General features: G+C 44.9%; 1 protein-coding gene across 1 annotated transcript; it reads right to left on the reverse strand.

Moving 5' to 3' along the window:
• Window positions 1–1199: 1199 nt before the first annotated feature.
• CHRNB4 (cholinergic receptor nicotinic beta 4 subunit) lies at window positions 1200–109223 on the reverse strand. The gene is made up of 6 exons (XM_073579338.1): window positions 109196–109223; window positions 61089–61234; window positions 19231–19275; window positions 18200–18309; window positions 3478–4426; window positions 1200–1535 (listed from the first exon to the last, which is right to left on the reverse strand). Exons 2-6 carry the CDS (start codon window positions 61200–61202, stop codon window positions 1395–1397), a joined length of 1359 nt encoding a protein of 452 aa, XP_073435439.1. The 5' UTR covers window positions 61203–61234; window positions 109196–109223; the 3' UTR covers window positions 1200–1394.
• Between the last annotated feature and the right edge of the window lie 34956 nt (window positions 109224–144179).

Consider the following 144179-nt stretch of genomic DNA (forward strand, 5'->3'; position numbering starts at 1 on the left):
GATTAATTTATATTAAAATTTGATATGAGCTTTTTTTATTGATTTATTTTAAATGGGGCAAAAGGGGGGTGATTTAATCTTTTATTTTTTTTTGTTTTTGCATATTTAAAAATTTTTTTTTTCACTTTTTACTGTATTCAATAGTCCTTTAGGGGATTTGAAGATGTGATCATCAGTTCTCTTGAACTGTACATAGCAGAACATCAGTATTGCTATGTCAAGCAAAAATCACAGTCTCCTATAAATGCCAACTAAGTTCTAGCTTTCATGGAAGAATCGTCGTGACAAGCACAGAGGTCTTCGGCAGACCTCTGGCTGTCATAGCAATCCATCACATCACAGCCGTGTGGAAGGGTGTGAGGAATGAGTCACTCCCTTGCCAGCTTGTGTTAAATGCAGCTGGTGGAGATTGATAGTGGCATTTAATATGGCAGCAGTGATGGGTGAAGTTTTGCTCCACCTGTGGCTGCTAGAGCCAGATGATGGCTGTATGATTCAGCCATCATCTGCTGGGGAAGATGAGGGCTCGGCTTGGAAGCCCGCATCAAAGTCAGAGAGACGGCATATGATGAAACTGTACATCACATGTTGAAAAGGGGTTAAAGCCTCTGATACAGAATTTGGCTGCTGGGATTTGGAGGTTACGCTTCAGTTAAAGATTTCATGGCATTGATATAAAGACTATCTGTCACAAGTTCAAAGGTGGCCTGTTTTGTTCTTATTTTATTTCCCTGAGTATTCTGTTTTTTTTGTTGTTTTTTTTAAATCCACCATCTGGTTCCAAAGATTTGAGTCTTTTGATTTAATGTGCCGAATATGCCAATTATATGGTCTTTACAATAGGACTTGGCTCGCAGGAGTCTCTAGGCCTTGTCTTTAACCCCTTCACCACCTTGCGATTTTCTGTTTTTGCATTTTTGTTTTTAACTCCTCTTCTTCACAGAGCCATAACTTTTTTTTCAGTCAATATGGCCGTAGGAGGGTGTGCTTTTTGCACTTTTGCATGACACCATTGGTTTTACAATAAAGGAATATGCAAGGGAGCTGCTGGAATAAAATAAGAGCAAAAACGGTCCACTTTTTACATGGTGACAGGACTTCTTTAAAAAGGAAGGCCACTGAAAACAGGGCTAGGACTCATCTTCAGTGATAGAAGAATTAAAGAATTTATTATTTAAAATAATACTATTTCATTATCTTTTAAAAAAGTTCTTTATTGGATATAAATTCAAAGCTGCAAATCAAGTCGGTCGTTCCAAAGTGAGTTACATGAGAATTATTATCTCCATTAATGAACTCATAGTAAAAATCATCAGTTATCCTTTGGACTCCAGCAAGGATATAAATTAGGAAGCATTGTCATTATTAAAGTAATATTGCCGGTGTTCTGTCCTCTAGTGGCTGCCGGTTGGTGCCTGGTTATGTAGAAGCGGCTGCATGAAAAGTCCAACTGTTCCTACAACGCAAACAATGATGAAAATCCATAGAAAGAGTCTGTCCACAACCATAGCTACGTACTTCCAATCTTCTATGATCTGTAAGTAAAATACACATGTGGATTAATATCAGATCTTTGAGTTATACTGAATTCCTTACAGTGAACCTCCATATCAGTAGGAATGTAATGCAAAACAGCCTATAGATTATTTATCAGATGGCACATCCAATTTATGGCCTTCATCACGATACTTCTGCTTACACTCGAATCATGGGCTCTGTTTTTACAGAGTTCATAGTGACTATGATGTATTCATATGTAATGAAATTTGCAATGGATTCTAACGAAAGCAATCTGTCGGGTTTTTGAGGTTTTTTTTTCATGGAAACCTCATTGAAAGGAACCTAAATAGTAGTGTCAACCATGGTAGTGTCAAGAGATCCTACACCTGTGAATATATAAGACTTAAAAGGGTTTTCCATTTTTGGAAAACCCATCTTTCTTAACTGCAATTTGTTTAAAAAAACCAAAAAACTTTCCTCATCCTCCCTGGGTCCAGTGTGGGGTCTACACTGCAGATCCAAGCGTCTGTTATTGTCTGCAGTGCTGGTTTCATGTCGACAGCGCTTCAGCCAAACAGTGAGTTCTGTGACTCTGAGCCGATCTTGCAGTCAACTAGGGCAGAGCCATTGAGCTCAGTTATTGGCTGCAGCGCTGTTGACATGATGTCACCATTACAGACAATAAGAAACACCGGGGGCAGCAGTGGAGACTCAGTGTTGGACCCAATGTGGGTGAATAACGCCCAGCTTTTGGTTTTTTTTTTAAACAAATTGCAACTGAGATAAAGGGGTTTTATGGAAACTGTAAAACCCCTATAATGAGACGATATCTGATCACATAAGAGGTAAACGAATATAACCTGTAACTACTTTTTGGATTTTAGTTATTGCATAAAATCTAATTAGAGGGTCTGCCTACACTGCCTTGGCTAGCATTCTGTACATCTCTATGAAGCATTATTATTGTGCTATACACCATGGCCATTACATAAATACAGAATATGTCCATGAAGGGTAATATGTGTTGGTTATACAGGCAATAAAGTCAGTTGATCTCACCCTGATCAATTTTTATGGTCGCACTAGAGAAATAAAAGATTTTTTTGCTGATTTATTACTAAAAAATCAATAAAGTAGAGCAAACAAATTTTTGAAACATAAATAAAATTTAGCATTATAAATAAAAGGCAGTGATATAAGAGAGTAGATGCAAAGCTTCTTCGCTAAAATTAAATTAACCCTTTCAAGACCTGGCAATTATTCACTTTTTCACTTTCTTATTTTTCCACCGGCATAGCTGTATGACTGATTGCTTTTTAGTTTTGTTTCTGATCCCCTGGCGGAGAGGGGCCGAGGGATCACAAACAGGGAGGAGAAGACCCAGTGTACAGTCCGGCACCTGTGCACCAAAATCTAAGTAGCAGAAAACTTCAAAAGCTGATTAGAGAAGAACAACAACGGGGATTTCTTCACCAAAGGTATCAATGTATTCAGTATTACAGTGCCATTACAGCCATGTCTTTATATTACAAAATCGTGCTGACAGGTTTTCTTTAAGGCCGGGGTCACACTTGCTTGTGTAATGTGAGAAACTCATGTGAGTCTCTCTCACATCAATTCCCGGCACTGCCACTGGCACTCGGGACCGGAGTGTGCGGCTGCATAGAAATACATGCAGCCACACACTCCGGTCCCGAGTGCCGGGTGTTGATGCGAGAGACTCACGCGAGTTTCTCGCATCACACTCGCAAGTGTGACCCCGGTCTAAGAATGCATATCTGAACACAATATAGCCATAGAACTACAACTCAATCCTCACACTGTGCTGTATTTGCAAGTAACTACATATAATTAGATCTTTTCTATCCAACTAACTTATGCTTTTGCTTTCAATAAATTTCCATTTCCTGTCTACTAGAAACAAGAATTGGCTTCAAGTGTGGCAATGCATTTCCTGTATAGTAAGATGGTTCTTACACTTTGGTCTTCATCATCACTTTTCATGTGATCCGCGATGAAGTTTACACCCTCCATTGCTTCTTGAACCTGTGGAGAGAACTTTCTAGCGTTTCTGTATCGGAAATCTTGGTTTCTATGATGTTCCACCTGTTCGTTAACCCTTTGTCCATGTGGTCTTGATGTTGCAGCAGTAACAAGACAAGCAGAATTTTTGCATGAGTCAGTCTGTTTTCTCCAATGCTGTCCACGTGTTTTTTGACCAGATGGGTTTTGTTCCGGGCGTCTCATAAACAGGCAGACTGGAAGTTTTTCCAAAAAACAGTTTTTTACCCAGAGTGGCATGGTGTGTGTGCTAGGAGATCTGTGGTGGACATTGAGGACACAGACACTAGTGACTATGGAAAATGTCACCAGTACCATTGTAAACATTAAGTATTTTCCAATGAGAGGAACATCAAGAGAAGTTGGCGGGACAATTTTAGAAATTAAAAGCAGAAATACAGTCAGTGCTAGGAGAACTGATATACACAGGGTCATCTTCTGTCCACAGTCAGATGGCAAGTAAAATACCAATATGGCTAAAGAGGTTATAAGGATGCAGGGTATAATTAAATTAATGGTATAAAAAAGAGGCTTTCTTTTGATAATAAAATCATAAGTAACATCAACATAGGTTGGATCGAGAGAATTGACAGTTCTCCTTCCAGGAAGTTTAATGATATCCCATTCTCCACTTGGTGTGAAATCATCCATACTAGCCGAGTCCGTGCTGAGAACAAGATCAATTTCTGTGTAATCGTATGTCCAAGAACGAAATTTTAAAGTGCAGTTTTGTTGATCAAAGGGGAAATGCTTGACTTCAATTTTGCATGCACTCTTGTAAATGGCTGGAGGTAGCCAAGCAATGCTGCCATTATTCTGCACAATTGCATTGGTGAACAGGGAGACTTCATATGTCCCGTCAGCACTGGTAACATAAATAGCACATGTTATAAAATAAGGCAAGACAAAATACTCAAATCAGGAATAAATTGTATAAAAGGCACATTTCATTACTGCAAGGTCATTCTCACCCACCATTGTTACTTGACATATATTTATTTAGTTCCTAAAGTAGTTTGTAAAGTAGTTCTGAAAGTCAAGAAAATTAATGTATTTTCTCTATATATAATTGTCTCAAGTCATTAGGAAAAGGAGGAAAAGGAAGAGGAGTAGGGTTGTAGGACACATATTGACAGGATATGCAATTTATGGAAATTCTTGGGTGATGGAGCTAGGAGAGGACCTTCAAGATCAATTGGACCATTTTACAATTGGACCATTTTATGGTGACCATTGTCCTAGACCCCTATCCAAAGCCCAGTATAACAGATTTTACAGTAAGGTGACTTTTGGAATATTTTTGTCCATAGCAATCATCACTGCCTAATATCTAAGCGTAATACTGAATAATATGAGGCGTGTCTCTGAACAAACCCCTAGGCGCAACATACGGTTTATTCACTATGAACAACTTAGAGCAACCTGCAATATAACCTACAGTCAATCTATTTCTAGTTGAATTTCCTACTCTGAGTAAAGGTAATACATTTAACTTCACAATATAAGCCAAGTTTTTGGAACAACCTCAAAATATGAATATTCGACCAAATAGGCTACAGAACAGACTACATCTAGAAAGTCCACTTGTGCTTTAGGAAATATGTGAAGAATTGCAATCACACAAGAAACTTTGTCTTGGGGGAAAAAACTAAATATACTGTATGTATTTATGCTAGTAGCTAACTTAATTTTCACAATTTTATACATTTTCAGAATCCCTGATATATCTTACTAGCTATTGAACCTGCTCACCGGGTGGTGAGCATTTTTATTTGTACATTTATGTGCTATGTTAAAGGGAACCCGTCACCTGATATAACACTAGTAACCTGCAGATATGGGGTTAATCTGCAGCTTAACCGCATTACTTTGCTGCCTAGCAAATGCAGCAGGGAGAAAACAAACTTTATTTCCACCAGTACTTGGTTACAATCATGGGGGGCACCGCTTCAGTCACCATCCGGGGCCCTGAATGACAGCCGGCCTCAATGTAGAGCCAGTGTCAGTCAGGGCAAGGGACGCGGTTACAGCAGCCGCTCTTTATGCTCAGAGTGATTACTGAACCGGCGCCGCCCCTGTGACTGAAATTGAATGATGGCGGGGAAAATAAAGTTAATTCAACAGGGTAATTTGACAGTTGAATAAAATGGAGCCTTGGTCAGCGCGCTGCGACTATGCCCAGCGCGTGTGCACTGTTGACTGGTGTACTACAATACTTTTAATGCTTCACAAAAATGGTAGAGTCTATCTCGATCTCTTTATCTCTCTCTATCTCTCAATCTATATGGCTCCATGGGCGGACATACCACATGTGTAGCCTGTGCGGCTGCACCGGGGCCCGGAGGTGGAGGGGGGCCCCTGCAGGGTGGCTAATAATGAGGGCAAATAGGGCCCCTGGCTAGATTTCCCTCATGTGGGGCGGGCAGGAAGAGATCCCTGCAGCTCCGCTGCCAACAAGAGAAAATAGCAAAGGAGCTGCAGCGATCTGTTATGCTTCCTGCTTGCACTTCCTCTCACACAGACAGCAGCGCCACTGGATGATGTCATCATTCAGTGGCCGGCTGTGCCAGAGAGAGGAAGGTGACGGTGATGCCATGGCAGAGCGTGCAGAGAGGTGAGAGGTACTGTGTGTGTCTGTGTGTGTGCATGCGTAGCACTGCGGGGGAATGTGCAGAGAAGTGAATGGTGCAGTTTGTGTCTGTGTGTGTGTAGGGGGAGGAGAGCGCAATGATGGGGCTGATGGGGAGAAGGCAATGATGGGGTGCTGGAGAGGGCAATGATGGGGATGGTGGGGAGGAGGAAATTATTGAAGTGGTGAAATGGGCAATGATGGGGTGGTGGGGGAGGAGGAAATGGTGGTGGAAAGAGCAATGATGGGGGTGGTGGGGGAGGAGGAAATGATTGAAGTGGTGGAAAGGGCAATGATGGGGTGGTGGGGGAGGAGGAACTGATGGAGGTGGTGGAATGGGCAATGATGGTGGTGAGGAAGAAGGCAATGATTGAGGTGGTGAAAGGGCAATAATGAGGGTGGAGGGGGAAGGAAATGATGGAGGTGGTGGAATGGGCAAGGATGGTGGTGGTGGAAAGGACAATGATGATGGTTGAGGGAGGAGGAAATGATCGAGGTGGTGGAATGGGCAAGGATGGTGGTGATGGAAAGGACAATGATGGTGGTGATGGAAAGGGCTATGATGGGAATGGTGGGGGAGAAGGCAATGATGGAGGTGAGGAGAAGGCAATGATGGTGGTAGTGGAAAAGACAATGATGGGAGTGGTGGGGAAGGAGGCAATGATGGGGTGGTGGAGGAGAAGGCTGTGATGGAGGTGGTGGAAAGGTCAATGATGGGGTGGTGGGGGAGGAGGAAATGATGGAGGTGGTGGAATGGGTAATGATGGGAGTGGTGGAGGAAAATACAATAATGGGGGTGGTGGAGGAGGAGGAAATGATGGAGGTGGTGGAATGGGCAATGATATGGGGTTGTGGGGAGAAAGCAATGATAGTGGTGGTGGAGAAGGCAATGATGTAGGTGGTGAAGAGGGCAATGGTGGGGTGGGGGAGAGGACAATATGGGGTGTGAGGGATTGGGATGGGAGGAAGGGGGAGTTATAATGGACTTAGGAACAGTGGGAGGTGGAGGAAGACATTATTATCGCTTATTATGTCTAACACAGTCCCTTAGTATAGAATGTATGTACTTATTATGTATAACACAGTCCCTTATTATATGGTGTGCTCACTAATTCTGTATAACACCATCCATAGTTACATAGTTTCCTCTTTTATTATGAATAACATCGTCTCTTATTACAGACCATCCTCTCTAGTTATATATGGTGCCATCACTTATTATATAGCTTCCTCTGCTGTTATGTACAGTGCTGTCTCTTACATAGTGTAGTCTTGTTATTTTTGATATTCACAGCGCTCTCTTTTATTACAGAGTCCTCTCTCTTTTTAGATATAAAATGACTGCTGATGGAGTTGCTGGTGACCAGACGACCAGTCCATCAGCCCCTCCATTAGAAAAAAGGTTTCCCAGGCTACAGCTAACAAGACAGGATGGTATGTAATAGAAAACAGGGCTCTATACAATCCAATATGCAAGGGACGGTACTGCACATAATAAGAGAGGGCACTGTATAATGAGGGATGACAATGTACATAATAAAGGAGACTAAGTAATATATATAAATGTATGTGTTTGTGGCTATAATATATATATATATATATATATATATATACACAGTATATATATATATATATATATATAGCTTTGTCGCCATAAAAGGAGGGGGGCCCAGACAATTTCTTGCACAGGGGCCCCAAGCTGTCAGTGTCCGCCCCTGTATCGCTATATATCTCTACCGCTATCTATCTTTTTCTCTCTCTCTCCTCCCTCCCTGCTGGTGAAGCAGCTGATGCTCCAACCGATGTTGCTCCGACTGACATCCTGGGAAGCGCCGGAAGCTTCGGAATGGAAGGACACATCTCTGGTTATATTATAGATTTGGAACCTGATCCAAGTTTTAGGCTTTTCCCACATGTTTGTGATACTCCCAGTAAGTTAAAATAATTTAAAACAGATCAAGTGTTCATCTTTGTCTGCTGTTGTTGTGCAGGAACAGATATGACATATACTGTATGATATTGTGAGTAATGATGGCTCAGAAGCTGACCCATACAGGCCAATTAATAGGTTTGCGATTCTTCCAGTAAAACATGTCGGATGAGAAGTCCGTGTGTTCAGGATGCTGGAGCCTCCACTAGCTCTAGGTTTTAGCAAAGCTTAAAGGGGTACTCCCATCTTCAAGCTCTAATCCCAATATGTAGTAGGTGTAATAATAATAATATTTGCATATGCAGCCATTTCATGACCTTAGGTATCCATGGTTACGACTACTGATATAGTGACACTTAGTTAGTTGCTAGTGGTCGTAACCATGGATACTTAAGGTCCTGCAATGCCTGCACATGAGGAAAGAGACATAGCGAATCAGAAGAACTATACTAGATTTTTAAGTGGAGGTAATACTAATATTATTATTATTACATCTACTACATATTGGGACAGCATCTTGGAGATGGGAATACCGCTTTAATGCTTGTTCTTCTACTTCTCTGTGTGATCTTCTGTGTGATCTCTTATCTCCGGAGCTCACACAGACGCTCTTCATGCAGATTCTGTTGTGGGATCTCTCCTCTTTCCACTCTGATTTTGCTTGTGTGATCCTTTCTCTCCCCACCCTGTATATTGTGCTCCATCTGGCTGAGTGTGTTTTCTGCCCCTCAATGCAGACACCCTAATACTTTATAGGCTCTATTCACACCTTTATGTGAGATGTTCTAGTTCTGAATGCTTTTATTCTCAGACAGCACACTGCCTTGTAGAGTTTCATTGATCCATACACAAATCAGTTTTAAAAACGGATTCATATTTCCTGTCCATAAGACTCGGAGAATGTCTAATTCTCAGCCGTTTTGCGGATTAGACTGGTCGCCACTAAAGTTTATGGGGATCCATATAAAATGGATGATGCACTGAAGACTTCCTTGCTGTTTAAAGGTGAATTCCCATCTTCAAGTTCCTATCTAGTGATAAGTGAGTGTACTCGTTGCTCGGGTTTCCCCGAGCATGCTCAGGTGGTCTCCGAGTATTTTGGCGTGCTCGGAGATTTAGTGTTTGTCGACACAGCTGCATGATTTGCAGCTGCTAGACAGCCTGAATACATGTGTGGAATTCCTAACGAACAGGCAATCCTCACATGTAATCAGCCTGTCTAGCAGCCGCAAATCATGCAGCTGCCTGACAAACACTAAATCTCCGAGCACGCCAAAATACTCCGAGATCACCCGAGCATGCTTGGGAAAACCTGAGCAAAGAGTATACTCGCTCATCACTATTCCTATCCCATTATGTAGAAGGTGTAATAATAATAATAAAAATAATAATAATAATAATAATATTAGCAAATACCTCCAATTAGAAATGTAGTATAGTTCTTCAGATTTGCTTTTTCAGTTACCACATGTACAGGTGCTTCTCACTAAACTAGAATATAAATAAAAAGTTAATTTATTTCAGTTCTTCAAGACAAAAAGTGAAACTCATATTATATAGAGTCATTACAGAGTGATTTATTTATGCCAAAGGAGCCCCGAGCAAGTATTGAGTGCATTTACTGAACATACAGTACGTTTCACTAGGTCAACCTTTTGGATTTAAAGATAATTTTTCAAGCTGTTTTTTTTAAAGTATTCTAATTTACCGAGATAATGACTTTTGGGTTTTCATTGGCTGTAAGGGTACAGTTACACTTAGCGATGCACCAGCGATCCCGACAACGATATGGATCGCTGGTGCATCGCTAAGTGGTCGCTAGTGAGCTGCCACACAGGCAGCTCTCACCAGCGACATAGCAGGGGTCGGGAGTCGTTACTTACCAGTCAGACGCGGCGATCCTGACGTCCTCCTGCCCGCATCCACGCGTCACTCGTCGGCGCCACAGGAAGCCCAGCAGGAAGCGCCCAACGAAAAATGGTCCAGGACGTTCTCGCGCGATCAGCGATAATCAGCGGGGGAGCCAGTTGGAGGTAAGTATCACATGTAGCGATATCGCTAGCGATATCGCTGCTGCGTCACAAAACCAGTGACGTTACAGCGATATGGCTAGCGATATCGCTATGTGTAACGGGCCCTTAAGCCATAACCATCAACATGAACAGAAATAAACACGTGAAATAGATCACTCTGTTTGTAATGACTCTATATAATATATGAGTTTCACTTTTTGTATTGAATAACTGAAATAAATTAACTTTTTGATGATATTCTAATTTTTTGAGAATCACCTGTAGGCAGGTACGGACTGGGGCTGAAATTCAGCCCTGGCATTTGAAATCACATAGGCCCATGCTGTCCCCAAGCACCAGATGGGATATATTACTAATATTACCCTGGATTGACGAAAGCAACATTTAATACAAGACCAATATTTCTAATGACACCCATGGCCTGCTGGGGTAAGTGACTTTTTGTTCTGTCAGAGCTCTTAACAGTATGGGTGTCTTGAGAACACTGATTCTGTGAACAAGGGAGCAAACAAGGCAGCCCTCGACCAGACAGGCCCTTCTGGCATTTGCCAGAATTGCCAGATGGCCAGTCCGGCCCTGCCTGTAAGGCATTTCAAAAGCTTGGGTATTCATGATTCCGACCACTAAGAACTCTCTAACAATCACTATATGAGTGGTCATAACCATGGATAAATAAGCTACTGTATTGCCCTACACGAGCTAAGCAACATAACAAATCTGAAAAACGATATTACATTTCCAATTGGAGGTATTTGCTAATATTATTATTATAACACCTGCTACATATTGGGACAGAATCTTGGAGATGGAAATGCCACTCTAAGTGTTCCATCTGTTTTCTATTGGGTTTTCACTGATCAATTAACAGTCCATGGATAAATAAAACTTAAGATACCAGATATCTTTCAGTTTTCAAAACATGAGAAAAAAATGCTGCAACACATAGCCAAAAGGATAACACAAAGATGAAAAATGGACTGCTTCTCATGGATGTAAAAATTGACCTGGATATATGAATATAGCGATACTTTTACATTGGTAACCTCTTCCACTCCCTTCTAGTGATTCTAATTGGCGTATATAGTGTAAGAAGGCGCCTGATAAAGTGGTTGACAGCATGTATGTGTCACCGAGGTGACTGGTCCCAGTGATGTAAATCCCGGGAAGGCTTCACCATTAACACAAGTTTACTGACTAGTTTGTTTTGAGTTGATTCCGGGTCTGCGATTTAGGAGTTACCAGAGAGCCTGGGTGGGAAAGGTCACTCCGAAACTCCAGTCCAGGTCTTACAGGTTTAATGAAAGGCAGTAGGTGAACAGTTGTGTTTGAGGAAAGCATTTAAAGCTGCTTGTGGTCCTTCTGATGCGACACTGAGATTGGTGATTTTTTTGTTATAGTTTATTGTGCTGAAGAAAGCAATTTCAGTTGAAGTGCAGAAAAACACAATAAACATTACTTTGTGTTTGCACCAAAACCTGTGCCTGTGCTGAAATTAGTGCCTACTTGTGAGCTGAAGCCCCAAGATATATGATCCTGTCAAGTTCTGGTCAGGAGCCCTGCAGCCAGTATGTGCATTGCAATTTATACTATGATAAATGGATGTCTGAATTTGGCCTAAAATGGTAGAATGTTTTTAATGAAGACTAGAAAGTTCCTGTATTTTGCATTTAGGAAGCAAATGACAAATAAAGGAAACAGTTCAAATGTGTACACAGCCTTTAAACCAACAGCTCTAGCAAAAATTAAGAGACCACTGCACAGTTTTATAAAAATCAGCTTCTCTGCATGTCTGACATTCCATTCCAGTGTCAGTTGAGTTCCAACCAGAGTACACCTCATTCTACTTAATGTGCATCTGATTAGGTGATCACCTAAACCAAATCTTATGTAATGAAGGAAAGTATAAAAAACCCTGCTGTGGTGTTCACAATCCTCTTGCAACCAGACAAGCTGGATGGCAAAACAAGTGCTAGTAAAAAAATAACTTTTAACCATGCCAAAGGAGTTGAAAAGAAAAGTCTTGAGTGAAGAAAAGAAGGGATCAATTCTGGCTTTACCAGCAGAGGGATACAGTGACCATCATGTTGCCTCCATCCTTAAAATTTCTAAGACGGCAGTCCATTACAACAAGGTCAAGCAGCAGACATTGGGGATAACAAAGCTATTGACCGGCAGAGGGCGAAAACGACTCATCACTGACAGAGATGACTGTCATCTTATTGTCACTCAGCAACCGCAGGATGACATCAAGTGACCTACAAAAGGAATGACAAATGGCAGCTGGAGTGAAGTGCACTGCAAGAACAGTTCGTAACAGGCTCCTAGACGCAGGGCTAAAGTCATGTAAAGCTAGAAAAAAGCCTTTCATCAATGAGAAGCAAAGGAGAGCCAGGCTGAAGTTTGCCAAAGACCATAAGGATTGGACCATAGAGGACTGGAGTAAGGTAATCTTCTCTGATGAGTCTAATTTTCAGCTTTGCCCAACACCTGGTCGTCTAATGGTTATACGGAGACCTGGAGAGGCGTACAAGCCACAGTGTCTTGCACCCACTGTGAAATTTGGTGGTGGATCAGTGATGATCTGGGGATGTTTCAGCAAGGCTGGAATTGGGCAGGTTAATCTTTGCGAAGGACATATGAATCAAGCCGCATACAAGGTTATCCTGAAAAACAGTTGATTCTTTCTGCTCAGGCAATATTCCCCAACTCTGAGGACTGGTTTTTCCAGCAGGACAATGCGCCATGCCACACAGCTAGGTCAATCAATGTTTGGATGAAGGACCACCACATCAAATCCCTGTCATGGCAAGCTCAATCTCCAGACCTGAACCCCATTGAAAACCTCTGGAATGTAATCAAGACGAAGATGGATAGTCACAAGCCATAAAACAAAGAAGAACTGCTTACATTTGTGTACTGGGAGTGGCAAAAGGTCACCCAAAAGCAGTGTGAAAGACTGGTGGAAAGCATGCCAAGATGCATGAAAGCTGTGATTAAAAATCATGGTTATTCCCCAAAATATTGATTTCTGAACTCTTCCTGAGTTAAAACATTAGTATTGTTGTTTCTAAATGATTATGAACTTGTTTTCTTAGCATTATTTGAGGTCTGAAAGCACTGCATTTTTTTGTTATTTTGACCATTTCTCATTTTCTGAAAATAAATACAAAATTTAGTGTTTGGAAATTCGAAGACATGTTATCAGTAGTTTATAGAATAAAAGAGCAATTTACATTTTACTCAAAAATATACCTATAAAGAGAAAAATCAAACTGAAAATTTTGCAGTGTTGTCTTATTTTTTGACAGAGCTGTAATTTAGCTTATGGTTAACCCCTTCACCCCCAAGGGTGGTTTGCACGTTCATGACCGGGCCAATTTTTACAATTCTGACCACTGTACCTTTATGAGGTCATAACTCTGGAACGCTTCCATGGATCCCGGTGATTCTGACATTGTTTTCTCGTGACATATTGTACTTCATGTTAGTGGTAAAATTTCCTTCAAATAACTTGCGTTTATTTGTGAAAAAAATGGAAATTTGGCAAAAATTTTGAAAATTTCGCAATTTTCCAACTTTGAATTTTTATGCCCTTAAATCACAGAGATACGGCACAGAAAAAACTTGATAACTAACATTTCCCACATGTTTACTTTACATCAGCACAATTTTGGAACCAAAATTTTTTTTTGTTAGGAAGTTATAAGGGTTAAAAGTTGACCAGCGATTTCTCATTTTTACAACACCATTTTATTTTTAGGACCACATCACATTTGAAGCCACTTTGAGGGGTCTATATGATAGAAAATACCCAAAAGTGACACCATTCTAAAAACTGCACCCCTTAAGGTGCTCAAAACCACATTCAAGAAGTTTATTAACCCATTAGGTGCGTCACAGGAATTTTTTTGAATATTTAAAAAGAAATGAACATCTAACTTTTTTTCACAAAAAAAATACTTCAGGTTCAATATTTTTTATTTTACCAAGGGTAACAGGAGAAATTGGACTGCAAAAGTTATTGTGCAATTTGTCCTGAGTACGCTGATACCTGATTTGTGGGGGGGAACGACTGTTTCGGCGCATGGCAGAGCTCAGAATGGAAGGAGCGCCGTTTGACTTTTTCAATGCAAAATTGGCTGGAATTCAGATCGGACGCCATGTCACGTTTGGAGAGTCCCTGATGTACCTAAACAGTGGAAACCCCCTACAAGTGACCCCATGTTGGAAACTATACCCCCCAAGGAACTTATCTAGATATGTGGTGAGAACTTTGAACCCACAAGGGCTTTACAGAAGTTTATAACGTACAGCGGTACAATTAAAAAATCATATTTTTTCCACAAAAATGATCTTTTCACCCCAATTTTTATTTTCCCATGGGTAACAGGACCCTAAAAGTTATTGTGCAATTTGTCCTGAGTATGCTGATACCCCACATGTGGGGGTAAACCACTATTTGGGCGCATGGCAGAGCTCGGAAGGGAAGCAGCGCCATTTGACGTTTTTGGCTGGAATTGAGATCGGACATCATGTCGCGATTGGAAAACCCCTGATGTACCAAAACAGTGGAAACCCCCCACAAATGACACCATTTTGGAAACTAGACCCCCTAAGGAACTTATCTAGATGTGTGGTGAGAACTTTGAACCCCCAAGGGCTTCACAGAAGTTTATAACATAAAGCCGTACAATTAAAAAATCATATTTTTTCCACAAAAATGATCTTTTCACCCTCAATTCTTATTTTTCCAAGGGTAACAGCACCCTAAAAGTTATTGTGCAATTTGTCCTGAGTACGCTGATACCCCACATGTGGGGGTAAACCACTATTTGGGCGCCTGGCAGAGCTCGGAAGGGAAGCAGCGACATTTGACGTTTTTGGCTGGAATTGAGATCGGACACCATGTCGCGATTGGAAAACCCCTGATGTACCTAAACAGTGGAAACCCCCAACAAATGACACCATTTTGGAAACTAGACCCCATAAGGAACTTATCTAGATGTGTGGTGAGAACTTTGAACCCCCAAGGGCTTCACAGAAGTTTATAACATAAAGCCGTACAATTAAAAAATCATATTTTTTCCAAAAAAATGATCTTTTCACCCTCAATTCTTATTTTTCCAAGGGTAACAGCACCCTAAAAGTTATTGTGCAATTTGTCCTGAGTACGCTGATACCCCACATGTGGGGGTAAACCACTATTTGGGCGCATGGCAGAGCTCGGAAGGGAAGCAGCGCCATTTGACATTTTTGGCTGGAATTGAGATCGGACACCATGTCGCGATTGGAAAACCCCTGATGTACCTAAACAGTGGAAACCCCCCACAAATGACACCATTTTGTAAACTAGACCCCCCAAGGAATTTATCTAGATGTGTGGTGAGCACTTTGAACCCCCCAGTGCTTCACAGAAGTTTATAACGCCCGGGCGTGAAAATAAAAAATTTGTATTTTTTCCACAAACATGATCTTTTAGTCACCATTTTTTTATTTTCCCAAGGGTAACAGGAGAAATTGAACCCCAAAAGTTGTTGTCCAATTTGTCCTGAGTATGCTGATACCCCATATGTGGGAGAAAACTACTGTATGGACACACGTCAGGGCTCGGAAGGGAAGTAGTGACATTTTGGAATGCAGACATTGATGGAATGGTCTGCGGGTGTCATGTTGCCTTTGGAGAGCCCCTAATGTACCTAAACAGTGGAAACCCCCCACAAATGACCCCATTTTGGAAACTAGACCCCCTAAGGAACTTATCTAGATGTGAGGTGAGCACTTTGAACCCCCAAGGGCTTCACAGAAGTTTATAATGCCCGGGCATGAAAATAAAAAAATCGTATTTTTTCCACAAACATGATCAATTAGTCCCCAATTTTTTCATTTTCCCAAGGGTAACAGGAGAAATTGGACCCCAAAAGTTGTTGTCCAATTTGTCATGAGTACGCTGACACCCCATATGTGGGAGAAAACTACTGTATGGACACACGTCGGGGCTCGGAAGGGAAGTAGTGACGTTTTGGAATGCAAACTTTGATGGAATGGTCTGCGGGTGTCATGTGCGTTTGGAGAGCCCCTGATGTACCTAAACTATTGAAACTCCCCACAAGTGACCCCATTTTGGACACTAGACCCCCTCACGGAACTTATCTAGATGTGTGGTGAGCACTTTGAACCCCCAAGTGCTTCACAAAAGTTTATAACGGGTAACAGGAGAAATTGGACCCCAAAAATTGTTTTGCAATTTGTCCTGAGTAGGCTGATACCCTACATGTGGGGGTAAAACACTGTTTGGGCGCATGGCAGAGCTTGGAAGGGAAGGAGCACCATATGACTTTTTCAACTCAGAATTGGCTGAAATTGAGATCAGACGCAATGTTGCATTTGGAGAGCCCCTGATGTGCCCAAACAGTGGAAACCCCCAATTCTAACTCCAACCCGAACCCCAACACACCCCTAACCCTAATCTCAGCCCTAACCCTAACCCTAGCCCTAACCCTAGCCCTAACCCTAACCCTAACCCTAGCCCTAATGGAAAAATGGAAATAAATACATTTTTTTTATTTTATTATTTTTCCCTAACTAAGGGGGTGATAACCGGGGGTTTGATTTACTATTTGTGGCGGTTTTTATGTTTGGCAGCTGTCGCACGCTAAAAGACGCTTTTTATTGTAAAAATAGTTTTTGCATCACCACATATTGAGAGCTATAATTTTTCCGTATTTTGACCCACCGAGTCATGTGAGGTCTTATTTTTTGCGGGACGAGTTGACGTTTTTATCGGTACCATTTTCAGGCACGTGACATTTTTTGATCGCTTTTTATTCCGATTTTTGGGACGCAGAATGAACAAAAACCAGCGTTTCACGAATTTCTTTTGGGGGGTGCGTTTACACCGTTCCGCGTGCGGTAAAATTGATAAAGTGGTTTTATTCTTCGGGTCAGTACGGTTACAGCGATACCTCATTTAGGTCTTTTTTTATGTTTTGTCGGTTTTATGCAATGAAAACTATTTTATATAAAAAATAATTATTTTTGCATCGCTTTATTCTGCGAGCTATAACTTTTTTATTTTTTCGCTGATGATGCTGTGTGGTGGCTTGTTTTTTGCGGGACAAGATGACGTTTTCAGCGGTACCATGGATATTTATATGCGTCTTTTTGATCGCGTGTTATTACACTTTTTGTTTGGCGGTATGATAATAAATCATTATTTTCTGCTTGGTTTTTTATTTTTATTTTTTAAGGGGTTCGCTAAAGGGGTTAACTAATGGGACAGTTTTATAGGGCAGGTCGTTACGGACGCGGCGATACCTAATATGTGTACTTTTATTGTTTGTTTTTTTTATTATTTTCAAAAAATGAATTTATTGGGGAATATATTTTTTTTTTTTACTAATTTATTTGGCGATTTTTTTAAATTTATTTTTACATTTTTTTTAAATTTTTTTTTTACTTTATTACATAGTCCCAGGTGGGACATCACTGTCCTGTGACAGATCGCTGATCTGTCACATCACAGATCACTGTGACAGATCAGCGATCTGTCACAGGCAGTGCCGAAGGCTTCCTCAGGCCTGCGCTTTGCAGGCACTGAGGAAGCCAGCTTCCTCAGGTCCCCGAAGGCCCCCGTCGCCATCTTGGATTCGGGGGCCTGGAGGATAGGAGCCCCCCGCAGCAGCGCTGCACATTGCGCTGCCGTGGGGGGCTCAGGGAAGCACGGAGGGAGCCCCCTACCTGCCGATGCTTCCCTTTAACTCCCGTTACACCGCGATCATGTTTGATCGCGGTGTGCAAGGGGTTAACGTGTCGGGGGCGGTCCGTGACCGCCCCTGACACATTGTGCCGGGTGTCAGCTGTGATAATCAGCTGACACCCGGCCGCGATCAGCGGCGCTCACCACGTGGGCGCCGCTGATCGCGGTAGACGTACTATCCCGTCCACGGTCATACGGGCCCGGGTACCGTGGACGGGATAGTACGTCGGATGTCAGGAAGGGGTTAACTTGAAATGGCAACAGAACCACAAAATATCTAAAAAGATTACTTATTGTAAAGCACAATGTCTGGCAGCCAGATCTGTTTTGAAGGTATGCGGAGTTTTCTTATGCCATCATATTCTGCTGGATTCCAGGTCAAGCGATAATCTACCCACTCCTGCAAATGAGAAAATCAGAAATCCTTATGTTCTTGTATATAAATTTATCAGATTCAGTCAGATAAGGCTTTTAGAACTCCATGAAAATCTCATTATCTGCACAGCAATGTACTAATATCACAAAGAGTCGAGGTGAATAACCATTCTTGTACAAAATTTACACATGCTTCAGTCACATCCTTTTCATTTCTATACCTTTAAATGGCTAACGACTTACTATTTCTTCTGATGCCGGCATGCTCTGTTCCATGACCTTCAGGTCACGGCTTTATTATATTGCACACTTGTAAGGATGGCTTAGTCTATGGGTCATATTGATGTGAAGATTTCCGTATCCTCATGACACTGATGCCAATCAGATCAGCAGAATTCATAGATGTTATTTAGGGTTTTCTGGTACTTTAACCCCTTCCCGTGCCATGATGAATTATTACATCATTGAGTGTGTCAGGGACTTTAGAGCGGGCTCAGACGCTGATGTCAACTATGTAAGTGCCATGGCCCCTGATGAGAGTTGAACCTCAATCAATCCAATATTGCCGGCCCACATTCTGTGGTAGCTTGTTTTTTCCAGGGAAATAATCTAACTGCCGCATGTGGAATGGGGAAGGAATTTTGATATGAAACATTTTTAGCAGGAAATATGGTTATAATTGGAAGCAAAATTTGGGCTTAATAAAACCTGTATATCTCTTTATCTGTCCTTCGCTAGTAGAAAAAGCACAGGACAGCTCGTAATCGCCCATATAGACATAATCGCCCATATGAGATAATACAAAGGACCTTTATCAGAAAAAAGGGCGACTGCTGTGATCAGATTGGGCAGTCCATGTTGATCATTTTCATTAGTTTTATATTGTTAGATTTATGATATCAGGACATTTATAGAATCCTTGAAATCAATGTAAATTTTTACTTGCCTGGTTGAGCCACACATTAGTCGTCATGATTTGCTCTCGTTCATTCTAGGACAAAGAGGGACACATTGATCATTAAAAAAAGAGAATATTTAAAGCCATTTTGAGCTTTAGGAAGAATTGTTAAGTTCAGCAGCACCAATAAATTCTGTCATGGTTTTGTAATCAATCATCTCCAGTGTGTAATGATATTCACAAACAAAAAAATGGACAATCGAAATAAAAATTCACAAATGACCATCTGCCGGCTAAATAAAAATGGCTAACGCTATTTCGACAGACATTTGTTAGTGTCATCAATGATAATGGAGCTGAATCCAATATAAAATCTGCCTGCCATCACCAATTAGATATACATTTTCAGAAGCAGTGACCTCAATGTTTTTGGGCATAACAGTTACACAATAGTGTGTTGTGTGAGTCAGAGCACACAGCTTGTAGGGTAACTCAATAATAGACATAATGCATATGAAATCTAATAGAATTTGTAATTTCATTTCAAAGCAACTTTCTGTTTGATAGGAGCACATTGCAAGCTGCCCGGAAAAATAGCACATTATATTAATTATTTGGCTTCCTCTTCATACAGTCACTTTGGAGCACAGGGTGGGTAAGTGTCTCAAATTACCTTATAATGAGGGAGACTTGCAATGGAGTTGACCAAAACTTCTTCTACACTGCATAAAAATTCTGCAGAAAACAATGATATGCAGAGAATAGCCCTTTTTGTAATTTCTCATTAAAGGGAACTTATCTGCTTCGAAATGCAATGCAATCTACCAGCACCTCTTCATAGGAGAATCAAATAGGAGAATTACTTGCAAGTGGCCACCTTAAATACCTTTTCTCATGATTTGACACACCTGGCTATGAAGTTCAAAGCTCAATGAGGTTACAAAACCAATTTAGTGCTTCAGGACGTCAGTAAAAAGTAGTTAGGAGTGTTCAAATCAAGAAAATGATAAGGGTGCCCATACTTTTGCACCGGTCAAATTTTGTTTAAATGCAGATTGCACACTTTCTGTTAGTACAATAAACCTCATTTGAATCCAGAAATATAACTGAGTCCATCAGTTATTAGATATATGAAACTGAAATAGCTGTTGCAAAAAACAAAATTGTTATAAAGAAAAAAGGTTAACATTAATAGGGGTGCCCAAACTTTAACATATGACTGTATTATCTGAAACAAATTAAAATATATCACTAGCAAGCGCCCAGGGGACTTTTCACCTTACCCCATTGTGCACTTTACCATAGATTTTTTTTCTCTCGTAAAATTTTTAATCTTATGATTTTTTTTCTTCAGTAGTATTTTCCTACATATTTTTTACATACTGTATATACGGTAATATGATAATATTAACTTTTTCTATACTTTTTTATTATTATTATTTCTTTTTCTTTTTTTTCCCCACAAACAAATTATATTTTAATCAATAGATCTTGGAATAAAAATACCTAGATGACTATTCTATTTTTCTATTTTTTCACTGAAATGGATTTATGGGGCTTTGTTCTATATGAGAGAAATTATTTTATTTCTAATCACTTTTTAGGGATTCATATAAATTACTATGCAACTTATTTTTGGGGGCGAACTTTAGCTTATTTTTTATATTGTTCAGGCTTCACACAAAATGACCTGATTCATTATTTGTTAATATGGTCACATGGGTGCCATGAGAGTTTTTGTGATATTTTGTAACATACCACTGTGAAAGTTAGAAAAGGTGAGAAACAGCTTGTGTAGAAATGGAAAGAGGGGGGCATATCTAAAGAAGAATATAATACTATTTGCAGGGAATGCAAGGCAAGTATTAGAAGAGCTAAAGCGAGTACAGAAGTGAGGCTTGCAAGGGAGACCAAAAGCAGTAAAAAGGGGGTATGTCAAAAGCAAAGGAAAAGTCAAAGATGCTATAGGATTTTTACAGGATGAAAAGGGTGAAGTGGTCAAAAATGATGTTGCGAAAGCCAAACTTTTAAATTCCTATTTTGCATCTGTGTTCTCTAAGAAAACAATTGTAACATCACCTGATCTTCATAGTGCAATCAAAGGAATAAAAGAATCTACTCTTTCAATAAACAGAGATGGTGAGAGAATACTTAGCTAATTTAAATTAATTTAAACCTCCTGGTCCAGATGAATTACTGTACATCCTATGGTACTGAAAGAGTTAGAGAAAATTGCAGAACCACTAACCAGAATCTTTGAAAAAATCATGGAGAAAAGGAGAAGTCCCAATAGATTGGAGAAGGGCAAATGTTGTCCCGCACTTCAAATATCTTCTATACCAGGAAAGATCTTTGAACAAATTAATAAACAACATGCATGTACAGTGGGGAAAAAAATATTTAGTCAGCCACCAATTGTGCAAGTTCTCCCACTTAAAAAGATGAGAGAGGCCAGTAATTGACATCATAGGTAAACCACAAATATGAAAGTCAAAATGAGAAAACAAATCCAGTAAATCACATTGTCTGATTTGGCAAGATTTATTATTCAAATTATGATGGAAAATAAGTATTTAGTCATTAACAAAAGTTCATCTCAATATTTTGTGATATATCCTTTGTTGGCAATGACAGAGGTCAAACGTAAGTCTTCACAAGGTTGGCACACACTGTTGGTGGTATGTTGGCCCATTTCTCCATGCATGTCTTCTCTAGAGCAGTGATGTTTTGGCCCTGTCGCTGGGAAACACGATCTTTCAAATCCCTCCAAAGGTTTTCTATGGGGTTGAGATCTGGAGACTGGCTAGGCAACTCCAGGACCTTCCTATGCTTCTTACTAAGCCACTCCTTCATTGTCCTGGCGGTGTGCTTGGCATCATTATCATGCTGAAAGACCCATCCACATTTCATCTTCAATGCCCTTGCTGATGGAAGGAGGTTTGCACTCAAAATCTCACAATACATGACCCCATTCATTCTATAATGTACATGGATCAGTTGTCTTGGTTCCTTTGCAGAGAAACAGCCCCAAAGCAAGATGTTGCCACCCCCCATGCTTCACAGTAGGTATGGTGTTCTTTGGATGCAACTCCGCACTCTGTCTCCTCCAAAAATGACGAGATTTGTTTCTACCAAACAGTTCTACTTTGGTTTCATCAGACCATATGACATTCTCCCGATACTCTTCTAGATAATCCAAATGCTCTCTAGCAAACTTCAAACGGGCCCGGACATATACTGGCTTAAGCAGGGGGACACATCTGGCACTGCAAGATCTGAGACCCTGGTGTTGTAGTGTGTTTCTGATGGTAGACTTTTTTATGGTGGTTCCAGCTCTATGCAGGTCATTCACTAGTTCCCCCCGGGTGGTTCTGAGATTTTTGCTCACCGTTCTTGTGATCATTTTGACCCCACAGGTTGAGATCTTGCGTGGAGCCTCAGATCGAGGGAGATTATCAGTGGTCTTGTATGTCTTCCATTTTCTTATTATTACTCCCACAAATGATTTTGTCACACCAAGCTGCTTGCCTATTGCAGATTCAGTCTTCCTAGCCTGGTGCAGGGCTACAATTTTGTTTCTGGTGTCCTTCGACAGCTCTTTGGTCTTCACCATAGTGGAGTTTGGAGTGTGACTGTTTGAGATTGTGGACAGGTGTCTTTTATACAAGTTCAAACAGGTGCCATTACTACAGGTAATGAGTGGAGGACAGAGGAACCTCTTAAAGAAGAAGCTACAGGTCTGTGAGAGTCAGAAATCTTGCATGTTTTTAGGTGACCAAATACTTATTTTCCACCATAATTTGAAAAATAAATCTTGCCTGATCAGACAAGGTGATTTTCTGGATTTGATTTCTAATTTTGAATCTCAGAGTGTGGTCTAGCTATGATGTCAATTACAGGCCTCTCTCATCTTTTTAAAGTTCGAGAACTTGCACAATTGGTGACTGACTAAATACTTTTTTCCCCACTGTAAGTACCTGGATAAGCATGCAGTAATTATCCAAAGCCAGAATTGGGTTTGTAGTATATAAGTCATGTCAGACTAATCTAATTTTCTTCTATGATGGAATCACTGACTGGGTCGATCAGAGAAAAGAGGTAGATATAGTATATCTCAATTTAATTTGATAAAGTTTCTCATACATTACTTATTGAAAAAAATACCAAATATGGGATTGACAAGACGTTAGTTAGATGGATTCATAACAGGCTCAATGATCTGTACTCAAATAGTGGTAATAAATGGTTGCACATCCAATTAGAACAGTGTTTCAAGTGGGGTACCACAATGCCCTGTCCCGGCCCCAGTGTTGTTCAACATTAGTATAAAATGATCTAGATAAGGGAACTGAAGGTAAACTGATCAAATTTGCAGACACTGCAAAGCTAGGAGGATCAGCTAACACTAGAGAAGACTAAGAAAGTATAGAATGGTATTAAACAGGGAGAAATGCAAAATTCTACATCTGGGAAAGAAAAATTAAAATTATATCTACAAAATAGGAGGAATAGAACTAAGCAACAGCACATGTGAAAAAGATTTGGGTATACTAATAGATCACAGACTGCATATGAGTTCAACAGTGTGATGCAGCAGCAAAAAAAAGCAAACATAGTTCTAGGATGTATTAAGAATCATAGAATGGTAGAGTTGGAAGGGACCTCCTGGGCCATCTGGTCCAACCCCCTGCTCAAAGCAGGATTCATTAAATCATCCCAGACAGAGGTCTGCCCACCCTCTGTTTGAAAATGTCTATTGAAGGAGAGCTCACCACCTCTCATGGCAGCCTGTTTCAGTCATTGATTACCCTGTCAAAAAGTTTTTTTATAATATCTAATCTGTGTCTCCTCCCATTCAGTTTCATCCCATTGCTTCTAGTCTTTCCTTGTGCAAATGAGAATAAAGATGATCCTTCTACAATGTGATAGCCCTTCAGATATTTGTAGACAGCTATTAAGTCGCCTCTCAATCTTCTCTTTTGCAAGCTAATCATTCCCAAATCCTGCAACAGTTCCTCATAGGACATGGTTTGCAGTCCGGTCACCATTCTGGTCACTCTTCTCTGAAATTGCTCCAGTTTACTGATGTCTTTTTTAAAATGTGGTGCCCAAAACTGGACACAGTATTCCAGATGAGGTCTGACCAAAGAGGAGTAGAGGGCAATAATGACTTCACGTGATCTAGACTGTATGCTTCTGTGAATACATCTTAGAATTGTATTTGCCTTTTTTGCTGCTGCATCACACTGTTGACTTATGTTCAGTCTGTGACCCATTAGTATACCCAAGTCTTTTTCACATGTGCTGTTGCTTACCCTTATTCCTCACATTCTTTATATGCTTTTTTCATTTTTATTGCCCAGATGTAGTACTTTGCATTTTTCCTTGTTAAAAACCATTCTGTTAGTTGCTGCCCACTGCTCCAGTTTATTTATTTATTTTTGAATCCTCTCTTCTCTAGCATTAGCTATCCCTCCTAACTTTGCGTCGTCAGCAAATTTAATCATTTTCCCCCTAAATTCCTTCATCTAAATCATTGATAAAGATGTTGAACAATACAGGGCCCAGGACAGAGCCCTGTGTTACCCCACTTGAGACATTCAACCAACTGGATGTGCAGCTATTTATGACCACTCTTTGGGTCCGATCACTAAGCCAGTTATGAATCCACCTAACAGTTGCCTTGTCCATTCCATACTTAGTCATTTTTTAATAAGGATTGTGTGAGATACTTTGTCAAATGCTTTGCAGAAGTCAAGATATACTATATCTACAGCATTTCCCTGACCCAGCCAGTCAGTGATTCTGTCATAGAAGGAAATTAAATTAGTGTTAGGGCTGACGGAACACACCAAATTAAAAAATAATAGTACGTGCGTTCGCAACCCGGAGTCCACCGTGCAGAGGTGGTACACTGCTGCTAAGTAATGGCAGAAGAATTAAGCGGTGTGAAACCAGTCACACGTGGGTTATGTCACCCAATGTGAACACGGCGAACTCTGTTACTGCACAGAGCCGCACCTCCGCTGAAAGTAGATGCCGGAGCCTGTTAACTCACAGAGCTCGGCCAAAAGAGCGCACAGTGTACAGCCACAGAACTCTACCCCAAGGACCCAAGCGCCGCTATAGACGCTGGCTATGGAGCACGTGCACTGAGGCGTGCCAAGTCCCTGGTGAGGCCAGATGCCTGATTCAACCTCAGACCTACCTACGCCTAAGCATGGGTGCTAGCAGGCTAGGCTGCACAACACATGCGTACCGAGGGTAGGGGTTTCTTAATGAGTCATTCACCAGAGACATTCATACGTGCATACATCACTCACTCCACATAGTCTGTAAATACAGTCTATACTAGCGCATGGGCGAGCGGCCATGCAAACCTTTTATAGCCACGAGCGTCCGGGACCTTCTTGGCTTCTCGGATGGGCCAATCCGAACACAAGCAGGACCTGAGCACGTGACCCTCGATCTCCAATGGGAGATCACTCCACGGGCATGCTCAGTGGCCCGACATGAGGACTTAGTCCCTGGAGAATCTCGCTGCTGAGCAGCATGCATTGTGATAGCTGTGCCAGAGGTTGCAGCAGCAAGCAAACCCACGGAGTTGGCCTGGGCAGAGTGCTGGGACCGACGAATGTGCTGAGCAGGCTCCACTGCAGCCAAAGAAAAATGGGAGACTGCTGGGTGCAAGGCTCTGGTTTCCTGCTGTGCAGTGGCAGGAACCCGATGCCTAATATTACCCCCCCTCCTAGGGCCCCCTCCCCTCTGAGCCTCGCTACGCTCAAACGCCGCAATGAGGAGCGGAGCGTGGATGTTCTCCACTGGCTCCCAGGTCCGAGCCTCTGGACCATGACCCTCCCAATCCACCAAATAAAACTTTTTGCCCCGCATCACCTTGCATCCCACGATGGCATTGACCTCAAACTCGTCAGAAGACAAGTCTGATGTCCCGGCAGATGACTCGGAGAACCGGGACAAGTGAACAGGCTTAAGGAGGGACACGTGGAATGTATCAGAGATAGCCAAGTGTGGTGGAAGGGCCAGACGGTAGACCACAGAGCTGATCTGCTTGAGGACCTTGAAGGGCCAATGTAGCGCGGTGCGAACTTAGCAGACTCTACCCGCAGCCTGATGTTTCGGGCGGAGAGCTACACCAAGTCGCCAGGGGCAAAAGTCGGAGCAGGGCGCCGGTGTGCATCAGCAGAGGTCCTCATTCTCTCCTTGGAAGCCCGGATAGCATCCTGGGTGTGATCCCAAATGGCGCGTGCCTCCACCGCCCAGTCTGCCACCCTGGAGTCTGTGGATGACACGGGCATGGGCACAGGGACGCGCGGATGCTGGCCGTAATTTAGGAGGAATAGGGTCTGACCGGTGGAGTCGGCCACAGCATTGTTCAAAGCGAACTCTGCCCACGGCAGCAAGGATGCCCAGTCGTCCTGCCTGGCCGAGACAAAATGTCGAAGATATGTGATCAGGGTCTGGTTGGCTCTCTCTACCAAACCGTTCGTCTAGGGATGATAGGCTGGGCAGGGAACAAAGCTCTCTCCAAAACCGGGACGCAAACTGAGGACCCCAGTCACTGACAATCTTGACCGGCATGCCATGCAGGCGGAAAACGTGCTTAATGAACAACACTGCCAGGCCCCGCGCAGAAGGTAACCGGGAGAGAGGTACCAGGTGCACCATCTTAGAGAAATGGTCGGTGACAACCCAAATGACCTTGCTGCCACTGGACTTGGGTAGCCCCACCACAAAATCCATACCGACCATCTCCCAGGGCCTGTCCGCTACTGGCAGAGGAAAAAGAAGCCCAGTGGGCCACTGCTAGAGGACCTAGTCTGGGCGCAAGAGACGCACGCCTGAATATAGTCCCTGACGTCTCGGGCCATATGCGGCCACCAGTACATCCTCGCCAGAAGCTCAGAGGTCCGTTTTATCCCGAAATGTCCACCCACCCTAGACGAATGAGCACAAGAGAGGACCTCCGGTCGCAGACTGGCAGGGACAAATGTCTTGCCCAGAGGTACTGACTCAAGGGCAACCGGAGCCACAGTTCTCAGGCTCTCGGATGGGACGATCAGCCGAGGCTCCTCCTCCTCTTCCTCCGATGACACCACGGAGCGGGAGAGAGCATCGGCCCGGACGTTCTCCCCGTAGAGAAAATGGAGGGTGAAGTGGAACCGGGAAAAGAACAAAGACCATCTGGCCTGGCGAGAATTTAGCCGCTGGGCTGTTTGTAAATACACCAAGTTTTTGTGGTCGGTGAACACCTGGAAAGGATGGCGAGCCCCCTCCAGGAGGTGTCTCCACTCCGAGAAGGCCAACTTCATCGCTAGCAACTCCCTGTCCCCGATGGCATAATTCCTCTCCGCCGGTGTGAAGGTCTTGGAGAAAAAGAAGTATGGGTGCTTCCGACCTTGCGTGTCCTTCTGAAACAGGACCGCTCCAGCACCGACGGAAGAGGCATTCACTTCCAGAATGGAGGGCTTATCTACAGCGGGGCGATGTAGAATGGGAGCGCCAGCGAAATGGGACTTAATGGAGGAGAAGGCCTTCGAGACCGGTTCCGACCACAAGTTGGGGATTGCACCCTTCTTGGTGAGGGCTACCAAGGGTGCTACCAAAGTCGAGAAGTGGGGGATGAATTGGCGATAGTAATTTATGAACCCCAAAAAGCGCTGCACCGCTTTGAGAGAATGAGGTTCCTGCCAATCCATCACCGCCTGTAGCTTGGCAGGATCCATGGCCAACCCCCGGGCGGAGATGATACAGCCCAGGAAAGGCAAGGACTGCTGCTCAAACACACACTTCTCCAACTTTGCATAGAGGGAGTTTGCCCACTGGCGATCGAAAACTTTGCAAACATCTCTCCGGTGGGAGTCAATATCTGGTGAGTAGATGAGAATATGATCCAGACAGACTACAACCGAGGTGGTAAGCATATCCCGGAAGATATCGTTCACAAAGTCTTGGAAGACGGCCGGGGCATTACAGAGGCCAAAGGGCATCACCAGGTATTCATAGTGCCCATCCCTGGTGTTAAATGGCGTCTTCCATTCGTCCCCATCACAGATGCGAATCAGGATGTAAGCCCCCCGCAGATCAAGTTTGGTAAACACTCTCGCTCCCCGTAACCTATCAAAAAGCTCTGATATCAGGGGCAGAGGATACTTATTCTTAACGGTGATGGCGTTAAGACCTCTGTAATCAATGCAAGGATGTAGTTTCCCACTCTTCTTCTGGGCGAAGAACAATCCCGCCCCTGCTGGTGACACTGACTTCCTAATGAATCCTCTTGCCAGATTCTCCCTGATGTATTGAGACATGGCCTCTGTCTCCGGGAGAGATAGGGGATAGACTCGACCCCGGGGAGGCTCAGCACCAAGCAAGAGGTCAATAGGACAGTCATAGGGGAGATGCGGTGGAAGGGTCTCCGCCGCCTTTTTGGAGAACACGTCCGCATACTGTCGATAGTGTTTGGGGAGCGAGGAGAGATCTGCGGGAACCTCGGTGGAGGCAACCTGAACACACTCCCTCAGACATCTACCCTCACATGATTTACTCCACCCAATAATCCTCCCTGAGGATCACTCTATATGGGGGAGTGGTACCGCAACCAGGGGACCCCTAGAAGTACCTGGTCAATACCCTCGGGCATGACGAGGAGGGATATCGTCTCCTGATGAGATGGAGCCACTGAGAGTAACAAGGGGGCGGTCTGGTGGGTTATCTGTGAGGGTAGAGTGGCGCCGTTCACCACTCTGACGGTGACTGGTGTAGACATCATAACCAGAGGTATAGCGTGCCGTTGAGCAAAGGCTGACAACATAAAATTGCCCTCTGCCCCGGAATCCACGCAAACCTTCACCGCCAGAGTGGAAGAATCAACCTCAAGTGTCCCCTTAAAGGACAACTTGGAGGAAAATGCCGCTGATTCTAGTGCGCCACCTCCTACGGCCACTAGGTATGAGCGATCTCCCAGCTGCTGTGGGCACCGGTTGGCAAGGTGACCGGACTGCCAGCAAACATGACAGCTCACAGGAGCTCGAGCGGATCGGGGCCTGGATCCCTCACGGGAAGCCCCCTGATGCTCGGACGCCCGATCGGAAGATTCCAGAGGTTTAGCAAAGCTAGGTGCCAACCTAAACCTCTGCCTACACTGGGCTCGCTCCAACCTTCACTCGGCGAAGCGAAGATCAATACGGGTGGAGACAGTGATAAGCTCCTCCTGTGTAGCGGGAATCTCCCTGGTGGCCAGAGCGTCCTTCACATGGCCAGCCAAATCTCTCCAGAATGCCGGAATGAGGACCTTATCTGGCCACTCTAACTCTGAGGCCAGCGGCCGGAACTGGATGGCAAAGTGGCTGAGCATGGACGAGCCCTGTGGTAATGCCAGCAGCCGGAGCGCGGTGTCATGGGTGACTCGTGGCCCCAGGAAGACCTGCTTCAGAGTGTCCAAGAACCGCGAGACACTCTGCACCACGTGATCCCCATGCTCCCACAGCGGTCTGGCCCACTCCAAAGCCCTGCCCGACAAGAGGGAAATAATAAATCCCACTTTAGCCCGCTCAGAGGGGAATCGTACGGCCAGCAGCTCCAGCTGTATAGAGCACTGGCTTACGAAACCCCTACAAGAAGCACTATCACCCGAGAACTTCTCGGCAGCGGGAGGCGGGACAAAGTCGGGGTAGGGATGGCTGTGGTCACACGGGAGACAGCCTCTGTGGCTGCCTGAACAGCGACCGCAGTAACATCTGCAGCTGAGGCTGAACGCTGGAGAGCCGCCAACCTGCCCTGCAGCTGCCGGATGTACTGCAGCAGTCGCTGTTCATCCGCCATTACTAGCCAGACCCTGGCGCTAGTATGTTAGGGCTGGCGGAACACACCAAATTATAAAATAATAGTACGTGCATTCGCAGCCCGGGGTCCACCGTGCAGAGGTGGTACACTGCTGCTAAGTAATGGCAGAAGAATTAAGCGGTGTGAAACCAGTCACACGTGGGTTACGTCACCCAATGTGAACAGGGCGAACTCTGTTACTGCACAGAGCCGCACCACCGCTGAAAGTAGATGCCGGAGCCTGTTAACTCACAGAGCTCGGCCAAAAGAGCGCACAGTGTACGGCCACAGAACTCTACCCCAAGGACATGGGGTTAGAGTCCTTCTAGGCCCACTGAACGCACAGCGTCGCTGCCGCGAGCGCCGCTATAGACTCTGGCTATGGAGCACGTGCATTGAGGCGTGCCGAGTCCCTGGTGAGTCCAGATGCCTGACTCAACCTCAGACCTACCTACGCCTAAGCCTGGGTGCTAGCAGGCTAGGCTGCACAACACATGCGTACCAAAGGTAGGGGTTTCTTAATGAGTCATTCACCTGAGACAGTCATACGTGCATACATCACTCACTCCACATAGTCTGTAAATACAGTCTATACTAGCACATGGGCGAGCGGCCATGCAAACCTTTTATAGCCACGGGCGTCCGGGACCTTCCTGGCTTCTCGGATGGGCCAATCCGAACACAAGCAGGACCTGAGCATGTGACCCTCGATCTCCAATGGGAGATCACTCCACGGGCATGCTCAGTGGCCCGACATGAGGACTTAGTCCCTGGAGAATCTCGCTGCTGAGCAGCATGCATTGTCATAGCTGTGCCAGAGGTGGCAGCATCAAGCAAACCCACGGAGTTGGCCTGGGCTGAGCGCCAGGACCGACGAATCTGCTGAGCAGGCTCCACTGCGGCTGAAGAAGAATGGGAGACCGCTGGGTGCAAGGCTCTGGATTCCTGCTGTGCAGTGGTAGAAACCTGACGCCTAACAGTTAGTTTGACATGACATATTAGATACAAACTCATGCTGACTCTGTTTAATCCCATCATTCTTATCCAGGTACTTACATACATGTTGTTTGGTAATTTGTTCAAAGATCTTTCCTGGTATAGAAGTCAGACTCACCGGCCTATAGTTCCCTGGGTTCCCCTTTTTGAAGATAGGAACATTTGCTCTTCTCAAGTCTTCTGGGACTTCTCCTGTTCTCCAAGACTGTTCAAAGATTATGGCGAGTGGTTAAAAAATGTCTTCTGCTATCGCCTTCAGTACTCTGGGGTGTAATTCATCTGCACCTGGAGACTTGAATTTATTTAGGTTAGGTAAGTGTTTCCTCACTATCTTTCTGTTTATAGATATCCTGGATTCTTCTATTCCCTTAATAGGACAGCGAAGAACAGTTGATGTTACATTTCCTTTCTGAGAGAAAACAGATGCAAAATAGGAATTTAAAAGTTCGGCCTTCTCAACATCCTGTCTTACAATTTCATAATTTTCATCCTGTAAAAATCCTTAGCATCTTTGACTTTTCTTTTACTTTTGACATATCCCCAAATCCTTTTTTATTGCTTTTGACGTCTCTTGCAAGCCTTAATTCATTGTCAGCTTTAGATAAACTGATTCAAGACCTGCAGGTTCTGCAGATAGCATTATATTCTTCTTTAGATATGCCTCCCTCTCTCCATTTGATAAACATTTTTTTCTTCCTTTTTAGCATGCATTTAAGTTCTGTGTTCATCCGTCCTGGTTTCCTTAAATGCTTCCTATTCTTCCCTCTTTTTGGAATTGTTAATGATTGTGCTTTGAGAATCTCATTTTTCAAGATTTCCCATCCTTCCTGGACATTTTTGTCCTTAAGGATATCCAGCCATTGGTTCCCTCCAAGTCTCTTTCTGAGTCCCTTAAAATCTGCCTTTCCGAAATCTAACCTTGACGTCTGAGCTTCACAGGTGTTCCTCCTCTTATTCAAAATTCTAAAATAGTCTCTACCTCCTAGGGTCCCAGCCATTACCTCCTAAACCATTAACTCCCTGTTCAAAAGGATTAGATCCAAGGCAGCAGATCCCCTTGTCTTCTTCCCTACCTTTTGGAATATAAAGTTGTCAGCAAGAGAGAATAAGAATTTCCTTGACCTGTTAGTTTTGCCTGAGAGAGATTCCCAACAAATGTCTGGATAGTTGAAATCTCCCACGACCACTATGTCATATTTTTTTGGAGAACTTGGCCATTTGATGCATAAAGAGTTCATCCATATCTTCAGCTTGCACAGGCGGTCTGTAGTAAATGCCTACAATGGTGTCCTTTCCATTGTTCTGTCCTTGTATTCTTACCCAAACAGTTTCCATAGAACTCACAGTCTCTGAAGCGTCAATCTCTGTGCAGATATTTGCTTTTCTAACATACAATGCGACACCCCCTCCTCGTTTATCAAGTCTGTTTCTTGCAAATAAGTTGTATCCTTCTATCCTTGTATTCCAATCATGTGTATCGTCCCACCAAGTTTCAGTGATTCCAATGACATCATATTTCTTTTCCTGCGTTACTAGTTCCAATTCTCCTTGTTTGTTGCCCATGCTTTGTGCATTCGTATAGAAACATTTTAGCTTGTGATTGGTTTCTCTTTCTCCAATATTTTATTATTTAGATTTTTTTGTCTTTGTTCTTCCTTTCCACTTCTAATAGCAGAATTCTCTATAGTATTTGTCAGGTGTATGTCTTTTTCTGGTCTTTTGCTTCCCTTCCCACATTGTTCTAGTTTAAAGCTCTCCTGATGAGTGTAGCAAGGTGACTTTGTTTCCAGTCTTTGTAAGGTGCACCCCATCTCTAGCAAGTAGTCCATCATATAGATAATTTACTCAGTGATCCAGAAATCCAAATCCTTGCTGATGGCACCATAGAGAACCATAGAGTCTAGATCACATGAAGTAATTATCCCCCTCTAGCGTAATAGTAGTAGGGAGGAGGGATAGGGAGGGTTAGAGGTTTACCATGTTGTAATTTGATGGATCAGTGGTTAAGCTGGAGCTTGTCCTGAGGTTGCCGTGTCCGCTAGTGATGACAGACAAATAAAGGAGGAAAAGGAAGTGTATTGGCACATACATCCAGGATATAGATAAAATCTGTTTTTATTGAAAAATAGTCTAAAACATAGTAAAATGAAACCTAGGTTTCCTAAGTTTTCATTTTACTATGTTTTAATCTCTTTTTCAATAAAGACAGATTTTATCTATATATCCTGGATGGATGTACCAATACACTTCCTTTTCCTAAATTACCCCCCTCTACTCCAACGTGGTCAGGCCTCATCTAGAATACTGTGTCCAGTTCTGGGCATCATATTTTAAAAAAGACATTGAAAAACTGGAGCAAGTTCAGAGAAGAGCTACCAGGATGGTGAGTGGACTGAAAAGTTTGTCCCGTGAGGAACGATTAAAGGATTTGGGAATGTTTATCTTGCAAAAAAGAAGGCCAAGAGGAGACTTAATAGCTGTCTACAAATATCTCAAAGGATGTCCCAGTGTAGAGGATCATCCTAATTCTCATTGGCATATGGAAACAAGAGAAGCAATGGAATGAAACTGAAAGGGGGAAAACACAGATTAGATATTAGAAAAAACTTTTTGACAGTGAGGCTGATCAATGAGTGGAACAGTCATGAGAAGTGGCAAGTTCTCCTTCAATGGAACTCTTCAAACAGAGGCCAGACAGATATCGGTCTTAGATGGTTTAGTAAATCCTGCATTGAACATGGGGTTGGACACGATGACGCATAAGATCTCTTCCAACTTTAACATTCTATGATTCTCACAGAGTTAAGGGGCCTTCACACATAGCGATGTCGCTAGCGAAATCGCTAAAGCGTCACCGATTTTGTGACGCAGCAGCGATATCACTAACGATATCGCTATGTGTGATACTTACCTCCAACTGGCTCCCCTGCTGTCTGTCGCTGATTACGCGAGATCGTGCAGCTCCATTTCTCGTCGGGCGCTTCCTGCTGGCGCCGACGAGCGTCGCGTGGACGCGGGCGGGAGGACATCAGGATCGCCGCGTCTGGAAGGTAAATAACGGCCGCTGCTGTGTCACTACATCACTGTGAGATCTGCCTGTTTGGCAGCTCACTAGCGACCATTTAGCGATGCACCAGCGATCCTGACCGGGTCGTATCGTTGTCGGGATCACTGGTGCATCGCTAAATGTAAAGGGGCCTTTATGGGCTGTCTCTGACAGCTGAAAATCTAACCTGCTCATGCTAGACCTCAGAGCATCTGCTATCCATAAGTTAGAGGATAACTTTCTGATTGCTGATGGTCCTAGAGCCCCATACGAATAGAGTGGATGTCAAGCATGCATACCTCTGCTCCATTCATTATATATATGGTTGCCAAGAAAAAAACAGAAAGCTGTAAAGTAAATATTGGTTTAGTGAGAAGACCATTAGTAAATCAGAATGACATAAGCCATCAAAAAGTTGTGTTCTCCCTTTAACCTGCCCTACTGAGGTGTCAGATCATTGTAGAAACAAGTGTCATAGAATGTGTCTTGGCAGATGTCCTTCAGGGCTTTGAAACACAGGGAACTCTGAGTTCATGTTGCATGCTGTCACCAAAAAGATACTTATCAGTGACTGAGACAAGAATAAAACAAGCATGGACAACTGGATAGCAAAGAACAGAACACAAAACATGACAGCAAACAGATGCAATCTCTCACTGAGTGGAATATGTACTGGAGGCTAACATAATCAAGGATGCTCATAATTTGATTATACCCTGGCCAGACAACATTCATCCAGTGATACAACATATCTAGGGTCACATTAACTAAGAACTGGTTAGGGTGTGCATCTCAGGGTGTGCAAACGAAATGTCACAATTGTGGTACAAATCCAATATTTTGTTTTTCCCATAATCATAGATTGCAGGATAGAAATACTGTATTTATATTCAAAGGCAAGGAGGAGGGAAAGCCCCCTCACTTAACTGCAATTCTCAAGATTCCTTGTTTAACCTAAAAAAAAAATACCAGTATATAAAAAAAATATAAATATTGTGAACGCTTGTCCTCCATATTTGTAACATACAAAAAAGAGTTGGTTATATAGATACCAGATCTTATTCTGGTTTCTTAAGGAATAGGATTAATCAACCTTGTATCTCAAAGCCTTAGATAAGTCTGCTAACAACTATCTCTCCTGACTTTCCCAAACACATGAATGCTCAGCTCAACTGACATCTATATTGGAGAAAAAATAAAATCCACCCAAATTTTATCTGCTGTATCATAATCTGTCCGGGCAGAGTCAAAGTTGCCCCATGTGCAGTAAATGGCTGGTTTATCCAACTAAAATAGTTGGATTCAGCCGCTTTTCATGTATTGGTTATAGAACCTTAAGAAAAGAATGGAGTTTGTTATTTCATATTGCTTTTCCAAGTTATGCATACTTGGCTGCTTTAATCATTTGTGGGTAATAGAAAGCCAGTAGAGTTCTGCATCATCAGAAAATATAAATTAAAGTACCGCTGCGGTGGGGTGTGTTTATTTCTGTAAGTACGAGGGGCAATCCGAAAGTAATAATTATCAATAATAAACACAATCAATATAGTCAAAAAAGTTTTTTATTTTTCTACATAGTCTCCTAACAAGTCTATACATTTAGTCCATCTCTTTTCTAAACTTAGAATTCCCTTCGGAAAAAATTCTTGATCTTGACCCTCAAAAAACTCCCCAACAGCGGTTATCACGTCGCTATTGTCGTCAAATTTCTTGCCCCGGAGGTGTTCCTTGAGCCAAGGAAAGAGAAAGAAGTCACTGGGGGCTAGATCTGGCGAATAGGGGGGGTGTTCCACCAGTTCAAAGCCCGCTTCTTGAATGGTAGCCATGGCAACTGCAGCTTTGTGAGCCGGTGCGTTATCTTGGTGAAGCAGCACTCCAGCCCGCAGTTTGCCGCGCCTTTTCTCCTTGATAGCCTCCCGCAATCTTCTTATTTGTTCTGCGTAGTAGGAGCCCGTAATAGTGGCTCCCTTCTCCAAATAGTCCACCATAATAATTCCTTCAGCGTCCCAAAAAACAGACGCCATAACCTTCCCTGCTGAGCTTGACACTTTGAATTTCTTCGGCGTCGGTTCGTCGGCTCATTTCCATGTCATCGATTGTTGTTTAGTTTCGGGATCAAAGTGGTGGATCCAGGTCTCATCCATGGTCAAAAAACATGACAAAAAATTCTCCTTGTCTGCTTGGAACTTTTCAAGATTTGCTATTGAAATGTCAACTCGTTTCTTCTTTTGCTCGTCGGTTAACATTTTTGGCACCCAACGCGCGGAGACCTTTCTCATATGCAATTCTTTTGCAAGGATTCTTTGAATACTGCCATATGAGATCCCTGTGACCTCAGCTACATGCCTGATAGTCACTCTTTGATCTGCCAACACAACTTCTTCAACTTTTTTCACGTTTTCTTCATTGAGGGACGTGGATGGGCGTCCTTTGCGATGTTCACCTTCCGTCAATGTTCTTCCCAGCTTAAATTCCTTGGCCCAGCGTGCAACTGTGGAATATGGAGGAGAAGAGTCCCCCAATGTTTCCACCAAGTCGCTGTGTTTGTCTTTGGTAGACATTTTTTTCAAGCAGAGGTATTTGATGACAGCTCTGAGCTCGTTTTTTTCCATTTTGACGTTCACTCCTTGGCAGTTCATATTCAAATGAATGTAGCTCCAGGGAATCATGGCCTATTTAAGTGATTTTTTTTTCCTGGACTAGTGGGTACCTAAGAGAGAAGAAAACATTTTATTTTAATTTCTGTGTGCAATAGAAATAACCGATTATCATTAATTTTGGATCGCTCCTCGTATGTATGTTCAGTGTGTGCACTGAAATACTTACTGGTCACGGTCTTCTGCCATTTGCTGCACCGCTCTGGTGACTCTCCTGCATTATCTGACAGCAGCTCTTTCTTGCCGGCTCATATACTGTAGCCAACCGTTACTCCTTTTATTAGGCTGCTTTCACACATTGTATAAATGTTACTATCTGAGAGAATACCTATGTCACCCCAGTTGCTTCATTTTTTATAATCCGATAATCCGATTTTTTTTATCACGAAAGAGGTGTACTCCCTTCCTAGTCTATAAAAAGATCCTTAAAAGGTTAATTTTTATTAAAATGTATCACTAAGCAATAAATCTGTGAGACACAAAAGCAAATCGGAAGTCATCCACTTTGCATCAATATTTCACAGGTCCCCATTGACTTGTATGGGATTTGCACACATAGAACAGAATAGGAAATGGTCTGAGTCTCACGGATCTCAGGCTCCAGTTTGTGTATTTCACAGATGTATTACTAGATCCATTCTCACCTCTATGAGTCCGTGTGCTGTCCAATGAAAAAGTTAGATGGCACAAGGACATTTCACATGAATATGTGAATGCAAACTTAATGTACGCCTATGAGAGCTTTGTTCTGAATCTCACAGAAACGAGGTGTTAGCTGGTTGGTCACAACTGTAGTCACATGGTGTAAAAGAGGACCGGATCAGCACTGGAAACGACACACAATGAATATACCTTACTGAAAGGTACATTAAATTTGAGAGATCGTCCACTACTTGATTATTGATGACTAAAGGCCCCTTTACATTTAGCGATGCACCAGCGATCCCGACCACGATACGACCCGGTCAGGATCACTGGTGCATCGCTAAATGATCGCTAGTGAGCTGCCACACAGGCAGATCTCACAGCGATGCAGCAGCGATACAGCAGTCGTTACTTACCTTTCAGACGCGGCGATCCTGATGTCTTCCCATCCGCGTCCACGGGTCGCTCGTCGGCGCCAGCAGGAAGCCCAGCAGGAAGCGCCCGACGAGAAATGGACGTGGACGATCTCGCGCGATGAGCGACAGACAGCGGGGAAGCCGGTCGGAGGTAAGTATCACACATAGCGATATCTCTAGCAATATCGCTGCTGCGTCACCAAATCGGTGATGCTTTAGTGATATTGCTAGCGATATCGCTATGTGTAAGACCACCTTTATCCTTAGGATAGGTCATCAATGTCTGATAGGTCAAGGTCCAACACCCGGCACCCCAACTGATCAGTTTTTTTCGGTGTCATTGATGATGAATGATAAAGTAGTGGACAACCTCTTTAAGTCAAAACATTATGTAAATGTACAGCAAAAAAGGGGAAAACAGGAGCATTACAAAAGCAATAAGAACATCTGTATAAAAATATAACAATTTTATTTGGACAGACAAATAAATACACACAATTTTTTTTTTTTTAAACCAATTAAAATAAAAATTAGCCTGGAGCACTGACATATGAAGGCTATAATAATGCCCGTGATATACATGAGTTCAAACACAAACATTGGAAATGTCTATGGATAAAACAATATATAGCAGATAATGTATATTATATAACTATATTCACAAAATGACCAAATCCAAAAGAATCTCAAATAAGCAAACTACCGTACATATCAAGAAAATAATCCAAAGGCATAAATAACACACCAAATAAAAAGATATAAACCAATGATGTTCAAAAAAAGGAAATAAAGAATGACCAATAAATTGCAGTGTGCAGAAAAAGGGCAATATGTAAATATCATATAGTGCAATGAGTTGCAAATTGTATGGCATATATAACCATGGAAAGAAAAATATATGTATATATAGGGATTTGGATGTTTCGCCCCCAGCCGTTCTCCCCGCACATTTCGTCCCAAGCATTTGGCCCCCAGGATGTTTCGCCCCCGCACATTTCGCCCCCAGCAGTCCACAGCAGTTCGCCCCCGGATGTTTCGCCCCCAGCAGTTTGCCCCCGGGTGTTTCACCTACAGCATTTTGTCCCTGGATGTGTCACCATCTGATGTTTTGCCCCTAGCATTTTGACCCCAGATGTTTCACCCTCAGCTTTTGGGGTCAACATGCAGGGAACTAAACATCTAGGGCTGAACATACCTGGGGATAAAATATACAGGACCCCAATTGCTGGGGATTCTTGTGGCTGCCTTTTCAGCAGCTCTACTGGCTGGCCATAAAGGAGTATTATCACCCTAGAACACAAAAAAACTGACATACTTACTGTTAGGAGTCAGATTTCTGCCTCTCCTATTCTGAAATCTAGATCCTCACATTCTGCAGTCTCCGGCTCTTCAGCTGCTGCAAAGGAGATTGCAGAGGAGATTGCCCTGCGGCGACTATCTCCAGAGGCTAAGTCCTTTACTCCTCCATCTGAGCATGCTCATGGGACAAACTCCTATTGGAGTTCGGGAGTCAGGTGTTCAGGTCCTGTGTCGGATCCCATTGGCTCCGCTTGGAGACCTGGAGATTTCCGGAAGGTCCCCTTTGCTATAAAAAGCGCGCATGGCTGTTCCACCATGCACTAGTATATTCATACTTGCTGCTGTATGTTTGTGGATGGATGCATGGACTGGTGAATGACTCATTTGAAACCCCTATTCCTCTGATACTACGTTTGTGAGAGTGACTGAGTTATTTCCAGCATCAGCGCCAGCGCTCCATTGCTCCGCTGCCTCAGCAGCTTAGCGTCTGACATCGCGCCTGCGTTATTAGCGGTGTCTCTGGGCGGCACCATCTACGCCGCGCTGCAGTAGCAGCTTGTTTGCGGTTGCAACGATGTGCACACTTGTCCCACGGTAGGTCTCTTCGGGTGTAGTGCAGTTTCATTTAACTACTCCGGTGACCGTCTACCGTGTGTGTGCCGCTGAGGATCTTTGCTGCTAACAGCCTCAGCGTACTTAGTACTTTAAATTGTTTCAGCAGCTCTGTGCCTAAAACAGAAACTGCTTGGTGCACCTGGGTGATATTAAACCCTGTGCACATCACCGCCAGTTTGCTCTGTCGTCACCTAGCTGCGGTTTTTCCATCTTCCGCACGGTGGACCCCGAGTGGCGAAGGCACTTTATTTATATTTCTATTTAGTGTCTTCCGCCACTCCTAACACTTTCCTGTCACAGCTGCAGCTCCTTCGGTCCCGGAGTGCAGTCTAGCGGTTCCCCATGACATCTTCTCCTGCTTCTGGTTGTCTTTTCATCTTGCCTGGATCACTGATACATGAAGCATGATGAACGCCGTGGTAGTGAGGCCGAATGTCTCCTGGCCGCTCACTGACATGACGTCACTCCTGCCCCATTCATCAGTCAATCCAGGGGGCAGGATACCTCTCCTGTTACCAAAACACTGCTGCGCATGCACAGTGCCGCAATGAGATCAGGCAGAAGAAGAGGACCCTGGGAAGAAGGAGAGGACTTGTGGTGGCCTCTGGATCCAGCATGGCGATCACCAGCCCACACAATCAGGAGAAGATCAGGCAAAGATGAGCAAAAGACCTCTTGGTAAGTACCAGGAGGGGAAGATTGGCATCATGCTTACCGCAACATGATTGCTGAAAGCATGCCCCCTTATTTTGCTGTTTGCATGAGAATACCCCTTTAATGCAGGCTATGTATGGAAGCAGGGGGACTGTTGACTGACTTCAGGGTTAATCCCACCAACCATCTCTGCAGAACTGAGATATTGGCTTTGCTGAACTAAGGTGGTGGTTAACCAGCTTCTACAGAACCTCTTTATCAGGTCTTGAGAAGGGGGATTTGGGGATTAGCCCTCACAGAACATTCTGCCAGTATACCAAAGAATGGAGCAGCAGATAAAAGTGGTAATCTCTCTTCAGGATCCCTTTTTATTAATGCCCATTCCTCAGATTAGGCCAAGAATAGGGTCCAGTTGTATTCTGCATTAAACCAGCTGTTTATCAGCACCTTTCAGCACCAACGACAAGTGACTGGAAGCTGCAACCATAGCTCTCCATGATTTCAGTGAGATCCAGGGAAGATGTGACAGCGCCGGGTAAAGAGCTGATCCACCGTGACATGCCTTATACAGGGGAATGCACTGCTAAATATGTGACCATCAACTAAAATTCAAAGCTGTAGGCGATGCCTCTCAGATAATCTATCAAGCTTCTATTGTTGAAATCTTGCACAATACGTTTAACCCTTGCTGAAATTGCAACATATTTTTTGTTTCTTGCAGTGGTGGGATTTCCTGCTATTATCTGAATAATTTCTAAACTGTGGAGATGAGCGACTTTGCCTTTTTTCGGGTCGAGTCGGGTTTCATGAAACCCGACTTTCTTAAAAGTCGAGTCGAACGAAATCGGCCGACTATAGGGAAAAGTCGGAGGCCAACTGAAACACGAAACCCAATGCAAGTCAATGGGGAAGCAAAATCGGCAGGGAGTGGAGGATAGTAAACACACCTACAGTGCCCATTTCAATGCCAAAAACATCAATTCTTATTACTGAAGCTTGTCAACCTTAATTTACTTCCTAATAATAGTTCCACAATGAAAACTGGGGGTTATTTGGCTAAAGTTGTGGGGGGGGGGTTGGGCTGGCTCCAGGTTTTCGTGTGCCCTGGGCCAAAGAGTGTCAGTGCACCCCTTTAACACATACCACAACTCATGATGCTCCGATATGCCACAGAAATATAGGTATAGTACAAAGACAAATACTTCACTGCTTACATGACATGACTGATCTATTTTAAATTGTACAATAGCTCAAAAACAGGACAGTATATTACTCCATACAGTGTTATGGCCACCACAGAATAATGAGCCCCATATATTTCTCCATACAGAATTAGTCACATATAATGTTCCATACAGTATATGATGAGCTCCACATAACACTACAGTATATGATGGTCCCTATGGACGATGCTCCAGTGTGTTATGGGCCCAAATAATGCTCCATATATAATGGGCCCCATTTGTAATGCGCCAGTGTATAATGGGCCCCTTAGATGCTGCTCCAGTGTCTGATCTGCCCCATTTACAATGCTCCAGTACATGATGGGCCTCATGGATGATGCTCCAGTGTATGATGGGCTCTAATAATGCTCCATATATAATGAGCCCCATTTGTAATGGTCCAGTGTATAATGGGCCCCTTAGATGCTGCTCCAGTGTCTGATCTGCCCCATTTACAATGCTCCAGTACATGATGGGCCTCATGGATGATGCTCCAGTGTATGATGGGCTCTAATAATTCTCCATATATAGTCGGCCCCATTTGTAATGCTCCAGTGTATAATGGGCCCCTTAGATGCTGCTCCAGTGTCTGATCTGCCCCATTTACAATGCTCCAGTACATGATGGGCCTCATGGATGATGCTCCAGTGTATGATGGGCTCTAATAATGCTCCATATATAATGGGCCCCATTTGTAATGCTCCAGTGTATAATGGGCCCCTTAGATGCTGCTCCAGTGTCTAATCTGCCCCATTTACAATGCTCCAGTACATGATGGGCCTCATGGATGATGCTCCAGTGTATGATGGGCTCTAATAATGCTCCATATATAATTGACCCCATTTGTAATGCTCCAGTGTATAATGGGCCCCTTAGATGCTGCTCCAGTGTCTGATCTGCCCCATTTCTAATGCTCCAGTATCTGATGGGCCCTATTTTTAATTAACCAAGGCATGGTATGTGAAAAGAGCTCCATGGAGTAATCTAAAATGTGTGCTGCCACATCCTTCACTTTTGGTGTAGGACACAAGGAAAGGGGTTGCTCCTGACCAGAAGCCTGCAGTTACGTCTCAGTGCTTGCATTTTTTACAACTTCAGAAGAGGAGGCGATAGAACTGGAGGCTATTTCAGCAATGTAAGCCACAAACAGTTCCTGATGCTCCGGCTTTAAAAGCAGTCTACCTACTCCCAGAAAAGGGAGCCTTACAGGCCTTCCAGAGCTACACCATGACGCAGGCTCAACACCTCTTGCCTTAGCTGCTATTGTGTTTATGGCACTACCAGCAGATGCACCACCACCACCACCATCAGTACCAGGTGGCCCCCCACGCCCACGTTTGCGTCCTCTTCCACCATACTTCCTCATGTTTTGGAAAATGGACCCAAAATACCAGCAGATATATGGTACTGTATCAGAAGCATACAGCTGTATACAGTGTTGGCCAAATTGAAAATCTCGGTATATATTTCCGGAGTCACCCTCAGACGCTCACTCAGTCTGGGTTTGACCATAATAAAAATGTTGTAAAAAAGGTACCTGATAACAAGATAGCAAGTATATATATTTTAGGGTACAATTGAAATCTCCGTATAAGTAGTCCTGTAGTCACTCTCAGACGCTTACTCAGTATGGATTTGACTGTAATGCTAAATGTCGAACAAAGGTCCTGTATAACAAGATACAAGCTGTATCGAGTATAGTGTAAAAATTGGTATCTCCGATTCACCGTATATATAGAAGGCGTAACCCACACACGCTCACTCACTATGGATGATGTAGGGACGGTGGACTGACAGACAAACCTGCCTGTAGTGAGAAGCAGAGGTGTAGCGCATTGTAGGTGTGAAACCGCTAAGATAAAGAGAAAGGGTGCAGTGTTTTAGCTTGCCCACTGGAGGGCAGTGGAGAGTGTAGGAGTGGGACTGAATAACTGCCATTGGTCAGAGAAACTGTCAGGGGATGGTGGGCGGAGTTACCAGAACTGGAAGTATAAAAGGCTGAGGGAAGGTTCTGCAAGAGTCAGTCAGCGAAGGGAGCAAAGTAAAGAGGAAGTTCTGTTGAGGAAATAGAGACAGTGGAAAGGCTCCAGAGAGGACTGACAGCTGAGGCGGTCACGGGGGGGGTGGCCCAGAGGACGGTAGCCACAGACGAAGACGGCCTGGGGCTATCATACGGACAGTGTGCTCAGACTGGTGAAGCGCTGTGGTGGATGGGCATAGGGCAGCCCCAGTGGAAGAGCCACAGAGGACGCCATGATTATAGTAACAAAGGAAGTGAAGGTACCGGGCCTGTGTACAGAGAAATGTGAAACGGCTGTGGTGAATTGCTGTGGTCGACAGGAAGACAGGCTCACTATGTATTACACCAGAATTTAAAAAGTAGAAAACGGGAAAGGTATTCAAAGCATACACCAGTAGACAGTGTTGTGGTACTTTTAAATCTTCGTATATATTTCAATCTCAGTAAGCCAGTCTAGACTCTCCGCTACTGGAAAGTACATGGATACAAGTAGAGACGGAAAGTCAAGTGTTAGCAGAAATTTTGGAATTACTCATCGCGGGAAAACCTCCCGGTAGATGTTGCAGAAGCGATGCAGACCCTCAATTACTGTGTCTGTGGAGAAAGCGAAAAAGGTTCTTTGTGAAGAAAGGATTGCTTTATCGCAGTAGCGTGGATCACATCACCGTTACTCGTCTCCATCAAATTGTGATCACAGGGAAAGATGTACCCATGGTCCTCACTGCCTATCATGATTTGTCTGGTCATTTTGGAGTGCAAAAGACAGAAGCCACAGGCCGTAGGCGATTCTATTGGATTGGCATGAGAGGAAACATTGAAAAATGGTGGCAGGAATGTCACACGTCTGTGACTATCAACTGTGAAAGATGATCATAAACCACCACTGCATCCGCTTATAAGTTGACGTCCATTTCAAATGGTAGCCATTGATCATCTGAAGGTAGAGGCCAGCAGGACAGGCCATAGCTACATCTTAGCCATCATCGATCAATCCACCAATTTCTAGTGGCCGACCCTGTGAAGGATTTAACTGCCCAGACTACACAGCGGTGGAGCAGGGAGAGGTAAGTATTGCAACTTGCAAGTGCTGTGGCCATGACCAAGCAGAGGGGGCACACTCGTGGGCGACGGTACTGGCACAGGGCCCCTCATAGTACGCTGGTGTGTCTGACGGCGAGTGGGCCCCCCACCGTCAAAGACACTGTATTGTACTATGAGGTGCCCTGTGCCAGTGCCGGCGGCCATCAGTGGGCCCATCCAATGGCACTTGCCCGGGTACGCCAGGCGTTGACCTCAGTCCTTGGGGAGGGGGTGGGCAGCCCAGTTAGGGAGGTTTAAAAAATGGCATATGTTGATGTGTTGGCTGGACATTCAGCTGCTGCAAAGGGCGGAATTGGGCAAGTCCGAGGAAGAGGAGGACAAAAGCGACACAGTTTTCTGGCAACCTATGTGTCATCAGGGGAAGGTGGGACAAAATCCTTTGAAACCCATGCATGGTTCATTTTAATGAAGGTTAGATCATCAACATTTTGGGTCGACAGACTGGTCCTTTTTTCTGTCAGGATTGATCTGGCAGCACTGAAGACTCTTTCAGATAACACACTAGCAGCAGGGCAAGCGAGCTCCTGTAAGGCATATTTGTGCCAATTCAGGCCAGGCGTCCAGTTTAGAGGCCCAATAGTCAAAGGCGAATGACCTGTGAGGGAGAACATGGATATGGGAGGAGAAGTAGTTTGTAACCATAGTTGACAACTGCTGCCTCCAGTCACTTTTAATCAATGCTGTATTAGCAGTCGTGTGAGCGGTACTTGAGAGATCACTCCACAACATGGTCATTAAACCCTTGTCTCCAACGCCACTTCTGCTGTGTGCACCACGAACACCTCTTCCATTGTGCCCACTACGGCTCGTGGGAGAACCAGCACCACTGCTGTGTGCTGGGAAAGCCTCAAACAAACGGTTTACCAGAGTAGTTTGTTTGTTAGCCAATATTATCTCTAGGTTCTCCTGTGGCATGATGTTGTGTAAATTGCCTTTGTAGCATGGATCCAGGATGCTGGCCAGCCAGTAGTCGTCATCCCTTATCATTTTGGCAATGCAGGGGTCCCTTTTTAGGATCCGCAAGGCATAATCGCACATGTGGGCCAATGTTCCAGGTGTCAATGATGCACTGCCAGTGGTGGGTGGAGGAGCACTTTCTGGCAAGTCCACATCCCTACAGTCACGCACAAACACTGTACCTGACCTTGGAACGCCAACATTTTCTCTTGCCCCCTGAGAAGCATCCTCCTGCCCAAAATAATCATCCCCCTCATCCTCCTCTTCCTCTTCTTCCTCCACCTCATCCAGGACAGTTCCCTGACCAGACAATGGCTGGCTGTCATCAAGGCTTCCCTCCTCCTCCTCTGCAGATGCCTTATCCTTAATGTGCGTCAAACTTTGAATGAGCAGACGCATAAGTGGGATGCTCATGCTTATGATGGCATCGCCTGCGCTTACCAGCCGCATGCAGTCCTCAAAACACTGAAGGACTTTACAGAGGTCTTTCAGCTTTGACCACTGCACACCCGACAATTCCATGTCTTCCCTCAAACTGCCTGCCCGTGTATCCTCCCACAAATGCATTACAGCCGGCCTCTGTTCGCACAGCCTCTCAACCATGTGCAGGGTGGAGTTCCACCTTGTTGCAACGTTTATGATTAGGTGGTGCTTGGGGAGGTGGAGCAATCGCTGCAGCTTCTGCATACGACTGGAGTGTACGGCCAAGCGACGGATGTGGAGCACAGTCTTCGCACCTTATAGAGCAGGGATATTAACTCCGGATAATTATTAAGGAAGCACTGCACCACCAGGTTCAAAGTGTGAGCCAGGCAAGGTATGTGTATGAGTTTTGCACAGGCTATGGCTGCCACAAAATTATGGCCGTTAACACTGACTACCTTGCCTGCCTCAAGATGTAGACTGCCCAGCCATGACTCTGTTTGTCGCTGCAAGTAGTCAGCCAGTACCTCCACTGTGTCTGCTGTCGCCCAAAGACATCATCTTTAACACAGCCTGCTGATGCTTACCACTAGCTGTTCGATAGTGGGACACCTCGTGTGCAACACTGGCAGCCGCGGATGGAGTGCTCGTGCAACTGCGCTCTGTGGACGAGCTTTCGCTGATAGTGGAGGAGGAGGAGCGAAAGACTACAGTCAACTTTTTCCTATACCGTGGGCTAGGCAGCACTGTTCCACCGCCGCTGTCCCCAGTGCAGCTTGCATCCACCACATTAACCCAGTGTGCAGTGATGGACACGTAACGGCCCTGGCCATGCCTACTGGCCCATGCATCTGTCGTGAGGTGCACCTTTCCACTCACTGACTGTTTTAGTGCATGGACAATGCGGTCTTTCACATGCCAGTGGAGGGCAGGGATGGCTTTTTGAGAAAAGAAGTGCCAACTGGGTAGGTCATAGCGTGGGACAGCATAGGCCATGAGGTCACGGAAAGCTTCGCTTTCAACCAAACGGTAGGGCATCATCTCTAATGAGATTAGTTTGGCAATGTATCCGTTCAAACAAAGTGTACGCAGATGCGAGGATGAGTACTTTCTTGTCCTACTCAGAGTGTCTGGTAGGGTGAGCTGGACTGGAGAGCTGCATATGGGGGAAGTAGCAGTGGACCGGATGGAGTGAGAGGGGGTTGGTGATGGTATTGGTGGTGATGGCCTAGATTCAGTGTTGTGTTGCAAAACCATTGTGATTCCCTGAGTGCTTTGGCCTTGCGACGACACCTCCACTGTTATGAGTTCATTTTCCCCTTCACCATTGAGGTCTGATGAACTCCCTCTTCTGGTGAAGGAAGGTAGTGAGGCTGATTACCAGGCACCTGAGCTGGGAGAGGATGACTGGGCGACGGGGATCTCTGACTGGACGCCCTTCTGCCTCGCTGGTGATTTCTCTGTGGAATTCTAGGAGACCAGTCTGATTCCTACTCCTCAAAAGCTAAGTTTTCTGCTTTGCCTTTTTTGCATTTGTGTTTTGGTTTTAGTTTGCCTTGCTTTTCTGGATTCTGCCATTCCCTGCTGGGGTGAGCTGAATTCCTTTTTTGTCGGTTTGCTCTGTCTTCAGAAAATACCTGAGTACTGACATAGTCTTTTTGAAGCCTAGCGTCTTCAGGGCCTTTTTCCCTGTCAGTCTGTTGGCTCTTATAATGAAAGGGTTTTTCGCGGATTGCAGACAGCAGCTTTCCTATCCTGTCCTATTTAGGTAGCTTGGGCCCCATCATTTGCTCAGTCTATCTTTCTATCTGTGTTAGTGTTTTTTCTTCTTGCTTCACCGTCATTATATGTTGGGGGCTGCCTATTGCTTTGGGGTCTGCTCTGGGGCAGTTTAGATTTCCCTTTCTGTCTTTAGGCTAGGCAGTTCTCCGGCTGTGATAGAGGGGTCTAGGGCATCGTAGGAACCCCCCACGGCTACTGCTAGTTGTTGTTGATAGGTTCAGGGGTCTGCAATCTGATAGCTGCCAACTTCTCTGGTTTTCTGGACTTAGCTAGCATTTCTGTTTTTGCCTCCTACGGTGACTCATCATAACAGAATCACCAGCCATACCGCAGATCCTAGGGTACTCAATAGCAGGAAAGAATTTTAAAAAAAAAAGGTGTATATTTTTTCCTCTATATCACTGAGGCCGTAGGGGGAATTTTTTTTTCTCTCAATGGAGATAAAGCAATTGTCTGATCGTGTGGAGCAGCTCGCTGCGGAAGCGCGGGGAATTTCTGCCTACCTTGCTCATTTACATGCTGCTGAACCAAAGATCCCTACACCTGATGTGTTTTTTGGGGATCGGTCTAAATTTTTGAATTTCAAAAATAATTGTAAATTATTTTTTGCCTTGAAGCCTAACTCGTCAGGGAGCTCCGCGCAGCAGGTTAAAATTGTCATCTCTTTGCTGCGTGGCGATCCCCAGGATTGGGCGTTTTCTTTGAAACCTGATGATCCTAGTCTGACTAATGTGAACACATTTTTTCAAGCCTTGGGGTTGTTGTATGACGAACCTAATGCTATTGATCAGGCTGAAAAGACCCTGTTGGCATTGAGCCAGGGTCGAGATTCTGCTGAATTGTACTGTCAAAAATTCCAAAAGTGGGCGGTCCTTAGTCCATGGAATGATAATGCCTTGGCAGCTCTCTTTCGGAAGGGTTTGTCAGAAGCCGTAAAAGATACTATGGTGGGATTTCCTGTTCCCTCTGGTCTGGACGATTCTATGTCATTAGCCATTCAGGTTGATCGGCGTTTACGTGAACGCAGGACTGCACGAGAGATGTTGCCACCTGTTGAACAAGTGTCTGAACCTATGCAATGTGATAGAGTTTTGTCCAGGGAGCAACGTCAGGAGTTCAGAAAGCGTAATAAGCTGTGTTTTTTTTGTGGAGATGCCTCGCATATTATTTCTGTCTGTCCTAAACGAGAGAAACGTTTTGCACACACGTTTTCTGTGGGTGGTGTTCAACCTAAGTTTCTTCTGGCAATTACTCTGATCTGCTCCCTGTCCACATTTTCCGCCAAGGCTTTTGTGGATTCGGGAGCAGCCCTGAACCTAATGGACTTGGATTTTGCTAAACGTTGTGGATTTCCTATGACACCTCTGCGGACGCCTATCCCTTTGAGGGGGATTGATGCTACTCCTTTGGCGAAAAATAAACCTCAGTTTTCGACCCAGGTGGTAATGCGGGTCGCCCCAAACCATCAAGAAAATTGCAGATTTTTGGTGTTGCATAATTTGCATGATACCATTGTTTCCCTGCTTGCAAATTCATAATCCAGTTTTGGATTGGAAATCTGTGTCTGTGGTGAGTTGGGGTTGTCGGTGTGCCCTTAGTGAGGCTCCGTTTTTTTTCCACCTCTCCTCAGTCGCATGATGTTCCTGACTATTTGGCGGACTTTTATGATGTACCGTATTTAGTGAGAATGAGTCTGTGTCTTTGCCTCCTCATAGGAGTTATGACTGTGCAATTGAACTAAGCCCGGGGTGTAAATTTCCCAAGGGTCGGCTCTTCAATTTATCTGTACCCGAGCACGAGTCTATGCAATCTTATATTAAGGAGGCGTTGGAGAAGGGTCATATTAGACCATCCTCTTCACCATTAGGTGCTGGGGTTTTTTTCGTGGCCAAAAAGGCCTTGTATTGATTATCGTGCCCTCAACAAAATTACTATTAAATATCAGTATCCGTTACCCCTGATTTCGGATCTATTCTCCATAGTTAAAGGTGCTTGCTGGTTTACCAAGCTTGACCTCAGGGGGGCGTATAATCTTATCCGCATTAAGCATGGGGATGAATGAAAGATGGCGTTTAATACTCCAGAGGGACATTTTGAGTACCTGGTGATGCCTTTTGGGCTCACTAATGCCCCTTCTGACTTCCAGGGCTTCATGAACGACATTTTCCGAGACTGTGGATACATTTTTGATTATCTATCTGGATGATATTTTGATCTTCTCCAAGGATTGGGATTCTCATGTGGAACATGTTCGGACGGTGTTCCGGATCTTGAGGGAGAATTCCCTGTATGTCAAAGGATCGAAATGCCTTTTTGGGGTACAGAGGATTTCATTTTTGGGATTTATTTTGTCTCCGTCAACTATTGAAATGGATTCGGCCAAGGTACAGGCCATTTATGATTGGGTTCAGCCCACTTCTTTGAAGGCCCTTCAGAAGTTTTTGGGTTTTGCTAATTTTTATCGGAAATTTATAGCAACATTTTCTAGTATTGCCAAGCCATTGACTGATCTGACTAAGAAGGGTGCTGATGTGTTGAATTGGTCTCCGGAGGCTGTTTCTTCCTTTCAGGAGCTGAAGCGAAGATTCACTTCTGCCCCGATTTTGCGGCAACCTGATGTCTCACTCCCGTTTCAGGTAGAGGTGGATGCTTCTGAGATTGGTGCAGGAGCTGTTTTGTCCCAAAAGGATCCTGTAACATCTAAAATGAATCCCTGTGCTTTCTTTTCCCGAAAGTTCTCCCCATCTGAACGTAACTATGATGTGGGGAATCGGGAACTGTTGGCCATGAAATGGGCATTTGAGGAGTGGAGACATTGGTTGGAGGGAGCTAAACATCAAGTTGTGGTCCTCACTGACCACAAGAATTTGATTTACCTGGAGTCGGCCAAACGCTTGAACCCTAGACAGGCTAGATGGGCCTTGTTTTTTTACACGTTTTGATTTTGTGGTCTATTTTCTTCCTGGCACTAAGAATGTCAAGGCTGACGCTCTTTCCAGGAGCTTCTTTGCTGATTCTCCTGTGGTGACCAAGCCTGCTGCCATCTTAGGCGAAGGGGTAGTTCTTTCTGCCATCTCGCCCGATTTGAGACGTGCTCTGGAAGAGTTCCAGGAGGACAAACCTGAGCGTTGTCCCAGTGGAAAGTTGTATGTTCCTGACCAGTGGAAGAAGAGAGTGATGTCTGAAGTTCATTGCTCTGCATTGGCTGGTCATCCAGGTATTTTTGGTGCTAGAGATCTGGTGAGTCGGTCTTTTTGGTGGCCCGCCTTGTCTCGTGGTGTCAGGAATTTTGTGCAGTCCTGTGGGACTTGCTCCCGGTCTAAACCTTGTTCTCGCTCTAGTGGGTTGTTGATGCCTTTGCCGGTCCCCAGGAGGCCATGGACCCATATTTCAATGGATTTCATCTCTGATATGCCTGTCTCTCAGAGAATGACTGTTATTTGGGTGATTTGTGATAGGTTCTCTAAGATGGTTCATCTTGTACCACTCCCTAAGTTGCCATCTTCTGAGTTGGTGCCCCTGTTTTTGCAACTGGTGGTTCGCTTACACGGGATTCCTGAGAACATTGTATCTGACAGAGGAGTTCAGTTTGTGTCTAGATTTTGGAGGACGTTCTGTTCCAAGCTGGGAATTCAGTTGTCCTTCTCCTCTGCGTTTCACCCTCAGACCAATGGGCAGACGGAGAGAACAAACCAGACCTTGGAGTCGTATATGAGATGTTTTATTTCCGCTGATCAGGATGATTGGGTTTCATTTTTGCCCTTGGCCGAATTTGCTTTAAATAATAAAGCTAGTTCTGCCACTTTGATGTCACCTTTTTTTTGTAACTTTGGGTTTCATCCTCGATTTTCTTCAGGGCAGGTGGAGCCTTCTGCCTGCCCAGGTGTTGACACTGTGGTGGAGAGAATGCACCAGATCTGGGACCAAGTGGTGGATAGGTTATCTCTCTCCCAAGAAAAGGCCCAGCGGTTTTCCAACCGACATAGGACCGTTGGTCCCCAGTTTAAGGTGGGTGATATGGTTTGGTTATCATCAAAAAATATCGCTAAGAAGGTAGCTTCTCCTAAGTTTAAGCCTAGATTTATTGGGCCTTACAAGATTTTGGAGATCATTAATCCGGTCTCTTTTCGGTTGGCTCTTCCTGTCACATTTAAAATCCATAATGTGTTTCATAAGTCCTTGTTGAAGAGGTTTGTTGAACCAGTAGTTCCTGGGGTGGCACCTCCGGATCCTGTATTGGTTCAAGGTAACATGGAATATGAGGTAGAGAAGATACTGGATTCCCGTCTGGCTAGACGGAGACTCCAGTATTTGGTTAAGTGGAAGGGTTATGGTCAGGAGGATAATTCCTGGGTCTCTGCCTCTGATATTCATGCCAAAAGATTGGTGCGTGCCTTTCATCGGGCTCACCCTGATCGCCCTGGTGGCGTGGATGAGGGTTCGGTGACCCCTCCTCAAGGGGGAGGTACTGTTATGAGTTCATTTTCCCCTTCACCATTGAGGTCTGATGAACTCCCTCTTCTGGTGAAGGAAGGTAGTGAGGCTGATTACCAGGCACCTGAGCTGGGAGAGGATGACTGGGCGACGGGGATTTCTGACTGGATATGAGGCAGCCGACGCCCTTCTGCCTCGCTGGTGATTTCTCTGTGGAATTCTAGGAGACCAGTCTGATTCCTGCTCCTCAAAAGCTAAGTTTTCTGCTTTGCCTTTTTTTGCATTTGTGTTTTGGTTTTAGTGTGCCTTGCTTTTCTGGATTCTTCCATTCCCTGCTGGGGTGAGCTGAATTCCTTTTTTGTCGGTTTGCTCTGTCTTCAGAAAATACCTGAGTACTGACATAGTCTTTTTGAAGCCTAGCATCTTCAGGGCCTTTTTCCCTGTCAGTCTGTTGGCTCTTATAATGATAGGGTTTTTCGCGGATTGCAGACAGCAGCTTTCCTATCCTGTCCTATCTAGTTAGCTTGGGCCCCATCATTTGCTCAGTCTATCTTTCTATCTGTGTTAGTGTTTTTTCTTCTTGCTTCACCGTCATTATATGTTGGGGGCTGCCTATTGCTTTGGGGTCTGCTCTGGGGCAGTTTAGATTTCCCTTTCTGTCTTTAGGCTAGGCAGTTCTCCGGCTGTGATCGAGGGGTCTAGGGCATCGTAGGAACCCCCCACGGCTATTGCTAGTTGTTGTTGATAGGTTCAGGGGTCTGCAATCCCATAGCTGCCAACTTCTCTGGTTTTCTGGACTTAGCTAGCATTTCTGTCTTTGCCTCCTACGGTGACTCATCATAACACTCCACATTTAGTGCTGGTGGTGTGCTTAAAGGTGGCGATGGTCTTACAGTGGGGGAAGCGATGGAGCGTTGTTGTCTACCTTCAGTTGGAGCAGGTGCACATGTGCTACCTGAGGTTTTGTAGTCCGTCCATGCTTGCATGTTGCATGTTGATTAAATGTCTAAGCATGCGACTGGTATTCAAATTTCTGAGTTGTTTACCTCGGCTAAAGGTCCTTCTGCACTTCTTACAGGTAACCTTTGCCTCATCAGTAGGATTTTGGACAAAGAAGTGCCACACTGCACTCTTCCTACTATGGTAAACATTTTCTGGCCTTGCACGCTGTGCTAAGTTGACCGTCTGGTCAAGCGTTCCTGCAACTCTTCTAGTTTTTGTTCCACGATTTAGGACAGCTACGGGCCTGCCAGATAACCACTGCTGCGATGTCAATGGCTGCTGCGGATCCTTCTCCTTATCTGAACTATTTCCAGCGCCACCCTCCTCCCCTAATGGATGCCAATCCGGGTCCAGAACTGGGTCATCCATCACCTCCTCTTCAAAGTCATCTGCACCTTCCTCTTTACCTTCCTATGTGTCACCGTGTAAGGTGGTATAGTATGCGGGAAGGGGCACCTGAGTTTCATCAGGTTCAGATTCTGGCTCAATAGACTGCGAGGGCAATGTAGTGCTGTGGGTCAATGTACCAGCAGAATCATCTAGCAGTGGCTGTGCATCAGTGCACTCCATGTCAGATTCATCTTGGACTGGGGAATTCAGGATTTGACTGGATAACCCAGGCATGGTATGTGAAAAGAGCTCCATAGAGTAATCTGAAGTGTTGGCTGCCGCACCCTTAACTTTTGGTGGGGATGAAGGACACAAGGAAAGGTGTTTTTTCTGACCAGAACCCTGCACTGATGACTCCGTGCTTGCAGGTTTCGAACGTTCAGAAGAGGAGGCAATAGAGCTAGTGGCTGTTTCGGCAATGTACGCCAAAACCTGTTCCTGATGCTCCGGCTTTAAAGCGGTTTTCCTAATCCAAGAAAAGGCAACCTTACAGGCCTTCTTGGGCCAGAGGATGACGCAGGCTTAACACCTCCTGCCTTAGCTGCTATTGTGCTTTTGCCAGAACCTTCCGTGGCCTCTTCCACCATACTTCCTCATGTTTGGGAAAATGTACCAAAAATACCAGCAGAGATATGGTACTGTATGAGGAGCGTCCAGCTGTGTAAGGTGTATTAAAAAAATTAAATCAACGTATATATTATGTTATTCACAGACGCTCTCACAGTATGTATTGGATCATAATCCAACAAGCAGATATATGGAGCTGTATCAGAAGTGTACAGCTGTATACGTTTTTTGTGTAACTAACAATCTCCGTATATGTATTTACGGAATGTCACACACACACACGCTGACTCTGTATAAATGTGACTGTAATGCGAACGGCAGATACACAATACTGTTTGAGAATCGGACAGCTCTATATGGTGTGTGTATGGAAAATTGTCAAGCTCTGTGTATTTGTATACGGACTGACACACGCTGTCTCTGTCTAGTTTTGACCGAAATCAAACAGCAGATATATGAAACTGATTGAAAAATGGACAGCACTCTAAGGTGTAGGTCTGGAAAAATGGAAAAACTCCTTGGCTTTTTTTTCCAGCGTCACACACAGGTAGCTTCTATTTGTCCGTGATACCAGCCGGTTGTCAGGATTCGTACCAGGGTCTAGTCTGTTTTCCACAGCAAGTCTCGCTGCCTTACTTGCTGTGCCACACAACCATTCGTATTATACAGTTTCTGATCAACTAGTTCTTTTTCGTTCATTGTTCTTCCTCCGTTCTGGTGATTGGCTGCTTCACTGGTTCCTGTCTTATGTCCCGCCTTTTTCCTATTTAGCACTCCACAGGGCTCTCACTCCCTGCCCGTGATTCTTCTGTGGTACGGATTCCTGTCTTCCCTACAGCGCTGTCCGGTACAACCTCTGACAGCCTCCCGGTCTCTCTTTCGTTGAGTACCTCTGGGACTCCAGCTTTCCGCTTTGGTCTTCGCTGAAATCTTAGTATTTTTTGTGTTAGCTTGGGGTTTTCGTGGTTTTACCCTTCAGGTTCATTCACTCTTTAGTTTCACTCTAGGAGTCCTCCTTGCTGCTGCTTGTCTCCCTTAGGTTGTCCTGCACTCATTCCACCCTCGGTTTACCCTCACTGTAGCTCCCTGCACTTACGCCGAGGTAGGGACCGCCGCCCAGTTGTCGCCCACCGGCTAGGGTGGGACCGGCAAGTAGGTAAGGCCAGTGGTGGGTGGAGCTCAGTGGCACCCTCTTCCCCTGCCGTGTGGTGGAATCATAACACCGGTACACAGTAGTGTGTGAGGAGCGTACACCGCTATACGGTGTCTGTATGGAAAATTGTCAATCTCCGTCTATTTGTATACGGACTGACACACGCTGCCTCTGTCTAGTTTTGACCGTGATCAGACAGCAGATATACGAAACTGTTTGAAAAACGGACAGGACTCTAAGGTGTAGGTCTGGAAAAATGGAAAAACTCCTCGGCTTGTTCTTTTAGAGTCATACCCAGATAGCTTCTATTTGTCCGTGATACCAGCTGGTACAAGGTAGTGTGTGAGGAGCGTACACCGCTATACGGTGTGTGAAAAAATGAACGCTCAGTGACTCACCAGGGCAAAATAATAAAAGTTGTAGTGCTTTAGAAAAAAGCAGTTTGAACAGTAGTGTGCACACAGCAATGCAGCTAGCAGGTAGCCTTAAAAGTCAGCCTAATCACCACCAGCGCTGCTGCACACAACAAAAATCCTCCCTTTCACTGCACACTAACTGTACAGTCAAAAGCGCTATCGGCAGAAGCAGTTTTTTTTCTTCTTCCCTGCCTAACGCTCTCCCTGTTCAGAATCAGCAGCACCTCTCCCTATTGTAAGATCGGCAGAAGTAAGATGGCGGTCGGCGGTCACAGCCTTTTATACCCACTGTGACGCCACACAAAGCCAGCCAATCACTTCAATGCCCTTCTCTAAGATGGTGGTGGCCGCTGCGCATGTCACCGCGTTGCCCACAGTGTGCGTCCTCCATCATTGGCTGAGAAAAGGCACTGAAAGCATAATTTGAAATGCGTGCTGATCGGCGACGTCATGGCCGACCTCACGCTATGGTTGGGTTTCGATCGGCGAAACCCGACTTTAGCGAAAGATTTTTGAATCTGACCGACCTGTTTCGCTCAACTCTACTGTGGAGCTCTTGCTGATGTTTCAGACAGTTAATGAACCGGTATATATTTGGGAAAAGAGTACCACATGTTTTGTGAAGGCTACGGTGCCATCCTTCAACATCATTACTTGTTCGCTGTTGATCATTTATGTTCGTTCATATATATTCCAAAGCTGAACTGGAAACAAAGGTGCCTGACGTCCACTGCGAGTCATTCGACCAATATAGGTATCTTCAAAATAGTTGGCAATGGGTATGGCTTCTTGTGGGAAATCAGGATTTTCCACTAAGTCTTCAAATGAAGGCACAACATTCTGGGTTGGTAGAAAGGCAAGGGCAGGTATCATGCGTATCCAACAAGCAAATTCATGGTCACCTTGACATTGCACCTTGAGTCCTTCATTTTGAACTTTACGCCAAACTGACTGTGATAGGTGGAAGAAGCAACTGGTCTTCTCGAGGTTGTGGAATTCACTCTCAAATGCCTGGATTGCAGTTAGTTCAAAATCCAACATCAGGTTGTGTGGCTGCAGTCCAGGTTGCATGTTCTTCACCTCTTGTAGCAATCTCTGGTATGTTGAACGTCTCTTGTCCGTCAGCAAGGCGTACACTACAGGAACAACAAGGCTGCTGTGGACTACATGGATTGTATAAAGTTGCTTGAACAGGGATGGTGTAGTGGAAAACATGCCATCAGCAAACCAGTCTTTACTTTGGGCCAGTAGATGGAGATTGTCTCTTGTTCCAAATATCAAGATACAGCTGTGTCCACTTCCTAATTAAAAGTGAAAGTATTAGTACAGGAAATAATGAGAGACAAAATAAAAACTAACAAGTAGCAGACAGAGAATTTCGGGATGAATTCATAATAAATTTTCCTAATCAGAAGCATCCATGGTTCATCTCTCACATTAAAAACTCACATTTTAATTCAGATTTTGTGATTTTATAACAGAAATGTAAAACTGAAGCTAAATCTGGTGTGAAGGGGCTAAACAACAGTTTTTTCTACAACATGTATTGTCCCAGTGGAAAATGATATATTCCTGTTAAAAATGCTTCCAAGCTTAAAAATGTCACATTTTCAAAGTCGTGAAAGGATTAACGGCAGCAGAATCTAGCAAAATGCAGAATTCCATGATAATAAAAGGTTTACATCAGGAAAAATGAGCAAACATGTAAGAAGTATTTGTGAAAAAAAGCATGCTAACTCAATGGTTCATTAGGTCATGGTCATATGCAGCGTAAATGTCTAAATCCCATCCACATGCTGATGAAAAAATGCACAGTTAAAAAAAATGACATGCAGTGCAGCAGTGGCGTACCTACCATGTAGGCAGGGGACGACACTGCCCCCGGGCCGTCAGGGGGCGTGCCACCAAGGGGTGTAATGCGCCCATGAACAGCGGGCCCCCTGGATCTACCATGCTCTGGTAGGTGTCTGTCACCTACTGGAGCATGGCAAGGATAAATTAATACTCACCGCCTGCTGCTGCGCTGCTTTCCTCTCTCTGCTTTGATGCAGATCCTGAGACGTGAGCGATCACATGATTGCATACATCATTGCAGGTCCTGTATCAAAGCAGAGGAACACAGCGTGTGGCAGCAGGTGGTGAATATTAATTCACCCCCTGCCAAGCTCCGGTAGGTGACAGGCACCTACTGGAGCATGGTGTACCCTCTTCCCAGCACTAAGTCAGCATTGGAACTTCATTTCAGGCTGTTGGCAGGGGGCTTGGCTAAAGGGGCAGGCCATCGCAGAGGAAGGGGGGCCCAGGCCCCTTCAAAACTTTGCTATGGGGCCAGGGCCAAGTTACTTATGTCCCTGCATGTGAATGTATGCTGACATTATGCAAAAAAGATTCCAGCCATTCAGACAAGGGGCTAAAATCCTGCACTAAAACCTGCACCTAAATCCATAGAGCTAAATAGAGATTTTGGTGTAGAATTATCTACACCAGAATAGCTGTAGATCTACAGTTGTGGACTATCCACAGAAGTTAGGAGACATGTTAATGAATCCTTAAGGTCCATTCACATGCACTAAGTAGTTGCAGCAGACAATCTGCAGCTAATTTATAGCATAAAATTCTACACTAAAATACCTGCAAATCATGGTTGGTGGACAAGGTTACCACTCTGCTTATGAACATGGCAGACCACTGTATCCTGAAGGCAGAACTTCTACTTTGAAGCTGAGCAGAAGATCAGACTGCAACTAAACAAGTGAAGCATAGTTGGAATCAGTAGGCCTCACTCTACATTACACTATTCTCAAAGTTTCCCTTTAAGGCAAAATAATCACCTAGTATTCTATATCAGCACTTTGTAATATATAATTTTTCACATTTGTGCAACATAAACTTTGCAATAATTCTGCATAATGGAAATGTTAAATGCTTACCAGAGTCATGCAGAAGGAACTGCTGCTGGATACCATCAATATTGATCTCCTGGAACTCCTGGGGAATAACAAGTTTGGGGCAACCTTGGAATATTGCCAATTTGCCAAGTTGCCTTGATAATCGTATTGTTCTCTTCAGTGATACTTTCTTTGGGAGAAGTGCTACAACATTAGAATGGGCTCCTGAAATTACTTCTGTGAGAATCTGTTGTGTTGTCTCCTGTGTTGTCCTTGCCCTGACCGCCTCATTGATTGACAAGTTGGATTGCTTCAGGTCTTGCTGCTTGTGCTGCGTGGTTTGTGGGGATTGGTTACTTTCACCACTTCACCAGATGCTTCCTTGGTCCAAACACGTCCCTTGCAAGTCGACTGTTTTTCACACACCCAGATGGAATGGACATTTTCAGCTGTTCGTTTGGAAAATACGTAACTGTGATTCTCATAGAGCAACTTCTTCTTCCCACATTTGGATAGAACTGAATTCATACTTGTAGAAAGTGAATTGCTGTGGAAGCTGACTGATTTTTTGTGCTAGTACACCTCTCTCTTTGAAGAGATTTTAGGCACTGCTATATTCTGATGTAAAGATGGAATAAGAGCTAGTCTAATGTAACTTGCAGGACACCTGACATGAAAATTGTTACATCTGCAACAAAACTTGCAAAAAAGCATGTCAGTATTGGGTCAGGTAAAAGTTCACAAAATGTTTTGAGTTTGGAGTGGTTGACATTCCCCACCTAATCAGGTCTTATTCACACTACATTTTTTTGAAACTGTTTATTTTTTTCGTGTTATGTTTTTTTAACACAAAAATGTTTTAGAAATGTTTTGGAAAATGTCTTGTTAAAATTGTGGGCAAAATGCTCTGACACTATAATGCAATCAGTTGTGAGGTTTACTGATGGAAACAGTTGATTTAAAATGTCACAAAATTGCAGCACTCTGTACAGTACTTTTGTGACATGTGGATTGGTGACGGATGGGAACTCATGAACCACAAGGACAAACTGGCGAAACATCCAAACACAAAATTCTGGGGGCAAAATGGTACAAACATCCGGGGGCAAACTACCGGGGGCGAAAATTCTGGGGGCAAAACATCCAGGGGCGAACTGCTGGGGGCGAAAATCCGGGGGCGAACTGCCGGGGGCCAGAAATCCGGGGGTGAAACATCCGGGGGCGAACTGAGGGGGCGAAACATCAGGGGCGAACTGCTGGGGGCGAAACATCCGGGGGCAAACTGCTAGGGGGAAACATCTGGGGGCGAACTGCCGGGGGCGAACTGCTGGGGGGCGAAACATCCGGGGGTGAAACATCCGGGGGCGAAAAATCCGGGGGCGAAACATCCGGGGGCGAAACATCTGGGGGCGAACTGCTGGGGGCGAACTGCTGGGGGCAAAATGTCCGGGGGCGAACTGCTGGGGGTGAAACATCCGGGGGCGAACTGCCGGGGCAAAAATCCGGGGGCGAAACATCCGGGGTCGAACTGCTGGAGACTAAACATCCGGGGGCGAACTGCTGGGGGTGAACTGCTGAGGGCCAAAATGTGCGGGGGCGAATCCTGCTGGGGGCGAAATGATAGGGGTGAAATGTGCGGGGGTGAAATATACCTGAGGGCGAACTGCTGGGGCAAATTGCTGGGGGCAAACTGCTGGGGGCGAAACTTCCTATAACCTTATATATAAATGCAAGACATAAATATAAATAGCTCTATACAGCTAAGCCATATACCAAGTCAAATAGAGTAGGTCATAATATTGGATCCATGAACCAAAATACTAAGGATGCCAGTGGAGACAGGTCTCACGCATTTCGGTGCTGTAAAGCAGCTTCATCAGGGATTTCTTTTAGCAATCAAAGAAAACTAGAGCTTTTCCACTTTTCCCCCTACACCCACTAAGTATGAGAATTGCAACTTTTTAAAAAGTCATACATTTGGCCTAAACCTTATTTGCCTAGTGAACCAAAACCACTTTCTCTTGCACTTTTTAAAAGTGGCAAGAGCTGCCTAAAATAGAAAAAAGTTACCAGTTTTAGGATACAACAAAATATTATGTCTTTTTAACACTAAAAACAGGTGCAAAAGCCTTAAAAAATTCTCCCCATACTGATAAGCGAAATGGTTCCCTATGAAATTCACCCATATGTCAGTATGCGTTTGCGTAAAGCAGATTGGGATCGAGGATTTATGTAAATGAGGACAATGTTTGTATAGTGCTGTAGTATACGTAGGTGATATATAACCACATTGAAATAATAATTCAGCAGTAATGAAAAATAGAATGAAATACATAAAAAAGAAGGTATTTGTGCTGTATTCGTAGACGTAATAAAGTCTTACCACACTGATGAGTTGAGCCAGTGACAACTGGAGCTGGATGGAGACCAGCTGTGTATTATTGAAAGCTGGACGGATGAGTTTATTATATCTGTCTTTCTTTAATAAAGTGTCCATTAATCTCTCTTCTGAGTCAGCTGCTTTGCTATCTAGATAATGGAAAGACAGAACACAGGAATATATAATATTAAATCATTTATGTAGCAGCAGATGACGTAATGTTAATATTCCTTATTGCCCTTAAAAATGTTATATTTTGTATAGCGACTGTGGTTAAGCCACTCATTATCATTAATACATGTTCTTTAATGAATGCAATATTGGTACATCATATCTGAATATGCTCCTACTACCTCTGACTCTGTTGCTAGGAAACACATCACTTACACTACAAACGGTGCAGGGAGACACAAGCGCAGTCCAAGTTAGGCCGGGGTCAGACTTGCAAGTGTAATGCGGGAAACTCGCGCGAGTCTCTCACATCAATTCCCGGCACCGGTACTCAGGACTGGAGTGTGCAGCTGCATAGAAATACACATAGCAGCACACTCAGGTCCAGAGTGCCGGTGGCAGTGCCGGGTATTGATGCAAGAGACACGCGCGAGTTTTTCACATCATACTCGCAAGTCTGACCCCAGCCTAAAGCCCCCGTTACACATAACGATGTCCCAGCGATCCCACATGATGGGATCACTGGGACATCGTTAGACAGCCTCAGCGATCAGGACCAGTGACGCTGGTTTCTAAAGTAAACATCGGGTTTCCAGGAGCCGCGGCTCCTGGATACCCGCTGTTTACCTTGGAAACCAGTATGTACGCCGGTTTCCAAGGTAAACAGCGGGTATCCAGGAGCCGCGGCTCCTGTATACCCAATGTTTACATTAGAAACCAGCGTCCAGCGTCGCTGATCACTGGTCTCTCGCTACCACACGCAGCGATGTGCGCTGGCCAGCGGGAGACCAACGATCGAAATAACGGCCCTAGCCGATGCTGCATGATCAGCGATACCCGACGGGGGGGGCCGGTCGCTGATCCCCGTCACACACAGCGGTCTCGCTGGCGAGATCGCTGATGTGTCACAAAATCAGCAATCTCTGTGTGTGACGGGGCCTTAAGTAGTAGCATTGCTGCAACTTGTGGCACCGCCCAGTCAGGGAGCTGTGGGTTGCTACAAAGTAATCTTCAGAAATAATCAGTTCTCTGCTGTGAGCATTGCTAGATGCTGCCAGTTTTAAGTGTATACTTACCCTGGTCAGCTGCTCTGTGAAGCCTTGCTTCTTGAATATTCTGTCATTACTAATTTCTGACCTTGAACTGTTTTGACTTTCCGTCTGATTTATGATTCTGCTCTGTCCTCTTGGTATAGAATTTGACATCGTCCTGACCATGTCATTGACCTGTTTCTCTCCTGACTCAGCCCAATTTGGTTTTAACCCACTGCCTCAACTATTGTCTGCCAGCTGGCTCCACTGGCCAGTAGCCTCTCGGAGTACATACCTCAGTGGGCCTTTATAAGTCCAGATCACTCTATAGTAGTTAAAGCAAAGTCTGGTCATGGAAGCCTTATGTTAGCACCGCTCCCCGTTTCGCCGCTCCCACTCCCGCTGCCATACTCACCGCTCCTGCTTCTGCCCCGACTCGCTCCTCTGACGCGTCCTGCATGCGCGCCTCCGCTCCCCTCGCTTTCTGGCGGCCGGCGTCCCGATGCTCTCCTCCACTTCCCTCGGCCGCGCGCACTGTGCCTCTGCGCACTCGCCGGAGGGATAAGCCGCACGCCTCTGCCGTCAGCCACCTGTCTGGCGTGACCTGACCCGGACCGGCCTCCCGACCTATCAGAGGCCACCACCAGGTATTTCAGGCCGCCCTCCCTTAGTGGAGGCGCCTGACTATTGAGTTACCTCTCGGTTGTCTAGGCCGCGCTCTCTGCTGCTAGTCCCTTGCAAGCTGCGCACTAGTTAACCCCTTGTGTCTTGTGCCTCCTGCTAACCCCTGTGTCTTCCGCCTGTGTCCCCAGTGTTCCTCTGACTCTCCGGTCCGTGCCTCCTGCTAACCCCTGTGTCTCCTTCCCTTTTCAGTTCGCCTCTTCCTGGACCCCCGCCATCCTCCTCCGTCCTTCTCCTTCTTCCTCAGTCTCTGGACCCTGGTCATCCTGGTTCCTCTCCGGATCTTCCTCTGTTCCTCATCATCTGTTCACCCTCCTGAGCCGACCCCTGGTCCTGGCTGCCGTGGCGCTAGAACTTCCCGAGTCTGTTCCCTAACGGTCCCTGTATAGGGGTCGGTCCACTTGGTGCGCTCGCTCGGGGAGGGCTCGGCGTCACGGCCCAGTGGGTCCACTCTCGTCACCTGCGTCCGCAGCGTAACAGTATAGTCAGGCCATGGACCCCGCCGGGGCCGCTGCCCAAAAGGAGTTGGTTTTCCTAAGGGAGAACCAGACCCGTATTATGTCTTTTATGAAGACCATGGATTCTCGCTTGTCGGCCTTGCAGGCCGCTGACCCTGGTAACGCCTCCCAACTGGCCAGCCTCCAGCAGGAGCTGGTTCAACAACGGGACACCCAAACCCATATTCTTTCGTACATGGCTTCGGTCGACGATCGGCTGCTTTCCCTTCAGTCGGCTGCCGGACGCGATTCGTCCCGCAGTTCTGATCCCGGACCCTCTCCGCCTCCCAGGCTTGGTAGACCGCCTCGGTATGGCGGCGACCCCAAGTTGTGCAGAGGCTTCTTGAATCAGTGCAGGTTGCACTTCGAACTCCTGCCCCAACAGTACCCCACGAACCGGGCCAAAGTTGCCTTCATTGTCTCCCATTTGGAGGGAGAGGCACTCTCCTGGGTAAATCCCCTGTGGGAGCGGGACGATCCCGTAGTCTCCAGTCTCCAGACCTTCACTGACACTTTCCGTAGGGTCTTTGATGAGCCCGGACGGTTGGCTTCCGCCACGGAGTCTCTTTTTTGCCTCACCCAGGGCACTCTTACGGTCGGACAATACGCCATCCGGTTCCGTACCTTGGCCTCTGAGGTGGGGTGGAATAACGAGGCTTTGGTTGGGGCCTTCTGGCGTGGTCTCTCTGGCAAAATTAAAGATGAGCTGGCAGGGCGAGACACCCCAACCTCCTTGGAGGATTTAATTTCGTTGGCCACACGCATCGGCCTTCGGTTCCAGGAACGCGCTAGGGAGACTGCTAGGGATAGGAGACCGCTTAAACCATCTGCTTCTTTTCACAGGCCGTCCAGCCCACGTCCCCCTGGGGCATCCTCCAGTCCGGCGCCTGAGCCAATGCAGGTGGATCGGGTCAAGTTGGCAGAACAGCGCCGTAAGGAGAGACTGATGGAGGGTCTGTGCCTGTATTGCGGCAGCGCGTCTCACTTCCTACGCTCCTGTCCTGAGAGACCGGGAAACTCCTCCACCTAGGGCAGGTAAGAGAAGCCGATCTAGGTGTGTCTCACTCCTCTCACCCCCTTACCCTTTCGGTTCAGTTGGTTTTGGGTCAGAGACGTGGTTCGGAGGTGGCCTATGTGGACTCGGTCGCGGCAGGGAACTTCATTAGGTTGAAGGAGGCAGAGGTTCTTCCCCCGCATCGCCCGTATGACTGCCCTATTGACCTGCGACCCGGGACCACTCCGCCCCGAGGGCGAATTTATCCCTTGTCCCCTGCAGAGACTACGGCCATGTCCGAGTATATTCGTGAGAATTTAGCTCGAGGGTTCATACGGAAATCTTCCTCAACGGCCGGAGCCGGGTTTTTCTTTGTAAAGAAGAAAGACGGTTCTCTCCGTCCTTGTATTGATTTCCGGGGCCTGAACGACATTACTGTGAAGAACAAGTATCCGTTGCCTCTCATTCCTGAACTCTTTGACCGGTTGCGGGGAGCCCGCATCTTCTAGAAGTTGGATCTACGCGGGGCTTACAACCTCATCCGCATTCGCCCTGGTGACGAATGGAAGACCGCCTTTAACACCCGGTACGGGCATTACGAATACCTGGTTATGCCCTTCGGTCTCTGCAACGCTCCCGCGGTCTTTCAGGAGTTCGTCAATGATATCTTCCGAGACTTGTTATACTCCTGCGTGATGGTGTATCTGGACGACATCCTTATTTTTTCCCCGGATCTGGCGTCCCATAGGAGGAGTGTTCGCCTGGTCCTACAACGTCTGCGGGAGAATCGCCTCTACGCGAAGCTTGAGAAGTGTCTCTTTGAGCAGTCTTCCTTGCCTTTCTTGGGCTACATCGTTTCTGATTCTGGGCTGGAGATGGATCCTGAGAAACTGTCGGCTATTCTTCGATGGCCCCGCCCAGTGGGGGTCAAGGCGATTCAAAGGTTCCTCGGCTTCGCCAACTATTACCGTCAATTTGTGCCACATTTTTCGTCCATCATCAAACCCATCTCCAGTCTCACTCGCAAGAGCGTCAACTCCTCGTCCTGGCCCCCGGAGGCTGAAGAGGCCTTTTCCTGCCTGAAGCAAGCCTTCGCGACTGCACCTGTCCTACACCGACTCGATGCTAATAAGCCATTCATCCTGGAGGTAGACGCCTCTTCCACCGGTGCAGGTGCAGTGCTCTCACAGAGGTTCCCGTCCGGCCGACTGATTACCTGCGGGTTCTTTTCAAAGGCCTTCTCGCCGGCTGAGTGTAACTACGCCATCGGGGATCGAGAGCTGTTGGCCATAAAGTTGGCACTGGAGGAGTGGCGTTACCTTCTTGAAGGGTCGGTCCATCCGTTTACTATCTTTACCGACCACAAAAACCTTGCATATCTCCAGTCAGCCCAGAGACTTAACCCTCGGCAGGCCAGATGGTCCCTCTTCTTTGGTCGGTTCGATTTTGAATTGCGTTTCCGTCCCGGGCCAAAGAACATCAAGACGGACGCATTGTCCCGGTCTCTGCAGTCCCCTGATCTGATGGAGGAACCAACTCACATTATCGATCCCGCTAAGATCATCACTGTGGCCCTGGTGAGACTGATTACTCCTCCCCCCGGCAAGACCTACGTCCCTGACTCAGAAAGAAAAAAGGTACTGCATTGGGGCCATTCCTCTAAAATTTCCGGACATGTCGGAGTCAAGAAGACATTTGAGCTCATCGCTCGTTTTTATTGGTGGCCCTCACTCCGCCAGGATGTGACAGACTTCACGGCCTCCTGTCCCTCTTGCGCCAAGGTCAAGATTCCTAGGCGACCACCCGCCGGCCTTCTGCTTCCTCTCCCGATTCCCTCGATTCCATGGCAACATATAGGTTTGGATTTCATCACGGATCTGCCTAAATCTTCCGGATCTACGACTATCCTGGTAGCGGTCGACCGCTTCTCCAAGATGGCCCATTTTGTTCCTCTACCTGCGCTGCCCTCCGCTCCAGAGTTGGCGAAGATTTTTATCCAGCACATCTTCCGCCTCCACGGCTTTCCACAGCATATTGTTTCCGATCGAGGTGTACAGTTCACCTCTCGATTTTGGAGGGCCTTGTGTAAACTTCTGGAGATAAGACTGGACTTTTCATCCGCGTACCATCCCCAGTCCAATGGTCAGGTTGAACACGTTAATCAGGTACTAGCTGTGACATCGGCGGCTATGCTCGCCGATGCCCCTCCTGCGGCTGCGCACGCCGCAGCGTTCCCTTACCTGCGCGCTCCCGACCGGGCGCGCGCCCGTCGCACGTTCGTCCTCACTGCGGCTCCTGGCACCCGCCCCCTACCACGTGCACGCCCCCTCCCGCTCTCTCTCTCCAGCGGTGGGCGGCGCTGAGGGGCTGGACTGTGGACGCACTTCCGGGGGTTAGTATATTTCAGGCGTCCTCGCTGTTAGGAGGACGCCTGATGATTGTGTAGTATCTGCACCCTCTGGCCACTACAGTATCCCTGTAGATCTTTGTTCTCTGCCTTGTTCTCCGCCAGGGCTCTCAGGCTCTGCCTCCCTGCCGTACTCGGCCCCCTTGTCTTGCCCTTCCCCGGCCTGTCCAGGCGCTGCTTCCTTTCTATCCTCTGTGCCCCTCTCCTCTGGCTCCTGCCAGTCCTGGCCCGTCCTTTTGCCATTTCCCGTATTGTGCTTCCCTCTGTGCCTCCGGTCCCCATTTGTATCTCAGTCCTCCGTCTCCCGAGCCCCCTTAGGTCCGTGGAGCCGTCCCTCTTGGTTCCGGCTGTCGCGCCTCTGTCCTCTGTGGCCCTGCCCCAAACGATCCCTGTATAGGGGTCGGTCTTCACCTGGCATGCTCGGCCCAGGGGCTCCGGATCCGCGATCCAGAGGGTCCACTCTCTGACGTAGTTTCACCGTAAACACTATAGTAGCGTCCTACTTACGGCAGTTCTCTAATGCTCATCAAGATAACTGGGTCCATCTACTTCCCTGGGCAGAATTCTCCTACAATAACCATCCCAGCGAGTCATCAGCCAAGTCTCCATTTTTCGTGGTCTTTGGCATGCACCCTGGTGTCCCTCTACCTTTGTCCGGTTCCTCCGGTGTGCCTGCAGACGATTCCCTGACCCGAGTTCTCTAGGATCTGGTCCGAAACTAAGGAGGCCCTCCGGAGGTCTGGGGAGCGCATGAAGAGGCACGCTGACAAAAGACGCTTGGATGCTCCAACCTACCTCCCAGGTCAACAAGTTTGGTTGTCGGCCAAGTACATTAGGCTAAAGCTCCCTTCTTACAAGCTGGGACCGTGCTACATTGGGCCTTTCAAGATTCTCAAACGTCTTAACAACGTATCTTACGAACTGGAGTTGCCTGCGTCGCTTCGGGTTCCCAACTCCTTCCACGTCTCTCTCCTTAAACCGGTTGTCCTGAATCGGTTTCACCCGGCCCCGAACCTTTCTTCTCTTCCTGTCACATCTGATGACGTCTTCGAAGTAAAAGACATTCTGGCCTCGAAAAAAGTTAGAGGTAAAACCTTTTTTTTGGTTGACTGGAAAGGTTTTGGTCCCGAGGAGAGATCTTGGGAGCCGCAGGAGAATATCAATGCCCCACGCATCCTTAAGAGGTTTTTAGCCAGACGCAGTGGAGGGGAGTGTAAGAGAGGGGGTACTGTTAGCACCGCTCCCCATTTCGCCGCTCCTGCTCCTGCTGCCATACTCACCGCTCCTGCTTCTGCCCCGACTCGCTCCTCTGACGCGTCCTGCACGCGCGCCTCCGCTCCCCTCGCTTTCCGGCGGCCGGCGTCCCGACGCTCTCCTCCACTTCCCTCGGCCACGCGCACTGTGCCTCTGCGCACGCGCCGAAGGGATAAGCCGCACCTCTGCCGTCAGCCACCTGTCTGGCGTGACCTGACCCGGACCGGCCTCCCGACCTATCAGAGGCCACCACCAGGTATTTCAGGCCGCCCTCCCTTAGTGGAGGCGCCTGACTATTGAGTTACCTCTCGGTTGTCTAGGCCGCGCTCTCTGCTGCTAGTCCCTTGCAAGCTGCGCACTAGTTAACCCCTTGTGTCTTGTGCCTCCTGCTAACCCCTGTGTCTTCCGCCTGTGTCCCCAGTGTTCCTCTGACTCTCCGGTCCGTGCCTCCTGCTAACCCCTGTGTCTCCTTCCCTTTTCAGTTCGCCTCTTCCTGGACCCCCGTCATCCTCCTCCGTCCTTCTCCTTCTTCCTCAGTCTCTGGACCCTGGTCATCCTGGTTCCTCTCCGGATCTTCCTCTGTTCCTCATCATCTGTTCACCCTCCTGAGCCGACCCCTGGTCCTGGCTGCCGTGGCGCTAGAACTTCCCGAGTCTGTTCCCTAACGGTCCCTGTATAGGGGTCGGTCCACTTGGTGCGCTCGCTCGGGGAGGGCTCGGCGTCACGGCCCAGTGGGTCCACTCTCGTCACCTGCGTCAATAGCGTAACACCCTAATAAGAGCAGCCGGGTTTCATGTGCAGTGCACTCTCACAAATAAATGTATTAGTGTGAGAAAGCATAGACCAGACACATTGTTTATCTAATGATGAACATACTACCCAAGCCCTTGTGCGGTACCTCACTCAGGGGAGGGCAACACTCCAAAGACATAGTAAACCATACTGATCACACAATATGTGAGTCGTGTTTAGATCACGATGTGTTACACGAAGACAAAATATATGTGTCTGATGCATCTTTACCCTTGGCAATGTGGCGTCCCTGAGGCTCTGTCGCCACAGAGGTACTGCACCTTCTCCTAAGGTGTGGGGCCCCACCGTCTGGGTAAGTTGGGAGCGCCTTTCCATACTCCAACACTCGCACCCCACACAACAGGGTAGTTCTGCACAACCACATTGCGGCTCAGTGCTTAGAGAATAGCAGAGCACCTCTGGTGGTTCCCTGCTTGGAACACTGGATGTGTTTTGAGGTGGGTAGAGTTTAGATCCATATAAAAGATTGGGAAGGTTTAGAATTACAGGTCAGTCTGGGGTGAGTCCCAGAGGAGGAGGTCAGTCTGACAGAAGGTCAGTCGGGAAGGAAGCCACTCAGAGAGGAGTGAGGATCCCTGGAAGAAGGGATGGAGGAAGGAGTGCTGCAGCTGCCTCAGTGACCTGAGCCAGCTGGCACGGGAAAGGGGAAGAAAGGAGAAAGACGTAGAACTGTAACCTAAGTATCCATAAGAAAGAGAGTCAAGTACGGAATGAAGGAGTAGAGAACAGAGAGGAGAAGTGGGTTGGAAGAGGAACCCTGCCTATAGGTTCTCAGCACAAGGCCGAGGCCCGGTCCCCGAGGTTGTATGGACACTTACGGTTCTGCAGCAGACACCGGTGGAGTAGTTGGCTGTAAATGCATTACTCCCATCCAAGACTTGAGGCACAACAGCAAAATAGATAGAGAGCCGGGAGTGAGGCGTCCCTGAAGCAGGCTACAGCTGTCTGCCGTGCAAGTAGAGTTCTAGGAACATCTCTTAGGAGGCATTCTAGGGTTACTAAGTACTGGAGTGCTTCACACCACAAGGCGCATTGGCGGAGTGTTGGAGAGGAAAGCCCTGACTTGCCCGGGAGGTTGGTTGAGTCTTTACCCCGGAGGACACGGCGCGGAGGCAGGCACCAGTGTGTATCACGAACTGTGAGTAAAGCTTCAAAACTGCAAGCTCTGGTGTCCTCCATTTATTTGTGTGCTAACACCTTCAGCACCGCTACATCTGAGTACCAGCATCCATACCATCCTGCGCCTCTCCTGATCCATAGCACCTACACTGCCCTGGGACTACAGCTCCACCTGTGGGGAGCTACACCATCTTTGCTGCACCACACCATCAGTCCCAGCAGATCTGCATGCAGCGTCGGCTTAACACCTACCTTGCCGAACACCACAGGTGGCGTCACGAACTATTCACATAAACTACATTAAAAACCACCATTGATTTGGGCGCCCAGGGCCACTGACCGGGTCACCGCCGCTGTGACACATCCCCCTGACACCGGCCCGGTACCGAGTACCCCCCCGCTGCCCTGGGAGGGCGAACCAGCAACATCAGTCATCAGCAGACATGGGTAACATTAATACCTTTCTTCTATGCAGATATTACCTCTTGTTATTGGAATTGTTCCCATGTTTTGCAGACACCGTATACACACTACTGATCCAGTATTTATTACTTTCTATGGTTGCTTTGCACTGAGTATTTTTTTATTAAATTCACTTATTTGTACCGCAACTGTTTTTGCTTTATTATTTCTTGTTTATTTCTTGTTCAATTCTCTTTAATCCTTCTTTCTTAAAAAAAAAAAAAGCGGAAACACATTCAATAACAAGTAATAAGGTCCTGTCTCTTATTCATGCCATCTGGTGTACGACTACCTAAAGTAAAAATCCAAAAACTCTCCCTATTTAGTAATTTGCGTTTATAATTACCACCACGTGGAGGTGGAAAAACCTTTTCAATGCCCATAAAGGAAAATGAATCTGTGTTTCTTCCATGGACTATCACAAAATGTCTAGATGTAGCAGAAATAGTAAGTGCCGTAGTGCTCTCAATATCACTCAGATGTTTACGAATACGCCTTTTTAAGGGTCCTGAAGCACAACCAATATATTGGATCAAACAAATGGTGCATTCTATTGAATATATGATATAGTCAGAACTACAATTAATAAAGTTGTTAATTGCATAGGTTTTTTTATAATCAAATGAAGAAAAAAGTTTCGATTTTTTGGCAAAATGACAGCACTTGCACTTTCTTGCACCACATGGAAAAAACCCTTTCATATCCAACCACGTTGTTGGAGTGGTGGATATTTCAGAAAAATAACTCGGGGAAAGAATATCCCTTAACCCCTTCACCCCCAAGGGTGGTTTGCACGTTCATGACCGGGCCAATTTTTACAATTCTGACCACTGTACCTTTATGAGGTCATAACTCTGGAACGCTTCCATGGATCCCGGTGATTCTGACATTGTTTTCTCGTGACATATTGTACTTCATGATAGTGGTAAAATTTCATTCAAATAACTTGCGTTTATTTGTGAGAAAAACGGAAATTTGGCGAAAATTTTGAAAATTTTGCAATTTTCCAACTTTGAATTTTTATGCCCTTAAATCACAGAGATACGGCACACGAAAAACTTGATAACTAACATTTCCCACATGTTTACTTTACATCAGCACAATTTTGGAACCAAAATTTTTTTTTGTTAGGAAGTTATAAGGGTTAAAAGTTGACCAGCGATTTCTCATTTTTACAACACCATTTTATTTTTAGGACCACATCACATTTGAAGCCACTTTGAGGGGTCTATATGATAGAAAATACCCAAAAGTGACACCATTCTAAAAACTTCACCCCTTAAGGTGCTCAAAACCACATTCAAGAAGTTTATTAACCCTTTAGGTGCGTCACAGGAATTTTTTTGAATATTTAAAAAAAAATGAACATCTAACTTTTTTTCATAAAAAAAATACTTCAGGTTCAATTTTTTTATTTTACCAAGGGTAACAGGAGAAATTGGACTGCAAAAGTTATTGTGCAATTTGTCCTGAGTACGCTGATACCTGATATGTGGGGGGGAACGACTGTTTCGGCGCATGGCAGAGCTCAGAATGGAAGGAGCACCGTTTGACTTTTTCAATGCAAAATTGGCTGGAATTCAGATTGGATGCCATGTCATGTTTGGAGAGTCCCTGATGTACCTAATCAGTGGAAACCCCCTACAAGTGACCCCATTTTGGAAACTAGACCCCCCAAGGAACTTATCTAGATATGTGGTGAGAACTTTGAACCCACAAGGGCTTTACAGAAGTTTATAACGTACAGCGGTACAATTAAAATTTTCACAAAAATGATCTTTTCACCCCAATTTTTATTTTCCCAAGGGTAACAGTACCCTAAAAGTTATTGTGCAATTTGTCCTGAGTACGCTGATACCCATGTGGGGGTAAACCACTATTTGGGCGCATGGCAGAGCTCGGAAGGGAAGCAGCGCCATTTGACGTTTTTGGCTGGAATTGAGATCGGACATCATGTCGTGATTGGAAAACCCCTGATGTACCAAAACAGTGGAAACCCCCCACAAATGACACCATTTTGGAAACTAGACCCCCTAAGGAACTTATCTAGATGTGTGGTGAGAACTTTGAACCCCCAAGGGCTTCACAGAAGTTTATAACATACAGCCGTACAATTAAAAAATCATATTTTTTCCACAAAAATGATCTTTTCACCCTCAATTCTTATTTTTCCAAGGGTAACAGGACCCTAAAAGTTATTGTGCAATTTGTCCTGAGTACGCTGATACCCCACATGTGGGGGTAAACCACTATTTGGGAGCATGGCAGAGCTCGGAAGGGAAGCAGCGCCATTTGACGTTTTTGGCTGGAATTGAGATCGGACACCATGTCGCGATTGGAAAACCCCTGATGTACCTAAACAGTGGAACCCCCCACAAATGACACCATTTTGTAAACTAGACCCCCCAAGGAACTTATCTAGATGTGTGGTGAGCACTTTGAACCCCCCAGTGCTTCACAGAAGTTTATAACGCCCGGGTGTGAAAATAAAAAATTCGTATTTTTTCCACAAACATGATCTTTTAGTCACCATTTTTTTATTTTCCCAAGGGTACCAGGAGAAATTGGACCCCAAAAGTTGTTGTCCAATTTGTCCTGAGTATGCTGATACCCCATATGTGGGAGAAAACTACTGTATGGGCACACGTCGGGGCTCGGAAGGGAAGTAGTGACATTTTGGAATGCAGACTTTGATGGAATGGTCTGCGGGTGTCATGTTGCCTTTGGAGAGCCCCTAATGTACCTAAACAGTGGAAACCCCCCACAAATGACCCCATTTTGTATACTAGACCCCCTAAGGAACTTATCTAGATGTGAGGTGAGCACTTTGAACCCCCAAGGGCTTCACAGAAGTTTACAATGCCAGGGCATGAAAATAAAAAAATCGTATTTTTTCCACAAACATGATCAATTAGTCCCCAATTTTTTTATTTTCCCAAGGGTAACAGGAGAAATTGAACCCCAAAAGTTGTTGTCCAATTTGTCCTGAGTACGCTCACACCCCATATGTGGGATAAAACTACTGTATGGACACATGTCAGGGCTCAGAAGGGAAGTAGTGACGTTTTGGAATGCAGACTTTGATGGAATGGTCTGCGGGTGTCATGTTGCCTTTGGAGAGCCCCTAATGTACCTTAACAGTGGAAACCCCCCCAAGTGACCCTATTTTGGAAAGGAGACCCCCTAAGGAACTTATCTAGATGTGTGGTGAGCACTTTGAACCCCCAAAGGCTTCACAGAAGTTTATAATGCCCGGGCATGAAAATAAAAAAATCGTATTTTTTCCACAAACATGATCAATTAGTCCCCAATTTTTTCATTTTCCCAAGGGTAACAGGAGAAATTGGACCCCAAAAGTTGTTGTCAAATTTGTCCTGAGTACGCTGACACCCCATATGTGGGAGAAAACTATTGTATGGACACACGTCGGGACTCGGAAGGGAAGCAGTGACGTTTTGGAATGCAGACTTTGATGGAATGGTCTGCGGGTGTCATGTGCGTTTGGAGAGCCCCTGATGTACCTAAACTATTGAAACTCCCCACAAGTGACCCCATTTTGGACACTAGATCCCCCACGGAACTTATCTAGATGTGTGGTGAGCACTTTGAACCCCCAAGTGCTTCACAGAAGTTTATAACACTCGCACGTGAAAATAAAAAAATCATTTTTTTCCACAAAAATGATATTTTTGCCCCCAATTTTTTATTTTCCTAAGGGTAACAGGAGAAATTGGACCCCAAAAATTGTTTTGCAATTTGTCCTGAGTAGGCTGATACCCTACATGTGGGGGTAAAACACTGTTTGGGCGCATGGCAGAGCTTGGAAGGGAAGGAGCACCATTTGACTTTTTCAACTCAGAATTGGCTGGAATTGAGATCAGACGCCATGTTGCATTTGGAGAGCCCCTGATGTGCCCAAACAGTGGAAACCCCCAATTCTAACTCCAACCCGAACCCCAACACACCCCTAACCCTAATCTCAGCCCTAACCCTAACCCTAACCCTAGCCCTAACCCTAGCCCTAACCCTAACCCTAACGGAAAAATGGAAATAAATACATTTTTTTATTTTATTATTTTTCCCTAACTAAGGGGGTGATAACGGGGGGTTTGATTTACTATTTATGGCGATTTTTATGTTTAGCAGCTGTCGCACGCTAAAAAACGCTTTTTATTGTAAAAATAGTTTTTGCATCACCACATATTGAGAGCTATAATTTTTCCGTATTTTGACACACCAAGTCATGTGAGGTCTTATTTTTTGCGGGACGAGTTGACGTTTTTATTGGTACCATTTTCGGGCACGTGACATTTTTTGATCGCTTTTTATTCCGATTTTTGGGATGCAGAATGAACAAAAACCAGCGTTTCATGAATTTCTTTTGGGGGGGGTGCGTTTACACCGTTCCGCGTGCGGTAAAATTGATAAAGCGCTTTTATTCTTCGGGTCAGTATGGTTACAGCAATACCTCATTTAGGTCTTTTTTTATGTTTTGTCGGTTTTATGCAATGAAAACTATTTTATATAAAAAATAATTATTTTTGCATCGCTTTATTCTGCGAGCTATAACTTTTTTATTTTTTAACTGATGATGCTGTGTTGCAGCTCATTTTTTGCAGGACAAGATGACGTTTTCAGCGGTACCATGGATATTTATATGCGTCTTTTTGGTCGCACGTTATTACACTTTTTGTTTGGTGGTATGATAATAAATCATTATTTTTTGCTTCGTTTTTTATTTTTATTTTTTAAGGGGTTCGCTAAAGGGATTAACTAATGGGACAGTTTTATAGGGCGGGTCATTACGGACGCGGCGATACCTAATATGTGTACTTTTATTGGTTTTTTTTTATTTCCAAAAAATGGATTTATTGGGGGAATATTTTTTTTTTTTTCTAATTTATTTGGCGATTTTTTTTTAATTATTTTAACACTTTTTTTTTTTTTAACTTTATTAAATAGTCCGAGGTGGGACATCACTGTCCTGTGACAGATCGCTGTTCTGTCACATCACAGATCACTGTGACAGATCAGCAATCTGTCACAGGCAGTGCAGAAGGCTTCCTCATGCCTGCGCTGTGCAGGCACTGAGGAAGCCAGCTTCCAGCAGGCCCCCGAAGGCCCCCGTCGCCATCTTGGATTCGGGGGCCTGCAGGAAAGGAGCCCCCCGCAGCAGCGCTGCACATTGCGCTGCCGTGGGGGGCTCAGGGAAGCACGGAGGGAGCCCCCTCCCTGCCGATGCTTCCCTTTAACCCCCGGTACACCGCGATCATGTTTGATCGCGGTGTGCAAGGGGTTAACGTGTCGGGGGTGGTCCGTGACCGCCCCTGACACATTGTGCCGGGTGTCAGCTGTGATAATCAGCTGACAACCGGCCGCGATCAGCGGTGCTCACCACGTGGGCGCCGCTGATCGCAGTAGACGTACTATCCCGTCCATGGGCATAGGGGCCCAGGTCCCATGGACGGGATAGTACGTCGGATGGCAGGAAGGGGTTAAAGAAGGTGCTTTTTTGGCAATAAATTCAATTTTGTTATTTCTCAAGATTTCCCTTAATTTTGGGTCCTGATTAAGAATGGGTAAATATTTCGGAAGAATTTTCTTGATATTATAAAAATCTGTACTATATTGTGTGGAAAAAATTATTGTAGATTTTCTAGTATCAGAATCTTTTTTCTTTTCGCCAAAAAGGTCACTACGTTTTACTTCATTAACAATTTTATTCGCTCTATCAAGACACCATCAGGAGTATCCTCTTTTCTTTAATCTCTTACAAGTTTTTAGTCTCTACTAGTCTTTACTCCCGATGGTGTCTTGATAGAGCGGATAAAATTGTTAATGAAGTAAAACGTAGTAACCTTTTTGGCGAAAAGAAAAAAGATTCTGATACTAGAAAATCTACAATAATTTTTTCAACACAATATAGTACAGATTTTTATAATATCAAGAAAATTCTTCTGAAATATTTACCCATTCTTAATCAGGACCCAAAATTAAGGGAAATCTTGAGAAATAACAAAATTGAATTTATTGCCAAAAAAGCACCTTCTTTAAGGGATATTCTTTCCCCGAGTTATTTTTCTGAAAAATCCACCACTCCAACAACGTGGTTGGATATGAAAGGGTTTTTTCCATGTGGTGCAAGAAAGTGCAAGTGCTGTCATTTTGCAAAAAAATCGAAACTTTTTTCTTCATTTGCTTATAAAAAAACCTATGTAATTAACAACTTTATTAATTGTAGTTCTGACTATATCATATATTCAATAGAATGCACCATTTGTTTGATCCAATGTATTGGTTGTACGTCAGGACCCTTAAAAAGGCATATTCGTAAACATCTGAGTGATATTGAGAGCACTACGGCACTTACTATTTCTGCTGCATCTAGACATTTTGTTATAGTCCATGGAAGAAACACGGATTCATTTTCCTTTATGGGCATTGAAAAGGTTTTTCCACCTCCACGTGGCGGTAATTATAAACGCAAATTATTAAATAGGGAGAGTTTTGGGATTTTTACTTTAGGTAGTCGTACACCAGATGGCATGAATAGGAGACAGGACCTTATTACTTGTTATTGAATGTGTTTCCGTTTTTTTTTTTTGTTTGTTTGTTTTTTAAGAAAGAAGAATTAAAGGGAATTGAACAAGAAATAAACAAGAAATAATAAATTTAAAATTAAAATTGATGATCTATCCATCTGGTGAATGTATGTTTATGTATATATATATATATATATATATATATATATATATATATTGTTTGTTGTATTTTTGTGTCAAGCTATTTATTTAGTGACATTATTATGATGTAGAATGCCAGAACATCTTTTCCCATATACATATTTGTATACTTGTTAACTGACTTTTCATATGCTCTTTCCATGTATCACTATTGATTGGGGTTTTGTCATCATGGGGTTAAAGTATGGGAGGACTTACTCTTGATTTTAATTCCTTTTTTCATCCCTTCCCCCCCTTCCTTATATATTGGTAGCTTAATTTTCAGTTGGACAGACCATGTAGAAACGCGTAGTGTTGTGAGTTCATTTTCCCCTTCGTCACTGAGGTCTGGTGAACTCCCTATTCTGGTAAAGGAAGGTAATGAGCCTGATTATCAGGCACCTGAGCCTAATGATGATGACTGGCTGAGTGGAGTCACGGACTGGATATAAGGCTGCCGACGCCCTTCTGCCCAGCGGGTGATTTCTCTGTGGACTTCTAGGAAACCAGTCTGATTCCTGCTCCTCTAAAGCTAAGTTTTCTGCTTTGCCTTTTAGCATTTGTGTTTTGTTTTTGTTTGCCTTGCTTTTCTGGATTCTGCCATTCCCTGCTGGGGTGAGCTGATTCTTCTTTTGCCTGTTGCTCTGTCTTCAGAATATTCCTGAGTACTGACATAGTCTTTTTGAAGCCTAGCGTCTTCAGGGCCTTTTTCACTGTCAGTCTGTTGGCTCTTAATTTCATAGGGTTTTTCACGGATTGCAGTCAGCAGCCTTCCTGTCCTTTCCTATCTAGTTAGCTTGGGCCCCATCTTTGCTCAGTCTATCTTTCTGTCTGTGTTGTGTTCTTTCTTCTTGCTTCACCGTCATTATATGTGGGGGGCTGCCTTTTGCTTTGGGGTCTGCTCTGGGGCAGTTTAGATTTCCCTTTCTGTCTTTAGGCTATTTAATTCTCCGGCTGTGATCGAGGGGTCTAGGGCATCGTAGGAACCCCCACTGCTACTGCTAGTTGTGTTGATAGGTTCAGGGGTCTGCAATCCGATAGCTGCCAACTTCTCTGGTTTTCTGGACTTAGCTAGCATTTCTGTTTTTGCCTCCTACGGTGACTCATTCATAACAGAATCACCTGCCATACCGCAGATCCTAGGGTATTCAATAGCAGGAAAGAATTGTGTTTAAAGAAAAAAAAAAAAAAGGGTGTATATTCTTTCCTCTATATCTCTGAGGCCGTAGGGGGAATTTTTTTTTCTCTCAATGGAGATAAAGCAATTGTCTGATCATGTGGAGCAGCTCGCTGCGGAAGTGCAGGGAATTTCCTCCTACCTTGCTCGTTCGCATGCTGTTGAACCAAAGATCCCTACACCTGATGTATTTTTTGGGGATCGATCTAAATTTTTGAGTTTCAAAAATAATTGTAAATTATTTTTTGCCTTGAAGCCTAACTCGTCAGGGAACTCCGTGCAGCAGGTTAAAATTGTCATCTCTTTGCTGCGTGGCGATCCCCAGGATTGGGCGTTTTCTTTGAAACCAGATGATCCTATTCTAACTAATGTGAACGCATTCTTTCAAGCCTTGGGGTTGTTGTATGACGAACCTAATGCTATTGATCAGGCTGAAAAGACCCTGTTGGCATTGAACCAGGGTCGAGATTCTGCAGAGCTGTACTGTCAAAAGTTCCGAAAGTGGGCGGTCCTTACTACCTGGAATGATAATGCCTTGGCTGCTCTCTTTCGGAAGGGTTTGTCAGAAGCCATAAAAGATACTATGGTGGGATTTCCTGTTCCCTCTGGTCTGGACGATTCTATGTCATTAGCCATTCAGGTTGATCGGCGTTTACATGAACACAGGATTGCACGAGAGGTGTTGCCACCGGTTGAACAGACGTCTGAACCTATGCAATGTGATAGAGTTTTGTCTAGGGCGCAACGTCAGGAGTTCAGAAGGCGTAATAAGCTGTGTTTTTTCTGTGGAGATGCCTCGCATATTATTTCTGTTTGTCCTAAACGAGAGAAACGCTTTGCACACACGTTTTCTGTTGGTGGTGTTCAACCTAAGTTTCTTCTGGCAATTACTCTGATCTGCTCCCTGTCCACATTTTCCGCCAAGGCTTTTGTGGATTGAGGAGCAGCGCTAAACCTAATGGACTTGGATTTTGCCAAACGTTGTGGATTTCCGATGACACCTCTGCAGACGCCTATCCCTTTGAGGGGGATTGATGCTACTCCTTTGGCGAAAAATAAACCTCAGTTTTGGACCCAGGTGGTCATGCGGGTCACCCCAGACCATCAAGAAAATTGCAGATTTTTGGTGTTGCATGGTCTGCATGATGCCGTTGTTCTGGGGTTTCCCTGGTTGCAAATTCATAATCCAGTTTTGGATTGGAAATCTGTGTCTGTGGTGAGTTGGGGTTGTCGGTGTGCCTTTAGTGAGGCTCCGGTTTTTTCCACCTCTCCTCAGTCGCATGATGTTCCTGACTATTTGGCGGACTTTTATGATGTATTTAGTGAGAATGAGTCTGCGTCTTTGCCTCCTCATAGGAGTTATGACTGTGCAATTGAACTGAGCCCGGGGTGTAAATTTCCCAAGGGTCGGCTCTTCAATTTATCTGTACCCGAGCACGAGGCTATGCGATCCTATATTAAGGAGGCGTTGGAGAAGGGTCATATTAGACCATCCTCTTCACCCTTAGGTGCCGGGTTTTTTTTGTGGCCAAAAAAGATGGTTCTTTAAGGCCTTGTATTGATTATCGTGCCCTCAACAAAATTACTATTAAATATCAGTATCCGTTACCCCTGATTTCGGATCTATTCTCTAGAGTTAGAGGTGCTTGCTGGTTTGCCAAGCTTGACCTCAGGGGGCGTATAATCTTATCCGCATTAAGCATGGGGATGAATGGAAGACAGCGTTTAATACTCCGGAGGGACATTTTGAGTACCTGGTGATGCCTTTTGGGCTCACTAATGCCCCTTCTGTCTTCCAGTGCATCATGAACGATATTTTCTGAGACTTTGTCGATAAATTTTTGATTATCTATCTGGATGATATTTTGATCTTCTCCAAGGATTGGGATTCTCATGTGGAACATATTCGGACTGTGTTCCGGATCTTGAGGGAGAATTCCCTGTATGTCAAAGGATCAAAATGCCTTTTTGGAGTACAGAGGATTTCATTTTTGGGATTTATTTTGTCTCCATTAACTATTGAAATGGACCCGGCCAAGGTACAGGCCATTTATGATTGGGTTCAGCCCACTTCTTTGAAGGCCCTCCAGAAGTTTTTGGGTTTTGCTAATTTTTATCGGACATTTATAGCAAAATTTTCTAGTATTGCCAAGCCATTGAGTGATCTGACTAAGAAGGGTGCTGATGTGTTGAATTGGTCTCCGGAGGCTGTTGCTTCCTTTCAGGAGCTGAAGCGAAGATTTACCTCCGCCCCGGTTTTGCGGCAACCTGATGTCTCACTCTCGTTCCAGGTAGAGGTGGATGCTTCTGAGATTGGTGCAGGAGCTGTTTTGTCCCAAAAGGATCCTGTAACATCTAAAATGAATCCCTGGTCTTTCTTTTCCCGAAAGTTCTCTCCATCTGAACGTAACTATGATGTGGGGAATCGGGAACTGTTGGCCATGAAATGGGCATTTGAGGAGTGGAGACATTGGTTGGAGGGAGCTAAACATCAAGTTGTGGTCCTCACTGACCACAAGAATTTGATTTACCTAGAGTCGGCTAAACACTTGAACCCTAGACAGGCTAGGTGGGCCTTGTTTTTTACACGTTTTGATTTTGTGGTCTCTTTTCTTCCTGGAACTAAGAATGTCAAGGCAGACGCCCTCTCTAGGAGCTTCTTTGCTGATTCTCCTGTGGTGACCAAGCCTGCTACCATCTTAGGCGAAGGGGTAGTTCTTTCTGCCATCTCGCCTGATTTGAGACTTGCTCTGCAAGAGTTCCAGGAGGACAAACCTGAGCGTTGTCCCAGTGGAAAGTTGTATGTTCCTGACCAGTGGAAGAAGAGAGTGATGTCTGAAGTTCATTGCTCTGCATTGGCTGGTCATCCAGGTATTTTTGGTACTAGAGATCTGGTGAGTCGCTCTTTTTGGTGGCCCACCTTGTCTCATGATGTCAGGAATTTTGTGCAGTCCTGTGGGACTTGCTCCCGGTGTAAATCTTGTTCTCGCTCTAGTGGGTTGTTGATGCCTTTGCCGGTCCCCAGGAGGCCATGGACCCATATTTCAATGGATTTCATCTCTGATATGCCGGTCTCTCAAAGAATGACTGTTATTTGGGTGATTTGTGATAGGCTCTCTAAGATGGTTCATCTTGTACCACTCCCTAAGTTGCCGTCTTCCTCTGAGTTGGTGCCCCTGTTTTTGCAACAGGTGGTTCGCTTGCACGGGATTCCTGAGAACATTGTATCTGACAGAGGAGTTCAGTTTGTGTCTAGATTTTGGAGGACTTTCTGTTCCAAGCTGGGAATTCAGTTGTCCTTCTCCTCTGCTTTTCACCCTCAGACCAATGGGCAGACAGAGAGAACAAACCAGACCTTGGAGTCGTATTTGAGATGTTTTATTTCCGCTGATCAGGATGATTGGGTTTCATTTTTGCCCTTGGCCGAATTTGCTTTAAATAATAGAGCTAGTTCTGCCACTTTGATGTCACCTTTTTTTTGTAACTTTGGGTTTCATCCTCGATTTTCTTCAGGGCAGGTGGAGCCTTCTGCCTGCCCAGGTGTTGACACTGTGGTGGAGAGAATGCACCAAATCTGGGACCAGTTGGTGGATAAGTTATCTCTCTCCCAGGAAAAGGCCCAGCGGTTTTCCAATCGACATAGGACCATTGGTCCCCAGTTTAAGATTGGTGATATGGTGTGGTTATCATCAAAAAAATATTGCTATGAAGGTGGCTTCTCCTAAGTTTAAGCCTAGATTTATTGGACCTTACAAGATTTTGGAGATTATTAATCCGGTCTCTTTTCGTTTGGCTCTCCCTACATTTAAAATCCATAATGTGTTCCATAAGTCCTTGTTGAAGAGGTTTGTTGAACCAGTTGTTCCTGGGGTGGCACCTCCGGACCCTGTATTGGTTGAAGGTAACATGGAATATGAGGTAGAGAAAATACTGGATTCCCGTCTGGCTAGACGGAGACTCCAGTATTTGGTTAAGTGGAAGGGTTATGGTCACGAGGATAATTCCTGGGTCTCTGCCTCTGATATTCATGCCAAAAGATTGGTGCGTGCCTTTCATCGGGCTCACCCTGATCGCCCTGGTGGCCTGGTTGAGGGTTCGGTGACCCCTCCTCAAGGGGGAGGTACTGTTGTGAGTTCATTTCCCCTTCGTCACTGAGGTCTGGTGAACTCCCTATTCTGGTAAAGGAAGGTAATGAGCCTGATTATCAGGCACCTGAGCCTAATGATGATGACTGGCTGAGTGAAGTCACGGACTGGATATAAGGCTGCCGACGCCCTTCAGCCCTGCGGGTGATTTCTCTGTGGACTTCTAGGAAACCAGTCTGATTCCTGCTCCTCTAAAGCTAAGTTTTCTGCTTTGCCTTTTAGCATTTGTGTTTTGTTTTTGTTTGCCTTGCTTTTCTGGATTCTGCCATTCCCTGCTGGGGTGAGCTGATTCTTCTTTTGCCTGTTGCTCTGTCTTCAGAATATTCCTGAGTACTGACATAGTCTTTTTGAAGCCTAGCGTCTTCAGGGCCTTTTTCACTGTCAGTCTGTTGGCTCTTATTTTCATAGGGTTTTTCACGGATTGCAGACAGCAGCCTTCCTGTCCTTTCCTATCTAGTTAGCTTGGGCCCCGTCTTTGCTCAGTCTATCTTTCTGTCTGTGTTGTGTTCTTTCTTCTTGCTTCACCGTCATTATATGTGGGGGGCTGCCTTTTGCTTTGGGGTCTGCTCTGGGGCAGTTTAGATTTCCCTTTCTGTCTTTAGGCTATTTAATTCTCTGGCTGTGATCGAGGGGTCTAGGGCATCGTAGGAACCCCCCACTGCTACTGCTAGTTGTGTTGATAGGTTCAGGGGTCTGCAATCCGATAGCTGCCAACTTCTCTGGTTTTCTGGACTTAGCTAGCATTTCTGTTTTTGCCTCCTACGGTGACTCATTCATAACAGCGTAGTCTGAGAGGCTAACCCCCCCTTCCCCTAATCTATTTATCTACTGTCCAGAAGTGTGGATTTATTTTATGATGGACTTTAATAATAAATATCTTTGCTAATGCAAGAAAAAACTTTTTAAATTTTGCATCCTGGATTTTGTCCGCTGGAGTTTAAAGTTACATTTTTTCATTTGAATTTTTCGTGGCTGGCTCCTGCTCTGGTCTTCGTGCAGACTTTCTCCTGGATTGATATTGGATCTCACACACCGGGGTGTACGGGTAAGCTGGCTTTGAAAATCTGGAGTTTTTTTGTATTTTAACTTTATGTATAGCTTTTATATTGTTACAATAAAGATTTTAATTTTATATATTTCGTCTTTGTTTAACACTTCGTGTTGTAAACACGAGTCACCTATCGTATCACTTATCGTTATGGTTTACATTGTTTATCTAAGTAGTAATGGTGACATTTAAGGGGGGGAACATACAAGGTGACAGTATGGGGAAATAAGTGTGAGTGGGCACAGAAGAGACACTGAGTTGTGTAGGGGGGTGTAGTATGGGGCAACAGTGTAAGGGCACGGCCAGGAGGTGACAGTGTAGGAAGGGGGGTGATGAGGCGGCACATTTTAGAGACTGGGCCCTATAGCGGGGACTATATGGAGTATGGAAAGGAGGGAGCAGTGTGGAGAGCATGTACAATAAGAGGGACAGTGTGAGGTTATATTTTGTGCCTGGAATATAGTGAGGGGCAATTATTTATTCAAGGGCTCAGTGTACTGCAGATATTTTTATTTGAGAGCATTATAATGACACTGCTATCTTTAAGGATCTTTAAGGGCGTCGTGTGGGGATGTGTTGCACAAGACCGGAGAAGATGGAAGTCTTTAGAGAAGGGCTGTGGATGAGAAAACTCATGGAGTATTACTATCATTCTACTTGTTAAAGATTACCCCATATACAGCCAGTATGTATAACTCATAATTAATGCATATGATATGTAAATATTATTTTAAACATGTTGGCTTTCATATGTTTTTTTTCTGTGGTACATTCACACCAGCATGTTACCAGTGATCTAATATCTAAACTACAATAACTTTTTTCTAATGTTTTAAAAAATATTTTCAATAAAAATAATTTTCTAAGTTGTGTAAAGACGCCTATTTCCCCTGCATAGAATTATTTAAGTGGAGATAGTATGTGTATATATATTTTTGAACATGAAAATCTGGGACATTCTAAGAATCATGAACCAAAGTATGTACAGTCACCATTCAGTATGATACAGTGCTGTGCAAATTAATTGGGACAAAGCATTTTTTTAAGTAAAATCGTAAGTTGGTTAGGCCTCTTTCACACTTCCGTTTTTTACAATCAGTCACAATCCGCCAGGTTTTGAAAAAAAACGGATCGTCAAATTTTTTTTGAGGATCCGTTTTTTTCCCATTGACTTGCATTAATGGCGGATTGTGACGGATTGCTGTCCGTTGCATCCGTTTTTTGTGAGGATCCGCCAAAAGTTGCTGTCCGTCACCATCCTCAAAAATTTCAAAACGGAGCTTGTAACGTTTTTTTCTCTGGCGGATCCTGCAAACACTGATTTAACCCGAATTTCTTTCTGGGTGCCGGACAAAAAAAAACAAAAATTCATATTCTCATATTCATTCTCTCTCTCTCTCTCTCTCTCTCTCTCTCTCTCTCTCTCTCTCTCTCTCTCTCTCTCTCTCTCTCTCTCTCTCTCTCTCTCTCTCTCTCTCTCTCTCCCAGCGATTCCTTTAAATTTCTTCATTTTCAGGATCCGTGCCATCCGTTCACATCAGTTGAGAACGGATCCGCTTGTCCGCCTTTTTGGCGGATTATAACTGATACAAAAAACTGAAGTGTGAAAGAGGCCTTACCAGTCAGTGATTCAAACCAGTTTTAACTGCTTTGAACAGGCACTCACACCTGTTAAAACTTGCTTGATTCACTGACTGGTAACCAACTTACGATTTTACTTCAAGCATAAATTAAAGAACCTGTTTGTTTTATTTTTTTAATCCGTTGTTTTCCTGTGCATAATAATAGCAAAGACAGCTACACTTACCTAATGATCAGGGCTAGACTGGCCATCTGCCAGGCCGTCTGGTAGTAGGTTGCCTTGTGTGCTACATTGCTATCAGAATCTGCATCCACAAGACACTTAAGCCCCCGTTACACACTGCGATATCGCTAGCAATATCGCTGTAAAGTCACCGATTTTGTGACGTTGCAGCGATATTGCTAGCGATATCGCTGCATGTGATACTTACCTCCGACCGGCTCTCCCGCTGGTTATTGCTGATCGCGCGAGAAGCTCCTGGACCATTCCTGGAGCCGGGCGGGAGGACGCAGGATCGCCGCGTCTGACAGGTAAGTAGCGATCCCCGTGCCCAGCGATGTCGCTGGTGAGATCTGCCTGTGTGGCAGCTCACTAGCGACCACTTAGCGATGTACCAGCGATCCTGACCACGTCATATCGCTGGTCGGGATTGCTGGTGCATCGCTAGGTGTAACGGTACCCTTATACTGTTAACAGTTGTGACAGAGCACAAAGGCGCTGGTTCTGTCACTTACGCCAGCAGGCCACGGGCATCCCTTCTGCCTGCGACCTGCTGAAGGCCAGCATCAACAGGGGAGGTTGGCCCTGCAATGGCATAACTGCATTGTGCCGCCAGTATCTACTGTGAGAATGGATAGAAGAGGAATCAGACGCTACAGAGTATGAGGTTCTGGATTAGGTGAGTATAGGGATCCTTTTAATTTTAGGAGACTTGTGTGGGACCATCACACTATATAAGGTGTTGGGAGTTAGACCATCATAGTATATAAGGGGCTATGGGGTGGACCACCATACTATATAGTGTACTGTTGGGTGGACCAGCATACTACAACCCCTGGAAAAAATTATGTAATCACCAGCCTTGGAGGATGTTCATTCAGTTGTTTAATTTTGTAGAAAAAAAGTAGATCACAGACATGGCACAAAACTAAAGTCATTTCAAATGGCAACTTTCTGGCTTTAAGAAACATTAACAGAAATCAAGAACAAAAAATGTGGTAGTCAGTAATGGTTACTTTTTTAAACCAAGCATAGGGGAAAAATTATGGAGTCACTCAATTCTGAGGAAAAAAAATATGGAATCACCCTGTAAATTTTCATTCCCAAAACTAACACCTGCATCAAATTAGATCTGCTCGTTAGTCTGCATCTAAAAAGGAGTGATCACACCTTGGAGAGCTGTTGCACCAAGTGGACTGACATGAATCATGGCTCCAACACAAGAGATGTCAATTGAAACAAAGGAGAGGATTATCAAACTCTTAAAAGAGGGTAAATCATCACGCAATGTTGCAAAAGATGATGGTTGTTCACAGTCAGCTGTGTCTAAAATCTGGACCAAATACAAACAATATGGGAAAATTGTTAAGGGCAAATATCAAACTTTATTTAGGGGCCTATAGTAGACATCATACTGTGTGGGGGTCTGTGGTGCCTCTCGGACTATATATTGGGGGCTGTGGTGGATACCATACTGAATGGGAAGCTGTGGTGACAATCTTCCCATGCGGGGTGCTGTGGGGCATCATAATTTGTGTAAGGTTTGTGGGGCAATCATACTATGTGAGGTCATCATACTTTCTGTGGGCATAATACTCTATGGTGGTCATGAAAGGGGTATTATACTGAGTGAGACCACTTAGGGGCTTCAGTAGGGGCAAAGTTATCAGTTTCTTAAAATGTTGGGAGATATGCTCTTATTTGACTGAGATGTGGTGGGATTTTTTTCTATGGGGAGCCAGTTATTTCTATGTACACCCCTGCTCTGAATGTCTTTTTTATAAGGATGCACAATGGGGGATTGTTATTATTTTAGGGAAACCAATGAGTCATTATTATTATTATTATTATTATTATTATTAACTCTTTAGTGATAGAGCCAATTTAGTGCTTAATGACCAGGCCAATTTTTACAATTCTGACCACTTTCACTTTATGAGGTTATAACTATGGAATACTTAACGGATCCTGCTGATTCTGAGAATGTCTTTTTGTTACATATTGTACTTCATATTAGTGGTAAAATTTATTTAATAAGACTTGCGCTTATTTATGAAAAAAAAACGGAAATGTGGCGAAAATTTTGCAATTTTCAAACTTTTGATTTTTATGCCCTTAAATCAGAGGGATATGTCACACAAAATACTTAATAAATAACATTTCCCACATGTCTAATTTACATCAGCATAATTTTGGAAACAAAATTAATTTTTTTTTGTTAGGAAGTTATAAGGGTTAAAAGTTGACTAACGATTTCTCATTTTTACAGCAACATTTACAAAACCATTTTTTTAGGTACCACCTCACATTTGAAGTCACTTACAAGTGTAAAAAGAGAAAATGAACCACAAAATTTGTAGTGCAATTTCTCCTGAATACGCCAATATGAGGGGGTAAACCACTGTTTGGGCGCACAGCAGAGCTCGGAAGGGAAGGAGCACCGTTTGACTTTTTCAATGCAGAATTGGCTGGAATTGAGATCGGACACCATAAGGCATTTGGAGAGCCCCTGATGTGTCTAAATAGTGGAAACCCCCCACAAGTGACACCATTTTGGAAACTAGAGCCCTTAAGGAACTTATCTAGATGTGTGGTGAGCACTTTGAACACCCAAGTGCTTCACAGAAGTTTATAGCATAGAGCTGTGAAAATAAAAAATCATATTTTTCCACAAAAACAATCTTTTCACCTCCAAATTTTTATTTTCCCAAGGGTATCAGGAGAAATTAGACCCCCAAAGTTGTTGGGCAATTTGTCTTGATTACGATGGTACCCCGTATGTGGGGGGTAAACCAATGTTTGGGCGTGTGGCAGAGATTGGAAGGGAAGGAGTGTCGGTTGACTTTTTCAATGCAGAATTGGCTGGAATTGAGATCGGACACCATGTCGTGTTTGGAGAGCCCCTGATGTGCCTAAACAGTGGATACCCCCCACAAGTGACCCTATTTTGGAAACTAGGCCACCCAAGGAACTTATCTAGATGTGTGGTGAGAACTTTGAACCCCCAAGTGTTTCACTAAAGTTTATAATGCAGAGCCGTGAAAATAAAAAATCATTTTTTTGGATAAAAAAAAGATTTTTTTAGCCCCCAATTTTTTATTTTCACAAAAGTAACAGGAGACATTGGACCCAAAAAGTTGTTGTGCAATTTTTCATGAGTACGCTGATACCCCATTTATGGGGGGAACCACTGTTTGGGCACATGGCAGAGCTGAGAAGAGAAGGAACACCGTTTAGGAATGTAGATTTTCATGGGAATGTCTTCGGGTGTCATATTACGTTTGCAGAGCCCCTGAAGCACCTAAACAGTAGAAACTCCACACAAGTGACCCTATTTTGGAAATCAGACCCCCAAAGAACTTATCTAGATGTGATGTGAGAAGTTTGAACACCCAAGTGTTTCACTAAAGTTTATAATGCAGAGCCATGAAAATAAAAAAATTTTTTCCAAAAAATGATTTTTTAGCCCCCAATTTTTTATTTTCATAAGGGTAATAGGAGAAATTGGACCCCAAAAGTTGTTGTACAATTTGTCCTGAGTACGCTGGTACCCCATGTGTGGGAGAAAAATACTGTTTGGGTACATAGCGTGGCTCGGAAGGGAAGTAGTAACGTTTTGGAATGCAGACTTTGATGGAATGGTCTGAGGGTGTCATGTTGCATTTGCAGAGCCCCTGATGTGCCAAAACAGTAGAAACCCCCACAAGTGACCTCATTTTGGAAACTATAACTCCCAAGGAACTTATCTAGATGCGCGGTGAGCACTTTGAAGCCCCAAGTGCTTCACAGAAGTTTATAACGTAGTGCCGTGAAAATAAAAAATCATATTTTTTCGACAAAAATGATCTTTTGCCCCCACATTTTTATTTTCCCAAGAGTCACCAGAGAAATTAGACCCCCAAAGTTATTGTGCAGTTTGTCCTGAGTACGCCGATATCCTATATGTGGGGGTAAACCACTGTTTGGGCGCATGGCAGAGCTCGGAAGGGAAGGAGCACCTTTTGACTTTTTCAATGCAGAATTGGCCGGATTTGAGATTGAACGCTATGTAGCGTTTGGAGAGCCCCTGATGTGCCTAAACAGTGGAAATCCCCCCAATTCTAACTTCAACCTAACCCCATCGGTGTAGAACTGTTATTACCATTGTATGGTCACTGTATGATGGTAATATCAATCTTAGTACTTGTGGTCAAATGATGGCTGCTCAGAATCTGGCACCGGAGAATCAGTGTGCTATGAAGATTCAGAAGTCTGAAGTTACATAGACTTCAACCTCAACCCATTTAATCAGTATGGTGTCATTATCGTATTATATATGCTGGTAATAGTTGGTTATATTTTGTTGGTATTTGTGTGTAATATTGCAATATTATTATTTTGTTATTTTTAATATTTAATCTCATATAGCAATATTATTGGTTTCATTAGAAATATTGGTCTGGTAGTAAATCTTGAATTCACCCAGGCAGGGTAATATTAGTAATATATCCCCATCTAGTGTTCGGGGGGCAGGGGATATCAAGGGCCTGTGTGATTTCAAATGCCAGGGCTGAATTTCAATCCCAGTCCGTACCTGCTATTGATGCTCCAGCACTGGCTAGGTTGATGTAGGTACAGTAGTGATGTCATGCTGACATCACATAACCAGTGCAACCAATGAGAGAAAAAGAGGTTCAAAACCAGCTCACCTATTCGGTCCTATGCATGTAGGAGCAGGGAAACCATGTGGCCACACGTGCGTAAACAGGAAAAAATGGGAAAATTGAAACTCCTAAAATTCCAGTGTTTATTTTAAAAAAATTGAATTCACAGTGCAAAGCAACGCGTTTCAAACACACACAGGCGTTCATTGTCATAGCTTGCTGGTCTGTGAATTCATGTTTTTAAATTTTTTTAAATAAACACTGGGAATTTAGGAGCTGGAATTTCCCCAGTGCAACCAATGACTGGGCTCAGTGGTGATGCTGATGCAAATTGAGCCACAATGAGAAGCCCAGTGATTGGCTTTAGCAGTCATGTTATGTCAACTTGACATCACCACTGCAACCACATCAACAAAGACTAACTATCACATGGCCATATTGTTAGGCCACATGCACACGGCCAGTATTTTACATCAGTATTTGTAAACCAAAACCAGGAGAGGAACAATCAGAGGAAAAGTATAATAGAAACACGTCATCACTTCTGTATTTATCACCCACTCCTGGTTTTGGCTTACACATACTGATGTAAAATACTGACCAAATAATGCAGGTATGAATGTGGCCTAACAATATGGCCATGTGATGGTGTTTGTTGAAGTGATTATGTCAAATTGACATAACATGACTTGTGGTTCCATTAACATCAGCAACACCATCACGTGTGAACACAGTCTTAAAGGGGTTTTACACATAGCGATATCGCTAGCAATATCGCTAAAACGTCACTGTGTGTGATACTTACCTCCGGCCGGCTCCCCCGCTGTCCATCGCTGATCGCGCGATAATGTCCGGCTCCATTTCTCCTCGTCAGCTGGGACTTCCTGCTGTGACGACGAGCGACGCCAGACACGAGCGGGAGGACGTCTTCATCGCTGTGTGTGAAAGGTGAGCATCGCTGTGAGATTTTTCTGTATGAAAGATCACTAGCGATCATTTAGCGATGCACCAGCGATCCTGACCGGGTCGTATCGCTCGTCGGATCGCTGGTGCATCGCTAAATGTAAAAGGGCCTTTAGCGTTTGTTCACAAGGTGTAAATTTTCAAAAACAAATTCTACTATGGACTTCAGATCAAAGGGTTGTTTTGCCTTTAAATATATTAACATATTTGTTCATTAAGGCGCCCACTGTACAGTATAAATCATAAAACATTACATACTGCTAATAAATGATCCAGTGAAGATTTATTACATTTACTCTCATATTATGGCGTCATCTGACGTTTCAAGTGTATAGTAAAGTGCATGTCCACCTAATGAGCTAAATGTGGACACACATGCTCGGTCAATTTTCCCATTGCCAGATTTCATCATAATAATCATTTTTTTAACTGCAAAGCTGCATACAGAAGTAGTTTTCTGTCCTACTTTTCGGGGAAGGAATAGAGGCACTGGCCAGCTGCTATAAGCTCCAGCTCCTTTCAATGCGTACTAGTGGCTGATGTCCAGTACTGCAGGACAACTCCTATTCAAGAGAGGGAGTAAAACACCTGGTTTATGACAGCTGATAGCTGAGGCTGGGGTGCTGAGTAACGAACCCCTAATGATCTGATATTAACCCCTTTACTACCAAGGGTGGTTTGCACGTTAACTCCCGGGCCAATTTTTACAATTCTGACCACTGTCCCTTTATGAGGTCATAACTCAGGAACACTTCAATGGATCTAGGCGACTCTGACAATGTTTTCTCGTGACATATTGTACTTCATGTTAGTGGTAAAATTTCATTCATATAACTTGCGTTTATTTGTGAAAAAAAATGGAAATTTGGCGAAAATTTTGAAAATTTCACAATTTTCCAACTTTGAATTTTTATGCTCTTAAATCACAGAGATATGGCACTCAAAAAACTTAATAAGTAACATTTCCCACATGTTTACTTTACATCAGCACAATTTGGGAACCAAAATTTTTTTTTGTTAGGAAGTTATAAGGGTTAAAAGTTGACCAGCGAGTTCTCATTTTTACAACACCATTTTATTTTTACAGACCACATCACATTTGAAGTCACTTTGAGGGGTCTATATGATAGAAAATACCCAAAAGTGACACGATTCTAAAAACTTCACTCCTCAAGGTGCTCAAAACCAGATTCAAGAAGTTTATTAACCCTTCAGGTGCTTCACAGGAATTTTTTGAAAGTTTAAAAAAAATGAACATTTAACTTTTTTTCACAAAAAAAATTACTTCAGGTTCAATTTTTTTATATTAACAAGGGTAACAGGAGAAATTGGACTGGAAAAGTTATCGTGCAATTTGTCCTGAGTACGCCAATACCAGATATGTGGGGGGGAACCACTGTTTGGGCGCATGGCAGAGCTCGGAAGGGAAGGAGCACCGTTCGACTTTTTCACTGCAAAATTGGCTGGAATTCAGATGGGATACCATGTCAAGTTTGGAGAGCTCCTGATCTGCCTAAACAGTGGAAACCCCCCACAAGTGACCCCATTTTGGAAACTAGACCCCCCAAGGAACTTATCTAGATATGTGGTTTGCACACATTGAATCCCCAAGGGCTTCACAGAAGTTTATAACGTACAGCTGTAGAATTAAAAAATTATATTTTTTCCACAAAAATGATCTTTTCACCCCCAATTTTTATTTTCCCAAGATTAACAGAACTGCAAAAGTTATTGTGTAATTTGTCCTGAGAATGCTGATACCCCATATGTGGAGGTAAACCACTATTTGGGCGCATGGCAGAGCTCGGAAGGGAAGCAGCGCCATTTGACTTTTTTGGCTGGAATTGATATCAGACGCCATGTCACGTTTGGAAAGCCCCTGATGCGCCAAAACAGTGGAAACCCCCCAATTCTAACTCCAACTCTAACCCCAACACACCCCTAGCCCTAACCCTAATCCTAGCCCTAACCCTAGCCCTAATCCTAACCCTAATGGGAAAATGGAAATAAATACATTTTTTTATTTTATTATTTTTCCCTAACTAAGGGGGTGATAATGGGGGGTTTGATTTACTATTTAAGGCGGGTTTTTATTTTTGGCAGCTGTCGCACGCTAAAAGACGCTTTTTATTTTAAAAATAGTTTATGCATCACCACATTTTGAGAGCTATAATTTTTCCATATTTTGACCCACCAAGTTATGTGAGGTCTTTTTTTTTGCGGGACGAGTTGACGTTTTCATTGGTACCATTTTTGGGTATGTGACATTTTTTGATCGCTTTTTATTCTGATTTTTGGGACACAGAATGAACAAAAACCAGCATTTCATGAATTTCTTTTGGGGGGGTGCGTTTACACCGTTCCACATGCGGTAAAATTGATAAAGCGGTTTTATTCTTCGGGTCAATATGGTTACAGCGATACGTCATTTATGTTGTTTTTTATGTTTTGGCGCTTTTATGCAATGAAAACAATTTTATATAAAAAATAATTATTTTTCCATCGCTTTATTCTGCGAGCTATAACTTTTTATTTTTTCACTGATGATGCTGTGTGGTGGCTCGTTTTTTGCGGGACAAGATGACGTTTTCAGCGGTTTCATAGTTATTTATATCTGTCTTTTTGATCGCGCATTGTTGCACTTTTTGTTCGGTGGTATGATGATAAAGCCTTATTTTTTGCTTCTTTTTTTATTTTTTAAGGGGTTCAATAAAGGGGTTAACTAGAGGGACAGATTTATAGGGCGGGTCGTTACGGACGCGGCGATACCAAATATGTGTACTTTTATTTTTTTTTATTTTATTTATTAGGGAATTTTTTTTTTTTTTATTTATTTAGCGATTTTTTTATAATTTATTTTTACACTTTTTTTTAACTTTATTACAATAACCCAGGGGGGACATAACTGTCATGTGACAGATCGCTGATCTGTCACATCACAGTTCGCTGTGACAGATCAGCGATCTGTCGCAGGCAGTGCTGCAGGCTTCCTGATGCCGGCGCTTTGCAGGCATGAGGAAGCCGCCTCCCTGCAGGCCCCGGAAGGTTCCCACCGCCATTTTGGATTCGGGAACCTGCAGGGAAGGAGACCCCCCGCAGCAGCGCTGCACATCGCGCTGCTGTGGGGGTCTCAGGGAAGCACGGAGGGAGCCCCCTCCCGATGCTTCCCTAAACCCCCGATAAACTGCGATCATGTTTCATTGCAGTGTGCCGGGGTTAACATGTCGGGGGTGGTCCGTGACCGCCCCTGACACATGGTGCCGGGTGTCAGCTGTGATAATCAGCTGACACCCGGCCGCGATTAGCTGCGCTCCCCCCGTGAGCGCAGCTGATCGCGCTAGACATACTATTCCGTCCTTGGGACTTAGGTCCCAGGGCACATGGACGGAATAGTACGTCTAATGTAGGATAGGGGTTAATTACCTATTCTAGTGATAGGTCATCAATATTTTGTGACCTGACAACATCTTGAACTTGATAACTTGATTCTGAATTATTCCATTTAGACCCTTATGTTGCCATTAAAGAAAGCTTACTGTATAAAGATATATATATATATATACACTGTGTGTATATATATATATATATATATATATAGCTCATATTAAAGGGTTTGTACCAAATATAGAAGTTATCTCCTATCCATAGGCTAGAGAGGAGGTGCACATGCCTCACCTCCTCTGTATTTAGGTGGAGCCCTGCAGAGACAATTCTTGGGATTGGTGGGGATCTCAGTGGAAGGGCCTCAAGAAATCAGGAGGTTACTGCCATCTTATGGATAGTGGATGACTCCTATATTTGGTGTAAAAAAAATTTAAATATTCTGGGAGCTGTATTAAGCAGTATGAGTAAGCTTCTCTAGTGCTATCTCCACCTTGATTTGTTTAGTATGTGAATGGGACAGTTAGGGTCCCATTACACTAAACGATGCACCAGCGATCCTGACAACGATACGACCTTGTCAGGATCGCTGGTGCCTCGCTACATGATCGCTGGTGACCTGCCAATCAGGCAGCTTCACCAGCGATCAGGACCAGCGAGGACGCTGGTATCCAAGGTAAATATCAGGTAACTAATCGAGCGCCTCACTTAGTTACCCGCTGTGTACCTTGGATACCTGCGTGCTGGGAGCTGGTATCCAAAGTAAATATCGGGTAACTAAGCGCGTGCGTCACTTAGTTACCCACTGTGTACCTTGGATACCAGCTCCCAGCGCCAGCACGCAGGTAACCAAAGTACACAGTGGGTAACTAAGCGACTCGCGCTTAGTTACCCGATATTTACCTTGGATACCAGCTCCCAGCGTCTGCTTACAGCGCTAGGAGCTCGCTGATCGTTGCTCTCCCGCTGCCACACGATGCGCGCTGGCCAGCGGGAGACCAACAATCAAAAAATGGCCCGGGACATTAGAGCACGATCAGCGATACCCGGCGGGGGGGGGGGGCAGTCGCTGATGCATGTCACAAAATCAGAGCTCTCGCTAGCAATCTCGCTGTGTGTGACAGGCCTTTACAGCTCTTGCACAGCACTGGGTAAGTAAGAAACCCACGGGGCCTGCTGGATATTATGTTGTCTACACCTGCACATTAAATCTGAGCAGGTGGTCAGTGGTTGGCTGTGGAGAAAATGGGGGGAAAAAAATTAAAATGTATTTAGGCACTAGGCAGGTCCACTTATGGTGGCACCTAGCCAGACCTTGTTTATGATGAATTTTGGAAGGCGCCATTTAAATGGGCCCATTAGAGATATTTTTATGAGAGTAAATAGCAATTACTTGTAGCACAGTGTTATTTTATTTGAAAATGTAATAGACCACTGTGGTTATGTTCTAGCAGAGAAAGGATTTTTGTGTTGCCATAGCAGGTGGCGATACCCTGCAAAAAGATGAGCCGAAGATGTCCATGCTGCAAATTCTGTATCTGATTAACACCTTCAGTTGACTGTCGCTGGTCAACTGCAAAATTATAAAAAAAAAACAGACTGAACATAACAATACGTTTTATAGTAGATTATTGGGAGTTCTGAATTAAAAAAAAATAATAAATTCCAACCACAACAAAGATATATTAAAAAATGAATTGTGCTCAGAATACAAGATAAAAAACCAAAATGATAGTAGAAAATGGCGATACACTTTAAATCCAAGCATCCTTGATGATGGTCATCTGCATTTGGCACCTGAAAGAAGGCAATGACCCAACTTTTACATGCAGCATCGGCTATCACCCTATGGCGCTCTGTGCATGATACAATTGTAGTGACATAGAGGTAATAAATAAGGAACAATGACATAGCTTGTAAAATAATAGCATTAAACCAGTGTTCCATTTTCAAAGTGTTTTCCAAATAAAAGTTTAATTGACACAGCACCAGAGTCAGAATGTGTGCCCGGGGAAGTGCGGAGGAAGCCGGAGGACTCCTGCTGTAATGTGCAGCCGCAGCCATGAGTGCGCCACAGGTTAACAGGACCTGCAACACGTGAAATCCGTGGGAGTGGCTGGAGGGAGGGGGCAAAGCCCCGTACTCACGAGAACGGCCATGGGAGCCGGTGGAGCCGAGAGAATAGTCAAGCAAGCCGAGGTCAGACCAGAGGGTACCGCGGTAACCAAAGGAGGAGACAGACAGCATGGTATATTACAAGCCGGAGTCATAAGCCAGAGAGGGTAGCGCGGTCATCAAGGGCACAAACGAGAGAATAGTAAGGGAGCTTTAGCCAAGGTCAAAACCAGAGATAAGACAGAAGGTACAGAGTCTAAGCGCAGATACAAAACGAGGGACGGGAGGGGTCATACACAGTACAAGCATACAAGAACAGGTAGTATATACAGGTATCACAAGGGTCAGCTGCTCAGCCGTGAACGGAAGTATCACTGACGACGAGTCAGGCACAGGGGTGGGTAAATATAGCCCTCTCCAAACCAAAGGGAGGCCATGCAAAATTAACCCTAGAAGAACGGTGAGGGAAATCCCATCCAGAGCCATGACAAAAAGCTGTGATTGTGTATGAATTTAGTATGCCAACTACTGTATGTCTAACTGGTCGAGGTCTTACAGCTTGGACTGTTAACAATCCGAAGACCCAGGCACTGAGTAGAATGCTATGATATGGCGGGCAGCAGCAGCATTCAGTAAATTGGGACTACGTCGTAATTCATGACACAGCGTCTGTTCAAATCAATCTATTAATGTTATTGGTGGAGCCATCCATTTAAGACGCTACATCTAGAAACTGCAAACTGTATGTTTGTCAAAATTGTCTAATGGGACATTCTTGAGCTTTCTCGACTACGTGCATATATTTTTTACTGTTTCCTTCACATGACGTGGTTAAGAGCAAGAATTTCTATATCATACCTGAATGCAGATTACAATGGCACATATAATAAAAAAATATTTTGAGAAAACTTATTGCATAACTTACATGGAATAAGCCACTAGATGTCAGCATTGTCTACATGTGATTGATCCTGATCGCTTTTTAGCACAGTCATAATCTGCCACAACTATATAGCTACTCATTGGCAATAGGACTGTGCGACGTGGTGTATTCTGTGACATAATGATAAAAAAAAATGTGTTCCTATTGTTATCCATATTATATTTAGCTATCCTTTGTCTATAGATAGATAGATATATAGATATATACAGTATGTATGTGTATAGGTTACATTGGTAATTCTGAAGACTCGTTACTGGATAATGGGGCTCTTAATCTCTAGTACTTGAATTGTAATCATACTTTACATTTTTATCCTTTGATGATGCTAAAAACTTTGAGAATATTGAAACGCAAGTGAGTCACTGACCAAATCAGGCTTAATCATCCACATTGAGCCTATATGAAAACACTGGAGCAGTCTTAATTTTGGTCATTTTATATTAACACTCAGCTCACGGAATAGACAGTTAGGCTTAAAACTGATGAAGGGAAAAAAGGACGACAAGTAACAAAGATGCCACACAGACACTTGAAGACCCAAATAAGAGACAGGCCATAATGTGTGACAGCAGCACCTTAGATATTGAATACCACTACTGATAAATGCTTATCGAGAGCATATTATTTATTAATAGCTGCTCAGTTACATCCCAGCCGATGTGTTTGGATTATATTATTATACTTCTAATATGTGTGGAATATCTTTTCATTGGTTACTTTCCATCATACATATAAATAATGACATATACTTAGGAAGCTACTTTTGAATTATGATAACTATTAAGTTATTTCTTCCAGATTTTCGGTCCTCCGGTGTATGTTGAAAATGATAATATTATATCACACACATTAGTATTTACTAGACGACTTAGTGCACTGACATGCACCATACCTAGTAGTGTTCTGGATAACGCCATTTCTTAGAATTGCCAGTTTCATTCATCTAAGGACCAATCTCAGATAATGTCAGTGACAGTAATGCTGACGTCCCGCACATTCTTCTCAGTAACAATAAAAGAATGAAGCCTACATTACTTACAGTCTACCAGAAGCACAGCGGCTACGGACAGTAGGGCGGTCAGACCTCCCATGGTACATCAGACGCGTCCTTCAGCCTGGCACCAGGGTGGTTGGGTGATGGACTCAGGATAGGCGATAGCTCCAGGATATAGGGTTGATCCGAATGTGGGATCACATAGACAACAGCAGTTAAAGTTTGTGAGCAGCAGAGAGGGGAAGGCACAAGGGATGATCGTAGCTCCAGCAGCAAGTTAGTGCCTCCAGGGTGGCAGAGCAGCCGCTGTATGGGAGAAGATCCCTCTGGATGCTTATGGTCCGTGTGGAGCTTCTCGTGCTGTAAGATCTGCAACGTGCACCATAAATATCTCTGCTGCGTGTAACCACTCACTTGAGCACGCAAGAAACCAGTCATTCCCCTACATCCTTCGTATTAGCGCACGAAGAGGTTAATCTTTCTCGCGGAGCAAATTTAGGATTTAGCCATTAGCTCTTTTACAACATGTGAAAACACAGACTTTACCCTTTTCCCAATTTTTCCTTTCCTATCCTGAGACAGGTGTAGACACGGCTCAGGACAGTTCCTCTTTTGTAATCCTTTAATAATTATGTTCTCCTTTCAGATATTGAAAATTTTGGCGGCATAGGCATAGTTCTGGATCCTCCCCTCCCGCAGTCACAAGCGGCCAGCGGCTATGCTTATTTTTTGCGCATGCGAAGAAGTAACTTCATGCCACCCAGTGCCACGCGCTGTGCCAGGTTTTCCTGGCTTGTTCATTCCTTCAGCTATAAAAGGGACAAGAAGCTTTCTCTGGTTCTTTCAAGCATCCAGCTGTTATAAGCAGCATGCATCCTGACCTTCCTGCCCAGTATTGGCTCATCTCTCACAATGAGTAATCCTGGGATGCCCCCTTGTGGACTGCGGCGAATTAGTACCTACATGCAGTATTAAGACTTGTTTCTGATTAGTTCTGAATACAAGCAAACATCATTTATAAAAGTTGTCAGATTCCCCTTGAACAGGTGTAGGGATGTTGACTGTCTTAGCCTGTTCCTGCTCCTGAAGACAACAGATGCACTGTGTGAATACTGTTGTGTGGTTTTATATGTGAAAGTAACGTGTGTCTAATGTAATATTACATGGTGATGTACAGTATATAAGGTGTTAATGCATAATGTGAATATAGCATAAGGATAAGCTTAGGACAGCATAGGATATAGAATAAGGATAAGTAGGTTCAGCATGTTAGGTAGGAAATGGTTAAGGTTAGGATCAGCCCAGTGGGGGGCACTAGTGCTGATGAGAAGGAGGGCACTTCCTGGTTAGGGGGAGTTCAGTGTAGGCTAGTGAAGTGTGGAGTGGGCTCAAATTTAGTTGGTGGGGTGGGTTGCTAGGGGCATCATGGGCAAAACGTTCAGTGTAGTGGGAGGCCAAATGGAGATCCCTGATGGACATTCCAACAGCAATAGACTAGAAGCAGAATATCCAAACTTGAGTGAAGTAAAAAATCTTTTTATTCTGACAAATTCCGTGCGAGCAAACCGCCATAGTGCAAACAGCAGATTTAAATAGCATTCCTAATTGGCGACACACCATTTGGAACAAATAGTACCTCCCCCTTCCTAGCAAATTCACCCACTAATCAGCACATAACATCTAAAAACTCTCTTCACATCATATATATTACATATAATATAATAGAAAGATACTGGTATACACTACAGCAATTGAAAGACATACAGATCGCAAGTTTCAAATGTCATAAAATGAATAGAAAATCTCAGAATCCCTACAGAGTCCGCATTCTTGTAGTTATGGTAGCAACTCCAGCAATCTAGACAGTCTCCTGATATCAGGTTACAATATCCACCCTGATAGCGTCCAGTCCTGAATCAGATCTCATTGCATCAGGCTGTCACATGATTCGCAGTACCATGCATGCGCGGGTATTGCCCAATCAGAAAGAAAGCTATATCAGCACCATAGTGATTAAGTCACCTGACTCTGAATAGAGGTCACATGACCACAGGTCCTGCATGACCTGTGGTCATGTGACCTCTATTCAGAGTCTGGTGATGTAATCAAGTGTAAGTAATTATGTATTCCTATTGGTTTATCCCTGCTTAAATAGGCTGTTATCCAACAACCCGCTGCCCCTAGATGAAGCATTCCTTGCGAAACGCACTTCGAGTGCGGTCGGACCCCTTAAACACCTTGCTGCAGTCTCTGAGACATGTGGGTATTTATTATGTTTTGCAAACTCTGATTCACTTTTATATTTAATCTTATGTTGAAGGCTTACTTTGATATTATATTATCAACTGCCTTACTTCATATACGTTTACATGCAGTTTTGTGTTGCCCACATCTTGATATACTCCATTTGACTTACACATATTGCAGCAAGATTCCCACTATAGCTTAAATTCTGCTCTGTCAATGTCCCCTGTTTTTTATTTTCCACTTTTTCCTGTGGGGTCTCATCTTTCTTATATGCTTTTTAACCCTGCAGGACAAAGCGCGTCATAAACGTCTGACAGTTACCGCACTTTGACACGCTAGGCCAGTCATGACTTTGAACTGTCACTGCGTATATGCACACAGTGCTGCAATGACAGTTCAGTGCTGACAGCTACAGGGACCCATGCTGTTAGCCCCAGCACACAGATCGCTGTGATCGATCAGTCAATCTGACTGACCGATTACGGCATGATCGTGCAGAAGGTGCTGAAATATCAGCACCTCCTGCAGGATCATAGCAGGAGCTCAGTGCTGCTAGTGTCCAAGCTCCTGCGCTAACAGTCAGTGATGGTGCCAGCATCACCACTGGCTTTTTTTAGCCCCTAAATGCTGCGATCAAGAGCAATCACAACATTTACAAGGCAGGCAAAGGGACGGGAGCTCCCACTGCCTTCAGATCAGCGCCCGATGACATGATCGGGGGGGTACCCGATCGTTGCATGGTGACATGCTCAAAGCTGGAGCATTCCAGTGCATTATACCTGCAATCAAAATAAAAAAAAGTGAAACTATAGTGGAACTATGTAAAATAGTAAAAAAGTAAAAAAAAAATTGCAAAAATGTTAAAAAAAAATACAAAATTATTTTAAAAAATAAAAATTATTACATTAATAAATAAACCTTTTTATGCAAAGAAAAAGAAAGATAAACAAAAAAGTACACATATTTGGTATCGCCACATATGGAAAGGCCCAATCTTTGAACTCTGTAAAAAAAAAAAATGTGGCAAACTATACTGTTTCATCATACTGCTTTAAAAAAAAGTGGAATAAAACGCAATCAAAAAGATAAATGTAAATAAAAATGGTATCTCTGAAAACGTTATCATGTCCTGCAAAAAACAAGCTGCCATACGGCTGCATCAGAGGAAAAATGTAAAAGTTATAGCTCTCAGAATATAGCAATGCAAAAATATTTCTTATTTCTATTAGAGTATTTATTGTGTAAAAGTGCAAAAACATCAAAAAAGATACAAATGTGGTATCATTGTAATCGTGTTGACCCAAAAAATACAGTTGCTTTATCAATGTTACCATATTTGAAACAGCATAAAGCCCACCACAAAAGAAACAATTCCTGAATTGCTGTTTTTTCGTTAATTCTGTCTCCCAAAATTGAATAGAAAGCGATCAAAAAATGTTATGCGCCCAAAAAAGGTACCAATAAAAATGTCAACTCACCCCACAAAAAACAAGCCCCCACATGACTCTATCATCAGAAATATGGAAAATTTATAGTTCTTAAAATACGGCAAAGCAAAAACTAGTTTTTTCAAAGAAAGAAGCATCTTTTAGTGTGTCAGCAGCCAAACATAAAAATATTATGTAAATCTGGGAGCGCTGTAATCGCACCGCCCCAAAAAATAAAGTTCTCTAATCAATTATATCACTTGAGGAACAGTGTAAAAAATAAATAATACCAATTATTCACCTGTTGTTGACTTTTTCATGCTGTCTACAAAAGATTGCAGTAAGGTTCAGCTCACATTTATCCAGCGCTCTACGCTGAGCCCTTACACTGGTAAATCTCTGAAATACAGGATTCAGATGGAACCCCTCAGTGGTAGATTCTTGATAATGAGGCACATGAAGGCACTGATGATGCCGTCTGGTCTATAATCTAGCAGTGTATGTCTTTTTAGGCACGCATAAAAGCGTGTTTGGCCACAGTTTTGTGCACTTCTGAAAAGAAAAACACCACTGAACAGAGGTCAGGCAGAGTCCACTATAACTCTGCTAACTCATTATAGTGAAGGATCCCTCGGGGGTTTCATCTGAATCACGCCACTCAGAGATTTAGATGGAAACCACGATGTAAGTGCTCACCTCAGAGCGCAGGATAAATGTGATACCAAACGTTATGTAAAATGTTCCCAATAAAAGTTTCAACTCAATCCACAAAAAAAGCAAATCGTCACTCAGGTCCATCATCTGTTAACAGAAATATAGAGGACTTCCACGTTACTGGTAGCACAAAGGTTCTGGAAAAGCGTTAGTTAGGTCCATATATATTTGGACAGAGACATTTTTCTAATTTTGGTTCTAGACATTACCACAATGAATTTTAAAAAAAACAATTCAGATGCAGTTGAAGTTCAGACTTTCAGCTTTCATTTGAGGGTATCCACATTAAAATTGGATGAAGGGTTTAGGAGTTTCAGCTCCTTAACATGTGCCACCCTGTTTTTAAAGGGACCAAAAGTAATTGGACAATTGACTCCAAGGCTATTTCATGGACAGGTGTGGGCAATCCCTCGTTATGTCATTCTCAGTTAAGCAGATAAAAGGCCTGAAGTTGATTTGAGGTGTGGTGCTTGCATTTGGAAGGTTTTGCTATGAAGGAAACATGCGGTCAAAGGAGCTCTCCATGCAGGTGAAACAAGCCATCCTAAAGCTGCAAAAACAGAAAAAACACATCTGAGAAATTGCTACAACATTAGGAGTGGCAAAATCTACAGTTTGGTACATCCTGAGGAAGAAAGAAAGCACTGGTGAACTCATCAATGCTAAAAGACCTGGGCGCCCATGGAAGACAACAGTGGTGGATGATCGCAGAATAATCTCCATTGTGAAGCAAAACCCCTTCACAACAGCCAACCAAGTGAACAACATTCTCCAGGAGGTAGGCGTATCAATATCCAAATCTACCATAAAGAGAAGACTGCATGAAAGTTAATACAGAGGGTTCACTGCACGGTGCAAGCCACTCATAAGCATCAAGAATCAAAAGACTAGACTGGACTTTGCTTAAAAAATATCTAAAAAAGCCAGCACAGTTCTGGAAGAACATTCTTTGGACAGATGAAACCAAGATCAACCTCTACCAGAATGATGGAAAGAGAAAAGTATGGCGAAGGCGTGGTACAGCTCATGATCCAAAGCATACCACATCATCTGTAAAACACGGCGGAGGCAGTGTGATGGCTTGGGCATGCATGGCTGCCAGTGGCACTGGGTCACTAGTGTTTATTGATGATGTGACACAGGACAGAAGCAGCCGAATGAATTCTGAGGTATTCAGAGCCATACTGTGTGCTCAGATCCAGCCAAATGCAGCCAAACTGATTGGTCGTCGTTTCATTCTACTTCTACAGCTGGACAATGACCCAAAACATAAAGCCAAAGCAATCCAGGAGTTTATTAAAGCAAAGAAGTGGAATATTCTTGAATGGCCAAGTTAGTCACCTGATCTCAACCCAATTGAGCATACATTTCACTTGTTAAAGACTAAACTTCATACAGAAAGGCCCACAAACAAACAGCAACTGAAATCCACCGAAGTGAAGGCCTGGCAGAGCATCAAAAAGGAGGAAGCACAGCGTCTGGTGAAGTCCATGAGTCCAAGACTTCAGGCAGTCATTGCCAACAAAGGGTTTTCAACCAAGTACTAGAAATGAACATTTTATTTACAATTATTTAATCTGTCCAATTACTTTTGGTCCCTTTAAAACAGGATGGCACATGTTAAGGAGCTGAAACTCTTAAGGGCCTGTCACACTAAGCGATATCGCTAGCAATATCGCTATAACTTGTGACGTTATAGCGATATTGCTAGCGATATCGCTGTGTGTGATACTTACCTCCGACGGCTCCCCCGCTGGTTATCGCTGATCGCACAAGAACGTCCAGGACTGTTTCTCGTCGTCAGCTTCCTGCGGCGCTTCCTGTGGAGAGACGAGCGTGGAGCCGGGCGGGAGGACATCAGGATCGCCTAGTGTGACAGGTAAGTAGCGACCCCCGACCGCTGCAATGTCGCTGGTGAGATTTGCCTGTGTGGCAGCTCACTAGCGACCACTTAGCGATGTACCAGCAATCCTGACCGCGTCATATCGCTGGTCGGGATCGCTGGTGCAGCGCTAAGTGTGACAGTACCTTTAAACCCTTCATCCAATTTTAATGTGGATACCCTCAAATGAAAGCTGAAAGTCTGAACTTCAACTGCATCTGAATTGTTTTGTTTAAAATTCATTGTGGTAATGTCTAGAACCAAAATTAGAAAAATGTTGTCTCTGTCCTAATATATATGGACCTAACTGTATTTCTCCTCATCCCCATTCTAAGCCTCACAGTGTGCAATTATCCACACTGAGAGTCCACAAGTTTGGTAGGGGTAATATTTCAAAAATTGGGTAACTTGAGGGGTGTATTCTGTTCTTATAGCTCTTCGGAGCTCTGTATATGTGCAGCACGGTGGCTCAGTGGTTAGCACTGCAGCCTTGCAGCGCTGGGGTCCTGGGTTCGAATCCCACCAAGGATAACATCTGCAAGGAGTTTGTATGTTCTTCCCGTGTTTGCGTGGGTTTCCTCCGGGCACTCCGGTTTCCTCCCACATTCTAAAGACATACTGATAGGGAATTTAGATTGTGAGCCCCATCAGGGACAGTGATGAAAATGTGTGCAAACTGGAAAAACGGAATATGTTAGCGCTATATAAAAAATTAAAGATTATTATTATATGAAGTTTGCAAACTATTCTAGGAAAATCTGCACTCTAGGAGACAAATAACGCTCCGTCCCTCCCAAGTCTCACCGTGTAGATAAGCAGTACTGTATATTGGGTATTTCCACATTCAGCAGAAATTGTGTGACAAATTTTGATGTCATTTTTACCCATTTCTCAGTGTAAAAATATAAAATCTTGGGCTAAAACTATTTTTTGTGGTAAAAATGTAATTACTTTTTCTTCACTGCCCACTGGTATAAAATTCTATGACACACCCATGGTGTTAATATGATCACTGCACCCCTAGATGAATTCATTGAGAGGTGTAGTTTGTGAAATGGGGTCATTTATGGGTGATTCTGCTGTTCTGGCACCTCAGAGGCTCTTCTAGTGGGTCATGGCACCTGCAAACCATAACAGTAAAATCTGCACTATAATATGTCGCTCATTCCCTTCTGAGCTTTGCACTGTGCCTCAAGAGTAATTTAATTACATGTGGGGTATTGGCACACTCAGGAAAAATTGCACAACAAGCTGAGAGGTACATTTTTTCAGATTAGCCCTTATGAAAATTAAAAATTTTGGGGGAAAAAAAAACAACATTTTAGTGGTAAAAATTTAATTATTCTTTCTTTACCGCCCAATGGTATAAATTTCTGTGAGGTACATGTGCTGTCAACATGCTCTTTGCACCCCTAGAGGTGTAGTTTGTAAAATGACATCACTTATGGGGGGTTCTGCTGTTCTGGCACCTCAGGGGCTCTGCCAATGTGACATGGAACCCTCAAACCATTACAGCAAAATATGAACTCCAATATGGCACTTCATACCTTTTAAGCTTTGCACTGTGCCTCAAAAGTAGTTTCTGACCACACATGGGGTATCTACTTACTCAGGAGAAATTGCAAAGAAAATTTGGGGTTCATTTTCTCCTGTTACCCTTGTGAAAATAAAAAATTTGAAGCTAAAAGAAAATGTTTTGGGGAAAATTAGAATTTTTATTTTCATGGCTCTACAGTAAGAACTTCTGCTAAGCACCTTGGGGTTCAAGGTGCTCACCACACATCTAGGTACATTCCTTAAGGGGTCTAGTTTATAAAATAGGGTCACTTGTGGGGGGGGGTTCAACTATTTAGGCACATCAGAGGCTCTCCAAACGTGAGATGGCGTCCGCTCCTGACTCCAGCCATTTTTGTGTTCCAAAAGTCAAACGTGCGCCTTCCCTTCCGAGCCTTGCCATGCGCCCAAACAGTAGTTTTCACCCACATATGGGTATCGGCACACTCAGGAGAAATTGCACAACAAAATTAGGGGTCCATTTTTCCTGTTACCAATGTGAAAATCCAAAAATTGTGGCTAAAGTAAAATTTTTGTGAAGAAAAGTTAAATGTTAATTTTTCCTTCCACATTCCATTAATTCCTGTGAAAATATAAAAATGATAATCTTTTAACCCTTCCAACTTCCTAACAAAAAATTATGTTTCAAAAATTGTGCTGATGTAAAGTAGAAATGATGGAAATGTTATTTATTAACCATTTCGTGTGACAAAAACTCTCAAGTTTAAGGGCATAATATTTAAAATATTGAAAATTGTGACATTTTCAACCTTTTTGCCAAATTTCTGATATTATCACAAATAAACGGAAGTTATATCGAACAAATTTAACCACTACCATGAAGTACAGTATGTCACAAAAAAAAAAACAATCTCAGAATCAGTGGGATCCGTTGAAGCGTTCCAGAGCTATAACCTCATAAATTGACGCTGGTCAGATTTAAAAAATGAGCTTCTGTCATCAACCTACAAAGTGGCTTGGTCCTTAAAGGGTTAGTATTTTCTGTGTATTTATCTCAAATAAAAATGATGATTTTAATGGCTTGAATTTTTCCCTTATTGGTGTTATTGCTTGTTAATGCATTTACTGTCCGTAAGCCTTATTGCATGGGTTGTAAATTTAGGTGTTCAAATACTAAAGACGCTTGCATTGAAGGGGTGGAATGATTCTGAGACTGCTGTACTCACAACAAGTCTCATTTTGTGATGAATTTGGAGTAATCACCCGTTACATTAGTTGACTTATTTGAAATGCTTTTTCTTATTGGCTTATAACAGCAGAAAGTCTGTACGCTTTGTTAATAAACCTCAGTTGCAATGAGAGGAGGTTATTGTGAAACTGTATGAAGATATATCTAAAGATAAAAAGATCTAATCTTCTGGATATCGTGACCTATCTCCACAGTTCACTTGGTCCCATAAACACTAATGGAATTCCAAGGAATCACAGCCATAATTGAATCAATAGGTTAGAAGCTTCTCTTGTCATTGAATAGATGAATGGTCATTCTAGGGGCACGACCTTTACTAGGCATATTCTAGCCAATTAGTACATTTCTTCTGATCACCTAGTATACATCAATGTATAAAGTCTACTGGCAAATAACATTTTGTAAGATGGATCTGATGATAAACGTTGCTGTTTTTAGTCATTTGTAGGGTTATACAGTAGATCCACCCTGCTAGATAATCTTTATAGACAATATTGGCTGCTGTATAATAGAGCAAAACTCAACAAAAGGGAAATGGGCAAAGTTTTATTGATGTCCTGCTGTGCTGGCTACTTCCTACCCTTTAGGGTACGTGCACACGCTGCGGATTGGGGTGCGGAGTTGGCGGCGCGGATTTTGTAAAATCTGCAGGTAAATCTGCAGGTCAAAAGACCTGCGGTTTTACCTGTGGATTGGCCAGCGGTTTTGCCCTGCGGTTTTTCTTTTCCACAATGGAGGAGATAGCAAACTGCAGGGGATTCCGCAGAAAGAATTGACATGTCAATTCTTTCTGCGGTTTAGAAACCGCAGGAACACCGCGCGGAAAAATCCGCACCGTCTGCACTGCGGTTTTTAATATCCATAGGATATTATGGTACTGTACACCGCAGCAAAAACTGCTGCGGATCCGCAGCGGCCAAATCCGCTGCGGAACCGCAGCAGAATCCGCAGCGTGTGCACACAGCCTTAAAATATGTCCCTTTCTTTCCCACCCTAAATGTGTCACTCATTAGAAGGATTAAGGAAAAGGGTACAGCTGGACAGGCACTGCCAGATTTTAGCTTCATTTAGTTCTTTTCACCATTATGTTTAAATGCAAACAGCAATGAATGAGCAAAGCACTTACTCGTTCATAGGGTGAAATGATCTTTTCAGCAGCGCAAAAGGTACAGAGGAAACAGGACTCGTACTGCCAAGAACCATGGTAGTCTATGAGCTCGAAGAGATCGCCAATCTGTATAAAGGTCGGACCACCAATCATGCTATCGGACCTGTGAAAACGGACTCTTTACCCATAATAGAACGCTCAGTGCACATAGGCTGCTATGGTTCTAGGCAGTGCGGGCTCTGTTTACACAGGATCATGTCCGAATGAGAGGTATGATCGTTTGTGCTGCATAAAACATTATTTCACTCGATAAACGAGCATTTTCCTCATTCGTGGGGTGACAGGCAGCCTATTTATCTGGCAAGATAATCGTGAAGCTAGTGTTTTTAAAAACATTTGTTCATGATAATCTTTCTCTTTGCAACTTCAGAGGTATGGTTCCCTATTTATTTCGAAAGAAAGATAAACAAGTGTGAATCCTTTTAGTTCCTTTAGTATGTTATACATTTTTTTTGTTTATTTGTTTTTTAGCAGCCTGTAGCCATTACATGCCATTAAGGGGTTAAGATAACCTTGGGCAGACAATAAAATCTTCAGAAATACTTACTAGCAGTGTCCTCAAAGTGAAAGCTCCACTCCAGTGGGGGGGGGGGGTTTACACTGGAGTGGTGCTATTAATCTAAGTTCCCTGCAGCTACTCTCACCAGCTGCACCTACTTCATCTTTCTTTAGCACTGCTCCGATTGGTCTTCGATAGGTTGTAACCTTCCAGATCGCTCCAGTGTTTGCTTGGTGATCTGGAAGTCAAAATTCACTGTAAGTCTGGTTTCACATTAGCGTTTTTTAGAGCTGCACATGCGCCATGCGCCCCTATGATTAACATGGCGGGCGCATGGTCTAGCGTTTGCACGTATGCGTTTTCGTGAGCATGCGTTTTTTGTAGTGTGCGCCTAGGCACGCCCGACGCAACCTGTTGCATTTTTTGTTCCGTCCAATGGCGTAAAAAAGCGCATGCGCACGCTTGTGCATGGAATGCGACAAAATGACGCATCAAAAGACCTGCGCTTTTACCTGCGGATTGCTCTGCGGTTTTGCCCTGCGGTTTTTCATCTCCTCAATGGAGGAGATGGCAAACCACAGCAGAATCCACAGAAAGAATTGACATGTCAATTCTTTCTGCGGATTGAAAACCGCAGATAATCCGCGCAGAAAATTCTGCACCGTCTGCACTGCGGTTTTTGATTCCCATAGGGAATCATGGTACTGTACACCGCAGCAAAAACTGCTGCGGGTCCGCAGCGGCCAAAACCGCTGCGGAACCGCAGCAAAATCCGCAGCATGTACACACACCTTTACACTTAAAGTTGTGCCTAATTTATCACACATCATACAAGATTTTGATAAATGTATCTCAAACAAATACAAAGCAGCCAGAAAAAAGCTGACTTCCAAAATTCCTCTCAATATTAATTCCTATCCCTTATGTGAGAAGGTCACTGGTAAAATACTGGAGGGAAGATATGTGTCACTGAGGATGTTAGCCTCAGTGATATGAGAATGGACAAATGCTCCAGCATACTAAATGCTGAGAGGGGTTAATCGACTATATTAAGGGCTGAGTTTTTGTGAACAGCTAAAGAGTGGTGGGAGGCTTTTCACCATATCTCCACCCCAGGGTGTGGTCCAGAAGGTAACTGTGGAATGTTTGGACTCATTCAGCATTCGTTGGGTCTAAAGATGAGATCTCCAGAGCTGTGCTCTTGTTAAAGAGAACTGAATCGCGGATCCCTGCAGTCACTCAGACTGTACTATATGCTATTTTGGCTTCCCGTTATGCCAGAAGGGCCATATTTCTTTACCTAATTTTGGACTGGATTGTGCAGTATGTTTGTAATGAACATGTTGACAACTTAAACGGAAAGTGTTCCTGTGACTACCTCTTTATGCAGCCGAGTGAGTTGATCTAGCACACTTAGTGTTTCCTCCCTGCCTTCTAATGATATGTATATAAACATGATATTTTCATAATTTTAGTATAGGGGTTCCTTTGCTCACATTAGAAAATCGTTTGTATTAACCATTCCATTCCAAGAGAAACTGGAAGAAACAGAATTAGGGCTTTGAGATGCTGCTTGCAGAACACTGGACAAATACCATAAGTCTGCAATAATACCAACAGAAATTCTTTGACAGTCCATAAAATAGGGTACCTTTTCCCTTCACGTAGAAAAAAATTTGCCATTTCCATGAATTTTTTAAAGCTGGACAGACTTGTACAGATTTTTATAACTGTATTAATCATTCTTTTACAATTCATAGTCAAAGCAGCTAATGTCTTCATTGAGGATTTATGGTCTGTAGACATGTATCACTTGTAATCTTAATTGGGCTGTCCAAGTTTTCTGTATAATTTGTGTGTCTACCTAGGATGCAGAATGCTGACAGTTTGTAATAGGCCAGCGTCAACTAAACGTATGTAAAATTGGTCCGAGTCTCCCTGCCGAGAATCGTACGTGTTCTCCTTATGGTCATCCGTGAGTAATGCGTTTGCAATGCGACAATGCGATTTTCTCATATGACATCCGTATGGCTTTACATTTCTCACTGATTTTCCCCCATTGAAGTATGGCTCAATGGGCTGAAATGAGGAAAATGTGTGCATATTTGTCGCAAGCTACAAAGATGGTCCGTGTGGCATCCGATTTTTACTCGCACCAATAGGCTTGCATTGGCAAGTCTCGGACGATATATGTGTACAATCGAAGCAGCAATAAAAATATATGGTGAGCTGCTCCATAGATTAACACTGGTCCGAGTGCTATGCGATGTTTTCTCGCATAGCACTCGTCCGTATTCTATGGTAGTGTGACACCGGCCTTATGCTCCCTCTCAGCAGTCTGCATCAGTCCTAGGTATCACACTTAGGACTGATGCAGTCGCTGCGCGTTGCTGTGTACATTAGTTACCAGCGCGCTGATGCAGGGAGCTGGTAATTAAGGTACACATCGGGTTTCTAAGCGGCGCGCATCACTTAGAAACCCGATGTGTACCTTGGTTACCAGCTCCCTGCATCAGCGCGCTGGTAACTAAGGTACACATTGGGTTTCTAAGTGGGTCGCCCTCCCAGGGCTGTGGGGTACTCGGTACCGGGCCGGTGTCAGGGGAATGTGTCACAGCAGCAGTGACCCAGTCCGTGGCCCTGGGCGCCCAATATCAATGGCGGTGGTGTTAAAGGTGATAAGTTTATTGGCATAGTTCGTGATGCCACCCGTGGTATTTGGCAAGTGAGGTGTTAGCCAACGCTGCGTACAGATCCTCTGGGACTGATGGTGTGGTGCAGCAGAGATGGTATAGCTCCCCACAGGTGGAGCTGTAGTCCCAGGGCAGTGTAGGTGCAATGGATGAGGAGAGGCACAGGATGGTGTAGATGTTGTTACCCAGGTATAGCGATGCGGGAATAACTGGAGGACACCTGAGCATGCGGTTCCAAAGCTTTACTCACTGTTTGCAGTTCACACAACTGCCTGCCTCCGTACTGTGTTCTCCAGGTCAGGGCTCCAGCCAACCTCCAGGCAGGACAGGACTCTCCCTTCCACACTCCGCCAATATGTACCTTCACTGAACAACTCCTCAAATGCACCTTTAGGTGCGAAGCACTCCAGTACTTAGTTACCCTGGAATGCCTCTCTCTAGATGTTCCTAGTCTTTACTTGTATGACAGACAGCTGTAGCCTGCTTCGGGGACTCCTCTCCTGAGTCCCGGCTCTCTATCCGTTTCGCTGTTGTGTCCCAAGTCTATGGTGGGAATAAGGCGTTAGCGGCTCACTACTCCTCCGGTGTCTGTTGCCGGATATAAAGATCCAATCAATCTCGGGGACCGGGCCGCGGCCTTTGCACTGAGAACCTATAGGCAGGGTTCCTATCCAACCCACTCCTCCTCTCTGTTCTCCTTCTCCTTCATTCCGATCTGTTCTATCTCTCTCTTATGGAATCTGTGGTCTTCAGTCTATGTCTCTTTCTCCTTCTCTTCCTTCCCTGAGAAGCTCGTTCCACTAAGACCAGTCCTCAGCCTCTCCTGTCTGACTGCCTTCCTCTGCCTTGAGCTCCTCTCAGGCTGACCTGCTGTCAGCCTGCTCTCTTCTCTGGGTCTCTCCCAGACTCCTCTCTGGGTCTCTTCCAGACTGAACTCTGTCAGACTGACATCAAATCCTACACTTTCCCTCTCTTTTATATCATCTAACTCCACCCGCCTCCCAGCACATCTCGTGTTACGAAGCAGGGTTCCACGAGGGGTGCTCTGCTAACCCCCAGCCTGTAGCTGTTAGGTGGCCCCACTGAACTATCCTGTGTGTGGAATGCAGGTGTGGAGCGTGGTCAGGAGTTCCCACCTTACCTGGTTGGTGGGGCACTACACCTTAGGAGAAGGTGCAGTACCTCTGTGGCGACTGAAGCCTCAGGGTCGCCACATAAGCACCGCGCGCTGCTTAGAAACCCGACGTTTACCTTGGTTACCAGCGCGCTGATCGCTGGTCGTTGCTCTCCCACCTGCCACACGCAGCGATGCGTGCTGGCCAGCGGGAGACCAATGACCCAAAAAAGTCCTGACATTTCAGGAACGATCAGCGATAACCGGCAGGGGGGGCCGGTCGCTGATAGCTGTCACACACAGTGATCTCTCTGGTGAGATCGCTGTTGCGTCACAAAACTTGTGACTCAGCAGCGATCTCGCTAGCGAGATCGCTATGTGTGACGGGGCTTTAGTCATGTGAGCAAATGTCTCCTGATTCTGGAGGAGCTGCTCCGTCTCCGACTTCAGTTGTACTGTCTGGCAGAGACTGGTCCTAAACCCAAGTCTCTGCTAGACCTTCCCACTCCTGCTCCAGTCTCTCCCTACATCACACAGTGCATCAGCAGGGAAATGACTCAGCTGATTGGACCAATAAGGAAGGAAAAGGCTTCTATGTAGGTGAGTATAATGTGCTGTGTGCATCCATCCATCTGCACACACATTTGTACACGTCACTACACTATAGGCCAGAGGTCTCAAACTGCATTCCTCAAGGGCCGCAAACAGGTTATGTTTTCAGGAAGGTGCTGGAATCATTATGTGTGTAGGTGATTCAATTATCACCTGTGCAATACAAGGAAATCCTGAAAACATGACCCGTTTGCGGCCCTTGAGGAATGCCATTTGAGACCTCTGCTATAGACTGATGTTCTGCAACAGCTGTAGTGTATTATGTGGTATATATGTAGATGTACTGTAAGACAGTGCTTACTGTGTGTGTTGGAGTTCACACGCTTGGCAATGGGATTCAGTCACACAGGAACGATTTTCTCCATTAAACAGTCCATGCGGTTTATTATCCACTCATAAACCACTGTTTATACCAACACAAACGTCACATGTAGTTCATAGTACACGGCTTCCTTCAATTGACAGACACTACACCCACCAGACCTCCTCTGACTAGTTCCCGGGGGTGTCCGTGTGCCATATCAATGTCTCTACACACATAGCACTACCCGACATTAGATCGCAGTCTCTAATCATGCTGGACCTCACTTCGTCCAGTTACCATGGATGACCGCACAGTTCATAGTAACCCCTTTGTCTGGAGTTACCTTACATGAGCTCCTGTATTAGGGTTACGGATCGCACTAAATATAAAATATAAGGAAGAGCGATTGCAACCCGGGGTCCACCGTGCAGAGATGGAAAACTGCTGCTCAGTAATGGCGGCGTACTAATTAAACACCGGCAGGTTAACCACTGACCCTGTGTACGGGAGCGAACTCTGTTACTTCACAGAGCCGCTGTAACAGATGCTGGAGCCTGTTAACGTCACAGGACTCGGTGGAGTGAGCGCTAGTGTACAGTCTCAGGACTCAGCCCCAAAGACGCTGGGTTAGAGTCCTTCTGGACCACTAGCGCTCGACGCTGCAACTGCGGTGCCCGGCAAAAAGTAAACTGAAGATATAGCGCACCTAGTGCGCACAGTACCGCTCTGGCGGACGCCACTAACCACCCAAACTTAGAGCTAGGAAAGCGCACATATTGTGCACGGCGCCGCACTGGCAGTTGCTGCTACTTGACGCAGTACAGTAGTGCCTTGTGCTGGATGGCACAGTTAGGCACTAAGTGTGGTGCAGAGGACTGGATGCACCGTGGCACATAGGCAATGCCACCTGTAGGCGCTGACTTAATTCCAATACCCTAAACACATGCACCACCAGAGGGAGGGAGTATATAATGAGTCAGTCACCAGAAGCCATACATCCATCTTCACACACACAACTACAAAATACTGTCTATACTAGCGCATGGCCGAGCGGCCATGCCAACCTTTTATATCGGTGTCATTCCGAAATCTTTCTGATGGTCCAATTGGAACCCCTGGGCGCCAATGGGAGGTTGAGCCACTGGCATGCTCAGTGGAGAGTAAAACGGACTTAGTCCCAGGAGCTGCTCACCACTGGCTAGTGCTGGCTACTATAGCTGAACCAGGGATGGCAGCAGCAACCAACCTGACAGCACTAGCTTGACCAAGGCATCGATAACGACATCTTTACTGAGCAGGCTCCTCTGCAGCCGGGACTGAATGGGAGACCGCAGAAGGCAAGGCTCGGGATTCATTTCATCCTGTGCAGAGGCAGGAACCTGACGCCTAACATTACCCCCCCTCCCTCCTGCGCCTCGCTACGCTCAAAGGCCGCAATGAGAAGGGGAGCACGAATATTCTCCACAGGTTTCCAGCAACTATCCTCTGGGCCATGACCCTTCCAGTCCACCAGGTAATATCTTTTTCCATGCACCACCTTACACCCCACAATGGCGTTCACCTCGTCCTCGTCTGAGGACAAGCCTGATGTCCCGGTAGATGACTCGGAAAACTGGGACATGTGAACAGGCATAAGGAGGGACACGTGGAAGGTGTCGGTGATACCCAGGTGTGGAGGAAGGTCCAGACGGTAGACCACAGGGTTAACCTGCTCAAGGACCTTGAAGGGACCTATGAAGCGAGGCACGAACTTAGTGGACTCAACCAGCAGCCTGATGTTACGAGCGAAAAGCCACACCAAGTCGCCGGGAGCAAAGGTGGGAGCGGGGCGCCGGTGTGCGTCAGCGGAGGACCTCATTCTCTCCTTGGAGGCCCGGATGGTATCCTGAGTGCGGTCCCAGATGTCACGTGCCTCCACCGCCCAGTCTGCGACCCTAGAGTTGGTGCACGACACGGGCATGGGCACCGGAACGCGCGGATGCTGGCCGTAATTAAGGAAGAACGGGGTCTGACCAGTGAAGTCGGCCACAGCGTTGTTCAAAGCGAACTCCGCCCACGGCAGCAAGGATGCCCAGTAATCCTGCCTGGCCGAGACAAAATGTCGTAAATATATGACCAGGGTCTGGTTGGCTCTCTCTACCAACCCGTTTGTCTCGGGATGATAAGCCGAGGAGAGAGTTAGCTCAATGCTGAGCAGACTACAGAGTTCTCTCCAGAACCGAGACGCAAACTGGGGACCCCGATCGCTGACAAGCTTGTCTGACATGCCGTGCAGGCGGAAAACGTGCTTAATAAACAACGCTGTTAGACCCCTTGCAGAAGGTAACCAGGAGAAATGGTCGGTGACAACCCAAATGACCGTGCTGCCACTGGACTTGGGCAGTTCCACCACGAAGTCCATACCGACCATCTCCCAGGGCCCGTCCACTACAGGCAAGGGGTAAAGTAGTCCAGCGGGCCGCTGCCGATGGGACCTATTTTGGTCGCAAGAGAAGCATGCCCGAAAATAGTCCCTGACGTCACAGATTATATGCAGCCACCAGTACGTCCTCGCCAGAAGCTCAGAGGTCCGTTTTGTCCCAAAATGTCCACCCACCCTGGACGAGTGAGCCAAGAGAGGACCTCCAGTCGCAGACAGGCAGGGACAAATGTCTTGGCCGGAGGTACTGACCCAAGGGCAACCGAAGCCACGGACCTCATGCTCTCGGATGGGACAATAAGCCGAGGCTCCTCCTCCGATTACACCATTGAGCGGGAGAACATCGGCCCAGATGTTCTTCTCTCCAGAGAGAAAATGAAGGGTGAAGTGGAACCGGGAGAAGAACAAGGACCATCTGGCCTGGCAAGAATTTAGCCGCTGGGCCGTCTACAAATACACCAGGTTCTTGTGGTCGGTGAACACCTGGAAAGGGTGGCGAGCCCCCTCCAGGAGGTGTCTCCACTCCGAGAAGGACAACTTCATCGCTTGCAACTCCCTGTTCCAGATGGAATAATTCCTCTCCGCTGGTGTGAAGGTGTTGGTGAAAAAGAAGCATGGGTGTTTCCGACCTTGCGTGTCCTGGAACAGGACCGCTCCAGCACCGACGGAATAGGCATCCACCTCTAGAATGAAGGGTTTATCTACATAGGGGCAATGTAGAATGGGAGCGCTAGCGAAATGGGACTTAATGGAGGAGAAGGCCTTGGAGACAGGTTCCGACCACAACTTGGGATTTGCACCCTTCTTGTGAGGGCCACTAAGGGCACTACCAAAGTCGAGAAGTGGGGGATGAATTGGCGATAGTAATTTATGAAACCCATAAAGCACTGCACCGCTTTGAGAGAATGGGGCTCCTGTCAATCCATCACCGCCTGTAGCTTGGCAGGATCCATAGCCAATCCCTGGGCGGAGATGATATAGCCCAGGAAAGGCAAGGAATCCTGCTCAAAAACACACTTCTCCAACTTTGCATAGAGGGAGTTTGCCTGCAGGAGTTCGAAGACTTTGCAAACATCTCTCCAGTGGGAGTCGATATCTGGAGAGTAGATGATAATATCATCCAGATAGACTACTACCGAGGTGGTAAGCATATCCTGGAAGATATCGTTCACAAAGTCTTGGAAGACGGCCGGGGCATTACGGAGCCCAAAGGGCATCACCAGGTATTCATAGTGCCCATCCCTGGTGTTAAATGCCGTCTTCCATTCGTCCCCCTCACGGATGTAAATCAGGTTGTACGCCCCCCGCAGATCGAGTTTGGTAAGCACTCTCGCTCCACATAGCCTATCAAACAGCTCCGATATCAGGGGCAGAGGGTACTTATTCTTAACGGTGATAGTGTTAAGACCCCTGTAATTGATGCGGGGACGTAGTTCTCCGTTCTTCTTCTGGATGAAGAAGAATCCAGCCCCTGCTGGTGACAACGACTTCCTAATGAATCCCCTTGCCAGTTTTTCCCCGATATACTGAGACATGGCCTATTTCTCTGGGAGAGATAGAGGATAGACTCGTCCCCAAGGAGGCTAAGCACCAGGCAAGAGGTCAATTGGACAGTCTTAGGGGCAATGGGGTGGAAGAGTCTCCGCCGCCCTCTTGGAGAACACGTCTGCATACTGTTGATAGTGTGTGGGGAGAGAGGAAAGATCTGCGGGGACATCAGTGGAATCAACCTGAACGCACGCACTCCCTCTGGCATCTACCCTCACAGGCTTTACCCCAACTGAGAATCCTCCCCGAGGGCCACTCTATATGGGGAGAGTGGAACCGTAACCAAGGAACCCCATAAAAGGACCTGATCGATACCCTCGGGCATGACGAGGGGGGATATCATCTCCTTATGAGAGGGGGACACTGAGAGTATCAACTGGACGGTCTGTTGGGTAATTTGTGAGGGTAGAATTGCGCCGTTCACCACCCTGACGGTGACTGGCCATCATAACCAGAGGTATTGCGTGCCGTTGAGCGAAGGCAGAAATCATGAAATTGCCCTCCGGAGTCCACGCAAACCTCCACCGCCAGAGTGGATGAACCAACCTCAAGTGTTCCCTTACAGGTCAGCTTGGAGGAAAACACCGCTGGTTCTAGTGAGCCCCCCCTCCTATGACCACTAGAGACAAGCTTTTTCCCGACCGTTGTGGGCACTGGTTGGCAAGGTGACCAGACTGCCGGCAAAAATGACATGCCACAGGTGCTCGAGCGGACCGGGGCCTGGATCCCGTGCAAGGAGCCCCTAAGACCCCCTGAGGCTTGAACGCCTGATCGGGAGATTCCAGAGGTTTAGCGAAACTAGGTACCAACCTAAATCTCTGCCTACACTGGGACCGCTCCAACCTTTGCTCAGTGAAGCGAAGGTCTATACGGGTGGAGACGGTGATAAGCTCCTCCAGTGTGGCAGGAACCTCCCTGGTGGCCAGGGTGTCCTTCACATGGTCAGCCAAGCCTTTCCAGAAAACCGGAATGAGGACCTTATCTGGCCATTCCAACTCAGAGGCCAGCGTCCAGAACTGGATGGCGAAGTGGCTGACCATGGACGAGCCCTGTGACATAGCCAGCAGCCTGTAAACAGCACTGTGGAGAAAAGTAAGTGGTGATTAGATAATGGCCAGCGCTGGTGAGAAAAACGCTACTAGTATGTGCTTACTTAAGCAGCTGCGTTGCTGTGCTTCATATGACGCGGTGTACCTCCGCTAGTCAGAGAGGTGTGAGGGGAAGAGCGGTATGCCTGTTATAAGGCAGAATGCGCGCGCAGTGTGCACATAGGCCGGAAGTGGGCGGATGCTAGTGACGTCGGAACTAGCGTGGGCGGATGCTAGTGACGTCAGTACTGACGTGGGCGGAATCACCCTTAGCTTGCGTTCCAAGGTCTGGAAGGGAGGAGGTGGCATGCGTTCCAGGGTGCAGCGGTCACGTGGTGGCATAAAAGAATTATCATAGGTGGAAAAACGGAGCTTGTGATATTGAAGTTGAACAAGGACAGCAGTGGAGTGTGAATAGACGTGACTCATATTATTCAATACTGGCGATTCTGTGGGAAAAAGAAACAGAGTCAGATCACAGTATATATACAGGGTATATAAACAGAACATTGGTTATGCACAGACAATCTCAGAGTCAGTTAATCACATATGGTACTAGTGTGCCACATATTTAAATAAAGGCTTGCAAGTCATAGTCTCTATTTAGACCATTTGGGGCTAGGGTCTTTAACTCATGGATCCAGAATGCCTCCCTGCGTTTCAGTAACTTTATACGATTTCCACCACGGCGTGGATGTGGAACATGTTCAATTACCTGGAAGCGTAACTGTGAAACGCTATGGCCATTCGCCAGAAAGTGGTGTGGAATTGGTAGAAGCTCATTCTTGCACCTGATGGTGGATTTGTGCTTCGATATTCTGTCCTTAATGCATTGTGTGGTATCGCCCACATACATTAAGCCGCATGGGCATTTAATTAGATATATAACGAAGTTCGAGTCACAAGTGAAAAATTGTTTGATGTCATATCTCTTTCCTGTTTGAGGATGGTATATGATGTTTCCCTTGATGATGTTATTGCATTGATTGCAATTTAAACAAGGAAAAGTACCCATCTTTGGTGTACCAAGGAATCGTTGTGTGATAGAGGGTTTATTCGTGCATATGTCTGCTCTGACCAAAATGTCTCTTATGTTGCGTGGTCTTTTGAAGCATGGTAAAAATGGTTGAGTAAACTCCTCAATAGAGGGATGAGCAGTATGTAAGATGTGCCAGTGTTTCCGTATAGCCTTATGTATGAGATATGCCGAAGGATGATAGTGGTGAACAAATGGTATACGGTTTCTGGCGCCATTGTCCCGAGGTGGATTCATGTCTCCTGGAGGAACCAGGGTATGTGAGGGATATCCTCTCTGTAAAAATTTGGTACACATGTCATCAAGGCAGGTTTGTTTTAAGAGAGGATCTATGACAATTTGGGTCACCCTTTTCATTTGGGACTTGGGGATGGAGTTCTTCATGTTAGTGGGGTGAAAGCTCTCATAATGCAATAAACTGTTTCTATCGGTGGGATTGGAGTAGATATCAGTTGTCAAATTACCACTTTTATCCTTGATCACAAGAGTATCCAGGAAACTGATATGTTCCTGATGATGTGTCATTGTAAAATCTAGACCAGGCTAGGAAGTCTTGAGAAATGAGAAAAATAGATTCAATGTTGTAAAATCACCCTCCCAGACACAAAAAATGTCGTCGATATAATGTTTCCATACCCTGGCATGGGTGTGGAATAGGGTGTTGGTGTAAATAAGGGATTCCTCATAGTGTGCCATATATGCATTAGCATAATGAGGCGTGACATTCAAGCCCATTGCGGTGCCCTTCAACTGTAGATAAAAGGAGTCTTCGAATAAGAAATAGTTTCTAGTGAGGATGATGGTAAGGAGATCACAAAGTAGGTTGATTTGGTCTGGAACCATGCCTGAATTAGATAGAAGATGGCGTGTTGATGCTATGCCATTAGAGTGTGGTATGGATGTGTACAGGTCCTTAGCATCAAATGAGACCAAAAATGCATCCGCAGGAATGGGACTAATGTCACTGATGGTTTTAAGAAATGCCCCTGTGTCCAAGAGGAATGATTTGGTATTTTTAATTAGAGGGGTGATGTTCTTCTCTAGGTAGATGGAGATGGGAGAAAGAAGAGAGTCCGTGAAGGCAACTATGGGTCTGCCCGGGGGATTTGTAAATTTTTGTGGATTTTGGGCAGTACATAAAAAACTGGTGTGATGGGATGTTTTTTCGTGAGATAATCGCAAGTCTTGGTATCAAGAATGCCCATGGTGAGATGCTTCTCTAAAAGGTGTTCCATATCTGTGTTTCAATTGAGAAACTAGGATTCTGTGAGAGTTTCTTGTAGGTGTTTATATCATTGAGCTGGCGATATACCTCTGTAGTGTATAGGGATCTATCCATCACCACTATTGCGCCACCCTTGTCCGCAGGCTTGATAACGAGCTCTTTATGTTGTTGTAATGAGTTAAGTGCCTATCCTACAGAAGAGAGGTTGGGAGGGTAGTGTAAGAGACCTCTGTCTGTGTCTTGTCTGAGATTTTGAAAGGCGGTATCTATGAACTCAATGAATGTTTCCACTGCATGGGAGCCTAGGGGTGGCCTGTAAGTGCTCTTATTACGTAACCCAAGGCTGTCAGCAGATAAACATACATCTGATGGGAGTACGGGTAAAGTAGTGTTCACAGTGCTGTTGGCAAAATGTACTTTGAGTCGTAGTGACCTATAGAATCTCTGCAGATCCATATTGAGGTCAAATGTATTGTTCTTGTAGCTAGGGCAGAACGACAAGTCCTTTTGAAGGACCTGTTGTTCCGCCACACTCAGAGATTTCGAAGAAATATTGACTACAAGTGAGTTCGTACCTGTGAACGGGTCACTCGTTGAGAGTCCAGATTTCTTTGTCCGCCGGTTCCCCCGTCTGGGGGCCTCCTCTTCTTTGTTGTCGTCGTTTTCTGCCTAAAAACGATCTGGGTAAGATACTCTTTCTTGCCTCTCCATGTCGGATCCAGAGGTAGAAAAATCTACTGATGATCAATGGCCTTGTCTTGTGGATGTTTGCCTGAATGAGGATTTGTCCCGCCATCTGTACACCCTGTCGAGTTGGTAGTCTTCAAGGTCACGCTGGAACTTAGCTCTCTTTCGTTGTTCTATATCTCGGCGGTGTTGGGTTATGATGTTTTCAACTTTCGATTTCAGTGAGCTGAATTCTTCAGCTGGAATAGTTGTGGATAATTGGTTTTCAATAGACTTTACTTTCTCTTGGCTAGCAGCAATGCTCTTGTGAAGATTCTCTATTGTTAAAACCATAAGATCAAAAGAACACTTGTTAAGAATTAGTTCAAATTTAGAGCAAAATAAAGTGGGGCGGAGTGAGACCCGGAAACCACGTGGAATTCTATTGGCTTTAAGATATTCCATTAACCCCTTCCTGACATCCGACGTACTATCCCGTCCATGGGACCCGGGCCCCTATGCCCATGGATGGGACAGTACGTCTACCGCGATCAGCGGCGCCCACGTGGTGAGCACCGCTGATCGCGGCCAGGTGTCAGCTGATTATCACAGCTGACACCCGGCACAATGTGTCAGGGGCGGTCACGGACCGCCCCCGACACGTTAACCCCTTGCACACCGCGATCAAACATGATCGCGGTGTACCGGGGGTTAAAGGGAAGCATCGGCAGGGAGGGGGCTCCCTCCGTGCTTCCCTGAGCCCCCCACGGCAGCGCAATGTGCAGCGCTGCTGCGGGGGCTCATTTCCTGCAGGCCCCCGAATCCAAGATGGCGACGGGGGCCTTCGGGGGCCTGCAGGAAGCTGGCTTCCTCAGTGCCTGCAAAGCGCAGGCATGAGGAAGCCTTCTGCACTGCCTGTGACAGATTGCTGATCTGTCACAGTGATCTGTGATGTGACAGATCAGCGATCTGTCACAGGACAGTGATGTCCCACCTGGGACTATGTAATAAAGTTAAAAGAAATAAAAAAAATGTTAAAATAATTAAAAAAAAATCGCCAAATAAATTAGAAAAAAAAAAAATTAGGTATCACCGCCTCCGTAACGACCCACCCTATAAAACTGTCCCATTAGTTAACCCCTTTAGCAAACCCCTTAAAAAATAAAAAACGAAGCAAAAAATAATGATTTATTATCATACCGCCAAACAAAAAGTGCAATAACGCGCGATCAAAAAGACGCATATAAATGTCCATGGTACCGCTGAAAACGTCATCTTGTCCCGCAAAAAACGAGCCACCATACAGCATCATCAGCAAAAAAATAAAAAAGTTATAGCTCGCAGAATAAAGCGATGCAAAAATAATTATTTTTTATATAAAATAGTTTTCATTGCATAAAACCGACAAAACATAAAAAAAGACCTAAATGAGGCATCGCTGTAACCGTACTGACCCGAAGAATAAAACCGCTTTATCAATTTTACCGCACGCGGAACGGTGTAAGCGCACCCCCCCAAAAGAAATTCATGAAACGCTGGTTTTTGTTCATTCTGCATCCCAAAAATCGGAATAAAAAGCGATCAAAAAAGTCACGTGCCCGAAAATGGTACCAATAAAAACGTCAACTCGTCCCGCAAAAAATAAGACCTCACATGACTCGGTGGGTCAAAATACGGAAACATTATAGCTCTCAATATGTGGTGATGCAAAAACTATTTTTACAATAAAAAGCGTCTTTTAGCGTGAGACAGCTGCCAAACATAAAAACCACCATAAATAGTAAATCAAACCCCCGTTATCACCCCCTTAGTTAGGGAAAAATAATAAAATAAAAAAAATGTATTTATTTCCATTAGGGTTAGGGTTAGGGCTAGGGTTAGGTCCAGGGCTAGGGTTAGGGCTAGGGCTGATATTAGGGTTAGGGGTGTGTTGGGGTTCGGGTTGGAGTTAGAATTGGGGGTTTCCACTGTTTGGGCACATCAGGGGCTCTCCAAATGTAACATGGCGTCTGATCTCAATTCCAGCCAATTCTGAGTTGAAAAAGTCAAATGGTGCTCCTTACCTTCCAAGCTCTGCCATGCGCCCAAACAGTGTTTTACCCCCACATGTAGGGTATCAGCCTACTCAGGACAAATTGCAAAACAATTTTTGGTGTCCAATTTCTCCTGTTACCCTTAGGAAAATAAAAAATTGGGGGCAAAAATATCATTTTTGTGGAAAAAAATTATTTTTTTATTTTCACGTCCGAGCGTTATAAACTTCTGTGAAGCACTTGGGGGTTCAAAGTGCTCACCACACATCTAGATAAGTTCCGTGAGGGGTCTAGTGGCCAAAATGGGGTCACTTGTGGGGAGTTTCAATAGTTTAGGTACATCAGGGGCTCTCCAAACGCACATGACACCCGCAGACCATTCCATCAAAGTCTGCATTCCAAAACATCACTACTTCCCTTCCGAGCCCCGACGTGTGTCCATACAGTAGTTTTTTCCCACATATGGGGTGTCAGCGTACTCATGACAAATTGGACAACACCTTTTGGGGTCCAATTTCTCCTGTTACCCTTGGGAAAATGAAAAAATTGGGGACTAATTGATCATGTTTGTTCAAAAAATACGATTTTTTTATTTTCATGCCCGGGCATTATAAACTTCTGTGAAGCCCTTGGGGGTTCAAAGTGCTCACCACACATCTAGATAAGTTCCTTAGGGGGTCTCGTTTCCAAAATGGGGTCATTTGTGGGGGGTTTCCACTGTTTAGGTACATTAGGGGCCCTCCAAAGGCAACATGACACCCGCAGAACATTCCCTCAAAGTCTGCATTCCAAAATGTCACTACTTCCCTTCCGAGCCCCGACGTGTGTCCATACAGTAGTTTTCTCCCACATATGGGGTGTCAGCGTACTCAGGACAAATTGGACAACAACTTTTGGGGTTCAATTTCTCCTGTTACCCTTGGGAAAATAAAAAAATTGGGGACTAAAAGATCATGTTTGTGGAAAAAATAAGATTTTTTTATTTTCATGCCCTGGCATTATAAACTTCTGTGAAGCCCTTGGGGGTTCAAAGTGCTCACCTCACATCTAGATAAGTTCCTTAGGGGGTCTAGTTTTCAAAATGGGGTCATTTGTGTGGGGTTTCCACTGTTTAGGTACATTAGGGGCTCTCCAAAGGCAACATGACACCCGCAGACCATTCCATCAAAGTCTGCATTCCAAAACGTCACTACTTCCCTTCCGAGCCCCGACGTGTGCCCATACAGTAGTTTTCTTCCACATATGGGGTATCAGCATACTCAGGACAAATTGGACAACAACTTTTGGGGTCCAATTTCTCCTGGTACCCTTGGGAAAATAAAAAAAATGGTGACTAAAAGATCATGTTTGTGGAAAAAATCCGAATTTTTTATTTTCACGCCCGGGCGTTATAAACTTCTGTGAAGCACTGGGGGGTTCAAAGTGCTCACCACACATCTAGATAAGTTCCTTGGGTGGTCTAGTTTACAAAATGGTGTCATTTGTGGGGGGTTTCCACTGTTTAGGTACATCAGGGGTTTTCCAATCGAGACATGGTGTCCGATCTCAATTCCAGCCAAAAACGTCAAATGGCGCTGCTTCCCTTCCAAGCTCTGCCATGCTCCCAAATAGTGGTTTACCCCCACATGTGGGGTATCAGTGTACTCAGGAAAAATTGCACAATAACTTTTAGGGTACTGTTACCCTTGGAAAAATAAGAATTGAGGGTGAAAAGATCATTTTTGTGGAAAAAATATGATTTTTTAATTGTACGGCTGTATGTTATAAACTTCTGTGAAGCCCTTGGGGGTTCAAAGTTCTCACCACACATCTAGATAAGTTCCTTAGGGGGTCTAGTTTCCAAAATGGTGTCATTTGTGGGGGGTTTCCACTGTTTTGGTACATCAGGGGTTTTCCAATCGCGACATGGTGTCTGATCTCAATTCCAGCCAAAAACGTCAAATGGCGCTGCTTCCCTTCCGAGCTCTGCCATGCACCCAAATAGTGGTTTACCCCCACATGTGGTGTATCAGCGTACTCAGGACAAATTGCACAATAACTTTTAGGGTCCTGTTACCCTTGGGAAAATAAAAATTGGGGTGAAAAGATCATTTTTGTGGAAAAAATATGATTTTTTAATTGTACCGCTGTACGTTATAAACTTCTGTAAAGCCCTTGTGGGTTCAAAGTTCTCACCACATATCTAGATAAGTTCCTTGGGGGGGTCTAGTTTCCAAAATGGGGTCACTTGTAGGGGATTTCCACTGTTTAGGTACATCAGGGACTCTCCAAACGTGACATGGCGTCCGATCTGAATTCCAGCCAATTTTGCATTGAAAAAGTCAAACGGCACTCCTTCCATTCTGAGCTCTGCCATGCGCCGAAACAGTCGTTCCCCCCCACATATCAGGTATCAGCGTACTCAGGACAAATTGCACAATAACTTTCAGTCCAATTTCTCCTGTTACCCTTGGTAAAATAAAAAAAAATTGAACCTGAAGTATTTTTTTTGTGAAAAAAAGTTAGATGTTCATTTTTTTTTTTAAATATTCAAAAAAATTCCTGTGACGCACCTAAAGGGTTAATAAACTTCTTGAATGTGGTTTTGAGCACCTTAAGGGGTGCAGTTTTTAGAATGGTGTCACTTTTGGGTATTTTCTATCATATAGACCCCTCAAAGTGGCTTCAAATGTGATTTGGTCCGTAAAAATAAAATGGTGTTGTAAAAATGAGAAATCGCTGGTCAAATTTTAACCCTTATAACTTCCTAAAAAAAAAAAATTTTGGTTGCAAAATTGTGCTCTTGTAAAGTAAACATGTGGGAAATGTTAGTCATCAAGTTTTTTGTGTGCCGTATCTCTGTGATTTAAGGGCATAAAAATTCAAAGTTGGAAAATTGCGAAATTTTCAAAATTTTCGCCAAATTTCCGTTTTTCTCACAAATAAACGCAAGTTATTTGAATGAAATTTTACCACTATCATGAAGTACAATATGTCACGAGAAAACAATGTCAGAATCACTGGGATCCATGGAAGCGTTCCAGAGTTATAACCTCATAAAGGTACAGTGGTCAGAATTGTAAAAATTGGCCCGGTCATGAACGTGCAAACCACCCTTGGGGGTGAAGGGGTTAAGGTGGCCCCATGGAGTTCTAAGCCAGTGAAGTGGCGAAGTTCTCTCTCCCAATCATGTCCCCTAGATTCACTAGGGGGGATATTTAGAAAGTCACTGAGGACTTTTGATAATGCAATAATATTGGCACGGCATTTGAAAATATGATATGGATATATGTAATTTGGATTGCCTCTACAATGATTGATTATTATAAATCACACCCTGTCCTACCTTTATTGTATGGATTTGTATATACTTTGGCTATTATGTATTTTGAGCATTCTTTTATTATAAATTTATGTTTCTTTTGTAGTACACTGATGAAGGTGTTAGGCTGGTTTCACGTTTGCGTTTTTTTTGGCGGTAATTTAGCGCTAAATAGCGCATGCGTTTTTTTTTCCTATACTTTGCATGGGATGCGCTTATGTGCGCATACACATGCGTTTGTACGCGTTTTACCGCGCATGCGTTTTTTTGCGGTATGCGCTCGGGCGCACAAAATGCAACTTGTTGCATTTTTTGTGCGTCCGATTTGCCTCAAAAAAACGCATGCGCGCGCAATGCGTTTTTTTACAGCAAGACACCCATTATAAGTCTATGGTGAGCATATGTGCGCATTGGCATGCTTATGTATGCGTTTTTTTGCACATGCGTTTTTTTTTTTACCATTAGTTTAGACAATGGAATTTAGGGGTTTGGGTAAAGTTAGGGTTAGTTAAGGGGGTTTAGGGTTAGGGTTAGGGTCAGGGTTAGGGTTAGGGTCAGGGTTAGGGTTAAGTATGGTTTGGTTAAGGGTTAGGGTCAGGGTTAGGGTTAGGGTTAGGGTCAGGGTTAGGGTTAAGTATGGTTTGGTTAAGGGTTAGGGTCAGGGTTAGGGTTAGGGTTAGGGTTAGGGTCAGGGTTAGGGTCAGGGTTAGGGTTAAGTATGGTTTGGTTAAGGGTTAGGGTCAGGGTTAGGGTTAGGGTTAGGGTTAGGGTCAGGGTTAGGGTTAAGGTTAAGTATGGTTTGGTTAAGGGTTAGGGTCAGGGTTAGGGTCAGGGTTAGGGTTAAGTATGGTTTGGTTAAGGGTTAGGGTCAGGGTTAGGGTTAGGGTTAGGGTCAGGGTTAGGGTTAAGGTTAGTTAGGGTTTGGGTTAGGGTTAAGTATGGTTTGGTTAAGGGTTAGGGTTAGGGTTAGGGTCAGGGTTAGGGTTAGGGTTAGGGTCAGGGTTAGGGTTAGGGTCAGGGTTAGGGTCAGGGTTAGGGTTAAGTATGGTTTGGTTAAGGGTTAGGGTCAGGGTTAGGGTCAGGGTTAGGGTTAAGTATGGTTTGGTTAAGGGTTAGGGTCAGGGTTAGGGTCAGGGTTAGGGTTAGGGTTAAGGTTAGTTAGGGTTTGGGTTAGGGTTAAGTATGGTTTGGTTAAGGGTTAGGGTCAGGGTTAGGGTTAAGTATGGTTTGGTTAAGGGTTAGGGTTAGGGTTAGGGTTAGGGTCAGGGTTAGGGTTAGGGTTAGGGTCAGGGTTAGGGTTAGTAAAGTCATGGTTTGGGTTAGTGTGAGGGGCCACCTAATGTTGGAAAAAACGCAAACGCGGTAAAAACGCACTAAAAACGCATACAAACGCATAAAAACGCTGCGTTTTTTTCATGCATGCTCATAAAAATGCTTGAAAAAAACGCAGCAGTTGTATGCTTTTGTATGCGTTTTTCAATGCGTTTTTTTGCGGGAAAAACGCGCTGCAAAAAAAAGCAAGTGTGAAACAGGCCTTACTTGACCGAAATGTTTGTTACTAGTGGCTACTGTATGTTTAAACATTAAAATTTATTTTTCTCACATCAAAATCAATGAGTGTGCCCAGTATTTGATATTTATATTTAAGGTTTGGGAACCTACTGCTGGCGCCTCTCTTCACATTGGCTGTGCTAACATCTATCTGGATAGCCAGCAGCCGGAGCGCGGTGTCATTGGTGACTTGCAGTCCTAAGAAGACCTGCTTCAGAGTGGCCAAGAACAGAGAAGCACTCTGCACCACATGATCACCACACTCCCACAGCGGTGTGGCCCACTCCAAAGCCCTACCCGACAAGAGGGAGATGACAAATCCCACTTTAGCCCGCTCGGAGGGGAATCATGCAGCCAGCAGCTCTAGCTGTATAGCGCACTGACTCACGAAACCCCTGCATGAGGCACTATCACCCAAGAACTTCTTGGGCAGCGGGAGATGGGACAAAGTTGGGGCAGGGATGGTAGTGGTCACACGGGAGACAACCTCTGTGGCTGCCTGGAAAGCGACCGCGGTAACATCTGCAGCTGAGGTTGGACGCTCAAGAGCCGCCAACCTGCCCTCCAGTTGCCGGATGTACGCACTGAATCGCTGCTCGTCCGCCATTACTAGCCAGACCCTGGCGCTAGTATATTGTTAGGGTTGCGCATCTCACTAAATATAAAATATAAGGAAGTGCGATTTCAACCCAGGGTCCACCGTGCAGAGATGGAAAATTGCTGCTCAGTAATGGCGGAGTACTAATTAAACACCGGCAGGTTAATCACTGACCCGGTGTGTACGGAAGCGAACTCTGTTACTTCACAGAGCCGCTGTAACAGATGCCGGAGCCTGTTAACTTCACAGGACTCGGCGGAGTGAGCGCTAGTGTACAGTCTCAGGACTCAGCCCCAAAGATGCTGGGTTAAATTCCTTCTGGACCACTAGCGCTCAGCGCCGCAACTGCTGTGCCAGGAAGAAAGTAAACTGAAGATATAGCGTACCTAGTACGCACAGCACCATTCTGGCGGACGCCATTAACCACCCAAACTTAGAGCTAGGAAAGAGCACGTATTGTGAATGGCGCCACATTGGCGGTTGCTGCTACTTGACACAGTACAATAGTGCCTTGTGCTGGATGGCACAGTTAGGCACTAAGTGTGATGCAGAGGACTGGATGCACCGTGGCACATAGGCAATGCCACCTGTAGGCGCTGACTTGGGAGGTTGAGCCACGGGCATGCTCAGTGGAGCAAAAAAGGGACTTAGTCCCAGGAGCTGCTCGCCACTGGCTAGTGCAGACTGTTATAGATGAACCAGGGATGGCAGCAGCAACCAACCTGACAGCACTAGCTTGAGCAAGGCGTTGGGAGTGACATCTTTGCTGAGCAGGCTCCTCTGTGGCCAGGACTGAATGGGAGACCGCAGCAGGCAAGGTTCGGGATTCCTCCTGTGCAGAGGCAGGAACCCGACACCTAACATTCTGCTCCACATGCTAACCTCCTGTTAGGCCTGGTTCCCAGGGAAGCTGCCTAACTTGGATCACCATCCCGGACAATGCCTTGCTCACCAGGCCACCTGACATTTCCAGACCCTCAGAAGGACGTTAGCTTCCCCAACACAGTAGCCATCACAGGCTCTGCAGGTCTATGGCCTCACCCTGTGCTCTTCAGGAATCCAGTCCTACTCCCAGGACATTCCAACAGAGAGACCATTCAGGACCTTACAACTCTCCGAATATGCGACCAGACCTCAATCACATTATATCACTGTAGCCACCCCCATAGATGTGAGGTGTGTGTGGTTAGCCTGTCCTGCCCAACTCACTGACTAACCCTGTAAGCCCCCCTTAAAGCTAAACAAACACTTGTGGGACTACAGGTCCCAGAACATCAACATTTCGGGCTTACAGCACAGAGGACATTCTCCATCTCTACGACACATACCGGCCATTCTCAATGACACCAGTCACTGTCTCACCATAACAGTTACTCCTGCGACTGCCACGCACTCTCATGGCCTCAATACGCCTCCGTGCGTATTCTGAGAACATACAGCGTCCCCTAGCTGTAACAGGGTCACTGCCTCACAGTACATACACACACATCACTATAGACTCTTCATCTCACAGTACTTGCATGTCAGGGGAAAGTGTAGACATGTGAAGCTCTATAATCAGTGTGGATGTGTTGTGGAGACACGTGAATCTCTATCACAACTGTGGATCTGATGGGGAGACATGTGAATCTCTACCACTGTGGGTTAGATGTGGACACATGTGAATCTCCATCACCTCTGTGGATGTGATGTGGAGACATGTGAAGCTCTATCACTACTGCGGATGTGATGTGGAGACATATCAAGCTCTCTCACCACTGTGAATGTGATGTGGAGACATGTGAAGCTTTTTCACCACTGTGTATGCATGTGACTCTCTATCACCACTGTGACTATGATGTGGACACATGTGAAGCTTTGTCACCAGTGTAGATGTGATGTGGAGACATATGAAGCTTTATCACCAATGTGGGGACATGTAAAGCTCTATCACCAATGTTTATGGGATGTGGGTACATGTGACACTCTGATGCTCTATCACCACTGTGTATGTGATGTGGGGATATGTGACGCTCTGTCACCACTATGGATGTAATGTGGGGACATGTGAATCTCTATCATCACTGTGGATGTGATGTGGAGATATGTGACGCTCTATCACCACGGTAGATGTGATGTGAAGACATGTGAAGCTCTAGCATCACTATGAATGTAATGTGGGGACATGTGAAGCTCTATCACTACTGTAGGTGTGATGTGGGGACATGTGAATTTGTATCACCACTGTAGTGTCATGGTATGCCTAGGTTACTTTAGGCAAAAACCCCGGGACCCCTGCGATGTCCCTCAGACTAGGGGAACCCTGTCTGTCCCTCTACCCAGGGTTTACACTGAAGGTGTGCCTGCCTGAGCCTCCACCCTGTCCCTGTCTCCTGTCCAGCCCTAAGCTGAACCCACCTCCCTCCACCCAGTGAGGGGACCAGACACCAGACCCCACAAATACGTATGGACAGGGGTAAAAGAAACACCACACAGTTAATACACAAGGGAATACAATAATGTGCAAGGGCAACCAAATATATATATAACAGATTGGAGAAAGAACCACTGAGGAATATACTGCACCAGATATCAGACACTCCAACACCACCACTGCTGACCGGTATTGCTAGCACTAGGCTAAAGCTATAGTCGGCGACGCCCATAGTCAGGACAAACTATTTAAAGACAAAGGGCGTGACCCAGCCCTCAGCCAGCATGACAACCTGGTTAACCCTATCCCGACTGGAACAGAATACCCAACAGGGTATTACCGCTGTCTGCCGGACACCCTGGTGTGAACAGTGTCCGACATGACAGTACCCCTCCTTCTACGAGGGACCTCCGGAACCTCACCATGTCGAGGACCTGGCTTGTCCGGATGGCGACGATGGAACATAGTAACCAGTCCATCAGCATGAATGTCAGAGGCCGGCACCCATGTCCTCTCCTCAGGACCATAGCCACGCCAGTGGACCAGGTACTGTAGAGTGCGACGCACAACCCTAGAGTCCACCACTTTGGACACCTCAAATTCCAACGCGCCATCCACCAAGACGGGGGGTGGTGGCCCGGGGGAACCATCCACCAAACCCACGACCTTCTTTAGCAATGCTTTGTGAAATACATTATGAATCTTATACACAGCCGGCAACTCCAAACGAAATGCCACGGGGTTGATCACAGTGGAGATTCTAAATGGGCCAATGAACCTGGGACCCAACTTAAGTGACGGTATCTTGAGCTTAATGTTCCTAGTAGATAACCACACCCAATCACCCACACACAGGTCCGGACCTGGCACACGTCTGCAGTCAGCCACCCGTTTGTACCTGGAACCCACCTTCAACAAGCGCTGCTTGACTCTCCTCCAAACAGACGACAATTGAGCTCCCAACTGGTCCTCCTCAGGGACGCCAACTGAGCACCCCTGACGCAAGGTGCAAAATTGAGGATGTAGACCATACACACAAAAAAAAGGAGATTCCCCAGACGATTCCTGGCAATGGTTGTTTATTGCGAATTCTGCCAGAGGAAGAAACGCTGACCACTCTTCCTGATTGTCGGAAATAAAGCAGCGCAAGTATTGCTCCAGGTTTTGGTTCATCCGCTCAGTCTGTCCATTCGACTGAGGGTGGAAAGCCGATGAATGAGATAATTTGATTCCAAGGCGAGAACAAAAAGCTCTCCAAAACTTTGCCACAAACTGCGTACCTCGATCAGACACAATGTCAGACGGGACACCATGAAGACTGACCACCTCGCGAATAAATATCTGAGCAAGAGTCTTAGCATTGGGCAAAGACGGTAAAGCAACGAAATGTGACATTTTGGAGAACCTATCAACAATTACCAAAATGACCGAGTTCCCTGCCGAGGCGGGCAAGTCAGTAATAAAATCCATGGAAATCTCAGTCCATGGCTTACTGGGCACCTCGAGAGGCTGCAAGCTACCAGCGGGACGGGAACGAGGAGTCTTGGCCCGTGCGCACGTGGTACAGGCAGCCACATATGAGGCCACATCCTGCCGGATTTTAGGCCACCAAAAACGACGCGATACCAGTTCCAGAGTGCTCTTAACCCCTGGATGACCTGCCAGTACCGTGTTGTGATGTTCGCCCAACACTCTAGAGCGCAGATGTAGCGGCACAAAAGATTTATTAGCAGGCAACCCCGGCGGTACCACCTCCTGAGCCTCCGCAATCTCTGCCTCAATCTCTGTCGTGATGGCAGATACCACCACACCCTTTTGGAGAATAGGCACCGGCTCTTCACATAACTCTCCACCAGGAAAATACCTGGATAAAGCGTCTGCCTTAACATTCTTCGACCCAGGTCGATAGGTAACAATGAAGTTGAACCGGGTGAAGAATAATGCCCAGCGAGCCTGTCTGGAGGACAGGCGCTTAGCAGATTCTAAATAAAGCAAATTCTTATGGTCGGTTATCACAGTAATCTGATGAACAGCCCCCTCCAAGAAGTGTCGCCACTCCTCAAAAGCCAATTTGATGGCCAATAATTCCCTGTTGCCAATATCATAATTACGCTCCGCAGGCGACAGCTTCTTGGAGAAGAAGGCACACGGATGCAACTTGGCCCAAGAAGGGCCCTGAGACAGTACAGCCCCCACTCCAACCTCCGACGCATCCACCTCCACGACAAATGGTAAGGAGACATCGGGCTGCACCAGAATGGGCGCTGAGGCAAAACTATTCTTGAGGAATTCAAACGCCTGTACCGCAGGCTCAGACCAGTCAGAAAAGTCGGTACCCTTCTTAGTCATGTCAGTCAGTGGTTTGGCAATCATAGAGAAGTTCTTAATAAATTTCCTATAGTAATTGGAGAAGCCAAGAAATCGCTGAAGCGCCTTAAGATTATCAGGCCGATCCCAATGTAGTACCGCCTGCACCTTTGCGGTGTCCATCTTAAAACCTGAGGCGGAGATTATATAACCCAAGAACGGTAGCTCCTGTACGAAAAACACACATTTTTCAAGCTTGACATAGAGCCTGTTCTCTCTGAGCAACTGCAGAACCTGTCTAACATGCTCTATATGTGTATCATGGTCGCGAGAGAAAATGAGAATGTCGTCAAGATAAATTATAACGAACCTCCCCAACAGCTGAGAGAAGACATCATTGATGAAGTGTTGAAATACCGCCGGTGCCATAGTCAACCCAAACGGCATTACCAAACTCTCAAAGTGACCCTCAGGGGTATTGAACGCCGTCTTCCACTCATCCCCCTGACGGACTCTTATAAGATTGTACGCCCCCTGAGGTCCAGTTTGGAGAACCACCTGGCACCAACCACTTGGTTGAATAAATCGGGTATAAGTGGCATAGGGTAAGGATCACGGACCGTAATCTGGTTGAGTTCTCTGAAATCCAGACACGGGCGTAAACCGCCATCCTTCTTTTTAACAAAGAAGAAGCCAGCAGCCAGAGGAGAAGAGGAAGGTCTAATATGACCCTTGCTCAGGCTATCCGCAATGTATTCCTTGAGAGCTAGCCTCTCGGGACCTGAGATATTAAACATTCTAGCTTTAGGTAACTTGGCCCCTGGTTTCAACCTAATAGCACAGTCATAGGGGCGATGCGGTGGTAGTTCTGAACAACCCTTCTCAGAAAATACATCCGCATAGTCCAGCAACGGCTCCGGGATACTGGGGGTCAAAGCGGAAATACATGTAGCCAGGCACCTCTCCTGACACTCCCTGCTCCACTGAATTATGTCCTGGGTCTTCCAATCAATAACAGGATTATGCATTGACAACCATGGAAAGCCCAGAACCATCTGAGCCGGTAAGTTACTAAGCACCTTACAAGTTACCCGCTCTGAGTGTAATACTCCGATGTGGAGTTGTATATCCAACACACACTCTGTGATCGCCCCTTGAGACAACGGGGAAGTATTGATGGTAACCACCGGGATGGGGTTCGGCAATTTCTCCACCGGAAATCCCGCTGTATGCGCGAACCTCTCATCAATGAGATTGGCAGCTGAGCCACTATCAATAAATACTGTAATAGAGAGCATTTGCCCCCCAAGTACCACCCTAGCAGGGAGCATACACTGGGAAACCATGACGGAGGATACACAAAGGCTCAGACTAGACTCCTCCAAACCCTCTGAGCCTATCAGTTTTCCGCCGGCGCGCCCTTCTTAGGTACCAGGGGGCAAGCGTTAATAAAATGTCCTCCTTTGCCACAAAAAAAACAGAGCCCCTGCCTTCTGTGCCAAGGACGTTTAGGCTTGTTACTCGGTGACTGTGCTATACCAGCGATCTGCATGGGTTCCACGGATTCACCCGCGGCAACCTCACCGACCACTCCCCCACCTCCCGGAGGCAACGAAACCAGCGCCCCCTGACGGAGACGGCAGTCTATGCGTACTACAAGTGCCATCGCAGCCTCCAGAGAGGCGGGAGTCTCGTACATTAAGAGAGTCTGTTTAACCCTTCCAGAAACCCCATGCAAAAATTGACTTCTAAGCGCAGGGTCATTCCACTGCGTGTCCACCGCCCAGCGCCGGAATTCCGTGCAGTAATCCTCAGCTGGTCGATCACCCTGTAGCAGTGAGCGTATCTTAGACTCTGCTAAGTTTAATCTATCCGGATCGTCATAGATCAAACCCAGAGCAGAGAAAAAAAAAATCTACAGATTCAAATGCCGGTGAGTCTGAAGGGAGTGAAAAGGCCCAAGCCTGTGGGTCACCACTCAGCAAAGAAATCACCAAGCCCACGCGTTGAGCCTCATTACCTGAGGAATGTGGACGCATACGGAAATACAATTTGCATGATTCACGAAACACGATCACCAGCAAATCGTTCAGGAAGGGGAAACTTGGGCTCAGCTGCCCTGGCTGCAGCCTCAGCAGGTACTGCAGGAGCTGACAGGCCTTGTTGCTGGACCGCCCCCCTAAGTTCAGTGACCTGTATGGATAGAGCCTCCAGCTGCTTGGTTAGGGAAAGTATAGGATCCATAGTAAGTAACCCCTATATTCCCTACCTTTTTTTTTTCTCTCACTTTATTATTTGGGCCGACTATAATGTCATGGTATGCCTAGGTTACTTTAGGCAAAAACCCCGGGACCCCTGCGATGTCCCTCAGACTAGGGGAACCCTGTCTGTCCCTCTACCCAGGGTTTACACTGAAGGTGTGCCTGCCTGAGCCTCCACCCTGTCCCTGTCTCCTGTCCAGACCTAAGCTGAACCCACCTCCCTCCACCCAGTGAGGGGACCAGACACCAGACCCCACAAATACGTATGGACAGGGGTAAAAGAAACACCACACAGTTAATACACAAGGGAATACAATAATGTGCAAGGGCAACCAAATATATATATAACAGATTGGAGAAAGAACCACTGAGGAATATACTGCACCAGATATCAGACACTCCAACACCACCACTGCTGACCGGTATTGCTAGCACTAGGCTAAAGCTATAGTCGGCGACGCCCATAGTCAGGACGAACTATTTAAAGACCAAGGGCGTGACCCAGCCCTCAGCCAGCATGACAACCTGGTTAACCCTATCCCGACTGGAACAGAATACCCAACAGGGTATTACCGCTGTCTGCCGGACACCCTGGTGTGAACAGTGTCCAACATGACATGTAGATGCATACCTCCAACTTTTGAAGAAGGGAAAGAGGGAGAATTTTAGGCCATGCCCCGACCACATCCATTTCACAACTAGTCACACCCATGTCCATGCCCAACCACACCCATTTAGCACTGCCGATCACACTGACTGGTACTGAGGGCACAGTGGCTGGCATTATGGGCACAGTGGCTGGAGAGTGAGAAAAAACAAAACAGAGAGAAAGAAAGGAGAGTGAGAGAGAAAGAAAGAACAGAGAGAGGAAGAACAGAGAGAGATGAAAGGACAGAAAGAGTAAGAAGAAAGAACAGAGAAAGAAAGAAAGAAAGAAAGAAAGGGGAAAGAAAGAACAGAGAGAGAATAGATAAAAAGAAAGAACAGAGAGAGGAAGAGAAAGGAAGAAAGGAGAAAGAGAAAGGAAGAGGGGAAAGAACAGAGAGAGAGAAAAAAAGAGAGAAAGAAAGAAAGAAAGAAAGAGGGGAAAGAAAAAAGAACAGAGAGAAAAAGAAAGAACAGAGAGAGAAAGAAAGAGGAGAAAGAAAGAGGAGAAAGAAAGAGCAGAGAGCAAAAGAAAGAACAGAGAGAGAAAGAAAGGGGAAAGAAAGAACAGAGAAAGAAAGAGGGAAAAGAAAGAAAGAACAGAGAAAAAGAAAGAAAGAGAATGAAAGAAAGAACACAGAGTGAAAGAAAGAGGGGACAGGAAAAAAGAACAGAGAGAAAGAAAGAACAGAGTGAGAAAGAAAGAGGGGAAAGAAAGAACAGAGAGAACAGATAAAAAGAAAGAACAGAGAGAGAGAGAAAGAGAAAGGAAGAACGGAGGGAGAGAAAGAAAGAGGGGAAAGAAAGAATAAAGAGAAAAAAGGGAAAGAAAGAACAGAGAGAAAGAAAGAACAGAGAGAGAAAGAAAGAGGGGAAAGAAAGAAAGAAAGAAAGAAAGAGAAAGAAAGAGGGGAAAGAAAGAACAGAGAGAGAAAGAAAGAGGGGACAGAAAGAAAGAAGGGAAAGAAAGAACAGAGAGAAAGAGAAAGGAAGAGCAGAGAAAGAGAAAGAAAGAGAGGAAAGAAAGAACAGAGAGAGAAAGAAAGGGGAAAGAAAGAACAGAGAGAGAAAGAAAGAGGGGAAAGAAAGAAAGAAGGGAAAGAAAGAACAGAGAGAGAAAGAGAAAGGATGAACGGAGGGAGAGAAAGAAAGAGGGGAAAGAAAGAATAAAGAGAATAAAAGGGGAAAGAAGGAACAGAGAGAAAGAAAGAACAGAGAGAGAAAGAAAGAGGGGAAAGAAAGAAAGAAAAAGGGGAAAGAAAGAACAGAGAGAGAAAGAAAGAGGGGAAAGAAAGAAGGGAAAGAAAGAACAGAGAGAGAAAGAGAAAGGAAGAGCAGAGAAAGAGAAAGAAAGAGAGGAAAGAAAGAAAGAGAGAAAGAAAGGGGAAAGAAAGAACAGAGAGAGAAAGAAAGAGTGGAAAGAAAGAAAGAAGGGAAAGAAAGAACAGAGAGAGAAAGAGAAAGGAAGAGCAGAGAAAGAGAAAGAGAGGAAAGAAAGAACAGAGAGAGAAAGAAAGGGGAAAGAAAGAACAGAGAGAAAAAAGAAAGAGGGGAAAGAGAAAAGAACAGAGAGAAAAAGAAAGAAGAGAGACAAAGAAAGAGGGGACAGAAAAAAAGAACAGAGGGAGAGCAAAAGAAAGAAAGAGGGGAAAGAAAGAACAAAGAGAGAAAGAAAGAGGGGAAAGAAAGAAAGAACAGAGAGCAAAAGAAAGAACAGAGAGAGAAAGAAAGAGGGGAAAGAAAGAAGAGAGCGAAAGAAAGAACAGAGAGAGAGAAAGAAAGGGGAAAGAAAGAACAGAGAAAGAAAGAGGGAAAAGAAAGAAAGAACAGAGAAAAAGAAAGAAAGAGAATGAAAGAAAGAAAAGAGAGAGAAAGAAAGAGGCGACAGAAAAAAGAACAGAGAAAGAGGGGAAAGAAAGAAAGAACAGAGAGAGAGAAAGAAAGACTGAAAGAAAGAGGGGAAAGAAAAAAAAAGAACAGAGAGAGAAAGAAAGAACAGAGTAAGAAAGAGGGGACAGAAAAAAAGAACAGAGAGAAAGAAAGAGGGGAAAGAAAGAAAGAACAGAGAGAGAAAAAAGAGAGGAAAGAAAGAAAGGAGAGAAAGAAAGAAAGAAGTAAAGAAAGAGGGGAAAGAAAGAGAGAAAGAACAGAGAGAGAAAAGAAAGAACAGAGAGAGAGAATTAAAAAAGAAAGATTAGAGAAAGAAAGAAAGAAAGAGAGAACAGAGAGACAAAGAAAGAGGGGAAAGAAAGAACAGAGAGAGACAGACAAAGAACAGAGAGAGAGAGAAAGAAAGAAGTAAAGAAAGAACAGAGAGAAAGAAAGAAAGAGGGGAAAGAAAGAACAGAGAAAGAGAGAAAGAAAAAAGAAAGATTACAGAGGGAAAGAAAGAACAGAGAGAGAGAAAGGAACAGAGAGAGAAAGAACAGAGAAAGAAAGATACAGAGAGAGAGAAGGAAAGAACAGAGAAAAAACAGAGAGAGAGAAAGAAAGATTCTATAAAGATACTATATCAGCCCGGCTCCCATTGTAGTGCCCACCTGAGCCTCCCGATGCTGGACTTATCATGATCCACTCACATAGCTGGCATCCCTGATTCCAAGGCGATCCCGCTGTCCGTGTTGTCGGAGGAGGACACCATGATGGATCTGAAGCATTCCCTGAAGTGCCTCCATGGCTTTGTCACAATCTCCTCATGAAATTGTCTCATTTCTGGTCAGCTTCCAGCACATCACTTCCGGTGGAATGTCATGTGCGAGTTTTAAAGTGCTCCTCAGGGATCCGCCATGTACTCCTGTGTCTGCGAGAAAAGCCCGCTTTGTATGCCTCGTACACACTTGGCTCCGCTCATCCCGTACACACATGGCTCCACTCCATACACACACGGCTCCACTCCACACACCCCATACACACACGACTCCGCTCCGCATACCCCATACACATGCGACTCCGCTCCGTACACCTTGTACACACACGGCTCCTCTCCGTACACCTCGTTCACATGTGGCTCCATACACATCGTACACCTGCGGCTCCGCTCTGTACATCTCGTACACACACGGCTCCGCTCCGTACACATGTGGCTCCGTACACATCGTACATGTGAAAACAATTCAACAAACGCACCAATATCATAATATATGAATGCATAGAACCAATGCTAAATAAATATGATGCCAGAGTAATGGACCAAAATACAGACTAATCACAAAGGTAAACACAAACCACACAGAAAAAAGAGCGACAACTAGTCCAAAATTATTATGAAATATCCATAAAAAGATTCTTTATTATAAAAAGCATACAGATGAAAAGAGCAAATCACCACAATGTGAAAATTGGCTAAGAGCCCAAGACGCTAACACATACTTCAAACATCTCTAATAGAGTGTAAATCACAACGAAGAAGTATAGTGTTTAAACAAACACCTAAGCACCCCCATGTCATTAATAAATAGATCATAATATTAGATGAAATAACACAGGGCGGTGCTGACATACAGAGGCACTCTATTAGCTCTCAGTACATGTATAATTAAACATACCTAGTTTAGCCAGACGGCAATAGGGAGAGAAGATGAGAAGATGTACCAGCGTCACCCCGATGCGCGTTTCGGAGACTTGAGGAAGGAGCATAGCGCTCCGAAATGCGCGTCGGGGTGACACTGGTACATCTTCTCATCTTCTCTCCCTATTGCCGTCTGGCTAAACTAGGTATGTTTAATTATACATGTACTGAGAGCTAATAGCGTGCCTCTGTATGTCAGCACCGCCCTGTGTTATTTCATCTAATATTATGATCTATTTATTAATGACATGGAGGTGCTTAGGTGTTTGTTTAAACACTATACTTCTTCGTTGTGATTTACACTCTATTAGAGATGTTTGAAGTATGTGTTAGCGTCTTGGGCTCTTAGCCAATTTTCACATTGTGGTGATTTGCTCTTTTCATCTGTATGCTTTTTATAATAAAGAATCTTTTTATGGATATTTCATAATAATTTTGGACTAGACATTGTACATGCGCGGCTCCGCTCCGTACACCTCGTACACACGTGGCTCCGCTCCGTACACCTCATACACGCGCGGCTCTGCTCTGTGCACCTTGTACACACACGGCCCCATACATATCGTACACTCGCGGCTCCGCTCCGTACACCTCATACACATGTGGCTCTGTTTTGTACACCTTGTACACACACGGCTCCACTCCGTACACCTCGTATACACACAGCTCTGCTACATCCACACTGTAAACCCCTCCTGACCCCACACAGAAACTTCACCTCATCCAGCACCATGACAACCAGCACAGCAGAGTCCTGCAGAGTGCAGACAGGAGGCCTCTGATCATGTGACCCCTGACTCCTCCCCTCCTGTGACCTCATCACAGGTCCTGTGCGCACAGCCACAGAACAGCCTAGGACTTCATTGCACTTATTCCAAACAAAAGGAGAAAAAAATATATATATATATATCCACCTTAAAGATTTTTAGAATCATATACCCAAAAGAGACTACTTAAAAATCAGACTATTTCCATAATAATCTTCAAATAAACAATTTTTATTTAATTATAGACACCAACAAGGAATTATTTAAAAATTGTTAAAAATTCAAAAGAGGAAACAGGTCAGCATACACTGCAAGAATGTAATAAATCACAAACCAGGCTGTGTGATATCTCCAAAGGGTTGAAAGACCAAAACCATTATCATCTATGTAAAAGTGCAGTGCTCATATACATACTATTTATTACTGAAATACTTCGTCAACACTACTGGAGACATCACATAATATATCAAGTGACACAATATTATCATTAAGTATAAAGGGCTCTATAAAGTGCATAGTGCATTTTTCATATTATGAGAGTAATTTAAGCCATAAGAGTAAGGGGTTAGATAAACTACCGACCTGGATTCATGCTGTGCACGTGAATGCTGTGACCTCTCACTCCAACACGCGTTTCACATGTTTGCTTCCTCAGGGAGTGATGAGGTAGGTGGGCAGAGCTACCCTATATAATGGGCATGATTAAATTATAAGCCAATCATAGGCACTATGCAGCGCATCACCAGCTGCTGCATACATGGTGCTCCCGCCAGAAGTCTCGCGGCCACGTCATCAGAAAGCGCGATAGCTCCATCAATGACGTCATGGGCGAGGCTCCTGACTGAGCATGCGTCACCAGTAGAAGGAAGCGATGCGCACAGCACCAATGCGGCCATATTAACAATGGGCAGATTTAAGGGCAAAAATCGCCATGAATAGAGGATTAGAAATCTCTCATAGATGCACAACGTAACAAAATAAAATAAAAAAGTGCATAATAAGTGCTATAAAGATGTGAATAGCAAGTTAATTAGAATCATAACTATTGTGGTGCAGTGACCACTGTGTCCTCTAGGGGGCGCTGTGTGGGTGTCCCAGGACGGGCCTACAGTCATGTCCATAGTGGTAATGGGTATAGGAGGCTGAAGGATCGTTATGTATCTCAAGGTAGGTGGCCTTGAGATGAAGGCTTGCTTATGTGCTGATCAGCAGAGGCACTGCTGAGCTGTTGTTACACTGTGTCAGCGAAAGCTATCTACAAACCCACCCAGGGGTGTGTTTAAGAGTGTCATAATAAAGTATATGTGTATGAATGCTTGAAGGACCTGTGATGAGGTCATAGCCATGTGACCCGGGGGGCGTGGCTACGGACCATATAAGGTAACCAGAGTAGGTCACAAGAGAGAGAGCGCATGGATCTGATAGGGCCATGTGGAAGGTCCCGGCAGGCCTAGGTGGAAGAAGGTGTGCTACCTTCCTGAAGACCACGTGCTGAGGCTGCTGACCCGGGGAGGCCTATGTATATTGGCTGTATGTGAGGAGGGATAAGCCTCCTGTGTTTTGCTGAGGCTCCAGGACTGAGCCTGAAATCATGGACACTTATATTTGCTTTCGCCTGAGCTAATGGCTATTCCTTATGTTATGCCCTGGTTTATGGGTTATGGAGCAATAAACCCTATGAACTTTTAAAGGAAAGTGCCTCCTGGTTGTCTCCCGTCGCACCTAAGCGAGTAGAATCCCTACAATTGGTGGAGAATGTGGGCAGCGGTTCCAAGAAGCACATGTTGCCGTACTGGCGGCTCTGAGCCAGGAGAGCAGACGGTCTGGAAAATTGTGAGTAATACTGACCGAGGTCAGAGAAAGTGACTGTAGTGATATTTGTGGGATACCTCTGAGGAGAAGAGGCGTCCAGGAACCTGTGTGGCTGACACCAGCAGGTAACAGATAGGAGTCTGTGTTGTACTGACCGGGGTCAGTGAGAGACTGTGTACCTAGAGGGTTCAGTGAGCAACGTCCTGGAGGGTCAGTGTTGAGAGATTCTAGAAGAATCGTCTCCCTGGAGCACGTGTTATGACCTTGGACCTGGTGAGGCGTGAGTGTTGGGCAGTCTCAGGCGGAGACGGATGTCCTGAAGAGCACCCGCTGAGCCCCTGGACCTGGTGAGGCCGGTGTGTTGGGAAACCCTGGGAGGAGGGTCGGTTCCCTGAATAGCACCCGGTGCACCCTGTGTGTTGGACGGTCTCAGGCAAAGACGGTACGTCCTGAATAGCACACAGACAGGACACCTGAGTTTTTTTGTGGTGTTTTTTTTTTCCTTCTTTTCTCAACTCAGCCTGCGGTGGCTCAGTGAGAGTCAAGAAAGTGACAAGCAGCTTCCTGTAACTCGGCGGGGTTACGAAGGGGACAAGCGGCTTCTGGTAACTTGGCGGGGTTACGAAGGGGACAAGCGGCTTCCTATAACTCGGCGGGGTTACGAAGAGGACACCAGCTGCTGTGTGTGAATAGCAACCGGTGGTGCCCGTGATTTGTGACAGCAGAAGCTGTGGCAGGGCCAGAAGGAACTGGTGTGGTGTCGTGCTTAAAGGGCCAGTACCAGCCCAAAAAGACAAACTGTACTGTGTGAACTGTGGCATAAGAAGTTCTGCAGAACGGTCATGGAGAAATCCTGAAAGGGGGCGGTGGCCCAAATCGGGGTGGTAGCCCAAAAGGGGGTGGAGTCCCAAAAGGGGGCAGTGACCCAAATTGGGGTGGTAACCCAAAAAGGGGTGGAGTCCCAGGAGGGGGCGGCGACCCAAATTGGGGTGGTTCAGGAAATGGCAGCACTGGTTGCCTCAGTGGGTATGTCTGGGGAACCGCAGTGTGTGTGTATGAGTTTTGAGGAGT

The sequence above is a fragment of the Dendrobates tinctorius genome, unplaced genomic scaffold, assembly GCF_039654945.1.
Source record: "Dendrobates tinctorius isolate UK_male_01 unplaced genomic scaffold, ASM3965494v1 ptg000062l, whole genome shotgun sequence".
In the NCBI taxonomy this organism is placed as follows: Eukaryota; Metazoa; Chordata; class Amphibia; order Anura; family Dendrobatidae; genus Dendrobates; species Dendrobates tinctorius.

Excerpts from the sequence above, each read along its gene's own strand:
- CHRNB4 (XM_073579338.1), bottom strand. The coding sequence starts at position 61,202 with ATGGACACTTTATTAAAGAAAGACAGATATAATAAACTCATCCGTCCA. Across the intron at positions 18,310-19,230 it reads CTAATGTGTGGCTCAACCAG|GAGTGGGTAGATTATCGCTT; the intron begins GCAAGTAAAAAT and ends TCTCATTTGCAG. Across the intron at positions 4,427-18,199 it reads GACATTGTGCTTTACAATAA|TGCTGACGGGACATATGAAG; the intron begins GTAATCTTTTTA and ends TTATGTTACCAG.